At 47.9% G+C, this 144,179-nt stretch overlaps 1 protein-coding gene across 1 annotated transcript; it reads right to left on the bottom strand.

Moving 5' to 3' along the window:
- Window positions 1-39,421: 39,421 nt before the first annotated feature.
- On the bottom strand, window positions 39,422-123,722 carry Bcas1 (brain enriched myelin associated protein 1). The gene is made up of 13 exons (XM_032904727.1): window positions 123,582-123,722; window positions 116,227-116,303; window positions 114,539-114,617; window positions 99,740-100,314; window positions 80,850-81,005; window positions 80,219-80,263; window positions 77,082-77,216; window positions 70,851-71,063; window positions 63,161-63,202; window positions 57,958-58,125; window positions 50,173-50,238; window positions 43,347-43,625; window positions 39,422-40,399 (listed from the first exon to the last, which is right to left on the bottom strand). The coding sequence occupies exons 2-13, from the start codon at window positions 116,296-116,298 to the stop codon at window positions 40,325-40,327; spliced, it is 1,905 nt and encodes a 634-aa protein (XP_032760618.1). The 5' UTR covers window positions 116,299-116,303; window positions 123,582-123,722; the 3' UTR covers window positions 39,422-40,324.
- Window positions 123,723-144,179: the final 20,457 nt, after the last annotated feature.

Raw genomic sequence — 144,179 nt, 5'->3', positions numbered from 1 at the left:
CATCCACACTGGGGAAGCAGAGAGGAAGAGAACAGGAAGTGGCCTAGAAACCTATAAACCCTCGAAGCCCACCTAGTGCCTCTGAAGTACTTCTTCCAAGGCTCTGCCTCCTAAAGGTCCCATAACCACCACAAACAGCACCCCCAACTGAGGATCAAGTGTTCAGGCAAAGGCATGCGGAGGATGGGGAAGGGAAGGGGGAGGGGGAGGGGGGGAATCATATTCCTTACTCAGTCCACCTTAAACCCTTTCTTTACAATCAACAGCTATGCAACCCTAGACCAATTAACTTGGGGGTGGGTGGGGATTGGTTTTCTTGGAGGCAAAAAAAAAAAAAAAAAAAAGGAGTTAATGGAAATGCTCACTGGATGAGTTTCTCCTCAACATCGAATGGCTGAAGAATGCCTGACTTGGGCCTGGATGCATGGAGGTCCTGTGAGGAGAAGGATGAGCCCTGACTTCTGGGGCATAAGGACCACATGCTGGGCGGGAGACACAGGCTGGTGGCTGAGCTCTCACCTGGCATAAGCAAGGTGTTGACTTCCACCCTCAGCACCTCAAGCAAGCAAGGAAGCATGTCTTGCTTGTTGGCATTCCTCCTAGGCTCCGCCCTACAGTTACCTGGCAACAGCCAGGTGTGCCTGACCCAGTATAAAAGGGGCTGCTTGCCCCCTCCTCACTCTCTTGCCTCTCCTCTCTTGTTCTCTGACCCTCTTCCCCCTCTGTCCATTCCTCTCCCCATATATTCATGGCCAGCCCCTCCTTTCCTCCTTCTCTCCCTCCCTCCTTCCCTCCCTCCCCCTCCCTCCTTCCCTCCCTCCCTCCCTCCCTCTCTCTGCCTTTCTCTGTCTCTACTACCCCTCCTCAATGCCCCTCCCCATGCCCCATATAAACTCTATTCTATACTATACCTTTGTGGGGCTGGTGCCTCAGAGAGAAGGGATGCCTCAGCATGGGCACCCCCTTCTCCCACACCATACCGTGCCTCTGCCAAATATATCCCTGGCTTCTTATCTTTTTAAATAGAGCACAACATGGCTTACATGGGGTCTCCGTAGAGTGTGGTGCCTTTGGAGCCAGTGGTGGGACTGGCTATGGGAGTTGGGTGCAACTGTTCAGTAGGGAAAGGCCTAAGGGCAGCACTGTAGGGTGAAGGAGGTTGCTACTCTGTGTTCTCTCTGGGTACACACATAGCACAGGCTCACACTCGCTCCTGTGGAAACAGGCTCTCACACCTTGGGACAGCCAGCGACTGACTGTGTGAGCTGTTCATCAAGGGTGAGGGAGCCATTTCTTTTTTCTTTTTTTTTTTTCAGAGCTGGGGCCCGAACCCAGGGCCTTTTGCTTGCTAGGCAAGCGCTCTACCACTGAGCTAAATCCCCAACCCCGAGGGAGCCATTTCTTAGGTGAGTCAGTTCCTGTTCTTCTCAGAGAGAGAGAGAGAGAGAGAACAGCTCTGGGAGATCCTAGTAGAGAAAGCCAGGGACTGTTAGTGTCTGCCACAGTGTCTGGTTCCTGCTTGCTGTACAAATTCCCTTGCACCAAGCTCACATTCTCAGCTGACCACAAAACAATGGTTTATGGGCAGAGGAGTTAGAGGCTGGAGGACAAGGTCTCTCCACCACCTGTCACTTGTCACCTCAGAGACCAAAGTGTTTAGTTTAGCATCGGAATAGAGGGAGGGTACCCTGAGTCAGAGAGGCTAAGGTGCTTATTCTTTATGACCAGGAGTGCTGCTCTCCTAATGGCCTGTGGGTGTTTCCTTTCCTGGGAGGTGTAAGTGGCATCACCCATGTGAGTCCCTCTGGAATCCCAAGCTGTGCTTGGCACAGTCAGCTACAGTGTTGAATCCTGCTCTGCCATTTGCTCACTGGGTTTCATCTGAACGGGGACAAATCTCTCCATTCACATTTTTGCATTAGTGTTAATGTTTAGAAAGCATTTCCTCTGGTGCCAGCCCTTGCTTAAGACTGCCGTTCAGCACATGGCAATCACATCCCACTCTATTACTGTTTATGTGTGTCCATAGGACTGTGTGTCCATCCCCTGCCAGAGCAGGGGTGTGTGGCAATCCGAGACTGAATTGGAGACTGCATCTTGACTGAATTTTGACCTCACTGACTAGTCTCGCAAGACTGTCTGGCCAGTGAGCCCAAGTGGATTCCTTCTCTGGCACTCAGTTTTGGGGTAACCAAGCTCAGCGTTTTTATGTGGGTGCTGGGAATTCAAACTCAGATCCTCATGCTTGTACAGAGAGCATGCTACCCAGAGTTCAATCTTTCCAGCCCTGTACCTTGTATCATATTCACTTCCCCTGTTGTGGTTGGCATGGTCTAAATCCTGTTTCTCAACTGTCATTTGTGTGTTACTTTGGATTTCTGCCATATCTGTTGCCACCTGTACTGTGACTTATTTAATATAGATTAATTGACTGTTGGATCATTTGCATGCGGTACAGTAGACTTGCAAATCAGACCACAGACCATTGAGGTAACGGTTTGCATAGGCCACTGCTTGGCACTCTTTTCTGAGATGAGTAACACCAACATCTACAGTGGCGCTGTCAGGATTCTATGCCAGCACACATTCCTCCATCCTCTTTCCCTCAGCTAAGTCAGGTTCAGGCTTTGTCCTGTCCGGACTTACAGCAATGCTCCCCAGCGGGTTGTTTTGGCAAGGGATTTTATTCGTGAAGTTAGGGGATTTTTTTTCTTCTTCTTCTTCTGTTAAATAACTTGGACTCTGACTGACTACGAGGAAGTGGTTCTTAGAGCTGACTGTTCAAAGTTGCTGGGAGGGAGGGAGCTGTGGAAATTCCCCTTCCCTGCCTAAAATAACTGGAACCGGATCCCAACAGTGTGGGCTTTGTCCAGGCTTGAAACAATATCCCTTCCAAGTGCGTTTTGTGCGGAAATACCTACCGATGTACGATGGTAGTTCTTACTGACAGGCTAAAAACATGCTAGTGGCTCTGTGTTCCACAGCTAAAAGGGTCACTGTTCCTAACAGTGAGCCCCAGAGGGTTGAAACTTAAGTCTGTGGATGGAACGGCATTGCTTCCCCTAGCCCCTTCCATTTGGTTGCTTTCCGTCACAACAGTCTAATTCCGGAAGTAGGCATGTCCTCCGTGGACTTGACTATTTCTGTTCCCTGCCCGTTTGTGACAGTCACCTCCCAGACACTCCCAAGCAGGCTCAGAGGCACTGAGAGTGTAAAGCCAGGGAGCCTTCTAGTAGGACAGAGTTCAGAGGTCCCAGATGAATGGCCGCAGGCTCAGATTTCAAGCCTGCCTGGAAATCTAGTTGCTCCTAACTGGAGGAACTGTAGGTGTCTAGGCTTCAGCGGACGGGAGCTGATTGGGATGAAAATGGCATTAAAGTAATATTTGGACTACTGTAGACTCTCAAGTTTTAAAACCATTTTATTTTTTCCGCACAAAAGAACACTTAAGGCTTAGATAAAACGAGACAGGAACAAAAGTGGGAGTTTGTTTGTTTGCATTTTGAACATGGTACGTGAGATAGTTTAGATCTTTAATACCCCCTAAAGGCACACGTGGTAAAAGGCTGAGCTTTTATGAACGTAGATGGGAAATAGTTACCTGACCAGTGACAACTCAGCAGTGGTTATGCCATGGAATGATCTGCCTTCCCCTCCCTCAGACTCCATTAACTTGCCCACATCTCCTCAGGGAGGGGTGGGGCCTTGTGAGCCTCTCCCTCCTTCCCTGTGGAGTGTTGGCAGGCCTGGTCTTGTGCAGGTCTCCTACAGGTAACCATAGCAGCAGTGAACCCATGAGTGTGACAGCTGTGTCACGTCAGGAAGAGAGCGCTGCTTCTCGGCATCCCTCCCACCACGGCTCTTCCACTCTTTCTGAACCCCTTGCCCTCGGTGTCTCCTCAGCCTTGGAGAGGTGTGTAGGGCTGAGAACGAATAGTCAGGTTTTGTCTGCACTGTGAGTCGCTATGACTCTTGGACTCACTTCCCCTCATACAGAAGGAAGTCTCTCTGACCAAGGCTGAGAACAGGGCTGCTCTAACCCAAACCTGATTATATAGAGGATAATTTGGCTGTACACCCATGTGGTTCCCCCAGGGGTCCGGGAGTTGATCATGCCCTCTTGTTATTTGCCCGTGTTGAGGCAGAGATTCACAGTAGGTAGCAGATGACTGAGAGATCACTCTCCTCACAGCCAGGAAGGAAAAAGAAAGAGGTCACAATTCCCTTTGAAAGCATGTTCTAATGACCTCCCATTAGACCCCTTAAAGATTCCCTACCCGGCCCTACTCCCATCCCCGTACCCTACCAAGGACCAACCTTTAACACATAGGCCTTTGGGGAACACTGAAGTTCTGTATTATTGCATGGCATTCAGTGAGAATCCCTCAAGTCCTAGAGTGGGTCACATGAAGGTGTCCAGCTCACACCAAGGACAGACATGTCCTAAAGGAAGGGAAATCAAGTGTAACAGTTCCAGGAATTTCCTCTCCCCTCTGAGGTCTCTATCTCTTGGTACTCTTGACCCCTGGGTCACTTCGCAAGAGGAGGGCACCTGCTTCTATGAGCCTTGCTGCTTCAGGGAAGGAACAGGGCAGTGAATCACTCCATCTAACAGAAGAGGCCCCTCGAGCCTGGCACTCGCAGATGGGCTTCTTTCTGCCCTTCCCCCATCCCTTTCCTCAACACAAAGGACTTACAGGACTGTCTTCACTAATCTTTCACTAATCTTGCCTTACTCCAAGCCTGGGATCCCAGGTTGGCTGGGGCAGCAGTAACAGAGCAAGAAATGATGTCATTGACTTTCCCTCTGCAGCAGAGAATTTTTTTTTTGGTTCTTTTTTTTTTTTTTTTTTTTCCCCGGAGCTGGGGCCCGAACCCAGGGCCTTGCCCTTCCTAGGCAAGCGCTCTACCACTGAGCTAAATCCCCAACCCCTGCAGCAGAGAATTTTATCACACAGCCTTCTAGCTAAGGAAGCTTGATGAGGAAGGGCAAGCCCGGCCCACCCTGCCAGGGAGGACGTCCTCTCTTTCGGCTCCAAGTGCAAGCGTCTATACAAACTCAGTTCTTCTCCCAACGTGGCACCTGGCTGCAAGCCAGTCATGGCTACTAGCGTCCAGGGAACTAGTCGCCTCTGTACAGGGGCTCCTTAAATCGGCCAGGCTGACCAGGGAGCCTAGGGTCAGCGAACGGCTGTTTCAAAAGTATAAGGTGGTGAAGCAATTGGATAAGATGCCTGACCTCTGAACACGCACACTTCTGCGTGTGTACACATAGCTGTTTATGGCATTCCTGGAGATAAGACAGCACTTCACTTGTCTGTAGTGAGTGCCAATGGCTTTTCATAGGGGAAGTGAGACGTCACGTTGACTCACTTCCTTCTTTGCACGGCTCTTCACCCCTATTCTGAGTTCATGTTGTGCACTCTCAACTGTCTTTCATGCTCCATGCAGAGTTCTGTCCCCTGGGATGTCACCCCACCATCCAGTGGCCCACGTATAATCAGGTGCCCATTTCCCACGGCTGCCCACAGAGGGAGTGGCGATTTTTGCCATCAGCGGAGTAAGTCTTTGACTTGTTTCTCCTGCAGAGATGTTGCTCCCGGGCCGAGTCATCCACAGAACAGTGAGCAAACGAGGACAGGGCTGAGCTGACAGGAGAAGCTAAAGACGAATTCGTAAGCTGGTTGCATAACTGACATGTTCCGTTCTGGCCTGTGCTTAGAAGATTGTCTTCCCCCTTCAGCTTTCCAGAGAGCTGATTGGTGCCCTGGGGAGCAAGGAACATGGAGCTGATCTGCCAGAAGACGGAAGATTAGCAGGGTCAGGGTCCTGGATTACACATTGCCCAGGCTCAAAGCACACCTACTCTGCGGGGCTCCTGGCAGTAAAGGAAACATCGGTGAAGAGATGTCAAAACAAGATTTGAGAGTCTCGAAGGATCTTCAGTGTTTGAACAGAACAGGGAACTGGGGGTGTAGCTCAGTTGGTAGTGCGCTTGCGAGGCATGCACAAGTCCCGGGTTCGATCCTTAGCATGGCATACACCAGGCCTGGTGACACACTCTTGCTATCCCAGCAGGCTGACACAGAAGGATAAGAAATTTATAACGACCCTCAGCTACACGACACATTCAAACTAGCCTGCCTTACGCATAAGAGACAGTGTCTCAAAATAAACGAGGAAGCAAACAAGAGAGTTGGGACATACATGCACACACATGTGAGCACACGCATGTGCACACCCATGTGCACACACATGACATACCACACACACCACATACACACACACACACACACACACACACACACACACACACACACGCACACCGCTGTCACCACCTCCACCACCACCAAGGGGAAACTGAGCCAGAGAAATCCCCAGGCTGTTTAATGGCGTGTCAAATTTGGAACCACAGGAATTACAGGAGTTCTATGTATCCCTTTGAGAATGACTTCTGTCGATGTCATTACTCGATGGGGACCTGTGGGAAGGCAGTGTTTGCTTTATCTCAATTCGTCATGTAAGCCTGTGGGTGACATTGGCCCTCGTCTATAAAAAGTGTCGTCTATATACAAGTGTTGGGCCTTAGGCTCATAGGAGCTCCCTTGGAGTGTGTTTGACCACATCAGTTGCATGGGCACCCTCTCAGTCCTGGGGATGCAGGTCTTACTTGCAGGGAGCTTACGGTCTCTGCAGAGGTGAGGCGGCAGGAAGAAGAGAGGGAGGTGGGGAGAGAGGGGTGGCTATCAGGCCTGTGACACGATAAGGTTGTCTACAAGGTTCGCAGCCAAGTTACAAAAGAAAACTCTCATAATGTTTTAAGTAGGTGTTCACTTTTGTGGCGGCCACAGCAGCCCACAGGGTAACAGGTTGGACACAACTAGGCCGCTATACGTTGAGAGTCAGAAAAAATGGCAGGCATACCATGCCAGAGCAGGCACGTGCTACAAAAAGAGCGGCTCAGCAAAGGAGAAGAGAGAGGCCTCCAGAAGCTCAGCCCGTAGTGCCTCCAACATGCTCTGAGCAAGCAGTCTATAAGGGGTGTGCCATAGAGATCGTGGAGGACTCAGGGGGCAGAGAGGCCACTGGAGAGCTAATGAAGAAATAGGATGTGACTCCTTGGTGAATCAAGAAAAAGCTGGGAAAGAGGAGGCTCCAGTAGCACCCTGAGCATGTCCTCAGGAGGGTCTGGCCAGTTAGCTGCAGTGCGTCCCTAAGCCATCTCTCTGAGCTTCCTCCTCCCCTCAGTGAGAGGGATGTAAGAAGCAGGTCCGTTGTAGGTGAGTGGAGAGGAATAGGCTTGGATGAGTTCACCCCCGGCAGGAACGTAAATAAAGGCCCAACATGTGACCGCCACAGAGCTGACTAATGTTGACAGAGCATCGGTCAACCCGCCTGTCATGTCCTTTCACCCTCCCGGGACAAGCCCAGGAAGCACTGTTATGATCCCATTTCCCGGGTGAGGTAAGCAGTTTCGTCGGGGCATCAACGTTAGTCATTATTGTGTTCTCCGGTGACATCGTGGGAGGTTAAGGTGACCCAGCTACTCAGCAGGAATGTGGGCAGAGACCGCAGCAGCAGCTGCTGAGTGGCTGAGGAGGAAAATAAAGGGACGCCAGGCCAGACAGGACTACACGCCTGCCACAGACCGACAGGGCTGCGTTTTATGGAGGAATCGGTTCACCAGAGCTAAGCTTTGTTTGGAATCCGGATGGATGCGTGGGCGTTTAAACCGTCCCACAACTAAGACCCCGACTCATGCGCTCTGCCACCGTGATTTTGCCTGTTCTAGGATTTCTTATATGTGGGCTCACGGGCTGTCCCAGAGTCTTGCTGGCATTGCGGAGCGGTCTCCTGTGGTCAAGCAGAGCTGTGCTTTATTCAGTCAAACGACAGACATCCAAACTCTTGCTACCGTTCCCTGCCAACAAAGCAGTTGTGGACGGTTGAGTCCGTGTGTTGGTGGACGCGTCTTTAGTTTTCCTGGATATCACCTAGGGATGAGCTTCGTGGGTCACAGGCTCTGTCTCACTGTATAAAACACTGACAAAAAAAATAAAATAAAATAGCTGAACTGTTTCGTGCTCCCGTCAGCACGGTCTTTACCAACAGCTGGAGCCATAAAGGTTAGCTGTCCTACTGTGCGCAGTGGCGTTCCATTGTGCGTTCTCGTCTGCATCCCCCTAGTGACTGGTGGTGACGTTGATGCCTAGTTGGTGAGCTAACGTCTCTGTGTAAAATGTGTCAGGTCAAATACTTTGCTCAGTTAACAATAATGTCTCCTTTTTATTCTGCCATGAGCTGGTTTTTTTTTTTTTAAATAGCTGTTTTAGGGGTTTTTGTTTTGTTTCCCTTTTGTCTGTTTGTGGTTTTGAGACAGCACCTTTCTGTGTAGCCCGAGCTGGTCTCAGACTCGTTATCCTCCCACTTCGTCTCCTGGGTCCAGGATTAATTTAATAACTACATTTAAAGTAAAATGTTTTCTCTAGTCTGAATGGTTTCCTTTTCGTTTTTCTGTCTTTTCCTCCCTCCTTCTCTTCCTTCTATCCTCCCTCCCTGCTCCCTCCTTCCCTCCCTCTGCCCCCCCCCCCTCCGTCCCTCGCCCCCTCCCCCCCTCCTTTCTCTACCAGGGCCTTGCTAGTACATCTCAAGATGCTCTCCAGCTCAGTCCCCTGTTCCCACCCCGGAGTGCTGGAATCACACCCAGTGCCTTAATGGAGAAGACCTTCGAAGATGAGAAGTTTTAATTTTTATGATTGCTTATATATCTGTTATGTTTTGTAAGGATTTGGAATTATAGGAAAAATGTGAGTGATCCAAGGTCCCAGGGTTGTTTCCTGTGGCTTCTCTTAGGAAGCACCAGAATCCTTGTGGGTTGGGAGCTGGTCTCTGGAAGAATGACAATGTAGCTAGTGCTCCTCTGGTATAGGTTGGTGCTCTTCTGGTATAGGTTGATGCTCTTCTCCTGTACTTTAGTGCTCCTCTCCTATAGTTAGTGCTCCTCTCCTGTAGTTAGTGCTCCTCTAGTATAGGTTGATGCTCCTCTGGTATAGGTTAGTGCTCCTCTGGTATAGGTTGGTGCTCCTCTCCTGTAGGTTGATGCTCCTCTCCTGTAGGTTAGTGCTTCTCTCCTGTAGGTTAGTGCTCCTCTCCTGTAGGTTAGTGCTCCTCTCCTGTAGGTTAGTGCTCCTCTCCTGTAGGTTAGTGCTCCTCTCCTGTAGGTTAGTGCTTCTCTCCTGTAGGTTAGTGCTCCTCTCCTGTATGTTAATGCTCCCCTCCTGTAGGTTGGTGCTCCTCTCCTGTTGGTTAGTGCTCCCCTCCTGTAGGTTGGTGCTCCTCTCCTGTATGTTAGTGCTCCCCTCCTGTATGTCAGTGCTCCTCTCCTGTAGGTTAGTGCTCCCCTCCTGTATGTCAGTGCTCCTCTCCTGTAGGTTAGTGCTCCTCTCCTGTAGGTTAGTGCTCCTCTCCTGTAGGTTAGTGCTCCTCTGGTATAGGTTGGTACTCCTCTGGTATAGGTTGGTGCTCCTCTGGTATAGGTTGGTGCTCCTCTCCCTCTCCTCCTGTAGGTTAGTGCTCCTCTGGTATAGGTTGGTGCTCCTCTGGTATAGGTTGGTGCTCCTCTCCTATAGGTTAGTGCTCCTCTGCTATAGTTCCTAGTGAGACCTAGGTTAGCTGGGATGGACCTGAAGTACAGAGGCAAACAGTTATGGAAGCCTGGCTAAGCACTTCCAGGTTATGAAGCAGCATTGTGAGGGGTTAGGGCTTGTGCAGTTGGTAGGAGAAATCTTCCAGTTGAAGAAATGCCACTGAGTGTCATCAGAGCCTTGTCACCTACAGTGAAGCCTGAATCTTAATTCTAAAAAGCCAGGGACACAATTGGGTGACAAGCCTGCTTTCTTTTTTCTTTTCTTTTTTTTAAAGATTTATTTATTTATTTATTTATTTATTTTTATTTTTCTTTTTTTCGGAGCTGGGGACCGAACCCAGGGCCTTGCGTTTGCTAGGCAAGCGCTCTACCACTGAGCTAAATCCCCAACCCCCTATTTATTTATTTTATGCATATGAGTACACTGTCGCTGTCTCCAGACACACCAGAAGAGGGCATCAGATCCCATTACAGATGGTCGTGAGCCACCATGTGGTTGCTGGGAATTGAACTCAGGACCTCTGGAAGAGCAGTCAGTGCTCTTAACTGCTGAGCGATCTCTCCAGCCACTGCTTTCAGTTTTTAAGAGGTTTGTTATATAATCAGTTTTACTATCCGGCTACTTTACAATACAAATGAGTACTTGTCTGCATTTCAGACACGTCTAGAATCCTGAGAAAACATGGTGTTGTGGCTGCATTATCTGGAAACTCACAGCCAGCTCCTGGACCTGGGCTGATGTATGCAAATACCCAGAGACAGATATACTTGACTCTGTGCTGATGAGCTGTCTTGGATGCAAATCTGGGTGCTTCATTTGACTACACGTCACCATGAGTCAGGAGCTGCTGTTTCCACAGTGTGAGGAAGCAGGAGATGCTGACTGGAGCTGCTCTCACCCTGGCTTTTAAGATTCTTTTAAATTGAAAGAAACCTTAAGCTTACGGCAAAGCCACACATGAATTGTGTGGAGAGTCTGCGCACAGCCTTTCTTTCCCTATTACCTCTAGGCGCTCAGGTTTGGACTGCCTGTGCTCCTGGACGCTGGACGTCCCACTGCTGTGTCTCCCACCGTTTATGATGCTGACATTCTAAAAGAATCCGGTGGTTCCCCCGTACGCGGTACCTCGTTCCACCTGGATGCTCCTCACTTGTGTTCTGTGACTCTGCTGCATCTCTCGGTGACATTTGGACGCCTGATGTCTGGGTCAGTATTGGAATCAGATGCCCCAGACTTGTTCAGTGTCTGGGATGTGGCAGACACAGTGCAGAAGCAGAAGAAGGGTGAAAATCAAGATACCACAGCATTGATGTGTGACTGAGTCATGCATGCTGCTGATGTAACTGCCCAGGGTGAGAGAGGGCCATGGTGAGTACACACCCACACACACTATGCCCATCTCTCTATCTTTCACACACACACACACACACACACACACACACACACACACACACACACATTACATTTCACAAACCACACACACATCACACATATACTACACCCCCTACACACCATATATACATACTACACATATACATCACAAACCTACTATACACACATTTATAATCACATACACACACACACACACGCTACATTTCACACACATCACATATATACTACACCCCCTACACCACATATATATACCACACATACATCATAAACCTACCATACACACGTTTGTACACACACACACACTACATTTCACACACACACATCACATATATACACACCCCCTACACACCACATATACATATCACACATACATCATAAACCTACCATACACACGTTTGTACACACACACACACACACACACACACACACACACACACACAGAGAGAGAGACAGAGAGAGAGAGACAGAGAGAGACAGAGAGAGAGAGAGAGAGAGAATGAGAGTTTTATTGCTCTGAAGAGACACCGTGACCAAGGCAACTCTTATAAAGAACAACATGTAATTGGGGCTGGCTTACAGTTTTAGAGGTTCAGTCCATTATCACCACAGTGGGAAGCATGACAGAGTGTAGGCAGACATGGTGCTGGAGGAACCAAGAGTTCTACATCCCGATCTGAAGGCAGCCAGGAGAAGACTGCCTCTTCTGCACAGAGCAGAGCTTGAGCATAGGACCTCAAAGTTCACCCCGACAGTGACACACTTCCTCCACTAAGGCCACACCTATTTCAACAAAGATGCATCTCCCAAGAGTGCCACTCCCTGTGGACCAACCATTCAAATGCATGTCTATATGGGGACCAAACCTATTCAAACCACCATGCACAGGTACATGTGCACGCACAGCACACATGCACACGCACTCTCATCGTGTTCTGTTTGGCATCGTTTCACTGTAATAACGTTCTACTTATCTCGGACACACTGCCAGGAATTGTGTGGGAAGACTTTCAGTATCTTTGTTAAGGCTCACATGGACTTAGCAGTTCCTGGAGAACCTGTAGAACTTGGAGGATTTCTGCAGAGGGAAGGCAAAGTTTTGGCCCGAGTCCGGGCCACACATTAGTCCTACCTAGATGAATGGGGGTTTAAAAATGAGGGGGACATCAGGGTAAAGGCAGCAGGGGCTGACTCAGAGAGGAGACCCACCCCAGAGGCCTGCTCACGAAGGAGACCCATCCAAGCCAACTGCATGAAGTCAAAATGGATGAACCGCTATATCCAGCTGTGCCCGGTGCTATCTTGCTACATCTTTAGTAAATACTCTTTTAGCTGTATGTGTATGACTGTTTTTGCTTGCACATGCGTGTGTGCACCATAGGTGTTTCTAGTGCCTGTGGAGGCCGGAAGAGGGCGTTAGATCCTTTGGAACCAGAATTACAGACAGTTGATAACCACGGAGTAGATCCTGGGAACCGAGCCTTAGTCCTCCTCGAGAGCAGGCAGTGCTCTTAAGCTTGGTCGTTTCTCCAGGTCTCAGAAACTTTATTTTCTTAGGACATTGGGACGAGACCTGGGACTTTGGGCTTGTTTCTCCAGCTAGCACTGTTTTCATGTATATTAACATTTATGCTATTTTACTTTTTCTTTCCGAGACAGAACCGAGCTCTATAATAGTTAAGGCTGGGTTTGAACTCGTGACAATCCCCTTGTCTCTGTCTACCAGGTGATAAGATTACAGATGTGACCTGGCTTTGGCAGCCAAGTCCCCAACCCTTGTGGATATGCATTTAAAGGATGTCAGATCTATCCTTGATTTGCTTCTAACTTTCTTTTAGTTACAACATAATTAGCTCCGTGTCATGTGTGTGTGTGTGTGTGTGTGTGTGTGTGTGTGTGTGTGTGTGTAGATATTCTTCTCCCTCCCCACCTCCCCAGGTTTATCTCCATATCCTTGTGCTGAGGGTCTTGTTGGGGGGTGGGTATGAAGGAGAGGAATCTCTGGGGAAGGGAGACAGGCTAGTGTGGGTCTTTGGAGAGGAATTTATGGAAATTGCAGTGTGTCTCCCTAGTCCCTGGTGTGCCCTCTTGTATAGGCACTGCCACGTTGTGGGCTGGCAGAAGTGAATGAGCCGTCAGGTCTTCCCTCTAGCCCCAGTCTGGTTCCAAGAAAGAGCATCTGTGTCTGTCTCTGAGGCCATAAGTGCTGCCTGGTTGTCTCCAGCTTGACTTGACACTCCCTTCTGAATAAAGAGCGTCCCAAAGCTCCCACGGCTTGCTCTTCAGATAGCCTGAATTACCTGGCACCCTGCATTGCCATTCATGACACAAAAAGTATCACTGGAGGCGCGCGCACGCGCACACACACCCTTCCCAGCACCCCTGCAATGACTGTGTAAACATTCTCCATCGAGAAGCTGAAGCGTAGTTGCCCTCTGCTGGGGAGATGAGGGCAGCCGGTCGGTCGGGGCGAGGACCGTGCTAGCAACCTTCCCTGGTGCACCCGGGCTGTGGTGCATGACGGGAACGGAAACGCGGAACTAAAGTCAGTCCTGCTTTTTTGGGGGTGTGTGTGAAAGGGGGTGTCGGGGGTGGTGAGTGACAATCAATAAAATCACTTCATACAGGAATTGTTGGATTTGATAGATGGGAAGGGGAGGGGTGGGGGGGGTTTGGGGGGGAAGAGAGAAGGGAGAGAAGGGCGGGGGAGAAAACGTGCTAATTCCTCCAATCCTACAGGACAAAGGTTTGGAGAAAGCTGCACTGAGTGACCCAGCAGAAGGAATCCAGGAATGTCGGCTGGAATCCGACCATCGATTCCAGCACCATGCAGAGACTCTAGAATGATGGGAGCATTGTTTGCCTGTCCTATCCGACACAATAACACTGAAGACAGAGGCTATGCAATTGAAGAAGGGACATTTTCACTTTCGTGACTATACAATCACTTTCAATAGCAACACGTGTCTAGTGCAGCGGTTCTCAACCCGAGGGTCGCGACCCCCACTTTTTCTGCATTTCAGACATTTTACACTGTGATTCATAGCAGCAGCAAAATTACAGCTCTGAAGCAGCAATGAAGTGCTTTTAGGTGTGCGTGTTGGGGGGAAGGTTGAGAACACTGCTCTAGCAGCTAATGTGCTGAACTTGGGCTCTGGGCACATTATTAACAGTAACCAGCCAGAACCCACACCCACCCCAGCACTGAGGCCCCATGCAGTTTGCTGGGAGAGGCGCTCCATACGATTTCTTTACATATTTGTTTAGAGGCAAAGCCTCATTATGTAGTCCAAGCTAGCCTCAAACACATGGCAATTCTCCTGCCCCAGTTTCCTAAGTACTAGAATTAAGAGCGTGTTGCCACCTTGAGCAGCTAAGAATTTACCGACTGAAGAAAAACTCAAGTAGGTTTGGTTAATCCCTCAGACTCCAGAGGCTGAGGCAGGAGGAATGCAAGTTCAAGGTTTGCCTGAGCTACAGAGTGAACTCAGTCTCCGGACTTGGAGTCACAACAGTAACGGTCGGAATAGTAAAGTGGAGGGTGTGGCTCAGACGGAGCAGGCGATTGGACAGGCTTGGGCCCTCTTAGTCCATCTGCAGCTTTGCCATGGGAAGAAAGAGGAGAGGATGAGAGACAGGAAAGAGAGAAAAGAAAAGATGAGAAGGAGAGAGGGAGGAAGAAAGAAAAAGGAAAAGAGAGGAAAGGAAGAAGAAAAGAGGAAAGAGAAACAAGAGTCGATAGGGGAAAGAGAAAAGACAGAATGAGAGGAAGAAAGAAAAAGGAAAAGAGAGAAAAGAAAGAGAGGAAAGAGAGGAAGAAGAAATGAGAGGGAGAGAGAGACAGAAGGAGAGAGAGGCAGAGAGGAGAGAGAGAGAGAAGGAGAAAGAGACAAAGAGAGAGAAGTAAAGAGGAAAGAAAGAAAAAAGAGAAAGAGGAAAGAAAGGAGAAAAGAGAGAAGAAAGAAAAATGAGGGAGAGAGAGAGAGAGAGAGAGAGAGAGAGAGAGAGAGAGAGAAAGAGAGAAGAAAGAAAAAAGGGAAATAGAATGGGAGCAAGGAGAGGAAGACCCCTGCTGGACACATCTTCCTTTATCTTTCCCTGGGGACAGCTAAAGCCTGGTGGCATCCTCTGTGCAGTGTTCATTCAAGACAGGCTCTCTCTTAAAAGTGGCCTTCGCATGGCGCTGGTGCTGGCAGGGGCAGTCAGGAGAGGGTATTTTTAGCTTCTTTGCAGAATGGCCTGAGGAGCGTGCTGAGTCTGTGAAAGTTGCTGCCAGTTAAGGAGAAGTCTCTACCACTCGTGATCTCACCATCGAAAATTTCTTTAATTGTCTCCTCGTGTTCTGGGCTTTGCAGTTTTGTTCCTAAGGATACATTCTTGGGTGATGTCAGGAAGTCCCCAAAGACACAGTGGGGCTGTGTTAGATCGGGAAAGACAATATTGCTGAGGATTTATCTGGAGGTGTCAAAAGGAGAAGAAGGGAAACAGGGCACTCAGGGAAATGGCCTCTAGTCTGAGTTCTGGCTCAGCAACAGAGGTGGGGAGATAAGGCACACACAGTGGTTAGAAGGAGTCATCAGGGTTCCGGGAGGACAGGAGGCAGGAGAGGCAGGGCTGACAGTGTGCAATCATTGCGTAGTCTCCCAAGGAGATTACGACATGGCTGAGTTTTCAGGGGTCCAACGGAGACTGTGGTGAAGATTCTGTGGGTTCTGAGACAACTTGACTTCAGCCAGATGGCATTTGAATAATCTGGTAGAGAGAAAAACAGCTCCAGCAAGCACAGCCACATTTAGGGATGAAACTCTCACTTTGACTGTGTCCCGAGGTCAGGCTGGCCCTCAGCTCAAAAACAAGTGAGGGATTGAAGCAATTACTCAGATAATTCACAGCCACAGCTACAGGGAGGGCCGCATCCCCAGAAACATCGGGGTTACTATAAAGCTAGTGGTGGTCACAGTTATCTTGAATGTATGGAGCAGAGGAGATTACAGAAAAACCTAGAATGTTAATGAGGACACACTCAAGTCGCGTCATTCAGTGTGGGACACCGAGAGGCTCCCAACCCCTAGTAGGAACATTTTGCTCTCAGCCAAAATGGAAATAAAAATTGGGGCTTAAATTTGGCAAATGATTCAGACCTCTGTGTGGCTGTTCTCAGAGGCACAACAGATACTTCTCATGTTGGAGTTTATTTGAGCTCAAAGGCGAAAAGCACACCTGAAGAAGTTTGAGATACTATGAATAAAATAATTTATTTACAGCTATCCCTTAATTAGTACCTCCTTCTGCCTGTACTGATTTACTGGGCTAGCTGAGGAAGAAAAGATCTGCCGTTCTCCTTCTCCTCTTCCCTCCTCCCCTCCTTTTCCCTCATCCCTCTCATCTCCTCACCCTCCTCCCCTCTGCTCCTCCTCCTCCCTCCTCCCTCATCTCTTTTTCCTCCTCCCCCTCTTCTTCTGTTCCTCCTCCCCTTCCCGCCTCTCCCTCCTCCTCCTCATCCTTCTTCTCTTCCTCTTCATCCTCTTCTCCTTCCTCCCTCTCCTCCTCCTCTTCCACCCCCCACTTCTCCTCCCTTCCTTCTCCATTTATTCAAAGCAGCTTTGAACAGCACGTGGTTTGCCTGTGTATGGTAGAAAAATTCAGGTTCAAGCAGCTTAGGGAAGACTGATCTTCGTTCTCTGGAGGCAGATGACAGGGCGAGCCCAGGCTTTGAGGCCATTCCTTTATTGCCATGTCACAGGGAGGGGGACATGCCTAGTCTACATGCAGCCATCTACACAAGATACACCACACCTTTAAGGAAATGTTTGAGAAGCTCCCCCACCAACCACTTCTGGCGTCTCATTGGCCAGGGGACTCTTAAATGGCACTCTTATTTGTAAAGGAGGTTATGACGTGTAGCTTTAAATCCTTTCCCCACGACAATTGCTACTCTCTGACCAAGAAAGGGAGACAGGATATGGCTATGTGTCTAATATAAATCAGGTAGAATCTATTTTTAACTTAGTTTTGAAAATACAAACAAACCAAAAAAGAAAAGAAAACAAAACCAAACAACAAAACCCATCAAAAACCACACACACACACACACCATATATATATATGGTGTGTGTGTGTCTGTGTCTGTGTGTCTGTGTACACCACATGTAGCTGGTGCTGGTGGAGGCCAGAAGAAGGGGACCAGACCTCCTGGGGCTAAAGCTACACATGGTTATGAGCCACCTGCTGTGGGTGCTGGGAACTGAACTCTGATCTTCTGCAAGAGCAACAAGCATTCTCTTAACTGTGAACCACCTCTCCAGCCCCTTCAAAATAAATTTAATTGTTCATTGTAGCGGATTTTATTCATAACTAATTACCACAATGTAAAGCAATGATTATATATACACATACATACATACATACATACATACACACATATACACATTACATGCATATCAAGGATAACGATTATATATATTACATGCACATCAAAGATAACAGTTGGGGGGGATGCATGTGTTCCTTCTGGGTGTGTGTGCTTTCTAAGAATGTAAGCAGTGCACGCCAGCCAGTCACAGCATTCCTCTGGAGGACTTCAAAGGACGGAGGCTTGCTGTCTGCCAGGAGCTGTCTTCCTTATTGGAATCTGAGCCGCGTGCGGGACTCCGAAGAACTAAATGAGGAGCCCAAGAAGCAGTGTCTTCGACCCAAACCTGCTGTCCAGAGAAAGTCCAACTTCATTAGTGCTCTGAGGAGAGACTGAGCCCCAGGAAACTCTGAGCCTCTCAGAATGGAGCAAGTCCACTTTGATTGAAGAGACTCAAACAGCCATGGCAGAGGCGGCGGCGGTGGTGCGGAGCTTGGGCTCAGGTCAGAAGCAGCATCTTGGTCAGTCCGCTTTGATGAGCACCGGAAGAAAGGATGGAGGCGAAGGAAGAGTTGGGGCGGGGCTTAACGCTCAGGCCTCCTAAACTGGAGTTAGAGCTCAGGACTTGTAGCCGCCTTCCGCCCGGCAGTCAAGTAGCTCGAGGCTGAACAGGTGAGACAACACCGAGCACAGAAGGCTGCAAAGTGATCTCCCTCCAACCTCTTGGTTATAGCTGAGGCTGAAGACACCGTGCTCTTTCAGATGTCTGCATTTTGCTATGATATCTGATTTAATAAATATGGGTAAAATTTATAATGCTCAGTCAATCAAATACTGAATAAACGAGCTCACGATTGGCACCATGGCTTTGGGCGGGGTGGGGGTGTGTGTCAAGAGGACACTGACTAGTCAGGGGAGGACTTGGGTACCTCCCCCTCACTTCTTTCTCCTTCCTTCTCCATTTTCCCCTTCTTCACTGTTTCTTTTCCATCTTCTTCTTTCTTCTCCACCGTCCTCCTCTTCTTGGTCTCATTATCTTCCTCCCTTTCTTGTTCTTCTTTCTCTTCCTCCTCCTCCATTGTATTCTTCCTTTGCTACTCTTTGCCTCCCTCCTCCATCACCTTCTCCCTCCTCTGCCTCCTTCTCCTCCCTCTCCCCCTCTTCCTCCTTTTACTCCTCCTCCTCCTTCCCCACTCCTCCTGTCAGAGTAGCAATGGCAAGGGTGTTCTAGAATGGAGCCCTGCCCCACAGGCCCGCAAGGAAGCCAGTTAGGATGCCCTGCTATGGGTACAGTTCAGGGAAAGCCCTGTGGATGGAAGGGTGTGCTTGCCGCATTCTGGAGCGGCCTCTCCGGCAGAATCACAGGGTTGGTTTCTGATTGGCAGGGCACAGTTCAGAAGAGGAAGGTTTCAGGAAGGAAGTGACTTTGCCTGAGACAGAAGCTACATCTAACTTCTTGGTAGCAGAGCCATCGTGCCTAATTAATCATGGGGGATTAAATTTTCTTTTAAAATTTGTTTTCCACTCTTAAGGAAACATGAACTTTCATATTCAAATTTAGATTTGCAGCTCTTGGGGGGGGGGAGGAAACTCTTAAGAATATTAGGCAGAGGGAGCTGGAGAGATGGCTCAGTGGTTAAGAGCACTGACTGCTCTTCCAGAGGTCCTGAGTTCAATTCCCAGCAACCACATGGTGGCTCACACCATGTAACGGATCCTGATGCCCTCTTCTGGTGTGTCTGAAGACAGCTACAGCGTGTTTGTATAAATAAAATAAATAAATCAAAAAGGAAGAATATTAAGCATATATTCCTGGATCCTAAAAAAGCCATAACAGCCAGAACTGTGTGTGGACTCCTGCTTGGTGCTGGAGGGACAGAAGTTCATGATGATGTCCCAGCATTTTTACTTATTATCAAATTTTCATTGTTTTTTTCGGAGCTGGGGACCGAACCCAGGGCCTTGCGCTTCCTAGGCAAGCGCTCTAACCACTGAGCTAAATCCCCAACCCCGTCATTGTTGTTTTGAAACAGTGTCTTGTGTGGTCCAGGCTGGCCTTGAACTCATCTTCCAGCCTCTACCTCTCAGGTCCTAGGGTTACTTGACTCTTCAAAGTATCTCTGTCGAGGTCCCCGAGGTTATGGATGTGCCAACCAGGAGAGTCTATACGCACACACAGGAAGAGGAAGAAGATCGGAATCCCAGACAGCAACTGCCTCTCAGGGTAGACGGAACAGCGGTAGAAGGATTTAGGTAAGATAGACAGGAGAGTGGAAACGCCGCAGAAGCAAGAAAACAAAACAGGAAACCTGCTGTCCAGTGCCTTTCAAGTGGGCTGGGCGGGGACATTTATGCTACTGTGTCTGTGGGGGGAGGGGCGGGGCGTCTGCGCCTGTTCCTGTGAAGGGGAAATGCGGTGCCACTGTGGCAGCCTTGGGAGCAGTTCTCAGTATTTGGTCTAGAGAATAGAGCGGCCCCTACAGAGGAGACTCGGTAATTGGTGTCCTCCTGCGCTTCCCTGTTTGTTAACGTGAAGGAGAAGTAAATAATCTTCCAAAGAGTTTCAGGGAAGCCTGCCACAGTTCCTCAGTGCTGTGAGGGCCTGGGGAACAATTTAAAAGATTAAACCTTGACACACATCCAAGGCAAACAACCAGCACGTGGCTCCTTCTGTAAGGGTCCACAATTCCCTGAAGAATGATTCCTTGGACTCAAATAGTACCTAAACGCAGAGTGTTTTATTCTGCAGAAGTCCAGCATGCTGGGGTCTCCCATTACCAAGGTAGAGAGACAGCCACGTGAGCTCGCAGGCTCGACACTGGAATTCCGGTGTAGATGAGCGTCATCTTTCTCTCTAGGCATTCAGGAACCATTATGGGGCATGAAGGCTAGAGCCTGGGTTCGTTCTTCCTTCCTTCCTTCCTTCCTTCCTTCCTTCCTTCCTTCCTTCCTTCCTTCCTTCCTTCCTTCCTTTTTTTCTTTCTTTCGTAATTGACTTCCTTGGACTTGCCCAATTCTTAGGCCTAGTCTTCTTAACTGCCATTTTGAAGTCTGTCATGGAATCGGCCTAGACTTCTTGCTCGAATAGGAAGAGGAAGGGAGCACCAGATGGCCCAAGAGCTGGGATAAATGGTAGAAAAGGGGATCCGTGTACCCTCGCCTTTAAGTATTTTGCTATTTTAATTAGGAAAATGCTTTTCTGTATTATATTACTTGTGAAACCGGAAGTTGATTCAGGGCGCAGGGCAATGGATTTGGTGTTTTGCAGGGCTGTTTAAGAACAGAGAGGAGTGGAAGGAAGGGAGGTTATAGTGAGGAGTGGGGGTGGGGCAAGGGGGGGGGGGAGGAGGAAGGGGAAGAAGAAGAGGAAGAAGAGGAAGAAGAGGAGGAGGGACCAGACAGACTAGGGTGGGGCTGAGAGGAGGCGGCAGGAACTTCTTGAGTTAGCGCAGTAGTAATCGTGGTTGTGCATGTTATCTTTGTGATGTATGACCAAGGGCCATGTGGCTGACTCCTATGATACTTCTTTTTTTTTTTTTTAAAGATTTATTTATTTATTTATTTATTTTATGTACAGCTTTCTGCCTGCATATGTGACTGCAGGCCAGAAGAGGGCACCCGATCTCATTACAGATGGTTGTGAGCCACCATGTGGTTGCTGGGAATTGAACTCATGACCTCTGGAAGAGCAGTCAGTGCTCTTAACCACTGAGCCATCTCTGCAGCCCTCCTATGATACTTCTAATGTCAGTGTTTGGGGGTTCCATACTGCTCCACAGGGGCTGCACATTCCATCAGAGAGCAGGAGGGCTCCCTCTCCCCACATCCTCCAGCATTCCTTGTTGTTTCTGTGGTGGTGATGGGGTGGGTGTGGGGGTGATGGGGTGGGTGAGGGGGTGAGATGAAGTCTCTCTGTTGGTTTGAGAAAACAGAGTGAAACAGCTCAACCCCAGGCCATTTTGCCTTCTTGGAAGGCAGTGCTGTGGGACGGAGCTGTGGGACCCATCTCTAAGTCCAGGTCGCTCTTGCAGTTCGCGCCCAGCTCTTCAGATGCAGGAGAGGCGTTGGTGGGAAAGCAAGATGGTTTGCCTGTTGAGATGGACACAGTCTCCACAGAAAGGCTCACGTGGAGCAAAGACTGCTTGAAGTACAGTGTTTAGGAAGGCCTGTGGTGGAACTATGATTAGCTGTCAGACAAGGAGTTATTAAAAAAAAAAAATCAATGTTTTCAACTCATGATCCTTGTGACCCAGTCTCCCAGCTGCCTGCCCTCTTAAGTTTTAAGTCACAGGGAATGGGGAGAATACACCTTAAAGTATTTTATTTTTTATTATTTTAAAAATGCCTGTGTATGTAGATCTGGGAGTGGGAACCTGGCAAAGCCAGGGAGCTGGGGTTACAGGTGGTTACCATGGGTGTTGGGAACTGACCCCAGGTCCTTGAGAAGAGCAGCCATGCTCTCGACCATGGAGCACATCCATCTCTCCAGCCCACATATTATTATAAATAAGTCCTATAAAACGGTGCAATTGTGTTCAACCATGCAAACCGAGTGGACTGTGTGCATAGGAAAGGAAAGACGTCCACGCTGGTTCTATCTGGGTGACAGGAAACCAGTATTTTTATTTCTCACACGTTTCTGTCGACACAGTGATTTCCTATCAGAAACATTATTTCTTTTATAGTTTCCCTGAGGAGCTGTTTTTAAAACCTTGCTCTGAAAATCGGTGTTGAAGGAGCAGAGCCAGGAAGAGACGCCTGTGTGACAGTTGGGCAAGCAGGACCTCTGCAGGCCGGCCTTGGACTTGGGAGTCTCCCTCCCTCCCACCCGTGTCAAATATCAAATGTCAGTCTTCAATGTAGCTAGAAGGATCTAGAATGATTATGTTTCCCAAGACTGAATAGCTTCCCTGTTTGCCTCTTCCTCTTCCCTGAAGAGGTCCTCGTGTGTTCTGAAGTCTGCAAGATGCCATTTGGTGATGCTGGCAGATCACCTCAGGAGACTCCAGCCGGAGGATCCAAGTCCAAGCCCTTTCTGATCTACAGAGTGACTTTAGGGTCTTCTGCACAACTTAGTGAGACTCAGTCTACAGATAAAAAGTAAAAAGAAGGCTGTGGATGTAATTCAGTGGTAGAGTGTCTGGGTTTACCTCCTAGAGATGGGAGAAGGAGGAGGAAGAGGAGGAGGAGGAGGAAGAGGATGAGGAGGAGGAGGAAGAGGAGAGGAGGAGGAGGAAGAAGGGGAGGGAGGGGACTGATAAGAGGAGAGAAGAGGAAGGGAGAGGAGAGGATGAAAGGAGAAGGGAGAAGAATAAAGAGAGTGTGGTAATGGTCTGGGCCCCAGAGTGATGGCCTTTTGTGGTGGTTTGCTGTCATGGTTGACTTGACACAACCTCAAATCAGGGAAGAGGGTCCTAGTGAGGGAGCGTCCACACTGGTTGGCCTGTGGGAGTGCATGTGGGAGATTTTCATTAAGTTCATTGGTATAGGATGTCTCCACCCACTGCAAATGGCTTCATTCCGTAGCCAACTGTATCCTAACCGTAGAAGGTTGGAGAAACCAAGGTAAGAAGGAACAAGCCAGTGGACACTCCATGGCTCTTTTCCCTCTGATCTTGGGGCTAGGTGAGCTGTGTCCAGATATTTTAAATCCCTGCCTTGACTTCCTTGCTGTGATGGACTGTAACTTGGGATTGTGAACTTTAGTCCCTTTAGTTCCCTACACTGATTTTTTGTCAGGATATATCACAGTGATAGAGAAAAAACCAGGTCACTTGGTCTCCTCAGGTTAACACTGAAGAGTTACAAAACAGGCTGAGGAAACAGATTTTCTTCTCACTTCCCATTCCCTCCCCCTCCTGACCTTCTTGCTCCCTCCCTCCCCCCTCCCTGTCTCTGTCTCATTTCTCTCCTCTTCTCTCCTCTCCTCTCCTCTCTTCCTCTGTCTCTACCTGCCCCTACCCCTTTTCTCCTCTCTTGTCTCCTAAATGGCTGGAGGCCATGCTAGCTCATGGTTGAATTTGAACACCTATTTAGGAAATCTTTGTTCTTAACAGTACTGTGGCAACTATGTTGTCTCATGGGTGCATCCGTCCATCCCTCACCTCACCAGAATCATCTGCAGATTAAGTGGAACAGAAAATGGAGTGTGACATATCATGATCTCTGAAGTAATGGTTCAGGCTTGGCCTTACGAGCTCACCTCCTTTCACACTGTCTTAATGACTAAATCTACAATTTCCTCTAGATGGCAAAGGCTCCAACTCCAGGTTACTCCCCAGTGGAGGCAGCACAGAGGGTGCTGGATATCACTGACTTGTATGTGAAGTGCTTGAATTTCCTTTAGGGCAGAAGACCTCATTTCATGTAGACTTTTTGAGTTGGAACCACAGAATCCTACTGTGGAAGGAGGGAATCAACTCTGAAAAGCTGTCCTCTGCCTCTACAGGTTATACAAGTGTGGGTACACACACACACACACACACACACACACACACACACACACACGGGGTTGGGGGAGAGAGAGAAATATCAAAGGGCCTTCTTTATGTTAAGCACTTGCATAAGTATAACACGATTAATGTCAAATAACCTGAAGGCATTATGCAAAAATAAGATTACCTCAGGAAGATGGGATTGTGCAGTGCCATTTAGCATGTCCTCCTTAAAATTAAAGAAAGCTACTATGGGGGCTGAAATGATAATGCCTGGTTTAAGGGCACTTTCTACTTTTGCAGAGGCTTGAGTTCAGTTCCCTGTATCCAGATCAGGCTGCTCACAACCACCTATAACTCCAGCTCCAAGAGATCCCAGGCCCTCTTTCTGGTCTCCACAGGCACTCACACATACACAGACACACACAGACACACACAGACACACACACACACACACACACACACACACACAGTTTCATACTTTAAAAAAGTAAAGATTCATCCGAAACAGCATATTTGGCTTAAAACACTGCAATACCAAATTTGTGCTTAGACCCAGTACTGTTCAAGTGTAGAGTTCAGGTCTTCTCTGCCCCATGGTGAACCTGCTTCAATAGTCACAGCTGTCCCACTTTACAGACAGGATGCAGGGATAGGGCGCTGCGTATGAAACCCAGTGTGGGGAAGCTAGACTCTGGACTTCAAGTCAACGATGTCCCAAGGGGCCTCACACCCTGCTAGGTGGGTGGGCCTTCTCTCAGGCTTCTCCCAACATTTGGCCTCTGCTGTGGGTGTCTCTGGTGACTTGGGACCATTCTCGGTCCCCAGAGCCAGATCCTCCACTAACAATGAGTCAGCTGCAGGGTAAACTAATGAATTCCTCTCTTCTACCAAAAGCCAGAAATCAGGCCGCCCACCTCGTCTTCTGACAGGATTGCTGCACATCGTCCCCCCCCCCCCGCCCGTATATCCATCATTGCAAACTGAGCAGCACAAGCTGATGAGGCGGTGGCGGTGGAAACGGGAAGTTATGGCTCCCTGGGAATAGTCTGTGAATGAAATTGCAGAAACTGCTTTATGTTCAGCTACACACAGTCTCACTTCCAGGTTGACTCATACATGTAAATACTCATGACTGCACTGCCTCCTCATCCCTCTCCGTTCCAAAATGCCAAGTGTACAGTCTGCGTGAGTCACCCTGGGATTCAGCACCTTCCTCGGTTCTCATCCTCAACCTGGAAGTTTCTCTTTTTCCAGAAGCCTCTGACCCCGCCCCCTCCTCGGCCCCTCCCCTACATCAGAGCCACCGTGCGCTCACATTCTGACCCACACTCCGTTTCCCACTGAAGATCTGACTTCTGACCTGGGAGGAGTGGGAGGTGGTGAGGTGCTTAACATGGGGACGCGAGTTTGAGTTTAAGAACCAGAACAGAGGGAAAACATCAGCTGTGGCAGCATGTGCCTGTAAACCCAGGCCTGGGAGGTCAAGATGGGCGAGTGCCTGGGGCTCACTGGCTGCACAGCTCGCTTAGCGGAATGGGTAAATTCCAAGTCCTCCTAGCAAAAAACAAACAAAACAAAACAAAAAACCGAGGAATGACTCATGCAAAGATGCTGGAGTCTGAGAGAGGGAGGGAGGGAGAGAGGGGGCAGCAGGGAGGTGGGGAGGACTGACAGAGACTAAGTCAAGACTTCCTCTCCTGAACTGAGTGCGCCAGGCCACCGGGAGCTCACACATTGCTCTCTGGCACAGCCCTGGTCGGAATGACACGGCATCCAGCAGGTGTGCCTCCCTCTGTGGTTTGTGAGCAAACACGGGCGCATTAGCATATCTGCTGTCCTGTAGTACGGTCTTACAGGTCTAATTCCGGAAACAACAGTGCCCTGACTTTATTTCTACAGCTGTGACAGAGACCAAGGCCAGAAGCAACTGGGGAGGAAAGGGCTGATTTCAGCTTACGTATCCAGGGAATATTCTGTCACCAACAGAAGTCAGGGCGGGAGCTCAAGGCAGGAACTGAACAGAGGCAGATGGAGGGATCCTGCCTCTTGGCTTGCTCTCCATGGCTTGCTGAGCCTGCTTCCTTGGGAGCCCATCTCTTCTTGTAGGCATGCTTGACTTCTGAGTTGTTCAAAAGTCTTTCAAAGGTAGCTTTCAAAGGAGGTTTTGATTGCTAACTGGAGTGGACTGTGATTCTCTCTGCGTTACGTTTTTTTGCTCTCTTCCTTCCTTCAGTCTCTCTGTTGGTCTATCTTCTATCAATTATCCATCCATTGATCTATCTACCAATCAATCATTATTTATCATTTATCTATCAACTGTATGCCCATCATCTGTAGTCTGCCTGCCTGTCTGTCTGTCTGTCTGTGGTTTATCTTTCCATCCATCCACCTATCATTTAGTCATCCGTATTCTATCTATCCACAGGGTTTCCTTATGTAGCTCAGCCAGGCCTCCAACCGAAGGTCCACTTTGCTCTGCCTCTGAGATTTGGGGGTTGCAGGTAAGCGTTACCAAGCCTGGCTTCTCTGGATGGCACCTCCTTTTCTCTTTTGTCTCTGTACTTTAATTTTAACTTGGATCATCCCACTTCCCGACACTGTATGGAGTCATTCACTGCTTTCTGTCTCTAGCGACTTACATGCTCTTCGAAGGCACACATTTGCCTCTCTACTCGAGCAATTAGAACAGGCTTCCTGTGCTGTAGAGCCCCCGTGTGTGTTGGATGGGTGAGGGAAGGGGTAGATCGGCCACTGAGAGGCGGCGTCTCTGTGGGTGATGTCGCTCAGCCTAGTCCCCTGTGTCCTTTTCTCACTTTTTAAGCTGATGAGACCTTTAGTATATTTTTTTGTTTGTTAGAGCATCTGGCGTCTCCTTTTATCTCACTATTGCTACATTCTCTTGTCTGTTGAATTAATTATAATTAATAAATCCTGGTGTGGGTTCTCTTCCTGCCTCAGTGGTTTATGTTTCTGAATGAAAGACACACACAGAACTTTATATGTTCCTATGCCTTAATCAGCCAAGAGCCGGGCGCCGCCTAGCCTCCATGCTGTCAGTATCCACCTCCCGGCAGTAATCCCAAGTTACTACTTACTCATTCTCTGTTCTATCTCGGCTGCTCCAGACCCTGTTGGGAGGCCCTTAGAGCTGCTTTCTCCCGGCTCCCTCACATGGTGGCCATGCACTCTTCTCAGGCCTGGCAACTCTACTCACTTCCACACTCTTCCAGCATCTCAGAACTCCTCCTCCTCCTCTCTGCTTCTGGTCCCAAGCCCAGGAAATCCTAAAATCCTGGCTCTGTCTGTCCTCTGCAGCTTTGGGCTGTTGGCATCTTAATTTACCAACCTAGGGGCAGGTTTCCAGAAACTATGTGCAGACCCTTTCGTGCAAACAGGTTTTTTGGGGGGACACAATTAACATTTGTAATACAAGCAGCTACATTTCCCCCTTTTTGTCCGATTGGAAAGGCTCTTTTCCCTCAGATATCCATTGAACATAATTATAACAATTACGTACACTGAAAGGTATGATACACATTTATAACACCCAGTCTGTCACATTTGGCAATGTAGGTGAAGTATTCTGTCATCTATCTTAGCTTAGAGAGTCTACCATGCTGTACCTCAATTATGCTTGGTTTTTAACTTACGGTCACGTTTTTTTTTTCTTTTTTTTGGGGGGGGGGAGCTGGGGACCGAACCCAGGGCCTTGTGCTTGCTAGGCAAGCGCTCTACCACTGAGCTAAATCCCCAACCCCTAAGCCTTGTATTCTTAAATGGGTTGCATAGGCACAATGTACAGGGCAAAGAGTAGCAAAATTAATTTTAAATTTTGTATCAATATTTATGATCAAAGATTTGTATCAAAGATTTATGTCAATGAAAACCTTAAACCTGTATCAATATATAAATTCTGTACCAATGGAAGAAAATATAACTTCAGTTCTGCATCAAAATGTAAAGGTTTCCACTAATGTAAGATTATGGCTATAAAATGTTTGTTTAAGAGTAAATTTAGGGGGCTGGAGAGGTGGCTCAGCAGTTAAGAGCACTGACTGCTCTTCCAGAGGTCCTGAGCTCAATTCCCAGCAACCACATGGTGGCTCACAACCATCTGTAATGAGATCTGATGTCCTCTTCTGGTGTGTCTGAGACAGCTATGGTGTACTCATGTACATTAAATAAATAAATCTTTAAAAAAAAGAGTAAATTTAGTAATCCATCCCTATATATCAAATTTCTTATAATATTACTCTATCCCCTTCCCTTTATCTAAGGAAGAAGGCATAGAGAAAAAGATAGAAATTCTCAAGTCTAAGCTCTCTATTTAGTTTCCTCCCTGTCCAAAATTATGACCATTTTTATCCCTTAAAATGACAACTGATGTATAATTTATAAAATAACCATAACCAGACACCCAAACCCAAGGAATCAGGATGACAAATTCTCCACAGTTTCTTCCTGCTGAATTGGGGAGATGAATTTTTTTAAAGGGGTGGGGAGAGGGTAGAAAAATTAGAAAGATTGTTTAGACTTAAGAAAGCTAGCTTTAGCATTTGTTGTCCAGCCTCTGTATGCCCTGAAAGTTCAGGGCTTAACTGGAGTTCTGACTGGATCCGTCTGAAAGGCTGGGTGAGCTGAGGTCATCGGGAATCAGCAGCTGTTTCTGAAGTTGTTCTGGGAGCAAGTCTCTGGAAACAACATCAGGCGAGGCAGAGTCAGGCAGAGCGATGGAACAGCCGGTCATCTCAGCATCCCTGAGCATGAATCTTGTCGGGTCTTAGTGTTTCATTCTGCGATATGGGAATCTTACAACCAAATGTTTAGTTCTATAAAGATATTTGTATGAATTGTACAAGGTGCACAGATCAGTTAGGGATGATTTCTTTTCTTTTTTCTTTTTCTTTGCTCCTTGTTTGAGCAGGCGAAAGAGAACTGTCTTTTTAACGAGTTTGTTTGACCAGTAACCAATTGTAATAAACCTTCATTCATGCCAAGTGAAGGATGGCACGATGAATTTTAAGGATTCCGTTAGCAACAAGATTTATTGACTAATTTTAGTTGAAGTTTTGGCTGAAGATGTTCTTATGCCTAAGCCAGTTCCAGGGCTGTTCCCATTCGGAGGGATCAACGAATCATGTTACCTGTCCTGTTTGGTGGTCTTGAATTTTCCTTTTCTGTCTGTAGCCAAGCTCTTCGGAGGGTCTTCTCTAATCATATCTGTTCTATGTCCCTTTGGAAGGGGTCCAAAGCCTTTTCTCCTTCCCTGTTAACACAAATCTCTCCCAAAAATAGCATGTCCTTGGTCCGGCAACCCGAAATCGATTAGTTGAATTTTGCAGCCTCTTTTTGTTTTTTTTTGCCCCCCTGAGGGCCCTCTCTACTCTGACTTCTCTCCCAGAGGATTAGTAATGTCATTAACACCACCACCTTCATTTTGATAATTAAAACCAGTTAGACAGCCCTCCGTGCCGGTGCTCTCCCTTCTCCTTCACATGGTGGCTATGTCTCTCTGTCCTACACTCTTCTGTCTTGGTTTGAATATGCTTGGCCCAGGGAGTGGCACTATTTAGAGGTGTGGCCTTGATGGAGTGGGTGTGGCCTTGATAGAGTGGGTGTGGCCTTGATGGAGTGGGTGTGGCCTTGATGGAGTGGGTGTGGCCTTGATGGAGTGGGTGTGGCCTTGTTGGAGTGGGTATGGCCTTGGAGTGGGTGTGGCCTCGGAGTGGGTGTGTCCTTGATGGAGTGGGTGTGTCCTTGTTGGAGTGGGTGTGTCCTTGTTGGAGTGGGTGTGTCCTTGGAGTGGGTATGGCCTCGATGGAGTGGGTGTGTTACTATGGGCATGTGTTTAAGACCCCCATCCTAGCTGCCTAGAAGCCAGCCTTCTCCTAGCAGCCTTGAGATGAAGATGTAGGACTCTCAGCTCCTCCTGCACCATGCCTGTCTGGATGATGCCCTGCTCCCACCTTGATGATGATGGACTTAACCTCTGAACCTGTAAGCCTGCCCCAGTTAAATGTTGTCCTTATGAGAGTTGCCTTGGTCATGGTGTCTGTTCACAGCAGTAACACCCTAACTAAGACAGAAGACCATATCCAGTTTCTGTCATCAAACTATTGATATGCTGAGGGTGTGTGGCACGCTGAGGGTGTGTGGCATGAGACCCTTAATACAGAAATAGAAACAGCCCCTGCCACAGAGAGGATATGCTAGTGTTTTATTTGGGAAGTAGGGTTTGTTAGTCATAAACCTTGTGGAGTAAATATCTACCTGTCTGTCTGTCTGTCTATCATCTATGTCTGTCTGTCTGTCTATCTATCTATAGCTTGACTTTTTTTTTTTCCTTTTTTTTCGGAGCTGAGGACCGAACCCAGGGCCTTGTGCTTGCCAGGCAAGCGCTCTACCACTGAGCTAAATCCCCAACCCCTACAGTTTGACTTTTGCTACTTTGTGAGTCCCCCTTTCTTCCACCCTTTACCCTCTAACACTGGATAGGAGCGAAAAAAGAATGGAGAGGAAAGGAAAAAGATCCCTGAATAAAGTCAGGGGTCAGAAAGGAGGTACAACGTCATCATTGGACTACTTCCTGCTGATGAGGGGCTTCGAGTTCCTTGGGGGATCTTCGCCACCAGGACGTCTAATTTCTTCTTCTTGTTTGTTCTCACACAATTCCTTAACAAACCTTGACCAACAGAGACTAACACCAACCAACAACAATCCTCTCGGGGCCCTAGCATTTATTTCTTTTTTTAAAGATTCATTTATTTTTATTTTATGTAAGTACACTGTCGCTGTCTTCAGACACACCAGAAGAGGGCATCAGATCCCATCACAGATGGTTGTGAGCCACCATGTGGTTGCTGGGAATTGAACTCAGGACCTCTGGGAAAAGCAGTCAGTGCTCTTAACCAATGAGCCGTCTCTCCAGTCCCAAGGGTCCTAGCATTTATATACCCTCTGAAAGGTCCCCAGAATACCGAACATCACACAGTCCCAGAAACTAGCTACAGCTGGCAAAAACATGCCTCTGGTAGAGCGTGAGGCAAATCATGATCAGCTTCTGCAAAGCAGCCCCATATCCTGACCTGGGATTAAAACGAAAACATACAACACACACACACACACACACACACACACACACACACACACACACACTAAATTTATTGGAATGACTTACAGGCTTCAGTCCAACTAACCCAACAATGGCTGGGTATGAATAGAAAGTCCAAGAATCCAGTAGCTATTCGGTCCCACAAGGCTGGATAATCCAGCCAATCTTCAGTAGTTGCTGGAATCCCAAACAAGTAGGCTCCAATGGCAGCGAAAGGAAGGATGGATGTGCTGGCAAGGGGAGGGCAAGCAGGCAAAGAGCAAAGCTTCCTTCTTCCGTGACCTCATATAGACTTCCGGCAGAAGGCGTGGCCCAGACTTTCTGCCTGAAGATGCGCATCACAGGCGAGCCCTCTATTTCTGGATCGTAGTGCGTTCCAGATAGAGTCAAGTTGACAACCAGTAATAGTGATCACAGCCAGCGGTGAGGGAGAGTGTGTGGCCCGCAAGACTCACTACCGTAGGTGCCACTAGGAACCCTGAAGGACTATGGATGGGACACCTCACGGCCGCCCCACAGAGAGATGGGAGCTTTATCTGCCACTTCTGCTCTCACCGGGGAGAGTTGGCTCTGGGGAACAAAATCTCACAGATCCCTAGAACACCCTGAAGGTGGGTTGATCAAGCTCTGATGGCCTCTGCAGAAGGCCAAGAAGAAAAGGAGCAGAGAGAGAGGAACTTCTGAGGTGGGAAACCATTAGTCCTTCCTGGGGATTCTGAGGGGGGCTGCTCAAGAGATGGGACTGGGCATCGACAGCTTCTGTTGCCATGGAAACGTTGTGTTGTTGCAACCATGGAAAGTGAGCGGCGGGTCGATGTCTTCTCCCCAGAAAAACAAGTACACTTGGGAATAGGGTGTGAGCCACGGGCTTTTCCATCCCCTCCAGTGAGCCAGAAAAGGGACGGAAGGTGACAAGGGACTCCAGAGACTCAATGACTTCACAGGAGAGGACACCCGTGCTCTCCCCAGACCAGATGCCTGCAATGTTTGCTGTGCATTGATAACCTTCTGTTCACTGAGCTCACCTGCCCCACATGGCTTCCCTCTGCCCCACTCTCAGTCTCTCAGCTATTACCATCCGGACTCAACAGAAGAACAAACGAAGGTCTCCGACTTGTTCAAACCCTGTATCAGGACTTTGGATCACCTGGGTGGATGGCTGGGCCTGACTGCCACCGACATAGACACTTAGAAATGAAGGTTAAGAGCACTGACTGCTCTTCCAGAGGTCCTGAGTTCAATTCCCAGCAACCACATGGTGGCTCACAACCATCTGTAATGAGATCTGATGCCCTCTTCCAGTGTGTCTGAAGACAGCTACAGTGTATTCATATATAATAAATAAATAAATCTTAAAAAAAAGAAAAGAAATGAATGTTTTGCTGGGTGGTGGGTGGCACACTCCTTTAATCCTGGCACTCGGGAGGCAGAGGCAGGCAGGTCTCTATGACTTTGAGGACAGCCTGGTCTACCGTGCCATAGAACCTATTTGAGCTTATCCCCGACTAGCTACAGATAAATGAGACTCAGACTGTATTATTCTATTTGGCTTTGCCAATTACTGGGTGGTGGTGGTGGTGGTGGGGGGCAATCTCCTTCTCTAACTGCAGGCCTGGCTGCCTCCCTGGCACTGTATCCCAGATACTTGCTGTTTCTCCTGGTCATGTGCTCATGGTTCCTCTCACCTCATGACAGCTTCCTCTCCTCCCCCTCTCCCTCCTCCGCCTCTTCTTCCTCCTGTTCCTTCTCCCCATTCTCCTCTTGGCCTTGCTTCTCCATCCCCAACCAGGTAACTCAAAGCCCATCCACCTCCCATCCCTCCAGTAATTGGCTGTAGCTAATTTTATTTAACTGACAGTTTTAAATGAAGGAACAAGGTTCGCACAACAAAAGCTTATAAACGAGAATTCGGTCATAGGCCTTATAATACATAGCGACAGACCAAACTTTGACATTACAGAGTGAATTCCTGGACAGCCAGGGCTACACAGAGAAACCCCGCAAATAAACAATAAACAATAAACAATAAACAGATAAATTAATGTTTTGGTAGGTGTCTTCTTTTTTAATGGTTAAATTCATTGAAAGGTTTCTAATCTAAGTGGATATTTCTGTTTTATATAAAAAGATTTTATTTTTAATTATGTGCAGATGTCTGTATGTGGGTTTGTATGTGCAGTGTATCCGGAGGACAGAAAGGGGCTCTGGCTCCCCTAGAGATGGACTTACAGACAGTGGTGATCTGCCCTGTGAGGGTGCAGAAAACCTGACCTGTGTCCTCTATAAGAACAGTACGTGCTCCAGCCCCGAGCCATCTCCCCAGCCCCACTGTGGATATTTCTTATAGTCCTTACTTAAGCTTAGGAACAAAGTGATGCATTTTATAATTAATATCTGACAGAAGTCGTCACTTGGCAGATGTTGGCTCAATTGTCTTTTATTAGACTCTACTTGAAATCAAATGCCAGATTAATTATGTCACCTCCGGCTCATATCTCTTCTATAGCTACCCATTGAGAGGGAGGGATGGGGAGGGGGGGGGAGAGAGAGAGAGAGAGAGAGAGAGAGAGAGAGAGAGAGAGAGAGAGAGAGGAGAGGGGAGAGAATGCTTTAGGGTGCATGCTTGTTGGGGGTCAGAGTCCTTCTCACACTGAGACGTTGTCTACCACGAAACTGTACTTATAGGTGGTTTCAGATTCTTAAAGTGGACTCCGGCACACCCCGGAAGATCAGTTCTATGCGCCTCTTGGTCTCTGGCCTTCAAGGCTTGCCTCTCAGCCAGCCATACTGAACTACTTACCGATCACTCCGGGAGGGGTCTATACTCTGGTACTTCCTGTTTCTCTGGGAACCCTTGGCCAAGCCTCCTTCATTCTCCTTGAATGAGCTCAACTGTTCCCTCTGTGAAAGGCCACCCTCCACCCAAGCGGCCTGGAGCGGTGCTTTCTCTCAGCTCAGTCCCACAATGTCACATCCTCAGACAGTCCTCACGACCTTTCTCTTTCCTTCCCGAGTCTGCCGTGGTAGACTTTGGAGAGCAGATGTTGGCAGGGCTGGGGCTGTAGCCCGGTGAGCAGAGAGCCTTTCCTGCCATTCACAAAGTCTCAGGTTTGATCCTCGATAGCACATAAACTAGGTACAGTGACACAGTGACACACATGTGTAATCCCTACACTCAGGAGGTAGAGCCAGGAAGATCAGAGGTGTAAGCTCACCCTTTGCTACGTAATGAGTTCAAAGCCAGCCTGGAACATGAGACCCTGTCTCTGAAACATAAAAGTAATGGTTTTGGTTGGGTTTCAGCCTTGGGCCACACCGCTCTTACTCTCTGTGGGCTCAGATTTTTTATCTGTGAAATGAGAAGTAAATAGGGTATTGACTGCACAATACCTGGCTTCTAGTGAGGGTCCATGCTCGCTCCTGGTGGCTTTGCCCTCAGACTACACGCCCAGTGGGCGCTTGTGGTGTGGTCTCTCTCATGGGTTTTCCGATTTTTCTCCTACATTGGAACTGCTTGGAGGCTACTTAAGGACACGGGTAGCTGGGTCCCACTCTGGAAACTTTTTGGTCAGAGTGTCTGGATTAGAGTGTGAGGGCCCTGAATCCCTATCAAGGCACTTGGTCAGTGCGGCAGCTACTGGTTCAGGACAATCCAGAGAGAGCCACCGAGAGGGCCACCTGGTAGGTAGATTCGATTAGCGTGATCAAACATTTGGAGCTAAGCGAAGCTCACTCGAGCATCTGATGACCTACTCTCAGGACCAGTGGCTATGGAATATCTGCACATCAACCTAGCAGTTCGAGTGACATTTACTGAGCATCCACCATGCCCAGGCATCCTTCTAGACCGCCTGACAGTGACCATGAAGCCCAGAGAGGGCGTGGTCTGGAGAAGCCCAGCGCCTAACAATGGTGCTGTGGGGGCTGAGCTTTGGCTCACACAGGTCCTGTTAGCAGAAACTTCATAGGCGTGGTCGGTTTGGTCATTGCAGTCATCGTAGCCGTCTTCTCAAACACTCAGGTGAAAGTGATCATAATAATCCCATAATCCCCTTGCCTAGAAGGGCACCTGTCACCTGTCACTAGTTTTAGTCCAAAGTTAACCCACAGAACAAGGCAGAGCAAAGCCTTTCGGGACCAGAGCCAGGCCGTGGCACAACACCTGTTAGATGTAAGGATGCTTCCCATTGTCACATCAGAACAGCCTCTGAGAACCAGAGCCAAGGTTGTCGCAAACACCTCGCGCGCATCGGGTAAATCCCCTTCATGGCTAGTATTGGTTGGTCACGTGAGTAGGGGGCCTCTGTTACTTAGGGTTCGGCTTTCCCAGCGCCATGGCTGCCATTCACTGTGTTCGCCGCCGCACTGTTAGCGGTGACCAGTGTAAACCCCACCACTGCCATCTCCTTACTACAGGAGGGAATAGGGATACTAGCTCATTGGATCGCTAATCCAGCGCGTGCGCATGCGCGCGTGGGTGTGCGTAGGGAGCGGGTGCAGGTTGCAGAGCATCATACAAGCACTCAAGGTTGCTTGAATACTTGGCAATCGCACATTTCCCTAGAGCTTCTTCTTGCAAGGTGGGGGACAGATAGGAACAGAAATCCCATTTGGGTCATCTTTGGAGGGTTGTGGGGATCGTAGACAGCAACTGGCCTGTCCGGTTTCTCTCAAGCCTTCCTGTGTTCTCTTGGCGTAACCTGACAGTATTCTAGAAGTTAATCAACAGACAGGCTCTTGGTTCAATTTCCTGGGTAGGCCAAAGCCGCTTGGTCAGCCTGCAGAACCCAGTTCCTGGGCGCCCCCATGTGGTCGGATTATATAAAAGGCGCTTGAATGACATTTGTCACTCCCAAGACGTGAGTTCCTTCAAAGGCAATAGTTGCCAGCTGGGGCCATTTTGTCAGGAAGCACCTATTTGGAAATCTGAAACTAATGCATACAGGTTCCTGCCAATCAGCTCCTAAGGAAGTGTAAGGGAGCACTTAAATTCAGTGCAGGGGGCGGGGGACGAAGCGTGGAGGGGGCGGGGGACACAGCTGTAAATTGGATAATGCATCAGGAAGGCTGTGCGTGAGATCCTGTCAGGCAGCGTGACCTCTATCCTGGTTTCTGTTAAATCATGTGGTTCGCTTCTGCCTGGCAAGTTAGAGGCCCCAGGGTTTAGAGGAGTGAGAGGTAGCATTATGGGTGGCCATACAGAAGCAAGGAAAAAAAAAGTCCAACCCGGGAGAAGCGCTCCCTGGCCAGTGTCTGCCTACATTAAAGACTCAATCAATAATCAATGTTTGTTTGGAAGTTGCTTGCTGTCATTTTTCCCCCCTTGTTGCTAACAGGCGGTCATTTTCAGGGGCCTCACTTTCCATAGAGTAAACACAGTCCTGACCAGGGACAAACCCGGACTCTACACACTGTGCCAAACAGCTTACTTAAGGGCTCTGAAGAGGACACAGAGAGTGGTTAAAACCGAGACCCGCCAGCAGCCCATCCCTAATCTCAGGGTTTGCACCGTGGGAAAGTGGGTAACTGCTGCCCCTTCCCTCTCCTTCCTCCCAGGTAGGCGGGTGGAGGGATTTTCTCTCCCATTTGTGCTAATGACCATGCCGATGCCCCTCCACCCTGCAGTGCTGGAAATGGAACACAAGGCCTCGTTTGTGCTGGGTCAGTACTGTACCTCTGAGTTACATCTCAAGCTCTGGTTTATAGCTTCAGGCCAAAGACTAGCCTGGGGCTATGGGACAGAAGAGACCACACCTGCATATCCTGGATGGGGGCACCTAGACTTCTTCTGGATCTATGAGGGGAGCCAGAGGGGTACGGCTTCTTAAATCTAATGAGACCCCTACCGCCCTGGGGGGGTGTTGGACTGTCCCCCCAGTGTATCTGGACTGTTTACATGATGCTTGGAGGTAGGGATTGGAGGGGGAGGGGGAGAGGAGAGATGAGAGGGAGGTGGGGGGAGAGAGAGAGAGAAATATACCTGTGTTTAACGAGCTACAAGCTACAAACAAAAACAGTATTCTCTCTGGCTTTCTCTTTCCCCTCCCAGCTTTTGGCAGCTCTCAGGGTTCGTGGCTCCTTCCCCAGAGGATGAATCCAGGAGTGGCCTCGGGCTGCTGGGAACAACTGCTCCTTTGAGTGAATTCTCTTATGGATATGAGGCAAACAGTTTCTGTCACCAGGAACTGGAAGGCATCCTTGGGAATGTGCATGCACGTGTGTGCACATGAGTGTGTGTGGGGTGTGTGTGTGTGTGTGTGTGTGTGTGTGTGTCTATGTGTGTGTAACTTGCACGCACAATGCCGGACATTTCGTCTCACTAGCTCCATTCTTGGAAAAGGCACGTCTTCTTGGCAAGGGAGAGGAGACACTTCCCTGAGCACCTACAAATAAATCAGCGAATCGTTAAAGACTCATGGTGACAACCGGGCACCTTTGTCCCTCTCCTCCCGCACGTCTTAATTTGAATTTCTTTGGGGACAGTATTCCAGAATGTTTTGCTGCCTGTCAGGTTTGCTCCTCACTCGACCTGCCAGAGGTTGGTTGGGCTCTGTGGGGCCCAGCTTTCAGCCCCTAACCCCTCTGACTCCCGTGGACTTTCTGTGGGGATTTGGGGAGTGTCTTGCTGGGGCAGTTAGTGAAGGCGGCATCAGAGACAGGATTGCGACTGAAAACACACAACTTTCGCACGAAAGCGCAAAACTTGCTTCTTAAAACTACAGCTGGGTTTAGGGTCCCTGCAATGAATCATTGAGTTTGTGGCTTAAATTTCCTGACCTCAACAAAAACAAAAGCAAAACCACAATTTTGTTAAGCGCGCCCACTTTTTTTGCCCAGGAGGGGTTAGGACCAGGAATAAAAACCCGGGAGGGGCTTTGCAGGGCTTCTCTCAGAGAGCCCCTCCCCCACCCCAACCTGTGTTTGCCTTCCAGGAAGCGGGAGGGTGTTATTGCCTGGTGGCCCGAGTCAGTCACTCCCCACTGCTTCTGCACCTCCCTATCCTGCCTGGAAACTTCTCTCATCTCAGCCGAAGGAGCTGGTGCCCCGTAAGGTGAAACTGGCCAACTTCCTTTACACATCGGGCTGGCCCAGAGGCTGGCAAAAGGTCACAGCAGGCGTCGCCCCCAGGGCTTTGCAGACAAAGGAACTGACAGCAGGCTGGTCTCTTTGGTGGCGACTCGGTGGGACTGGGTTGTGTGGCCACTTCTTCTAGTTTTCCCAAGGTGCTTTTAACACCCCACCCCCAATCTTTCCAGCAAAACCTTCTAGCACGGTATGATACGGAGCGGAGCACGGGACATGGGGGCTCTGAACCCAGCAAGCAACACACAGTGATTTCCAAATCAGGTCCTGAGGACCCAGGAAGCAAGTTTAGCTTAAAGGAAACCACTTCTGGTCTGTATTTGAACCCTAGAATGCAGTCAGCGAGCTGGCAGGCAGGCCACATGGCCATACCGCCTTTCTTCCTCCACATGTGGGGGCTTACAGACATGGCTGTGCTGTGGCTACATTTACCAATTTCCCAATCTGTTCTAGGTGTGGCTCCCGTGCTCTCATCCGTGCTAGGACAAGATATTCAATAAACATTTCTGACGCCTGTGATAGTTCTCATGTGGGGGGGAGGGAGAGAGAGAGAGAGAGAGAGAGAGAGAGAGAGAGAGAGAGAGAGAGAGAGAGAGAGAGAATGAATATATACCAGTCTGGCAAGAATGAATATATTCTGAAGGAACGCCTGCAATCTTCTTTGACTATCCTACTATTGAAACAACCAACCCCTAAAGAAGTTAAAATTTCCCCAGTAGTCTGCAAGAGGAGAAGGAAAAAGCTGAAGCCCTTGGTGGGTGGGGTGGGGGAGGGGTGCCGGAGGAGGTGTTTGTTTACTGGAGCAAGCTTTACAGCTCGTAGGTGGAACCTCACCTGGGCTTCCTGCTTTCTATTTGAAGGACCTTGAAGATGGACTGGAGGTGGGAGAGACTCTTGGATCTCTTTCTCCCTCTTCCCAGTGTGGCCGCATTGAGTCATCTGTATTTTGTTTGTTTGTTTGTTTAATCATTAATTTGGCTCTTTTAATGGGCTTATGAAGGACTGGTGGCCAAACCTCGTTTGCTGGGACAGAGGCTGTGAATTTAAGTTCAGCCGTAGGTGCACACCTATCTGTCCTTGTCTCTATGAGAACGTAGTAAGTACGAAGGTTCGTGTACATGGAGTTGCGTGTGAAGGTGTATTGAATGTGTGTGGGCATCCGTAGTGGACACTGATTTTCAGCTGCTTAGAAAGACACAACCCTTGCAGAGAGAGTCAGCGAGCTGCATTTGAAGTTTAGAGTCAAAAGCTTTTCTAAAATTCATTTTTTTTATTAAATTGGAAAAAGAAAGGTACGATACAAAGGATGATCAGTCAATCAAACGCTGCTTTGCGATTCCGTCTTAATGGACTCACAGTCCAACTCTGTTCTCTGTACAAGAATTAAAAAAAACACCTCAAGTATTCGCATAATCTGTCAATTTTTATTAACTGGGTTAGGGGAGGGTTTTTATCAGAGCACATTATGAAAACATTAGGATATTACAGACAGGCGTGAGATAAGCGTCAGACGGAACAGATGAAGCAAGTCCCTCAGCCATCTGAGAAACATTAATAACGAAATATTACAGAAACAAATCTTTGTTAGGGGTACCGGATGCAAAGGGGAAAGCGGAGGTCTTGGCGCCCCCTTGTGTCGAAAAACGAACCTGCAACTTTCATTTTGCCGGGTTTTTTTTTTCTTTTTCTTTTGAAGTTGGTAATTCATCCCTGTGCCTCAGAAGTAATTGTTCCCCCAAATCACTGCGAGCCCTCTCCAGCAAATCACTTCCCCGTCACCGATAACTTTCAAGGACCCTATTTGAAAACCAGTTCTTTTATAGCCCGCACATTCCATTCCAAAAGCTGGCAGGTGCCCAACGCAGAGCCTGCCTTGAGTCCTCCTGCCCCCAAGTGTGAAATGAAGTAAGCCAGTCTTCCCTTCCCCTCCTCAGGTTCAGAGCGAACAGCAACACCGGCTACAGAGCCGGATATTCTTTTTCTCCTAAGCACTTTTCTTCTGCACCTTACTGGATACCTGCCATTTTTTTTTTCCATAACTTAACACAAATGCCTTTATCTACTTACTTCCTCCCACCCTGGCACTCACCAGCTCCCCTGGATCAACTGGTTAACCTGCTAACCCATTTATACACTTATATGCCAGGAAAGACTGGACCAGAGTCATAAATAATACACCTTGATCTACAACAATTCAGGCAGAATTTCATTGGCTGGCCAGAAGAAAAAAAAATATATATACACGGTGTGGGTCTAGACAGGAGATGGAATGGGAGGAGAACCTGGTGGGAGCTGGGTGATTTGTTTACTTGGATTTTCCAACTGGTCCGATGGATACGGGGTCCGTTTGCACCTGAGCATCCAACATCCGCTTTGGTCCCTGGAGGAAAACACAAAGCAGCCTGTCTGAGACCAACAGCAGCAAAGGGTACCTAATACAGACTTATTCTGGCTGGGTCCTGTGCGACGTGAACACGCTCTGTTCGTGGACGGATGTCTAGCTTCGATGCCTAGTGACATTGCTTCCCGGGTTTGTGAAGTCTTAGACACGCTACGATTTGATTTTAAAATGGGAATGCTCAAACCCATCTCGTAGGGGAGCTCCCAGATAAAGTGTGCTCACACTCTGACACACGTAGAGCAGTCCTGGGGTGGGAGGGGACGACTTGCTATTCTAGTTCATTCTCCACCCCTAGTTCCTGTCAAGTAGCTCCTTCTTCCCGTGCCTGACAAGATGGCGCCCTGGTTTGTTCCCCAGCGCTATCTGAAGTGGCCTTACTCTCTTTGATCTGGCATCATCCTCCTCTGTGGGCTTAGTCTGCTGCCTCCTCGTGGGCCGTGCGAGTGTCTGGCGTGTGGAGGTGGCACCTTGCTATTATCTCAGTGCGGCAGGTGGATGCACGCTGTTGTGACTGTACTACAGTACTCGTGCCCTTTCTGTTACGTGTGACTCAGACATAGTCAAACTCGTCCTTCCTGCGTACAAGTTCCACGAGCTCAGACTCTTACAAATGGTCGTGTTAGCAGCACCACCTCAGTCAAAAGATGTACCTCCCTTGTCTCTCCCCATCTCCCAACCGTCAGACCCACTTATGAACCCTCATGACGTACATTTTTCTATTCTACAGCTTTGCTTTCTCTAGGATCCTCTGTGTGTTTATCTTCCAGGTAGCATCTCACCGGGTAGCCTCGACTGTCCTGGGACTCACTGTTTAGCCCAGGTTGGCCCTGTTCTCACAGCAACCCTCTGGAGAGTTAGGATTAGAAGCCTGCACCACTATGCTGAGATTTTCCAGGATTTCATACCAAGGACTAATAGAATCCCTGTCACAGGGAGTAAGAAAACCCCTGGCCTTTGAACACAAGATCTTTCCTGTCACACATGGGTTGAGATTCATACATGTCACATGGATTAGAGACACTGTTGCCGGTGCCTCTTTTTTTGCAACCTTCCAAATAGAACCTTACAACACAGGATGGTGCACAGAGCACAGTAAGGGAACATAGAGCACAGCTGTATGTGCAACTCCTGTGCTTTCGTCCGTGTAAGTTATATGTAGCATAAAGGGTGTAGTATACTATAGAGGGCATATGCACAACTATGTGATTACTATATATAGCATATAGTGTATGTTACATAATATATACATACTATCTGCCACTGTCTAGTATAGGAAATATGACAGTATAGTTTTGATTGTGTGTGTGTGTGTGTGTGTGGTAAGCATGTGTATAAACATGCTCACACTGTATGGTACCCATGTGGAGGCTGCAGGTTGATGTCAGGTGTCTTCCTCAATTGCTCTGACAGTGACAGAGGCAGAGTCTCTCACTCTCACCAAGAGCACACAGATCCTGTTAGTCTAGCTACCGTCTTGCTCCAGAGATGCCTTGTCTCTGCTTCCTTAAGTGCTGGGGTTACAAGACTAGGGCCACACCCTCTGGCATTGACATTGGTCTTGGGGAGCCCAACTCTGATAATTTGACGGCATGGTTGGGACAAATCTGATTATCTTGGCCACTCTGCCTAAAACTGCAACAGCCAAAGGAATTCTTCTGGCCCCATCAGCCCCAGTGGCTCCTTCGGTGAAGAAGTAATTCAACCGAGCATTTATATCCCTGACAAATTAGAGACCATCGGCCTGAGGCTGGCTCTTTAAGTTCTTATGCCACAAAGTACTGTGTGACTGAGTGGCTAAATATACCAAAACAGAAGAGTATATTTCATGTAGCAAACAGCTGAGCTTCAGCCAATCACAGCCTAGCTTTGACCAATCAGAAGCTGGCAGTTTGTCATACCATGCCCAAATTAGCAATAAGGTAAGTGACACATCCCACCACTCTGACACCAATCAGTGATTACTTTGTATCTGTATCCAGCCTGTAAGCTGGTAGCTCATAGGGCAGAGCTGGACTCTAGGTTTCTCTTCTGGTTTAGTGCTCTGCCTGATCCACGACCCCCATGATGGTCCCTCCCTCAAATACTCCATATTAAATCTGTTGAGTTTTTCTTTTCACACTTAATAATGATATGGTACAAATGGGTCTGTGTTGGTTAGTTCTCGTTGACTCAGATAGAGTCAATAGGGTAGAAGGAGCATCATTTGAAAAACTGGGCAGTAGGCAAGTTGATGAGGGCATTTTCTTGACTGCTGATTGCCGTGGGAGGGCCCGGCCCACTGTGGGCGGTGCCATACCCTAGGCTGGTGGTCCTAGGTTGTGTAAGAAAGCAGGCCTAGCAAGCCATGTATGCAGCATTCCTCCATGGTCTCTGCTTCAGTTCCTGCTCTCAGGTTCTTGCCCTGACTTCCCATCATGATGAACTGTAGGCTGAAGAAAAACCTTTCTTCATCAGGTTGCTTTTGGTCATGGTGTTTATCACAGAAATAGAAAGCAAACTGAAACAGACCTGCAGCTGTTACCATGACCTCAATTTGACAAAGGGGAAACTGAGGGTTGGGTTGAGTGACCCAGCCAAGGACACAGAGCTAGAAGGCAGCCAGAGCAGGACTGCAGTCCGGCTGGGTGGAGTGGCTAAGGAGCATAGGTGCTTGGTATTGCTCTCCTCCGCGCTGTTCCTGTTGCTATTTAGATCGTCCTGTTCCTAACACCAGGCTCAACCTTCCTGCCTCTAGCCTTGAGCTCAGGAACAGCCTGTGTGTCTGCTGCTCTCTGTGCCTAAGTGCCTGGTGGTACCCAGTAGGCACACAAGAATCATTTGTTTTGCCAGCTTTCCGGCGAGCTTCCACTTTGGAGTCGAATGCCACACTCCTTAACCAAAAACTGAAAAAGAAAAAAAAAAAGCCTCAAACACCTCATCTGCTTACCAGGCCCTTCAGAAAGCCCCCGAGGGACTGTCGCCGCTTCTCAGACCTCTTTGGGGTCTTGTCCCCAGTCTGCAGCGCGTTCGCCTCCACCGTGGGCTGCTGCACACACGGAGTTGGTTCTCTGGCTTCCGGTTTGCCGTTCTTCTGCTTGTTGCTCTCAGCCGCTGACTTCTTGTCCACCGTCTTCTTGTCCTTCGAGGGGGTCTCCTTGTTTTTCTGGGCTGTCCCCGCGGGCTCCGGCTCTGGGGGTGAGGGCGTCTTCTCCGTGGAGTTTGATGTCTACAGCAATTTCAAACAAAGGCCCTGTTTAGTGCCCCTGTTTAAGATGATTCTTAAAAGCAGAGAGGCAAATGTATTAAAACAGAGATGCTCAGGTGTTGCAAATGAGTTGGGTAAAACATGGGGTGGGGGATGGGGGGAGAAATCATCAAGGCTGTGCATAACAGGTGGCATTTATTTATATATTTATCTTGCATTTATCCATTACTCCTCTCTGCTTTCCCTGCAAGAACTCCCTCTGTTCCTTGGCAAACTGCATACACAACTTGGGCCAAGTCACTTAATTCCCCAGAGCCTCAATTTCTCCATCTGTAAACTGAGGCAGTAATGACAGCTACCCTTTGACACCTAGGCAAATTAATCCCACTCCAGGTATGCGGCCCCCAGCCTGGCCAGTATCAGCAGTGTACATGATGGGGCATGGACAGCTCTGATTGGTTCAGGATAGCTGAAGACAGTTCTGATTGGTTCAGCATAGCTGAGGACAGCTCTGATTGGTTCAAGATAAATGAAGACAGCTCTGATTGGTTCAGCATAGCTGAAGCTATCGCTGATTGGTTCATGATAGCTGAAGACAGCCGTTGGTCTGATATTTGAGCTTTGTTAGAAATACTCCAGAGGCCTGACTTCAGTTCCATCGGATTTGACGCTATGAAAATATAAGCCCGGGGCCTTTATGACTTTGTTTCAAGAGAAAAAAATAGGCCTGGACAGGAAGTCAACACAGAAAAGAACAGAGCTGAGAATGCACGAAAGAAATCCGTTTGGACGGCTGCACCTGTGCCCTTGGATCCAGCCGTTCCTGGAGCCCTTTCACGTGTAGACCGGTGTGGACAAAGTGTCCCATAGTTAGCATAAGTGACTTATTTCTTGAGGGTGCTCACTTCGAAATTCATAATTACATATGCCTTATATCTTTATGCCAAACTGTCCTTTTATTTCATAAAATGGTAGCTTAAAAATACTTATTTTTAGTTTCGAATGCACATCTTTCAATACCAAAACGAGAGGGTAGCTACAATGTAAAGGTTTTAAACAAACAAACAAACAAACAAACAAACAAACAAACAAACAAACCAACCCAGTCCTAGAAGAGTCTGAAAAACCATAGCTACATTGAACCAAAACCCCCAAATCTGGTAGGCTATTTGGGGTAGATGGAGAAATTTGAGGAACTCAGGTCACACGCACCATACCGTGGGCTAGTGAATGCTCGCTGGATCCCAGCTGGGAGACGTCATGCCTACACGGTCAGTGCCAGCCTCAAACTTGTGGTCTTCCTGGCTTGGCTCTGCCTCCTAAGTGCTGGTGTTATCGTTATAGTCCCATGCTCCCCTGAACCCTTGCCAATGAACTCTTAGGAGATACAGTCCACATTTATCTTTAAATAGCAGCTTTGAAAATCACAGTAAACCTTGCAAGTGTAACTGCTCCCCCATGGGTATATTCGGCCCCCTTGATACACGTCTACAGACTCTGGTTCATGAAGTCCTGACCTGTACCCAGGCAGGAAGCCTGACGGCAGAGCTTCAGTGTTGAGCGAGAATAGAAGCTAACATTTTACATCAGTGAAGCCAGCACAGCCCTGAGAAAGCAGCAGAAGACCGAGTGGAGCGGCTGCTCTGAGCCCACGCTCATGGAGACTGCAGCTTCCTCAGGAAGCAGATGCCCATGAGTGTGGCCAGCACCCTTCAAATTATTCTGCAGACAAGTCCCTAATCCTGTATTTCCTAGCAGTGCTGAGACTTGAGGAGAAACTCTGAGTAGCATAGGAAGCCCAGAGCAGCTGTCTCCTCTGGAAAGGCTAGGGATGGGTACTGCTGTGCCCACAACTTCCACAAACTGCGTGGAAGGTGTCAGCATCTAGCAGTGACTCAAAAGCTCATACTGGGGGCAGAGCCCTGGGTTGAGTGTAGTTCTATCATGTCCGTGCCGTGTGAACAGGCGTGGAAGAGCCTCTTCATGACCTCTTCTGTGTAAGGAGACCTGAGGGTCCAAGTACCACAGCTGGCTCATGTGGAATGCCAAACGCGGAGTAGAGGTCAGCGTGGGTTCTCTTAGAGGGAGGTGGTTCCAGGACACGGAACTGTCTGTCAGCTTGACGGGCGGTCAGGAAAGTCCCTGACTAACACGAGAGCTGGCCAGCGTCTTCCCACTGGCCGCCTGCAGTTCCTCTTTTTAAGGAACTGTGACTATAGTGTGCAGATTAGGGGATGGGAAACGGTGAGCCAGAGCCACACGCTAGGGGCACACACTAGGGACTCATACTAGGGGCACACACTAGGGACTCATACTAGGGGCACACACTAGGGGCACACACTAGGGACTCATACTAGGGGCACACACTAGGGGCACACACTAGGGGCTCATACTAGGGGCACACACTAGGGGCACATTCTAAGGGCACACCTTAGGGGCACATGCTAGGGACACATGCTAGGGACATACTCTGGGGCACACGCTAGAGGCTCACACTAGGGGCACACCTTAGGGGCACACATTAGGGGCACACTCTAGGGGCACACGCTAGGGGCTCACACTAGGAGTACACACTAGGGGTGCACTCTAGAGGCTCACACTAGGGGTACATGCTAGAGGCACACACTAGGGGTGCACTCTAGGGGCTCATACTAGGGGTACATGCTAGAGGCACACACTAGGGGTGCACTCTAGAGGCTCACACTAGGGGTACATGCTAGAGGCACACACTAGGGGTGCACTCTAGGGGCTCATACTAGGGGTGCACACTAGGGGTGCACTCTAGAGGCACACACTAGGGGCTCATACTAGGGGCACACCGCTCACACTTCCCAGCTGCAGGGACTCCCCCTCCTTTCTCAGGAAAAACTCTATTTGGGAGTGGGGGATTGTGGGGGTTCCCTGTTATTCTGCCCAGTCTCTTGTTAGGGTCTGGGATGCAGGCTACTGTGTTTTAATCAGGTCTTGGCTCTTGGAGATCCTGTCCTGGCCCCCCACCCCTTTTAGAACACTGCTCTGATACCCTCTTTCTGCCTCCTGGTGCCTCGGGGAACACCGCGGCCTTCCACTCTTTATCCAGTACCAGGGAAGAGTAGCCACAGAGGGGTTTTCTTAAAATGTGTGGAATGACTGGCCAGCAAGTCACACTCCGTGCCCTGAAGCCTTCCTAGATCACTGTGAGTCAGGACGGCGCTGCACAAAGGACCAACAGTGGGTTCCTGTGAGAGAACAGGCCCTGGGTGCCTCTTCCCTTCCTTGCTTACATTTTCCTTTTAATGGCTTAAAAATGAATTCATGGGGTTGGGGATTTAGCTCAGTGGTAGAGCGCTTGCCTAGGAAGCGCAAGGCCCTGGGTTCGATCCCCAACTCCGAAAAAAAAAATGAATTCATGTACGTGTGCATACATATATGTGAATGTGCATGTATATTATGTACTTGTGCATACATGTATGTGTATGCACATATATATATGTAATATGTATTACTGTATAAGAAGGTATGTATTTATGCATGATGTACGTATACATGTGTGTATGTATACATTGTTTATTTTCTCAGTGTACCTCTAGTTTCTTGGGCTGGAGACATGGTTTGGATGTTAACAGCATTTGCTGCTCTTGCAGAGGACCTGAGTTCAGTCCCCCAGACCCACATCAAGCACAGCCACCTGTAACTCCAGCTCCATGGGATCCACACCCTCTTCTGACCAAGCACCTGTGTTCCCATGATCACACCACATGAAGACACACAATTAAAAGACACGTAACTAAAAGTAAAACAAGTCTAAAAAATAATCTGATTATTTTCCCTAAGACAGGGTTTCTGTGTAGCTCTGGCTGTCCCAAACCTTGCTCTGAAAACCAGGCTGGCCTTGAACTCACAGCAATCCTCCTGCCTCTGCCTCCTGAGCTGTTACTCTGGCTTAGGCAGGTGCTCTCCCATTGAGCGACATCCACACTTTCCTCTATATTGCTTGAAGCTTTAAAGCAGGAATTGATCGCTAAGTCGACCCGGTGTCCTTGAACTCACTCTCTACCTCAGTCTGGAACTTTCAAATCCTTTTGCTCCAGAGTCTGGGTCACCAAGCCTGGCTTAATCTGATCATCCCCTTGAGAGCAAGAATGGCTTTGTTATTAAGTACTGAAGCCCTGACTGTTTTACCTCGAGTCTGACTCTTTTACAAAATTTACACCAGAAACATTCACATGCGGACCAGCCAAGCAGGAAGTGGAGGGCACAGCTACCGGCCCGTCTCGTTTTATCTGGACTCTGGAGACCACCTGAGGCTAGGAGTGCTCAGGTTTCTGTGAACACCCACGAGACGGCAAACCTCAGAGGACAGGGTGTCTACTTCCCTTCTCCCTCCCGATGAGAACACTTCTTAAGGCAAGGTCTAAGGTTCTGGAAGATGGAGTTCTCAAATGGATTTTCAAGCCTCCAGATTAACAAGAGGAGGATTCCCACCATGAACGTTACCACTGCTTTAGAACTACTAAAATTATTGGTATGGCTGTCCCTCTGTAGGGTTCAGGTGTGTGTGTGTGTGCACACTCACTGTGTGCACTATGCGTAGAGTGTGTGCGCATTTGTGTGCAGTATGTATAGTGTGTATGCATGTGTGTGTGCAGCATGTGTAGTGTATCTGTATGTGTGACAGGTGTGTACATGTGTGTGCGGTATGTATAGTGTGTGTGTGTGTGTTTGTGCGCGCGTGTGCAGGTCAGAGGACACCTTTCAGAGTCAGCTCTCTCCTTCCACCTTGTTGAGGTGGGTTTCTCTTTCTTTTGGGGTCATGGCTTGTTTTTGATTCTGTGCTGTGTACTGCATGCTGGCCCATGAACTTCCTGGTAATTATGTCTTTACCTCATATTTTTTCCAAAGGAGACCTGAGATTACAGATGTGTACCATTATACCCAGATTTTTGTGTGGTCTGGGATTTGAACTCAGGTTGGCAGGCTGTCATGACCAGAATTGACCCACCGAGGGATCTCACTGGCCTGTATTTTCCTTTTTGTATAAAGCAAGTTTACTGTTTTTCCAAGGTGAGCCTTAGAGTGCTTGGGCCCCAAAGTGCCCGGCATTGCATGTAGGTTTGGAGGTCCAATATAGATATAAAAAAGAAAAGAAATGGAAAAAATCATGTTCTTTAATATTATATTTATAATATAGGAAAACACTCGTAGTTTTATAATTATCAACAGAAGTAGAAATCTAGACTGTATTCTGAATTGTGCTGTGGATGCATGTGATATGAGCAAAACAATGGGGTGGTGATTCCCTACCAACAGCTTAATCATAATGACAAGGAGCCCCTGCAGTTGGCTGAATCATTTTTGTGGTTAAGTTTGGAATAAAATGCTAATTCATGTTAAAAATGGGGTCATACAGATGGAACTGATTCCAAAGGCTTAGCGTCATCCCCGGAAGAGACACCAGGGGGCGCTCTTCTTCCTTTCTTCCTCCTCTTTCCTCAGGTTTCCCCCTGAGAGGTGGAAGGCAGCCATTTGCATGCAAGGGAGAGAGCCTGCCGTGGAGACTAAACCACGCCAGCCTTTCCAGCCAACAGAAACGTGAGGCAGATGTTCCTATGGTTTGGTGTTTTGCTATGGTGGCTTACACTGATATTAAGTTATTTATTGAGTCCCCACATCAGGAACGTTCTTAGTGCTTTCCCAGTACTGGGCCATCTAGGTGGACGCTCTATTGACTCTGCGTCCCTACATCCTCCTAAGTGAGGATACCGGGGCACTGGGAGATTGGTAATCTTTCAAAACAAATATAGCAACAACCCACAAAAACAAACAAACACGCCTTAAAAACCCAGGATCCGACAGACCCAGCCCTACGAGTCTAAAACACAGGCGTTTAAGCACTTCTTTGTTTTGTTAAAGTTAGCACAAGAGCTCTGATTTTTTAATAGAAGTATCTATTTAAATGAAAAGGAGTGCCAGATTATAAAACAGTAACGATGTTGAACACCTAACTTCCCTCCCTCTGCCTCTCAAGTGCTGGGATTGCAGGCATGTGCTACAAATCATGGTTCTATGCAGTGTCGGGATGGAGCCCGGGGCTTTGCATGTGTGAGGCTCGTGCACTAAGAGAGCTGTTGGCCACCACCCAGGCAATGGCCCCATTTTAAAAGGAAGGAACCTGCACGACTGTCAAGTTCTGTTGGTTAACAGTAAAGAAGGTACCACAGAAGATGAGAGAAAACCAGAAGCACCTGCTTGTTCTACAGTGTTCCAGACAGGGGTGAGAAGGATCAGGAGAGACAGAAGAATCATTACAGTATCACGAGGTGAGCAAACCCTATGACAGGTGACGGAAGGGCACAGGAGCTCTTGGAGAAGGTGACATTGCTGCTAAAACCCGAAGGCTGGGATGAAACTTTCCATATGGAGAGAGAAGAGCGCAGGACTGGCCCATGCCATGTCTGCAGAGCCTAATGCTGCTGTGCATACAGTGGGTGCTTAACCAGGCAACGTCTCACAGGCGTCTGAGAACTGCACTGAGAACCCGGGGACGCAAGGCTGAACCCGCCCGCAGGCTGAGTTCACAGTCACTTACTTGGCAGCTGGAGTCTTTCCCGTTACTTTCTTCCGAGCGGGTGATCCCTTCGCTCCCTCTCACTGACTACAACAACAAACAGACAGCGTCCTCTCAGTTACCACAGCACAGCGACCGTGCGCAGGCGCACGCACTCCTTCCAAAACCGATGGCGACCCCTTCATTTACCGTTGATATTGAGGATCGAGAAAGGAGAAGAGCAACGGGAAAGGGGGCTCTGGCTGTTTGTGTCATCAGAGTCTGATGAATTCAAGGGTTAGCGGCCCAAAGGAAGAGCAAACAAACAAAAACAAACGAAATAAAAAGTATATATGGGGTAAAGAGACATTTGCTCCTGTCTCCCCAGGAAAACACTCGTAATCCCAGCATTTAGGAGCCGAGGCAGCAGGACTTATGAGATAGCCTAGGCTAAGTGAGATCCTCTTTCAGAAGGAGAAGATGAAAGAAAGTAACGTTGGAAGGAGGGGGTGGTTAGAGATATGAATGAATGAATGAATGAATGAATGAATGAATGAATGAATGAGTGAATGAATGAATGAACTGGTGTATTGGTGCCACTTGGCTACCAATTTATTTATTTATTTATTTATTTATTTTTTTTTTTTGTTACTTTCAGCAAGTGGAGCTGAGTTAGCGCCCCCTGGAGCCAGTGGCTTCCTCAACAGGGCGACATCTAGTCGAATCAGCGTCTTTGGTTCCTCGAAGCGGGTGATCTGAGCTACTGGTTCCAATTGTGTGGCCACAGGCCCAGGGGCACCAGACTCACCTGAGGATTTGTTAGAGAGATGCGAGTTCTTGGGACCTGCTTAGATCCAGATCCACAGGATCAGAAACTCTGGGCCTGGGGCTCAACCACCTGCGTTTAACAAGGCTCTCAGGGGGTTCTGAGCAGTGCTCTAACTGGCTACCGCCAGACTCGGACTCACCCTGGGCCCTGTGACTTTAACTGTGAGTGGCGCGATCAAACTCCCACGTGACGTGAGGATGAGCGCTCATTGGTTAGCACCATCTCCTCCCAGCTGCTCATGGAGCCCGCAGCTGCACATGGAGCCCGCAGCTGCACCGCTGTCCACTGGGATGTTCTCTTAGCGGACAGCATACGCTCAGCGTGCATAGCTAAGAACACTAAATCCTAAGAACATGAGAGGTGGGCCGGGGGCTGGCCTGGTGGTTAAAGCACCTTCCATGAGGAGACAGTTCAGACCCCAGGAAGCTGGGTGGGCATGGCGGCCATTTGGATCCCAGGGCACGGGAGGGAGGTGGAGACAGTATTCCCAGAGATCAGGCTACGTAGGCTAGTTGTATCTGAGAGAGCTCCTGGTTCAACCAAAAGACCAGGCCTTAACATGTAAGGGAGACTCTCAACACACGTGCACATGTGCATGCACACACCCTCACATGTACACCCATGTACAGGCAAACATGTATATAAGCACGCATACCAAACATGCACGACAAAGAAATCCTTACAGCTACTCAAATGCACTCTGAGGGTTTAGGGTTACATTCTCGGTTGTCTGAGAGACGACACTCGAAGTGTCAGAAGTAAGTTCAAAGGTTAACTCTGAGTGGTCTCTCACTGAGGGCAGGCACTGTGCAGAGAGAGAAAGATGTGTATGAATGGTTCGCCACAGCAGAATCTTAACAGAGGCAACCATCATTTTACAAGGAAACGAAACGAAAGCTCAGAGGCTCTAGGCGGGCTGTGGAGCTAGCCGGTTAGAGACCCGAGCTGTGACCATGGGCGGTGACTCCAGGCTCTGTACTCTCAGCGACCTTAGCATTCTACCGCCCCAAGGAGGGGCAGGCACCACTCAGTCAACTATCGAAGAGTGAACATTTACTTAAAATTAGATTATTTGAATTAGATAAATTGAATAAGTGAAGCAACTCATGCGGGCTTGGAGAAGACAGAGGCCAATGAGCCCCGAGTACAGATGTTCGTGGGACAAGTGTGGGATGATGTCATCCAGGGGAGGCGGGTACAAGATAGAAGGAGGCCTGTCATTGGACGAGAAGGAAGGATGGGCGGGAGAAAAGTTTGAGGGAAGAGGAGGAGACTAGAGACTGGAGGAGACTGAGAGAGAAGCCGCTGAGAGAACATGGAGGCTGACGTTAAGATTCCACTCTGTGTATTTACAGGTTGCTATGAATGTTCTTAAGGGATGGATGTGAACAGGGCTTTGTATGTGTAGGTGGGCAATTTTATCTTATCAGTTGGATCAGAGATAACCTCTGGTTGTGTTGTGTGTGCTTTCTTGTAGCGATTTAAGTGTAAGCGAGTGTGCGGTGGCAGCCACTGGGCCGCCACGGAGTTGGGATGTGTGTTTCTGACAAGATGTCTACCAGATACCTTGGGGCACTGTGGTGCTGGATCTAGAGGGGGTAAAAGAAAACCATTTTTAATGTAATTTTACAACAACAGACATGCCTATTCAGAGGTGAAAACTATGTTTCTTCAATATGACTTGGCGTGGCTCTCCAGACAACAGAAGCACCGACTAGGGCCATCAACAGTTTGGACAGAGTGTGGGGATGGTGGGATCTTTCCCTATCCCTAAAGCCACATCCCCAGTGCACCCCAAGTACAGAGCACAGTCTCGGTGTCTCCTGACTGGCTGGTAATGGAGAGTGGGGTGCTGCCAAGCTCTGTGAACTTGCTTTTTCTTTCTTTTTTTTTGAGATAGGATCTGCTACACTGCTCGGGCTGGCCTTGAACGCACCATCTCTCTGCCTCAGCCTGTACCACTGTGGTGGATTGAATAGGTGCATATAGTTGAATGCTTAGTCCCTAGGGAGTGAACTGTTTGAAAGGCAGAAAGGGTTAGGAGGTGTGGCCTTATTGGAGGAAGTGTGTCAGTGGGGATGGGCTTTTCAAAAGCACAAGCCAGGCCCAGTCAGTCAGTCGTCAGTCAGTCGTCAGTCAGTCTGTCTGTCTCTGCCTCTCTATCTGTCTCTCTGTCTCTCTGTGTGTCTCTCTGTCTCTGTCTGTCTGTCTCTGTCTGTCTGTCTCTCCCTTCCTGCTGCCTGTGGATAAGGCTCAGGATCTCAGCTACCTCTCCAGCACCGTGCCTGCCTGTGTACCACCACGCTCCCCATCATGATGATTACGGACTAATCTCTAACACACTGTAAGCCAGCTCCCGGTCAAGCGCTTCCCTTTCTAAGAGTTGCCTTGGTCACGGTGTCTCTTCACAGCAATGAACACTGACTGAGATGACCGACCACCGTTCCTGGCTTCCACACACTCTCCTTAGAGTGAGATTCACCAAGGTTTCCGAGTAAAGACCAGTGTGTCCTCTACATGGGACTGAGGCCCTCGGGGATGGAGAGCCACTCTTCCTCCGGCTGGGTCTCCTGTGCTCTTCTGAGAGGCTCGATCTTGCTGGAGAATGCTGAGAAGAGGGAATTGACTCCTCCAGCTATTGCTGTCGTCTGCTACTGTCCGACACTTTAGGATGTCACTCGGCCCCTCCGGCTCAGACTGTGTAGAAAGAACTCCTTGTACTTTCCTCACCTGCACTCCAGTGTGGCCTTCAGAACATGGCTTCTATCCACATCGGTTAGGCCCTGGACACCATGCATGTTTGTCGGTGCAGGTGAGTGGAGGCGCTCCTGGGTGGCAGTGTTCCTGTGCACGTGGAGGCCACAGGTCAACACTGAGTGACATTCCCCAGAACGCATTGGCCTCTTAAGCAGAGTCGCTGAACCTGGAACTCGCCCATTTAGTTAGGCTGAGTGAACTTCAGAGATCTGCCTGCTGCTGTTTCTTCCATGCTGGGATTATAAGAGCATGCTGCCTGGCCTTTTAAATATGGGCTCCGGGCGTGAAACAAAGGTCCTCATACTCAGAAATCCAACAGTTTACCAAATGAGCCAGCCATCTCTGCCCCAGGGGAAAGTTCAGTTGCAAAATGCAAACATGTGTGGTGGCTTGTATGAGGAAGTCCCCAGAGGCTCTGGCCTTTGAACACTTGGTTCCCAGCTGGTGACACTGTTTGGGAAGGCCTGGGAGGTGTGGCCTTGTTAGAGGAAGTGTGTCACGGGGGGCGGACTTTGAGGGTTTAAAGGCTCTCATCACTGCTGTTTCTCTGCTTCCTCCTTTGAGCTCAAGATGTGAGCTCGCAGTTTCCAGTTCCAAACCCCATGCCTCTGAGTTGCCACAGCTCATTCTTACCTCTCTGGAGGTACAGGCCCGACTAGACTTTCTTTTATAAGCCGCTCTGGTCACGGCATTTTTATCACAGCAGTAGGAGAGCAACCAACACAACATGTGTGAGAGGAATAGCTTTTCGAGCCAAAGGACAAGTGCGCGTCAGGCATCCTAGGAGAGCGAGCACAATTGACCTTGATTTCCCCTTACTTCAGGCTCGTGTCCCTCCCTCAGAGCCTTCTCCCATTCAGGATTTGGAGCCTCTTCCTTTCCCTCCATCTCTTCCATAGTCTTGGAGGAGGGTTGGGTGGGATTGGGTGAGAGCAAAACTCCAGACCTCCAGGAAGATCACTGCCAATTTCCTCCCTTTTACGGAAAAGCAGGAGAGAGTCCCTTGTCGTCGGCAACTTTTCTCCATTCCTTTTTGAGGCACAGGAAGCCACATGTACCCCAGGCTGCTGGCTTCAGATAAAGACATCATAAAGCTCGCCTGAGGTCACTTCCTTAATAATCCCTATTATGAGGACAGCCCCTCCCACCTGCCCTCCCTCACCCTGCTCCTTCCTTCTGAAGCCTGCAGAACCCTGTTTCAGGGATACAACTCAGATAACCCAGGTTGCACTTTGCCGCCCAAACAACCCTAACCACTGAGGCTTCCTTTTACCAAAGCAGCCTTTACCGTTTGAGGATGCTAAAAGCTCAGAGGCTCAGAAGCAGTTTCCGAGATTTTCCTACTCTCTGCCAAGTAACTTGTTCCGAGTGTGGTTTTCTCCGTGAGACTCAAAGGTGAATCGTTTCAGCCTGCAGCTTAGACTCTGGCTTTGGTGTCTGGAGCCTTGCATGCTAACGATGCTGGTTCTTATTGCTAGCACGTTTTGATGCTTCCAACCCGGGTCGCTCAAAGGGTCAGCATTTGAGCAGAAACATTGGGTGATCGGTTCACGTATTGTTTGGAAAAAGAATGCAGATGGACTTTGACCCCTCAGTGAAATCTGACAGTTAAAAGAAGAGGGATGGGTGTGGTGGTGCAAGCCTTTGGTTCCAGCACCAGGGAGCCAGGGGCATGGTGGATGTATTAGTCAGGGTTCTCACGAGTCGCAGAACTTGTAGAATGGTCATCTATGACTTAGAGCTGTAGTCCAGCTAATGCAAGAATGGCTGGCTGTGAACAGAAAGACCGAGAATCCGTCATTTGTTCAGTCCACAAGGTTGGATGTCTCAGCCGGTCTTCACTACCTGCTGGAATCCCAAAGAAGTAGGTTCTAATGCCAGCGAAGGGATGGACTTGCTAGCAAGATGAGGACAAGCAGCCAAGAGCAAAAGTTTCCTTCTTCCATGTCCTTCTATAGGCTTCCAGCAGAACGCGTGGTCCTGATTAAAGGCTGTGTCTTCCCACCTCAAGATGGGCATCAAAACCATGTATCTTCCTTCCTCAGAGGTCTGGACTGGGAGTGGATTGACCGCCCAGGCAAAAATGAGTTCTCATAGCTGTGCCTCCATTTCCAGATTGTAGTTCATTTCAGATGTAGTCAACTTGACAACCAAGAATGGCTATCTCAGTGGAGCTCTGTGAGTTCAAGGCTAGCCTGATCTACATAGTGAGTTCCAGGTCTACATGGGGATATCCTGTCTCAAAAAAATGAAAGAAGTAGGGCGATCCACCTATCAATCAATCAATCAATCTATCTATCTATCTATCTATCTATCATTCTATCTTATTCTATCTACCTACTATTTATCTATCTTTATCTATTTATCTATCTATCATCTGTCTATCTATATCTATCTATCATTATCTATCTATCACTGTCTGTCTATCTATCTATTGTTCTCTATCTATCTATCTATCTATCTATCACTATCTGTCTGTCTGTCTATCACTATCTGTCTGTCTGTCTGTCTATCTATCTATCGTTCTCTATCTATCTATCACTATCTGTCTATCTATCTATCATTCTCTATCTATCTATCTATCTATCTGTCTATCTATCTATCATCTCTATCTATCTATTGTTCTCTATCTATCATCTATCTATCTATCTATCTATCTATCTATCTATCTATCACTATCTGTCTATCTATCACTATCTGTCTGTCTATCTATCTATCTATCTATCTGTCTGTCTATCTTTCCATCTATCTATCTATCTATCTATCTATCTATCTATCTATCTATCACTATCTGTCTGTCTATCTATCACTATCTGTCTGTCTATCTATCTATCTATCTATCTATCTGTCTGTCTATCTTTCCATCTATCTATCTATCTATCTATCTATCTATCTATCTATCTATCTATCTATCTATCGTTATCTATCATTATCTATCTATCTATCTATCTATCTATCTATCTATCTATCTATCTATCTATCTAAATCTATCTAAAGACAGGGCTCTTGGTCCCGCCTGCAGTGTTCAGCTGCCTTTTTCTTTATCCACACACTGATTAGACCCCTGAATACAAAAATAGAGGTGCCCGATGGATGGTGGGACAGATGGTGGGACAGATGGTGGAGGACTTGTTGTTCATTAACAGAAGTACACAGCGGGCTTTTCTGCTGTTTCCTGGTGACTTTAGTTTTCTTGTGCCCATTTAAGTTCCTAGACAGTGAAAATCACGGGGACCCAAAGGTGTCTGCTCACATACTTTCCAGTTGCATGGCAAGTTCACCAAGCAAACTATGCAGCCAGACACTTCCCCTGTAAGAATTTCAGGCAGCAAGCATTACTCTGTTCCAGTGACCTAGGTCACGCATATGTCACCTTCAGGAATTCTATACTTCGGTCTATGGCTTTGGCCTTTTTTGTTTTTCAGACTGAGTTTCACTGTGCAGCACAGTGTAGCTTTGACCTAGGAATCCGCTCCAGCTTCTTAAGCGATGGGATTACAGGTGTAAAATCCTATGCTTGGCTATGAGTTACACTATTAAATATTTAATCCAGAGAATGCCTTATATTGCTTTTAAGGGCTTGTTTTAATTTATTTATATATTCTTTATTTTTTTTTTTTAATTTTTAAAGTGCGTGCGTGTGTGTGTGTGTGTGTGTGTGTGTGTGCTTGCTTGGTTGTATGTGCACCATGTGTGTGCAGTATCCTCAGAGGGCAGAAGAGGGCATCGGGTCCCTTGGAACTGGAGATACAGAACGTTATGAGCCACTTGATATAGGGAGGCGCCGGGAACAGAACCCTGGTCCTCTGCAAGAGCAGCAGTACACTGTTAAGCGCCGAGCCATCCCTCCAGCCCCATCTTTATATATCCTTGTGTTCTTTATATAAGCAATCCGTTTGAGTAAGAGGAAAGCTCGCTTCATTACCAATGGGAAGGCAGAGTCATCACCAACAACTGAACCAGACATCAAATGTAGGGCGCGAAGCCAGTAACGGAATTAACTTCTGGGTGGATACTGTTGCCCAAACTTAGAACTGAAGTTTCTTAATTTACTAAAAAGGGAATTATCAGTTAGCAAGAAATAGGTCTCATGATGGAATGAGAAGAGCGAATGGAATTTCCCATGAGCCCACCATAGTCCCCATGCCTCACCACGGTGATGCTCACACAGGGGTAGGACGCTCCCTACTCTCAAGGGATGGGCGGGCACGTCCTCTCCTCAGGGACGGGAAGTGGCTTACCATTTGTCTGAGAAACGCCATCAGAGGGGTCCTCCGGGGTTTGCTTTCTTCTTTGACTTTCACGTCTGTGGGCTCAGTCTGGGTTTCTTTCTCAGTGAGATCCACGGTTTGTAAGGTGGATTCTACTTCCTCAAGCCTTACAGTCTCTACTGGTGACTCACACACCGCCTAGAGTGTTTTGCCAGGTAATAAGAAAACAAAACAAAACAAAACAACCCCTCCACACCCAAATACACCCCCCACCCCCTAAAGCATGTTTTATGAAGGAGTCTTGGTTTGTTCTATCTGCAGAGTAGCTGTGGGCTTGAACCTGTGACTCGTTTCTGTGCAGGCAAATCTTCAAGGGGGCAATATTCAGGATGTAAACAATGAGCTCACAGACATATGATTGTAGATCACCAGACAGACAGATGGACAGACAGACAGGAACGGAGTTGACAGATTCCTTCCCTGTGAAGGTACAGGTATAGACAGGAGTCTCTTCCACCCTTCCGTTCTAGTAAGGCTCTCTCGGGTCTGCCTCAGGGTAATTACATCCAGCCCGTGTAGAGGTCTCGTGGTGGTTTGAATGAGAACAGCCTATAGAGGCTTGCAGGTTTTAGTGCTTGACTCCTAGTTGGTGGAACTATTTAAGAGCGATTAGGAAGCGTGGCCTTGTTGGCGGAGGTGTGTTCCTGGGGTGGGCTTTGAGGAACCCCATTCCAATTAGCTCTGTCTCCCGCTTGTGGATCAGATGTGAGTGCTTGGCTACCGCCCGGCCACCATGCCACCTGCCTGCTGTCATGCAGACAGGCATCATGGTGGCCATGGACTAACCCACTAAAACTATCAGCAAGCCCCCAAGTCAACACTTTCTTTTGTAAGTTGCCTTGGTCACAGCAATGCAACAGTGACTAAAAGATCCTGAATAATGAGGCAACACACGTCAAGTTCTTAGGCTTCTAACAGGTACCACAAACACTCAGCTAACCCTACCAGTTCGTACTCATGTTAACATTAAACCTATCTATCCCATGACCGTGTATGACCCAGAGCACCCAATGACATATGGGTCCATTTAGACTACTTTCCATGTCTGCTGTTGTACAATGTACTTCTTACATACGACCTTGGGACAAGGTTACAAAGGTAATGTTATCTCCATTTTACAAATAAGGATTATGAACAGTTGGCTAACTTGGCCAAAGTCATACCAGAGGGTGGCAGCCATTTTGAGGAGAATGGGGGGTTTCCTGCTGAGCAGTGAAACAGAGCACCCTATGGCAGCATTCTTGAGAGAGCATTCGAGGCTCTGCCAACCATTAAGATGCCTCCTTTGGCTCCACTGTCCTTGGTCCCCTGGGATTTCATCCTTATGTTTGCTACCTTGTGGCCACAGAAGAGCAGTTGCCGTACTGCTGTGGGAGGGTGGGAGAAGGCTCCCAAGTAGGTAAGAACAGACCTTGGCCTCTTGGCCTGGATTTAGAATTATTATTCTGTCTTCGGAACATTTTGAGCCTTTGTATGTAAGAACCTAGAGGGGAAATCCTGAGAACACAATCTATAGCACGGTCATGAGTTGCTCTGTAAAGTCAGAACATGAGTGGATGCTGACCCAGTGGATGCTTCAGGAGCCCCGCCATGCCTCACACTAGCACTGCCTCCTCTCTGCTCCCTCCCTCTGATACCAGCAGGAAACAGTTACAGTTGTGGCTCCTCTGGGACAGCGCTCACCCAGTGTGCAGGAAGCCCACTGGTCCTCAGCACCACATAAACTGGATGTGACAGCTGCAATCCCAGCACTCAGGAGGAAGAGGCAGGAGGATCAGAACTAAAGTCCTCCAGACTGTACAGTTTGAGTCTGGCCTGGGATGCTTGAGACCATGTCTTTAGGAAGGGCTAGTGAAGGGGGCGTACACTGAACTTTGAGACTTTGTTACCACAGCATAGGCTGACAGAAGCTGTGTCTCCTCCCTCCAGACTGCCACGAGGCTGAAGCCCCAACCACAGCCCGGCCAGGCTGAGGCAGACAGGGACCCCAGGTCCAGCCATGTCAGAAACTAATTCTCCTCTCAGCCGTGGTGACAGAGGCTGTTTTCTTTCTCATCCAGGCCGGGCGTTTTGTTTTGTTTTTGATTTTTGTTTATAGTGTGCAGCTTTCAAGTTCTTGCTAAAAAGTAGCAGCTGCTTTGGGTTTTTACATCTTTAGCAAGGAAAGATTAGTTTCATTAGTTATTATTCAACTAACCAAGGCCAAAACATTTTTGTTTTACACCTGAGCTTTTCCTTAGCTGCTATAGATGAGACAGATTTTATTTTATTTTAATTATTTGTTTATTTTAGATAGAGACTGTCTAAGTAGCTTTGGCTGTTCCGGAACTCTCTGGACCAGCCTGGCCTTGAACTCACGGAGGGCTGTCTGCTCCTCTGCTTCTCAAGCGCTGGGATTAAGGTAAGTGCCACTGCGCTCGACTGCTTCTCAATCCTGTAAATGTTTACTTATCTGTATGCATCTGTGATGGGCGCATGCCTACAACAGAACATTCTCAGGAGTGGGTTCTCTCCTTCCACCACGTGGGTCTCAGGTATCCAACTCATACTCGCAGGCTTAGCCACAAGTGCCTTTGCCTGCTGAGCCATCTTGCTGGCCCAGATTTTGTCTCCTATAGGATTAGAATCAAAACTTAGAAGGAGTTCTAAACTTCCAGTGGTCTTTTCAAGAAAACGTGATGTCACGTTGACGTCACATGCACCTTCTGCTCAGGGGGTCACAGTGGGCTGTGCACTGGCTTTCAAAAGGGTGTATATGGGTGCAGAAAAATGAAACAAACCAAAGCAGTCCAACCACGCTGCTCTAGAACTCAGGAGACAGGCTCTGACTGTCCGGGGAGTGCTGGACATTGTCTCAGTGAATGCGCTTGCTTCTCCAAGGACAAAGAAATGAAATGAACTTTGTTTTTACACACTCCTGCGCTCCAACTGGATGCCAAGCCAGCTAGAGAGAGCATCATTTCCCTGGGAATTAGCAAGTAATGGTGGGGCCAGCACTTTCTATGCTATCTGCCATTCACCCGTGCTCTGCTGGGGGTAGCCAGCTTTCCTGCAAAAGGTGTTACCTGTCTTGGCCCACCTGGCAAAGCATCCAGAGTTGATGCATAAAGGGACATGTGGCTGAGTTCTAATGAAATTTGTCAACACTGGCACTTGAATTTATGTGATTTCCACATCCCATGAAATTATTTTTCTTTCATTTTTTCCCGCCAGCCTTTAAAAAATATAGAAGACCACTTTTAACTTGTGGGTCAGATTTTAAAAAAATGGGTGGCAGACTGAATCTTGTCTGACAACTGTTGTTTACTGATGCCTAAATGAACATCTCATTTAATTCCCACCAGAGCTGCAAACCTGCGTTCAGTCATTATCCCCATTTAACAGATGAGTAAACTGAGGTTCAAGCAGAAAATGTGACGTGGAGATAATGATGCCTAGGTCATAACTGTTTAGGCTCATTTTCTCCTAGAAATGGGCAGCTAGATGGTGAATGTGGAGTCTTCAAATCAGAAATGGAAGTTATAGGGCTAAATGGGGAGGGGGAGCAATGTTTAAAACATTCCTTCATTTCATTAAAAATGTCTTGCTTTTCCTCACATCCCCACTAGCTTTTTTACCTCTTGATATTAGGAACGGATCAATTAATCCAGTCCTAGTCCATGTTAAGTGTATGGCACGAGGTGAAATGCACTTGGCTGTTTCAGATCAACTCCAGATTTTAATACCTGAGCTGCAGGGACTATGGGGCTCCTGGAATACACCGATTTCTCCCCCAAAGCTCACAGAACTCAGAATCTCCAAGCCGACTGATGCTTTTCAGGTCGGTAGGAGAGAAGATTCTGGGTTCTTAGAAAATACCCAGTAAATTCACAAGAACTTTCTGGAATCGTGGGAGACCCGAGCCTTGCTGACTTATTAACTTCGACTCAAGAAATGAAAGAAGAAAGGAAAGAGCCAATGAAAGAACAACAAAAAAAAATGTATGAAGAGAGGGGAGGAACAATAAATATCAAAACCAACACCTTGTCAGGATCTTTCTCCAAGTAAGAATCATAGCACATCTAGGGGAACAATGGGAACTGGCGAGGGAAACGGGAAGGGAGAGGTGGGGAGAGGAGTGTGGGGGTAGCACACTCAGAGTATACTCCATGCTTGTGTGAAAATGTCCTGATGTAATTTAATACCATGTGAAGCACATACACACACACACACACATATAACATACATATATGCCAATGAAAACAAAAAGTGCATGCAACGAATCACACAAAGCCATTCCAATGATCATCCCCTATCGTGACTAACTTTCAGGGCACATATCTGGATTTCCAGCATCCATTTGGCTTTAGTAACTGAAGGCTTGCATGCTGTTCATGGTAAGGGGACACGAGACTCCGGAAAGATCGAGACACATTTTGCTTGGGCAAAGTGATCACGTCCTATTGTATCTTACGAAGCTGTGGAGTCACTTATCCCAGTCATAACAATGTTCCAAGCCTGCACTGCCTTCAGCACTGAGAGCTGCTGTCTTGGGCCGGAAGCTACCAAGGCCCCCATCGATTAATTGCTCGGGATGACATTTTCAAAGCTACACATATGTGTGTGAGAGAAAGAGAGAGCTCACACAGTGCCATCCCTTCAGACATTTTGACTATCTCTAGGATATTAAAGGCCAGAAATATCCGGCGATCAGTCTTTCTGGTGCAAACCCCAGCACTCAGCTTTCTAGCGGAGGCAACAGTCCGTATCATCGCTCTCTCATGCCTGAGGCAATGACCAGTCCTGAGTACCACCCAAAGTTATCGAGAATCTGGATAACCACGGAAATGAAGGCGAAGGAGAAATCGATGCAGAATGAAGCAGAAGATGCAACCCCATCCCTCGCGGATGTGCAAAGCCATCACTCTGTGGTAGACTCGTTCAGCCCTAAAGGATGATAAGCTAGAAAAGAGAATTGCTGATTTTGCTCTTGCTTTTTTCCCTCTTATCATTGAGAATCGTAAAAACATCGATCCGGTCTTGGTTGCCCTGGTCCTGTCGCCCCTAATGGTAAACAGGGATGAAAGAGTCTAACAGAGCATGTGCCAACCAGGCATCTCCGCGCTCAGCACCCAATGGCCCGGCACACCGAAGATGACAGGGGGATGATTTGAGATGGCACCCAGTCACTTACGTTCTCCTCTGTGCCTGTGGAAAGTGAATCCTCCTTAACTGACTAAAAGAAGATAAAAAAACAAAAGTCATGATATTACCAACACAAGTCAGGCGAAAGCAAGGGCCATCTGGTCTACCAGCCCAGTAGGGCAGTTCTCAGACACTAAACTGCTAATGTGGGCCTTGTTCTAGCAAGAACTCAAAGGAGGCTTCCACAAAGGGGAATAGCATAGCAAGATAGTACTAGTCGTATATTTCAAAAATGCAGCAAACGGAGAAAGAATACGACGTCCCAGGCAGGCTAAGCATGGAACAGGAACGTCACAGAAAGCCAGAGCCACAGAGTTGTGGCTGTGAGAAAGCACATGTTGCTTCACACTTTCTAGTAGCTAATAAAATCTGATTGAACTTGAACAGGACACAGTTGGCCCAGACTGGAGGCCCAGTGTTGACCAAGGACTATGATCAACAATATTAGCTATAAAATAATATGTAATGATAGTTATTTTTATTGCTGAATACCACACGTTTCAGGCTAGTTTTGCACTCACTCTGTAGTCAAAAGATGACTTTGAACTTCTGATTCTCCTGCCCCCACTTTCCCAAGATGTGATTTCAAGTGTGTACAGCTGTACTCACTTATGTGGTGCTGGGGGAGCAAATCCAGGGCCCCCTAAATGCTGGACAAACTTTCTGCCAAGTGAGCTACCTCCCTAGCTCAGGAGAAAGATATAGCCTCTCAAAACACAGCTACAGGTAGGGGAAACATAAACTTCTTAGGGAAATTCTATGAGTGAACGAGAGAAATGTGACTCATTTCTGGAGCAAGTAAGCACTCCCACCCCATAAGAGGCTCCCAGTCCTCTCTGGCCATAGTCCTTGGTCAGGGCCAACTGTGTCCTGTTCAAGTTCAACTTGACTGGAACCGTCCATGAAGGGCCAGGCCCTGGGTTTCCACACACACTCTAATTCAGACACTGATTTGTCCTCTGGAGTCTCCTGGCATTCGGAGTCCCTCCCCAAATAGAGGGTGCACCCCGATTCTTCCAAAGGCCAATGCTATCTTCTGTCAGTTGGCTATGACCCTGGAGGTCATCTTGATATCTTTCCTTCAGTGGCTCTTAAACTTTGGTGTGTGGGGTGTTGGTGAATATACAGATGGCTTTGAGAACGTTCCAGAAACAAATTACATGGCGAATGACACCAATACGCTCACAGACCTTTTTGTGCCTTCTTGGATTCTGAGTTAAAACCACTTAGGGAAGTGACTTTAGTCCTGCTTAGTAACAGGGAGGGAAGGAGAGAATGGATACCTCCACTAGTCCCTCAGGCACCTGCCATATCTTATCTGCCTTACAGCATCCCCAACAATACATATAGGACCACCATTTACAGTGTAAGAAACGACCAGAGAAGCCAAGTCACTTGCTGAGGTTAAACAGCTAGAGAGTGAGGATGCCGTGCTGAGGGCCAAGACCCTGTCTGGCGACTGGGAACCAGCGGTTTGCCTAGCTAGGATCACCAGCTTGGACTGTTTCTTTCTGCTCATCTTATTTCATATCGATGACATCCTGGGCAGAGAAGAATAGAACACTTATGGAAGCCTCTGACGATGAGAAAATGGCGCTACGGTCAAAAGCTGTTTACAAGGAATGCTGCTTTATTGGCGTGCGAGCTAGTTGGTGTTTGCCAACTTGACACAAACCTACACTTCTGGGAAGAGGGGATTTTAACTGATAACTGGGGGGTGGGCATGTCTGTAGGGTATTGTCTTGTTTAGTGATCAATGTGGGAGGGCCCAGCCTGCTGTGGGTGGAGCCACCTCTGGGCAGGGGCCCTGGGTTCTATAAAAAAGCAGGCTGAGCAAGCCAGGGGAGCAAGTCAGTAAGCAGCATCCATCCATGGCTTCTGCATCAGCTCCTACATCCAGATTCCTCCATTGAGTTCTAGCCCTGACTTCCCTCGGTGATGGAGAGTGACCTGAAGTAAACTCCTTTGTACCTTGCTTTTGGTCACAGTGTTTTATCACACCAATGGAAAAGTAACCAAGACAGAGCCGACCCCTCTCTCTAGGCCAGTAGGAAGCTATTACACACAGGCAAAGACTCAAAGGATACTTATAAAAGCCAGACTTCCTCAAGCCCAGCCTACAATGGCTTCCGGGGTTAATATAGTGTTTACATTGTGTCGAGGAAACAACCCCTCTGTTTAAGAGTAGAGCTACAGGGTTTCAAGTCTCATTCTTGCCCTAGCTCTCTGCAGCCAAGGCCTAAAGTTCCTATCTTGTCACTTTCAGAAGACACTGTGGGCTGCACATAGGTGACAGAGAGGGATGGGCGGTGTTCATTCTGAACACCGATGTTCCCTTGATCTTCACTCTGGCTTTAGATTTCCAGATCCTTCTGCGTGTTTTGGGGTTTGGGGTGCAGTTCTGTTGGTAGTATGCTTTCTTGGCATGCACAGAGCCTTGGTTTCCATAACCAGCATCACACGAACCTGGCAGGTGGCACATGCCTGTAAAATTCCAGCACTTGGTGGTGGGGGTGGGGGTGGGGAGGATGGAAGGAAAAGATTAGCTACCTAGTGAGTTTGTGACCAATCTGAGACTGCCATGTTACCCTTGTAAAAGTCATGCTACTTTTATTTGTGTGTGTCTTTATGTGTGGTACAGCATGTGTTTGCAGGTCAGAGACCAACTTGCAGAGGTTCTCTACTTCCATCAAATGGGTCCCAGGGATCGAACTCAGGTCATCAGGCTTGGCAGCAAGCGCCTTCACCCACTGAGTGATCTCATCACCCCTGACAGTCCTTATTTTGAGAACTAGCCCCACTGAATGTCCTTCGTACTTGAGTAATTTTGGCAGCATCTTTGAGTTCAATACTGTCCTGCACTATTTGAATTTATATCCTTTTTATTACTTTATTTTTATTTTTTTCTTCTTATATCCTTTTTATTTTATCTTTACATTGACCGTAGTTTTGCTTAGATCTATCCAGTCAACATGGTGTCAGCATCTCTGGTGTGTCAACCGCAGCACATACACAAAACAGATAAGCTCCCAACGTCTAATTGGATTTCTTTAAGGGGGCTATGGGCACATGGCTGGCTGTTGTGGTCTTCCCAAACAGACTCCGTCAACCCCTGAGCTAAGAATTTCATGAGATAGCATCTGAGACCATGCTCCACAGTGCCCTGGACTGATGCTTCCACCAGTATATTTCAAAAGCGTGCTGATTTATGACTTTCTTTGTTCTGTTAAGGTGAAACCACGACTGCCGGGGTGTGGTGTTTCTGAGATCCTGAATCCGTATGTTTATATGGAAAAATGGAAAAGCCTTGTACTGTGCAATGTTAAGGTGTGTGTGTGTGTGTGTGTGTGTGTGTGTGTGTGTGTGTGTGTGTTTAGGACTGTACCTAAGAACCATCAAATCTTTACTTTGTGTAAGTTCATACGTTTGACAGAAGGTTCCGCCTCCCCACCAGCAGCTACTAAAGTTAACGTAAAGATTCAGAAAGGCTGAGAGGCCAAGCCCGGCCACCATTTCATACCCCATGTAAGAGAAAATCAATTCAGAACCCAGGTCCTGAATGCTGTGGCCACAGAGCCTGGAACAATTTATGATCACCTGCCTTGGCTTCCTAGACCCAGACAGGACAAGAGGGGGTGGGGCATAGATTTGTTTATATCCATCAGTTTGGGGAGATTGATGCGGCTCAATTAACACCCTGATGAATCATTAATGAGCTGGACCACGTCTTGATCAAGACAACTTAGTTATGCACACCTCTTGCCCTCTATGTAACATAAACCACGACTCAGGCCCAGAAGATGGAGTCGGGGGTGGGGGGAATCACTGGGCTCTTTTATTTGTTCCTCTTCTAAATGAGGCCCCATTAAATATACTCCCCGTTTACTATTCATGGGTCGAGGATGATTAGCCTAGCTTTTTTTTTTTAATATTTATTTATTATATTTATATGAGTACACTATAGCTGTCCTTAGATACACCAGAAGAGGGCATCGGATCCCATTACAGATGGTCGTGAGCCACCATGTGGTTGCTGGGATTTGAACTCAGGACCTCTGGAAGAGCAATCAGTGCTCTTAACCGCTGAGCCATCTCTCCAGCCCCTAGCCTAGCTTTTAATAGTCACCAGGACCCAGGCTCTGACCCTAGCAACCCCAATGACAAGGAGTCACTGTTTCAATTGCACGGGCTTGGACGTTGGAATGGGGTAGGCAGGCTGTGATGTGGGTCTCAGAACCTGAATGGCTCATTCTCTGTAGTCAAGGGGCACACTGACTCTCGTAGCATGGAGTTCTAGGTCATAGCAACCTCGGCCTGCCTTCTTGAGGTCTTTGCTCTCCACCGTTCAGACTGCGTTAATGACCTCACGGAGCTGGTGAGCTTCATGAGAGTGTTTTTAGGACGTTTTAGTGTTTTAGGACTCCTTTTACTTATAAACACATACTGGACCGAGTCCAGATTTCACAGGCTTCCCGGGAGGGAGCAGCCACTCGGTGTGGTTTCCATTCTCCCACTGTGTTCAGACAAATCAGAGGCAGCCACAGAGCTCAAAATACACAGAATGTCTACGGATGAAGATCAAAACTGTGGTAACCACTCACACGAGCGGGCTGCCTGGCAGTCTGTTCGGGACTTCCCTTTCTCCGAAGTCATTTATCGCTTCTAAGTTGTATCTACCCCCTGTGCAAAAGCATGACGTTGCCTGGGTTGAGCTAAGTCTGTGTCACGTGCTTCATTTGTAGTTGCCCCTGGCCGGGTTTCCCAGCGCAGTATACAGGGGCAAATGAGAGCCTTAGGCAACCCTCTGCCCTCTTCTCTGTCCTTAGGAAAAGTCTAAGAAACAGGGAGAACCCGATAACAGTTCTGTGCCTTCCACGGCCAGTGAGCAGTTGTGCCAGAGACCGTCGGAGGAAGGGCAGTGACAGTTTGATTATCCAGAATGTTCTGTGAGGGCACTGCCGAGGCAAGAAGGCAAACGGGGCAGAGTCGCTGAGAGAGGCTCACTTGGGTGCAAACGAAGAAACAGTGTTTTGAAGGTAAGGCACAAGTCGCCCAGACTAAAAACGGAATAAACAAGATGTAGGCCAGACCCCAGAGGCTTCCTGGAGGCACCACCTCCCCCGCCCCGTTTAATGCCCCATTCAATCTGAACGTCAGATCGGCAAATAATTTTCTGGCATAAATATGTTCCAAATAGTGCATGGAACCCACTTAAATTTATACTAAAATTACTTCTTTTACACTAATAATTTTAATAACACGTGGGGGCGTCTTTCGGGTTTTCAACCTCTTTGTGATAGGGACTGTCTGGTATGAATCATTCAAACCTGAAAAACAGAATTACCTCAGCTTCCCCCAGCAGCCCCTGGCTCTTAATTGCTTAATCTAAAAGGTAGCCCAGTCTGTTAACAACAGTAAACACACTAATTAAAAAAAACAAAAACAACAAAAAACCTGGCAGAATACCATGGAAAACTTGTATGTCACTGAGAACAAGGAGCTATAAGCTAGTCTAAATGCTCACGTGGAGAAAGTGGGCAGGAAGTCCCGCCCTAGCCAAGGTATGATTGGCAACTGACAGCAGCTGGGAAGCTGAGGGTGGGTCGGTCTTTATAAGAGTAAGCCCTGGCTAGTTGGCCACCCTCCAAGGGAGGACCACACATCCAAGAATAAATGTGGCACAAAATAGACTTGCGGGGTGAAGAAGCTTAAAAACAAGACGTACAGCTGGGTAGGTACGGGAGGGGTGGGTCTGGGGGCAGCTGGGGGGGGGCGTGGATATGATCAAACGCATTGCACAGAATTCTCAGAGATTAATAAAAACACCAAACACCGCCTAAAGAGCCACACAGCACGTAGTTTATCCGCGTCAGCTCCCTCCACAAGCGCTCTCTTGTTTAAAAATGCGTTCAACTCTTAGAGTTTCTTTACGATAGAAGGTGGCCCGTTTCGATCACGTGACAGCTGATCTGCGCTCACACATGCCCGATGAACCCTCAGCCCACAAAGCCTGGATGTCCCGTCTCATCGCTCGTCTGTCTCCGAGCTTCTAGCCTTTTGCTGGGGGTTTCCCTGCCTCGTGGGCCCAGGAGGGTGGAAAGGTCTGTCAGTGAGACAGCAGCCCAGAGGGCCAGGACAGGGACGACATCCTGGAGCTGTATCAGACTTCCTGCAGGGATAAGATTCCACCTGTCACGCGTTCAGCACTCCACGGTGCCTTCTTCGATGACTCTGTCACCCATAGAGCACAGAGGGGTCCTGGGTCATGTGTTCCTGTCCAGTGTGGGACTCTCCACATGAACAGGATGGGCTGTAACCTTCCCCCGTGCTTCTGCCAGCACCAGCCTCAAGCCCTACCTGCCCTTCCTTCCTTCCTTCCTCTTTCCCTCTCTCTCTCTCTCTCTCCCTCCCTCCTTCCCTTCTTCCCTTTCTTCCTTTTCCTACCCTTCCTCCCCCCAATCTCTCACTGTGGCCTCAAAACTCATTCCCAGTCTCCCCACCCCTTTGCCAACAGTAAGTCATTCATGCACTTCTTCTGTTTGGTGTGTGATTCTTCAAGAATCCAAATTTGCCTCACACCGGGACCATCTTTTTTTATATAACGTGTTCCCTTTTCACTGGATTCCTTTCTAAACTCAATGCACCTAGCCTTGCCTTGAGCAATAATCTGCTTTCAACAATGATTTAAGTTTGTGTGTGTGTGTGTGTGTGTGTGGTGTGTGTATGTGTGTATATGTGTGTGTATGTGTGTATGTGTGTGTGTGTATGTGTGTGTATGTGTGTGTGTGTGTGTGTGTGTGTGTGTGTATGCGCACACGTGCGTGGTCACAGAAGCCCAAGATGTCAGGTTCTCTGGAGTTGGAGTTTCAGGCACCTATGAACCTCTCAGTCTGAGTGTCCAAATGGAACCCAGGTCCCTGGCAAGGGCAGTACTCCCTCTGAACCATGGAGTCATTTCTCTAGGCTGCAAACATCTATGTCAATCGCCAGTTGCTTTGAATATATGTACAATGTTTGCTTGTTTGTTTGTTTTGGTTGGTTTGGTTTTTTGAGACCAGGTCTCTCTATTTTTAGTCCTGCTGTCCTGGAAGCCTCTATGTGAATCCACCCCAACTTCTCATTCATCTTTTGGAGAAATTCGAACCAGGTCAGCATTCTGAACATGTGGTACAGTGGGGTTTGCTCTGCGCCAACCCAGCCACCGTTTCTGTGCAAACTGCACCCCCTCTGCCTTTGATGCAGAGCACGAGCCTTGCCCCTGCTGTCCACAGGGTGGACAGCCTTATTTTCTAAAATGGAGGTCAAGAATCAGCCCCGAAGGGTGTATCTGGACAGGGAGGGGTGAAGACAGAATGTCCTCTCCCCAGGCAAGGTGTGTGTTGAGGAAGCCCAGGTTACCGACAGACCATCACAGAGGGACAATATAGCCACCACACACCACAGCCTTCTGTCACTGGTCCAGGTCATTCAAAGAATACAATTGTTACTTGTTCGTCTCTGGTTTTCCTCCACAGAGGACCTGCAGCGTACAACACGATCACCCAGGGGTACATTAGGAGTTCTCAATTCAATGACAAGTTGACTCATGGAGGGGGAGGGAGATAACCTCTGAGAATCAGGAAATAACTCCTGAGCCACCTCGGCCCCAAGGAGCCTGCAAACGCCTCACAAAGACTCACCTTCTTCCAAAACAGCTTTCCCAGCGGTAACGAGGTGGGCCCCGCCTTCTCCTTGCCACCACCTCTTGCTGTGTCGCTGGTTCCAGCAGATGGCGCCTGGCCTGGCTGACTGCTGCCCTTGGAACTCTTGGCTGTCCCTTGGGTCTCCTGGGGGGTGAGGTCGGCTTTGTCCGACTTGAGATTGGCTGGAGTAGTGGGTGAATTCTCGGTGTCCTGTGCAGTTTGGTTTTCAAAAAGAAAAGTGAAACGCGAAGAATTTCATGCTTTCGGAAGTAAAAGATTCTTCTCTGTTAATATACGTGTGGGCTGGGAGCCTGCATGATGTTAATTTTTTTCCTTTCAAACTTTCTGTTTTATGCAAATTTCCACGGTGAAAGTAGCTGCATGTTAAAATCTTTTTTTTTTTAATTTACTGGTTATTTTCCTTTTGGGAAGGAAAAAGTGGGGAGACCTGTTAGTAATGGTGCTTATGTAAGTAACTCGGGGGGTAAGTTTTGGAGAGAGGAGGTGTGTTATTAGACAGTGAAGTTCTGGACTAGCTCTTGGCTCAGTGGGGGAAAGAAACTTGTTCATAGCCTGATGACCTGAGTTCAAAACCTAGAGCCCACATAGTAGAAGGCGAGAACTTACCCCTGAGGGTTGTTCTCTGACCTGCACACGTCTACTGTCAGGCTTGCATGTGCCTGTACACACACACACACACACACACACACACACACACACACACACACACACACACACACACACAAGATATACAAGCATGCACCACGCACACATGCACGCATGCACACATGCACACATGCACGCCTGCATATGCACCAGTCAATCACTCAGTCAATGTAAAAAGAAAATAAGGAAGGAAAATAAGAAAGGAGGAGGGGAGGGAGGGAGGAGGGAGAGAGAGAGAGAGAGAGAGAGAGAGAGAGAGAGAGAGAGAGAGAGTGTTCTTGCCAAGGTTCTTGTCTCCAAATAGCTTTGACCAGACTTCCATCCACAGACCTGTTCTGACTCTGCACACAATCATGCACGCCAGCTCGTGTTTTTTGTGTAAATGCTGTTACCGTAACCAAGCCAACATGAAAGCTAAGCGAGGGTGGTGATACTATGTCGGCCATGGGAGTTCTGATCTTTTCTCCCACGCCCCACTTTGTAGACCCAGGCCATGGAGAAGGCAGAAAGGAGTCTGGACACCAGTGAAGATCCACAGACCACACTCTTACTCTTGGATCCCCCTTCACAGCCCACACGAAGCCTCTTTAGGAGGTAACGTTGGTTTTGCTCTTTCCCCCTCTTCCTTCCCTGTCATCCAAGCCCTCAGCTTCCCTCCTCCCTCCTCAGCTGTGCCGAAGCCTGGTTGAAGGTATCTCACATTGCTTTTCTTTTCTCTTTTCTTTCCCCTCCATTTTTCTTCTCTCTCCCCATTCCCCAAAGGGCTTCATGTAGCCCAGGCTGGCCTCAGTTCCTTATACAACCAAGGCTGACCTTGAACTTCTGACCCTCCTGCCTTTACCATCTCACCATCTCAAGTCTGAGAGCACAGCTCTGCACCAACACATCTGTTTTAATATAATCCCCACCCCAATATATTACTGTTAATTCCCAGTCTCTGCTTCTCCTAAATCACTGGATAAGGACTCATAAAGTCCAAATATGTCTGGACATGAGTGAATATTGACGTTCAAGTTTTAGCACTGGATTCTTTTGAGCTGACTTCATTACAGAAAGCATATTTAAATTCCCCGACAATTTTTGACTAAAAGAAAAATACCTGACAATAAAAATGGGATTCAGACAAATTCAGGAAATTTTGAAATAGTTTTTGGTTCTCGTTTGCTGTTTGGCCATTGCTAGAAGGCCTTTTCATGTAGCTCTGCTTGGGCCAGAAGCAGCTATCCTCCTGCCCCAGCCTTCGGAGTGCTGGGATGACATAGAGGTGTGTCACTATAGTGACACCATGACACTAGAGATGACCAGAATCTTAAAAGCCACTTTTCTAATGTTTACATTCATAGCTGGTGCCTGTGATCTTCTTAAATAAACTGAGAGGGGGGGAGAAAGAGGGAGAGAGGACCAGATCCTGCCATGACTAGTTTCCATCCAGTCCTTGATTCCTGGGACAGAGCCCAGCAAAGCTTCTCTTGGTTTGCCTTCCCTGCCAGCCCACCTTCACACACACACACACACACACACACACACACACACACACACACACACACACACACACACACACACACACGGTGTTCTGCTGACATTTGATAATCTACTCTCCTTTCTCTGGATTCTGTAGGGGACATTAAGATTCCAGACTGACTCGGAGGCAGGCTGCTCTAGAAGGTTATCAGACTGCAATTAAAAATGACAATATAGGAAAGATAGTGCAGTGGTTAGGAGAGCAACCTGCTCTTGCAAAAGATCTAAGTTTGGATCCCATATCCACACAGGTCGGCCCAAGGCGCAGAACCACCTGTAATTCCAGCTCCAGGGGACCTGATGCCCTCTACTGGCCTCCTCGAGCACCTGCACTCCCATGTGACTGACAGGTGTAATTTTAAAACGAGGAATCCCCCATTAAATTTGAGTTTCAAACCAGAAAATAAAACTTCTCTAGTATAAGTCTACCCTAAACATTGCATGGAATATACTGAAATTTATGCTAAAATTATTTCTTTTTATTAATAATTGTGTCTCTGCATAAACAATGAATTTCAACATAGAATCGTTTTTTGTGCATCTGAAGTCTGAATTTCACTGCACATGCTTCTATTTTACCCGGCGACTCTACACCTGGGACTCTTAACAGCTCTGGGGACAATCTTCTTAATAAGTGATCCCCTTGGCTTTATTTCTGGACGTGGGACACATAGTAAGGGCTCAGGAAGGTACAGACATCAAAACAAGAACCTCAAATAGTTGGCAAGTGGAAAACAGAAGAGACTTGAGGGCTGGCTTCTCATAACAAGTGCAGCTGCCCCACCGAGCGGTGGGGCGTCGGTCAATGCCTGGCCTCCGTATGTGTGTGCTGCCGCCGAACATTGGAAACACTTGGGACTAAGTTGGATTCTGAAGCATCTTATGTCCTAACCCCAAGAGACAAAGGTTCAGGGTTAGGAAGGGAAAGCAGTGTTCTTGCTTCTTCCAACAGGAACGTGGGTGAGGGCTGGAGGGCAGGAGTAGATCCCTTACCTTGCATGGAGTACCCCAGCTCCGCCCCCAGAACTTACTGTATTTATTAGTTCTAGCCTTCCTTGTTCACAAATGATGCGTCTTAGTAAGGGTTTCTGTTGATACAATGAAAGGCCATGTGCAAAAAGCCAGCTGGGGGAGGAAAGGGTTAATTTGGCTTACACTTCCATATAGGTGTTCATCATTGGAGGAAGTCAGGACAGGGACTCAAACAGGGTAGGAACCTGGAGGCAGGAGCCGATGCAGAGGCTGTGGAGGGGTGCTGCTTACTGGCCTGCTCCTCAAGGCTTGCTCAGAGAGCCTAGGGCCCACTATCTACAATGACTTGGCCCTCCCACATCAATCACTAGTTAGGAAAATGCCTGATGTTAGGGAGGCGTTTCCTCAGTTGAGGTTCCTTCCTGTCAGGTAACTCTGGTTCATGTGTCAAGTGGACATAAGACCAGACAGCACAATACATTTTAAAATTTATGTGTGTATGCCTTTGTGTGTGTGTGTGTGTGTGTGTGTGTGTGTGTGTGTGTGTGTGTGTGTATGTGCAGGTATGTGCATGTGCCCATGTGAGGGGGTGCACACGGAAGCCAGAGGGAGGCATCAGATCCCCTGGAGCTGGAGTTGCCGGCAGTTATAAATTGCCAGATGTGGGTGCCCGTAGCCAAAAAGCTTTCAAAGAGCAGCAAGGATTCTTGACTGTTGCCTCTTCTCTCCAGCCTCCCAATCTTAATTTTAACTAAGAAAATCTACGTATTTATGCATTTGCTTTTAAGAAAGGGTCTTATTGTCGCCATGGCTCCTTGATACCAGCTCAGGCTGGCCTCAGGTTTGTTACTTGACCAAGGAAGCTCAAATGTTGGGGGTTGGAAGCATGCATGACCAGACTGAGCTGAACTTCAAATTGATTGGATTCCCCCTTCTGTCATAGAGGACAGCCTCATGGGGAACCTGGGTGTATTTTTCCTAAGGACAACAGAATCATCAAAAGAGAAGAAAGAAACAGCCCTTGACACAGAGGTAAAAGCCAGTGACAAATCTTTGCATAAAGGAGAAGGGGAGCGCTTGGGATCGCTCCCCTATTTTAATTTACATCTGAATGGGAAACCAAGTGTCAATCAAGGCACAGCCCTGACAACCCTGAGGCTTGTGTGTCTGGGTTACAGAATCCCAGAGGACAGAACCCCCTGCAATGTTTTAAGCGTCCGGATCCCATCCTCGTCCCAAAGGAGCCATTGCTAATAGGAAGCAGTAGAAATGGTGGACCGTGGGTGGGGTGGTCATGGTGGGAAGATGTTACGGATATGCAGCTTGGTGACACGCGAAATGCTCGTGATGATGCAGGGCAGATGTGGGGTAGAGAGCGCGACACGCGTGTAGAGAGACGTCTCAAACACCCAAGGTTCTCCCTCCGCATGTAACCCTCACGCTAGGCCAGATTCCTTTGGGTAAAGGTCTGTGATGTTTCTCATTGGCTGCCACTACTCTGTGCTCTATGTACCTAGGTGGCCGTACCATTATTATTTACACGTTTATTTATCTTTTATTTAAGACAGGGGCTCTGCAAGCATTGGGGGTGATGCTCCTGCCTCTGTTTGCTAGGTTCTGGGATTAGAGGCATGCACTGCTATGTCCAGAAGCCTGCACTACTTTTAAAAAAAAAATTTATTGACTTTTTAAAATTTTACGTGTGTGTGTGTGTGTGTGTGTGTGTGTGTAGTGTGTGCAAGCACACGTGCACACTTGAGTCCAGAGCCCTCAAAGGTCAGAAGATGTTGGATGCCCTGGGGCTGCAGCTTCAGATAGCTGTGAGCTGTGAGTACTGGGAACTGAGCTCAGATCCTCTGAAAGAGCAGCAAGTGCCCCTAACCATTGAGCTTCTCTCTAGACCCCCCAGGACCACGTTTTAGTGTTCCTCTCTTTCTTACTGCAGTATCTGTCTTCATCTCCTTACAGAGCAAAAAAAGCCTTTGAGGAAATTGAAGGTGGCCTTGTGTTATTTGCATATGCAAAGGCAGATTCTGGAAAATTCCATTTGCATACCCAGTCCTGGGACTTTACAAAATGGAGCATGGAACTTTTTTTTTTTTTTTTTTTTTAAAGCAGGCTCACTAACTTTGGTGGACAGTGGTTAATATTTTAAGAAGAAATTCTAAGCATTTGGCCCCAACTCCGAGTTCCTTTGCATCAGTGGTTTTAGACGTGTACTGTGTCTTCCCTCCTGTAGGAAGAGCTTGTCCCCAAAGCTGAGCTAATGTCAATCGATAGCATTGGCTCTGTCTTCATTCACCGCTTTCCTCCGCTTGCCATCTATGTGGGCTCAGTATGAACTCAGTCAACAGAGGGAGCAGGTGTGGCGGACGACAGAAAGGTAGTATTGTTATCATGAGGTCGGAAGAGAGTTTCCCAAAGAGTGGGTGGCATAGCACAACTTTACAACCCGGATGCGAAGCAAAACTCAAATAGTGTTCTGTCCCTTTTCTGGCTTTCCAGTCATTTAATGATATTCTGCAGAAAAGTCTGCTGGTGGGATGGCTCTAATAGTCTCCACCCGCCAGTGCCTTCCTAATCAAAGCCTGGAGGACACTGGATTCAAAGCTCAACAGAGATGAGCTAAAGTGTTACTTTTAATTAACCACATTAATGGTCATTTTCCTGTTAGGAAAAATGATTCTGGCTTTCCTCATATAGTGGAATATGAAGCTTTAATTTTTAAAGGGACACATAAATAGGACTAGTCAATTTTAGTATAAAAATACCAAGTGATTAACAGTGTGTTTAAGTAAAGTTGTTGAAGGCATGCCAACGACTGACATCTGGGAAACACGGATGAGAATTTCAGAACCCTGGTCCACACTTGGAAGGAGCCAGTTTTTTGTTTATAGCTATGGGGGCTTAGACGCCCAAATTTCAGGCCTCAGCCTCTTCAAGTCCCTCTCACTGATCACAGCCACTCAAGGCTGGGGATCTCCTGTTGAGGAGCTGGTAGACACTGGATCCTAGGCGTCAGAGTGAAGAACAGGGTCCTTTTTCCTCGCGGTTTGAGGAAATACAGACCTTGTGCCTAAAGAATTTTCTAATGGAGAGTCCTAGCCTGGGGCTGTCCAGGCGTTTCTTCTTGCTTTTAGCCTGCGTCTCCGACATCTTCTGGCCAGCGTGTCCATCGCAGACACTGTCTGCCTTGGTTGCCTTCTGGACAACATCAGGCACAGCTTAGAGATTTGCTTTTAAACAAACCCACGTGTCTCTTCTGTTTCAAAGTATATTCAGACACTGTGACAATTAGTTACTGGTGTGTCACTCACATCCCCCCAACCGCAAAGCATCATGGGAGTACTCATTGCCTAACCACAAGCAAAGCATCATGGGAGTACTCATTGCCTAACCACAAGCAAAGCATCATGGGAATACTCATCGCCTAACCACAAGCAAAGCATCATGGGAATACTTACCTTTTTAAAATTCTCAAAAACAACTCGCTAAACAGTATATTCGGAGTCAATCTCAGGCACACATTTTTTTTTTTTTTAAAACGGTCGCTTATATAAATGATTCAAATCAACACATCTCGGAACCCCGCCCTCCAATCCAAAACAACCCCCTTACCCCTATTTACTTAAGGCAGTAACATTTTAAGCTGTGATCACGTGACTTAAAACATCAAAGGAAACATAACCGCAACCAAAAAGATAACACTGCAATCCTGGCTGACAGCTTTAAATATGTAAATGACATTGTCACCTGTGAAAGAAAAAAAAAAAAAAAACCCACTGGCTGACAAGCGATCTTTTGTGTTTTGATTTTGCTTCCTTAGCTAAATGTGGTGGTAACCAAATGACTTTCATCCCCAAACCAATTTTCTTCATGAAAATAATATCACCCACAAACATTTTGAGTGACTTCTACAAGGGCAGATTTTCCTGGGCAATGGAAGTTTCTGGTGTGAACCAATTCATTGAGCTGAAATGGGAGGGGATGGGAAGGCAGCTGCAGTCGTAATAAACCGTTGGCTCAAGTTATAAATGCTGTGAGGTTTGTTTTTTTTTAGGTGGTTGAAGAGATGGCTCAGCAGTTAAGAGCACCAGCTGCTCTTCCAGAGGTCCCAGGTTCAGTTCCCAGCACCTACTTGGTGGCCCACAACCTCCTATGACTCCTGTTCCAGGGGATCAGATGGCCTCTTCTGATCTCCATGGGCACTGCATGTATGTGGTACATTTACACACATGTAGCCAAAACACCCCTACACATAAAATAAATATATAAAAAAAATAAGGAAATAAAATTATATATCAAAATGACTCAGGGTTGAGTAGGACAGAGATGGAGATTTTTCAAAAGCGCTTTGGGAATTTTAGAAGAAAAAGGTTCCCCAAAGACAAATACAGAGGAGAGGCTGGTTCTTGGGTATCACAACCTGTACTCATGATCCTCCTCTACAATCCAGGCTCCCAGTAGGGACTTCTCAGCCTATTGGGACAATGAGATTTTGTCACCAAAGTGTGCTCTGTGGGGACCACATCTGCACTGTGGATGGGTATTGGCCCGCAGACCAGCTGAACAGAAAGAGTGCATCGGGTCACTTGGGAATCGACCCAACCACCCACATCCCCAGCTGACAGCCCAGGGTGCTGAGTATGGAGCTCCAAGAACTGAAAAACACAGAGACAAAAGAGAAACATTGTGACCCAACCATTCACTGGATTTGACCTTAGCTGCCTCCGGGCAAATGAGTACTTCTAAGGAATCTGTTTTTCAATGGGAAAAGACAATTCTAGAAGAATCGATCGATCCACTCAGTGATTTGGAAGTAAGGCTATGTTTGAACAGAACACTACAATTTGCAAGGCTTTGTGGCGCCTTCCCTGCACCCTGCAACTGGTGGACAGAATCTTAATTGGGCCAGTTTTTACAGATGTGGAGGCTTGGGTTGGCGTAAGTTAGGATCACACGGCCACCATGTTGAATGTGAGCTCAAATGCAAGCTTTTCAGGGTAAAATAAAGGGTGTTCCCTCCACCTCTGCCATAGCTTAACTCAATAGGTGGGGACTGGCTAAGCCATTTACTCTATCCTGTCCCCACCAAAGCACTTCTACTGGACACACATCTCTCTCCAGCTTCATCTGGAATTCATGTGGAATTTAAACCACATGTTCTATTACAGACCACCAGCCCTGCCACATGGAAGGAAAAGCATCCGTAAGATGGTTATTTCATCCCAAGTTTACTTAGAGAGGAACGGTCCACACTTGAGCCCTGTAAAACTCCAGGCTCAGCGGAGCCCTGACTCCACCTGACCTGTCACAGCACACATCCAGTGGCAACTATTCTAGTCCAACATTGTCCTGCAATAGAGACCTACTATTTATGTGAAAATGGAGAACACGTGAACAGCCTCAGATGTAGAACTTCTGCCTTCCACTTCGGGGAAAGTCTTAAAACAAAACAAAACAAAACAAAACAAACAAGCAAAAAACAAAAACAAAAAAATCAAAACAAAACGATATTTCCTCATTTTCTTTTCTAAGCACAATGGGTAAAAAGAGACAATGATGGTATAGTGAGTAGTAATTTGTATCTATTGTATATTTAACGGTTGGGTTAACAGTTATCTATTAACGGTTGGGTATTGTGACATTCTTCAGCCAGAATATCACCTTTCAACCATCTCACTAACTTTTCCCCTCTTCAAGACAGGGTCTCACTGTGTAGCCCTGGCTTTCCTGGAACTCACTATGTAGACCAGGCTGGACTCAAACTCACAGAGGTCCACCTGCCTCTGCCTCCCAAGTGCTGAGATTAAAGGCATGTGCCACTATGCCCAGCTAAAATTTTTATTAAAATACCATTAACCGGGGCAAGGTGGCTAAGTGGGTAGAGGGCTTGCCTTCTAGGCAAGAGACTCTGGATCCGATCCCCCCAACACTACAGAAACTAAGCAAACAAAACCACTGTCACAATCTAGGACACCTTAAGGACAATCCATCAGTGCTATTGATTTTCTAAGTAGATTCATGTGCATATATAACACATACATGTGCATATATTAACACCTACATGTGCATATATTAACACATACATGTGCATATATTAACACATGCTATTCATATGTATCTCGTCTGACACACGCTCACAGACAAATGCAAACCCAATTCTCTGCATCAACCCTGACACATATATACTTCAGGGTGCCTACCGTGTCTTCTGGGTCCTTCTTTGTTTCACTTTTGTTAGGCGAAACCTGAAAAGTTTGAGAAATGTAGATGTCAAAAACGATGTCTCTTGAATGTGACTTTTAGTTTGTGCAGACAGACTCTTCAGGGTGGTCTAGTTTACCACACTGAAAGGTGGGAACTAAAACGCACCTTCAGCAGAGTAGAGACCTGAGCATCTCACATCAACATTTTATTCTATAATGTATTAGATCTTCGGTATCCACCAAGATTTGACCGCATTCAGAGTCGCCTCCCAGAGGACTGCCCATGTTCTGTTAGTCCAAGCACAGTGCCTGTGCCACATCCCGACATTTTCCCCATTTTCCCTTTTGAAGTCAGGGTGATATTGCATATGACGTAAACAGATACCAGTTGCTGATGGATACCATCACGGCTCGTATCCCACGGTTAAGACCCCCGCTCCCATGCTCTCGTCATGGCTTCCCACTCTAAACCTTTGTCACTGAGAGCCAGATGAATGCAGCTCTTTGAAGGAACTTTGTCTCATGGCCCCGGCAATAATCTTGGTGCCCACAACATTCAAGTAAGCTTGACTCTCGGAATTAGACACAGAGACAATGGAGTTGACGAAGGACAGTGACCACTACTTACTAGTGTCTTGAAGAAGCTCATGATGGAACTACTATTCTCTGTGGTGTCTACCACCTGGGGGTCCTCCTTCGTGGTCCCCAGCACCTCTGGATCCGCAGGGACAGAGTAACTCAGAGTGTCAACTTCTTGCTTTCTCTCCTCGCTGTCGACTATGTCCTGGGAACAAAACAGACTTTTCACAGTTGCAACTCCTTGGACGTGGACTCTCAAGAGTCTTCCTTTCACGACACACCCCTCTCTTCCTTATCCCCTAATTCCAGCCATAGCTCTTCTGCCCACGGCCATGCAGGACAATCGGGATTTATGAGAGTCCTTCTCTCTCCTCCCTTCCCCCTCTCGCTAACACATTCATCCCAGTTGGTAGGAGGGACATTGTTTGGGGCCAGAGGGTAACAAACTGAGCAGTGCCTATCACATCCAAAACAAAACCCCTTTTCTCTCAAGTCTGCAAGGAGGGTGTCAGAGAGGCCGAGGTTTTCCACGTTCACAGTCTTCATGTCTGATGATCTGTATGATTTCCCCACAATATCCGTACAGTCAAATCATGTCGACAACCATAACAATAACAATAACAGTAACAATAACAGTAACAATAAGAAGTCATTTCCCAGTAACTGCTCAGCTTTGGGGGTGTGGAGTTTGTTGGTTCCTGGGAAGTGGTTGGGAAGTGTTCCTTCCTGGTTCCATTTTCACAATGACTGGGAGCCAAAACTGTCACCACTCTACACCATGATGGCCATGACTCTCGGCTGGTTTACTAGTTTCCCAGTAGCCTCCACCTCCCTCCCGTGACTCCCATGACTTTGGGGTCAGTCCCAACTCTGTGTTAGGCCTGCTGGGCCTCTCTCTGATTCCTCTTTCTCTGTTCTTTCTGGTCTGCTGTCTTAGAGTTTCTCAAACATACCACACTACAAATCATTTCCCATTTCTGGAATCTTCTGCCCCTCTGGGTGCCTGGAGGTGTTCACATTCATTCTCTACACCTTCTTTTAGGGTGTTTAACAAATTAGGTGTGTAAAAACCTTGGATTCAAAATTTATCCAGTCTACAGGAAATTCAGGGAAGGGGGCTGGAGCAGAGACTGAGGGACTAGCCAAGCAATAACCGGCCCACCTAGAGACCCATCCCGTGGGCAAGCATTAATCCTGTACACTAGTAATGCTACTCTGATATGCTTGCAGACAGGAGTCTAGCAGGGCTGTCCTCTGAGAAGCATGCAGCTGATGCAGATAGATGCAGAGACCCACAGCCAAACAGTGGATGGAGCTCAGGGAGTCTTAAGGAAGAGTTGGGAGAGGGGGCCCGAAGGGGATAGGAATTCCATAGGAAGACCAACATCGTCAACTAATCTGGACCCTTGGGGCTCTCAGAGACCAAACCACCAACCAAAGAGCATACAGGAGCTGGACCTAACCCCCCCAATCTGCAAGCACATATGTAGTAGATGGGCAGCTCAGTCCTCATGTGGGTCCCCCAATGACTGGATCGAGGGCTGTCTCTAAAGCTGTTGCCTATCTGTGGAATAAGTTTCTCTAACTGGGCTGCCTTGTCTGGCCTTAGTGGGAGAGGATGTGCCTAGCCCCACAGAGACTTGATATGCCAGGGTGGGGGATAATCAGGGGTCTCCACGCAAAGGAGAAGGGAATGAGGATGGAGAAGGGATTGTGGGAGGAAATGACCTAGAAGGGGGGCAGCAAGAGGGATATAAAGTGAATAAAAAATTAGGTATGTGTGCATGTGTGTGCATGTATGTGTGTGCATGTATATGCATGCATGTTTGTGAGTATGCATGTGTGTATGTCTGTCTGTGTGCATGTACATGTATATGTATGTGTGTGCATGCATGTTTGTGGGCATGCGTGTGTGTATGTCTATCTGTGTGTATGTGCATGCATGTGTGTGAGCATGCATGTGCGTGCATGTACATTTGTGTGTTTATATGCATATGTGTGCATGCATGTTTGTGAGTAATTATGTGTGCATGTTCACGTGTGTGTATGTGTGTGTACATGTGTGTGCATGTGTGTGTGTACATGTGTGTGTGTGTGTGTGCATGTGTGTGTATGTATGAATATGTGAAATTGCCCATGGAGGGCAGAAGAGGGTGTCAGATCACCTGGACGTGGGTTCCAGGCAGTTGGGAGCTGCTTGATGTTGACTGCTGGGAGCCCAGCTGGGGTCTGCTCCAAGAGAGTGTGAACTGTTAAGGGCTTAGCCCTCTCTCCAAACCCCACCCTCCCAGTCTTAAGTGTTACCTCTTCCAAGTTTTAAGAGTTACCTCAGAAAAAAGAGTTACCTCAAACTTCCAGTGAGGGAGTCTGCCCATCCCTCAAACTCCAGCAAAGCAGCTCTCTTCCCACATCTCTGTTCTTTCTACTTTCAATGCCCCAGCGTCTTCACTAACTTAATCTATCTCAGCCTCCATCCTCACCCCTGACACACACACACACACACACACACACACACACACACACACACACACGACCAGCATCTCCACAAGGACATAAAGGCTTCATACGGAGGTGGGAGGGAGGGTCAGCATCAAGAATCCTCACTGATCTTGCTGGGACCCTGGTTCAGTTCCCAGCTCACACATCGGGTGTCTCACAACCACCTGTAACTCTAGTTCTGGGAATCCACCCCCTCTTCTATGCGTACTCGCATGCATGTAGCATGCGTAAACTCACACAGCATCATATATGTGCATATAAACAAATTTTAAAAATCATTTTTGGGGTTGGGGATTTAGCTCAGTGGTAGAGCGCTTGCCTAGCAAGCGCAAGGCCCTGGGTTCGGTCCCCAGCTCTGAAAAAAAGAAAAGAAAAAAAATCATTTTTGAAAATGTTTTATGAACAAGACAAGGATGTCTGTCTGAACTTGCTTTTCTTGCATAACAAGACGTGGCACCCCATGACCAAGCACACGTCACTCTGTGCTGCCTGTGGGATTTATTATGTTTTTCTGACGCATTTGTTGTCTGGTATCCTTAATTATGGTGCTCGTGGTTGTACACTTTGGATGTTATAAGCACCTCACAGTTTTCCTTGTGAGCGTGAGTGTGCAGGTAGAGGTCAAAGGTCAACGTTCAGAGCTGGCTCTCACCGTCCACCCAGTTTCTGAGGCAGAGTCTCTCTTGTTTCTGTGGCTGCGTACCCCAGGCTAGCCGGCCCATGGATGTCTGAGCAATTCTCTTGTCCTCGCCTCTCACTTCCCACAGGAGCGTGAGACTCTAGACACACGCTGGGAAATTCAGCTTTTACACGGATCTGGGAATGGAGCTCTGGTGGTGCAGCTCCTGTGGAAAGCACTTTTACCCTCTGAGCTGCCTCCTTCGCTCAGAGGAGTATGTGTGTGTATCTCTGTGTGCATACTTCGCTTATTTTTAAGCCCCCATTGCTCCACTTCCTTTTGCAAATTACCAGAGTGAAATTGTAAAATTTACAGGTTAAAAGTTAAGCAAACTTTATAAACTGATATCTGCCGGACAGGGAAGGTCACTGCAGGCTTCCTGCAGTTCCGATCCTGCAGGCCCTCTGTGCGTCTGCCTGGAGAGTTGGAAGAGCAGGTGACACCTGTAACGTGCCCAGTGTGGGCAGGGGCAGAGGACCTGAGAAGGGACAGCCCGCCAGAAACTTAGTTTGCAGCAGCAAGATAGACAGAGTCTCCCTCCACACTTACCTGGGCCAGAAGTCTCCCTTTATCACCATCCCTTACATGCATGCACGCGCAGACACACTTACACACACACACACACACACATGCAGTCACACACATACACACAGAGACACACATTCTTGCTGCCACATACATACACATGCATCAGAGAGACACTCTCACACATACACACAGCACCACACACATGCATACATATGCACACAGAGATACACACACATATATACACTCATAGCCACACACACACACATGCATACACACATGCCACATACATACATGCACATGCACACAGAGACACACCCCACACATATATACATGCACATACCACACACACATATATATGCATACACAGAAAAACACATATATACACACACACATACATACGCCATACACATGCATTAGAGACACACCCCCTCACACACATGCACACAGACACATGCACACAGAGATACACACACATATATACACTCATAGCCACACACTAATACATACACATGCATACAGAGAAACACATATATACACACACTGCCACATACATACATGCACATGCACACAGAGACACACACTCCCACCCACACTCACATACATGCACATAGAGACTCATACACATTCTCACTGCCACATATATATACATACACATGCACAAAGACACACATATGCATACACACACACATACATACACATGCACACAGAGACACACATTCACACATACCTAGACACTGCCACATGCATATATATACACGCACACCAAGACTCACATATACACTCACTCCCCCACACACATACATGCAAAGAGAGACAGATACCCACATTCACACTTACACACCCACATTCCCACAGAGACAGACATGCAAAGAGAGACAGACGCCCACACTCACTCACACACACATTCACTCACACATGCACACACTCACACATATGTCCATGTATAATCTTTTCCTTCATCCCCATGTAGGTGTTCCTCCCCTTGCTAACCCAGGCTAACGTCCTGCTGTGGGACAGACACAACAGAGCCCCGCTGCTTCTACATGAGCTTCCTCACAGCGCCCAGGGCGCGAGCTTCTAGGAGCTCACAAGAGACCTGGCATTTCTACTGATTTTAACCGCTTCCTCCTCCAGTGGAGGATAAAATACAACAAACTTGGTCCTAGATCAAACTTTGGCCTCTCCTCTTGGTAGTTTCTGGAAACCCAGGATGAACTGACGTGGTCTGAAGGTCTCAAACCTGAGAAGCATTTTAGTTAGAGGAATGGAATGATTTCTGCATTTTATGAACTATTTATCACTTAGTCAAGACTACTAGTTAGTAATGACACATTAGTATTACTAGTCTTAATACATTGTTATTCATATGGAAATGATATGACAGTCTTAAAAACTTTTAAAAAGATCTTTGTGTGCATGTGAGTGTTTTGCCTGCACACGTGTGTGTATACCACATGCCTGACACCAAGGGAGGTCAGAAGAGGGTGTCGGATCTCCTGGGACTGGAGTCATAAACAGTTGTGGGCTGTCATGTAGGTGCATGGTATTGAACCCTCGGCCTCTGGGAGAGCAGCAGGTGCTCTTAAATGCTGAACTATTTCTCTCGCCCCTCGAGGTTACTTTTAACTGTCAGTTCGATGCAGTCTAGAGTCACCTAGGAAGAGGTGTTAAATCAGATGCTGTCTCAGGTTAGCTCGGCCTGTGCTTATGTCTGTACAGATTACCTTAGCAGTGGAAAGCCTCCCCATTGTGGGTGGCGCCATTCCTGGGAAGGGAATGCTCGATTGTGTAAGAGGGGGAGTGCAAGGTGGGCACTCGCCTGTGTGTGTAACTGATGCTAATTTAAGTCATAACTCCTTCCCTTAACCGTGGCCTAACAGGACCAGTCACTCGAAGCTCCCACTGCAGAGATGGACTGTAACCCGTCTTGGGGAGCCAGACAGACCCTCTCTTCCCTCAGCTGCTTCTGCCAGGGTGTTTTATCTCAGCGATGGGAAGCAAAGCTAAGACAGATGCACACCGCAGCGTACAAACCACTGTACGAATCCAGATGTTACGACTTGTGACAGTTGTTCAGACAATGACACGGGAGATGGGGCTGCTGGCCCAAAGTCACACGGATGTCCAGCCTCCACCCCCCCTTGACATTACAGAGCTTCGCCACTACCAGCTCGGCCCAGCTGATGTTGGGTGAGCAGTAAATTAAATTCAACCCTGTGTAAACCCAGGGGGTGGGAAACCAACGGCTTCACAAGGAATGACCATAAATACACACTCGGCTCTGAAGTCCCCCAACAACCCATACACCTTAAACACTGAAAGCACTGCCCTTCGAATTTGTCTCGGCCATGTCGCTTTGACTTTTTGAACGGAGAAGATAAGTCTCCCGGTTGTCAGGACCGGCACAAACCCACCATCTCGGTCTCCCAGAAATGGTCCAAAGCATTTTACGGGAAAGGAGACTGTGGCCATACAGTGACCATGTGTTCTCGTAGCACTGGTTAGCCGCCTCTCATTCATGCCTCCTGTGACAGAGGGACCTGACTACCCCTCACAATTCTGTTCTCATTTCTCTTCTCACACTTTTGTGTTTGACTGTTTCCCCCTTAAGCTTCCCCACTGCAGCCTTAGCGGTGTTTCTGAAGCCCCCCGGACCATGTCAGGCAGGTCCCTGCCCTGGTTTGTTGCACATGAGCTCCTGCTTGCCAGAGATCTTCCACCTCACTTCCTTCAAGTCTTTGCCAAAGCTACATTTTCACTGAAGTCTTTCTTACTGCCTTGCTTTAAACAACTCCATCCAGTAACCCTGGGTTCTAATTTCTTTATGTTCCTAGGACATTTCACTCCCTCATTGGTCCTTCCTCCTGTCAGGGACTTGTAAGAATCATGTCTGGAGATAGTTCTGACTTTCATGACGGAGGAGCCAACTGGCACCTGGTAGGCAGACGCAGGGAACACCGCCAAGCATGTCTTCCAACACACAGGACGGGGAGTCTCCAGCCTAGACATCACACAGGAGCAAGGAGGTGGAGAAATCCCTCACCGTAATAAAAATATGACTCATTCATTTCCCTGTGCCTTCCCCCAAGCCCCCAGAATAGGAAGGAAGATTTGTACTTTTCTACAGTGCCCATAGCTTACGCAGAAAAATGCTCAAGAATTTGCTTAAATAAAAGAGCAAATGAATGATTTGGTCCAAGTAACACCAGCATCACACTATTCATCATCATCATCATCATCATCATCATCATCATCATCATCATCATCATCATCATCATCATCATCATCATTTTATTGAGTGTCCTGGCTAGTTTCCAAAATCACAACCTACTCATTGGGCTTCACCAAAAGTAAGAGATCTTTTCTTATTTTATTTCCTGTAGCTGTGAGAAAATACTCTTACAGAAGTAACTTAAAGGAGACAGAGTTTCTTTTAGCTGACAGTTCCAGGTCATAGTCTGTCATGGCACAGCAGCCAAGGCACCAGAAGTCTGAAGCAGCTGATCCCATTAAATATCAAGGCAGAAGAAGAGGGTAATGAATGCATATACATCAGAACTCACCTGCCTAGGGAATAGTGTCACCCAAAGTGGGCAGTTCTTCCCATCTCAACTAACATAATCAAGGTAATCCTATCAGACATGCCTAGAGGATCATCTCTCAAGTGATTCCAACTTTTGTTGACATTGTCTTAGTCACTATTCTATTGCTGTGAAGAGACACCATGACCAAGGCAACTCTTATAAATAAAGCATTTAATTGGGACTGTCTTATAGTTTCAGAGGTTAGCCCATTACCATCATGGTGGGGAGCATGGCAGCAGGCAGGCAGACATGGTGCTGCAGAGCAGTTGAGAGTTCTATATCCTGAACCTCTGGTGGCGGAAAGAGAAAGAATGACTGGGCCTGGTGTGAGTTTTTGAAACCTCAAATCCCATCATCATCAGTGACACATTTCTTCCAGCAAGGCCACACCCACTCAAACAAGACCACACCCATTCCAACAAGACCACACCCACTCAAACAAGGCCACACCCACTCCAACAGGCCACACCTACTGAAGGAAGGCCACACCTACTCCAGCAAGGCCAGACACCCCAATCCTTTCACTCCTTTCAAACAGTCTGACTCCCTGGTGACCAAGATTTCAAATACACGCACCTATGGGGAGCATTCTGATTCAAACCACCACAAACACTATCACAGTTCTGTCCTGTGAGATATCTAGAATATATAAGACATTCTTAACATGGTTCAGAGTGTTGCCGGCTCTTCCAGAGGACCTGGATTTGGTTCCCAAATGCATGATGGCTCACAATCATCCTTAACTCCGGCTCCTGGGGATCTGATATTCCAGGATTCTCTTCTGGCCTCTGGCAAAACACGCATACGCGGAGAACAAAATTATAAATCAAAGGCACTTGCTGCTAAGGCTAGTGAGTTAAGTTGAATCTCTGCAACCCACATGGCAGAAGAGAAATGGCTGCCACAGATGTCCTCCATACATGCTCCACGTCACATGCATGTGCACACACAACTAAACATACATCATACAAACTAAAAAGCAAAACAAAACAACCCACAATGAGTTAGTACAACGTCCCCACCAGAACGGCTAAGGTAAGACAGTGACGATACCGGCTGCTGACAGGGATACAGAGAAGCTGGGTGCTCGATACCGGCTGCTGACAGGGATACAGAGAAGCTGGGTGCTCGTGTGTGGTTGATAGAAACGCAAAACGAATCTGTCATGGTGGGAGGCCGTCACTATGGGAGATGGGAGGCGTCTCTTAGCAGTTTACAACTAGAGAGCATTCAACCTTAGAGCTGCCGGCATCAATAAGTGTGGCCGGCAGCCTGCTCCTCCACCAGCCTTTCCTTCCTTCTCCCCTTCGGTCTCCTACCCTCCTATGCTGCCCCCTCTTTCTGTTTTCTAAAAAATATCTTGTATTGGGACAGCCAGGTGGCTCAGTGAGTAAAATCACTTGTCAATAAGGCCGTCAACCTGAATTTGATTCTCAGGACCCATAGGCTAGATCTATTTAGGTGTCTGTCTGTCTGTCACCTTATCTATGATCTATCTATCTATCTATCTATCTATCTATCTATCTATCTATCTATCTGCATATACATGTATTTGACCTCCACGTGCATGTGTTTGAGCACACACATATACACAAATAAATGCACTTCTAAAAATACTCTTTATTTATTCTTTGACAATTTCATGCATCTATACACTGTATCTTGAGATGCCTACCTCAAGGCCCCACCACCAGCACAGACTTCTTCCATCTTCCTCGTTCTTGCTCTTCTGTTGAATCCACTGAGTCCAGCTGCCTGATGGAATGTTTGCTGATCTCGCTGCTGTCCCGAGGGTCCAGTTGGAGGAACCATGGCTTCTTCCTTGAGTTGTGAGGGCGTTCCTTGAGATGTGGGGTGGGGGTGAGGTAGATGTCCCGTTTAGGGCTGATCCCTCAGTGGTCACTCTCCACACTTTGCAGTGTCATGAGTCTCTGCATGGCTGTATCTGCATTCTGAGGCAAAAAGAAGCTTCTTGGACCAAGGCTGAGGGCGATGCTGTGTGTACTCCTGGACTTTTCTTCTGGAGAAACAAATCCTATATTCACAAAACCCCGTGTATTGATGTCCATAGTATCTTTATTAATAACCGCTCCAAACCGGGGGAGCATGAAATGAGTAAACAATTTTTAAAATGGTTAAACAAACAGGCAAGTCCACAGCACTGGGTATTAGTCATCAGAGAGAGAGGACGGAAGGGGCAGAACTATTGATCTATCACACAGGCATCGATTTGTGGCAAAGCCAATGAAGGGAAAATGTCTCCCAAAACCAGCCATGGCATGTGACCCTGCTTCCACGACAGCCTTGAATGGGAAAGCAACAAGAATGGAGAACATATTGGTCAGGGGTTGCTAGGAGGAAAGGAGCCACACAGTAACTCCAGTGTAGCCTGAACTGCAGTGAGACATTGTCTTGGGAGTTGGGGGAGGAGGCTGGGGTGGATGCAGACCTGTGGGGATGGAAATATTCTGTGTGCACATCAGGGAATGGAACTTCATGGGATGGTGCGGGAGGGGTGACAAAAACCCTTCAGAACCCTGATCCCAGGAAAGCCAAATGAATTGGCAAATGGTGTTAGTGTGTGACATCGCACTACAGCCAGCCACATGATGAGTATTCTGTAGCCACTGATTTTACTGAGGAATGTGCCAAGAGAAGGAATAACATATTCTGTCATACTAGTAGCAACCCGAAACCCAGCCTGGCTCTGTGCCACACTGGTTCTCAGGAGGATCCATGAAGGATGCTCTACTGACAATTCCAATTTTGAAGAGGGGGAAATTTACGTACAAAAAGAAGAAACACTTGCCAATGATCAAAGTGTAGGTTGGGGTTGAACCCCATCCCACATAATCCCTCAGCGAAAGGCGTGGAGGCACCACGCCGCCTTAACTGCCTCATCTCCCTGCTCCAGGCTTCTCAGTATCTTCTCAGCAATGGATTCGAACCGAAGTTCACTCCTGCCTGTCGTTCTTCACTGCTGTGTGTTTTCCCGTGTTTCCAAAGAACATGCACTCTAGTTTGCCTAAAGATGTATGGGACCCAAGTCCAAGGCAGGGACGGCACTGCAAACCCAAGAACGTGAAAATATCCTGATGAGAGAAGAGGGGACAAACAACTCTCAGTGTGTGTGCACGCACATGTGTATGTGTGTGCGCGTGCATGTATGTGTGTGTATGTGTGTATATGTGTGTCTGTTTGCATGTGCGTGTATGTGTGCATGTGTGTCTGCATGTGAGTGTGTATGTACATGTATGTGTGTCTGCATGTGAGTGTGTATGTATGTGTGCATGTATATATGTGCATATGTGTGCATGTGTGTATGTGTGTATATGTGAAAATGTGTATATGTGTACATATGTGTGAGTTTGTATATGTGCGAGTTTGTGTGTGTACATGTATGTATGCGTGCACACATGTGTGTATACGTATGTATGTATATGTATGTGTGTATACATGCAAGTGTGTATGTGTGTATATGTCTGAGTGTGTATGTGTGTGTATGTCTGAGTGTGTATGTGTGTGTCTGTTTGCATGTGTGCGTATGTGTGCAAGTGTATCTGTGAGTATGTATGCATGTGTATGTATGTGTGCATGTGTGTGTACATGTGTGTGCATGTGTGTATATGTGAGCGTGTGTATGTGAGTGTGTATGTGTGTGTGTGCACGTGCACACGCGTGCAGGGTTAACTTGGTATCCTAGCTCTGCCCAAGCTCAAGGGAACGATCCAAATGGATAAACTTCTAGAAGAATACACGAGGAAAGTCTTGCCATTCTGGACTTAAGTTGTATCTATGACATGAACAGTCATGAAGAAAGAATGGAAAGTAAAAATTCAAAATGATGTAAAATCCTTCCCCAGGCAGGCTGTGCCCAGTGACAGGTGCCCAGGCACTGCTGACGAAGCATGAATTAATTCAGCCAGGATGGAAGGCAAGTTGGTATTGCTTACCAAAATAAATAAATAAATAGAAAGAAAGAACCTAGAAATTCCATCTCTAAGGGTTTATTCTAAACCTAACATCACGCAGGCCACATGACAAAGAGAAGAAGATGCTTGCTGTAGGGAGGGACACAGGCAAAGGTCATGAATAGGTCACGGCTAAAGGCAGCATGGTATGCCTGTCCATTCGGTAGAGCACTTCACAGGCGTGACAGATGGGGAAGAGCTTCATGTGCAGACGAAGAAAGTATTAACTAAATAAAAGTGTGGTCAGTGTATATGCCATGTTACTATTCCTGGAAGACAGAAAAAAACAATTCAGATTTTATTTCTGTCCAAAGAAACGATAGAAAGACACACTACAATGCAAAGGGCAAGTATTTAGTCAGTGGCACGACAGACAAACTTTCTATCGATCGTAATTTCTCGATTCAAGCCAGGAGAGGGCATTACTGCCTTGGCTGGTTTTAACTGCCAACTGGATGCAATGGAGCAAGTCTTAATGGGAGCAGAGTCTCACTTAATAAGGAATTGTCTAGATGTAGATGACCTTTGGGCGTGTGTCTGTGGGGGATTATTTTGATGGTTGATTGATGTAGGAAGATGGGGCTCCATGTGGGCGGCGCCATTCCCTAGGCTGAGCTCTGGACTGTTTAAGACTAGAGAATCCTCTTAACTCAGTAACTGGCTGGCTGAGCTCGAGCCCTCACTTCCTGCAAATGATGGGCTGTAACTCAGAATTGTGAACTGCAGTAAAACCCTTTCTCCTAAGTTGCTTTTTTTTTTTTTTTTTTTTTTTTTGGTCAGAATATTTTAGTGCAGCAACAAAAATAAAACCGTGGCAGTCTATAAAATGCCAAGGTTAAATACCTTCTGTAACTAGAGAAGACATAATAATCATCTCTAGGGTCAAAGTATATGAGGCCAGGGGTCGGCTCCAGCTGTCGCGTCACCAGCTCAAGCCGGCTGTGTGCATCTTGCAGGGCCATCTCTGTCCTCAACCTCAACTGTGTGCTCACTACAATTAATTCCAGTAGTAAGATTCCCAGGACACGCTACAAGTGTTCTTCAGGAAATGCCCAGAAACTCCTTTTAAGCAAACAGATGTGGGTAATTATTCTCTGTGTCAGAAGTTTTCCTCCCTGTCTGTTGGCTTCAAAGAGCAAACAGGAAGGCGCTCTGGATAAAGCCATCCTAATGGGGTCGGTTGAGAGCTGCCTCTGCCCCACTGGAACTAGGTTTTCGATGCGAAAGTCCCTCTGTGATTCCCTGCCCCCCTCCCTCTGACAAGTGCCAGTCAATCCTCAGCCTCCTTCACAGCAGGGTCTTGGCAACAGGACCACGGGCAGCCAAAAGCTTAACTAGAGCTAACTTCATTTTGAATCTTTAGACCAAGAACCAGGGCTGAGAACGCAGGGGCTTCTGAATGGAGCGGAGGAAGGTGCAGAAACGAGCAATCAGCTCCTTCTGTTCTCTCCATCTCTTAGAAATCGGAGCCTGGTGCTGCCTGGGATCAAAGGAAAGCGAGGAATCCGTCCTTCCTCTCCCCCGGGGGTGCCCGAATAGCACTGAGGGTTTCCTCTGCCAGGCAGCATGCTTTCTTATTTCCCCTTCTTCTCCCCAGAGCAGAGGCACCTACAGGGAGCTCTTAGATTCAGGAAGAAAAAGATGTTTGGTTCATTCTAGGACATACAATTCAGACGCTAATTTGCCTAAAAGGAAAGTAAATTAATGAGCAGGAAGAAGATACTAATATAATTTTGTGGGTCTCATTGGTGGTTATTGTGATTTCCCTAACTCCCCCCCCCCATATAACCACAAAGCTCAACGTTACTAAGGAAAATACTACACTGTATTATCACTGTATTATTGTTGTCTTTTTTTTTTACTTTCATTTTTCCCACGATTCCTATCCTGGTTCACACCAGCTATTAAAAATGCATTCTCATGTTCTAAGCCCAGGGCGGGACTGGGAAAGAAGGCAGTTGAAGCAATCCAGGAAACGTCAATCAGGAAAGGGCGCCAAAAGCTGCCGCAGTGCGGGAGACAGGTTTCTTTGAAAAGCCAGCTTTGTTTCAGAGCAAGGAATTGCCACACGCGGTCTGGATCGCTGAGTTTGGGAACTGAGGAGAGAGAAAAATTATCTCCTGTGGGCGCCACTGTGGTCAGCAAGGGAGGGATGCGGATGTCCAGTGCGACTCGGGATGCTCTGGTCCCACAGCGCCACCTACTGGACGAACGGGAGAAATGTTGGCTGCGTTTCTGTTTTATTTTGTGTTTTTCTAACGTGACAAAAACCAGGCTTGGCGGCTCACGCCTGCAATCCCAGCACTCGAGAAGCAAATGCAGGAGGATTGCTTCGAGTTTGGTGCTAATTTAGGCTATATCGCAGTGCCCTTTCTCAATTCCCCTCCCAAATTAAAAGACAAAACACACCTAAAAATAGTGAGAGAAAATACAGAGGAATGAACGAATGGGGAAAACGCACATCCATGGAGCCATCGTGAAAAAAAAAATCACTACTAATAATTTCAATATTTTTCTCTCCCTTTTCACTGTGCGTGCATGAGGACGTGGTAGAGAGTTATAACCTAGTGGGTTTTCCTCAATTCTAAACTTTCTTCTTGCAAGAAATGCTAGAATTAGGAAAAAAAATCATTGTGCTGGAATTGATCACTCAAAATACAGAGTGCTTGTCTGGCATACACAAAGCCCAGGATCCCATAAATAGAAAGTAAATAATGTTATGGATAAAATGTTGTTCAATGCTTCAATAAATAATTAATTATGAACTGGGTCATTTGAAATGCAAGTGTCCTTGAAAAAATTTTTAAAAAAAAATGTGTTGTCGCTACCCAGGGTTGTACCTCAAGTTCCCTAGAGACATCCATGTTCTTAACTGGGTGTGACAGTTTGTTATATGCTTGCCCTAGGGAGTGGCAGTATTAGAAGGCATGGCCTTGTTGGAGTAGGTGTGTCACTGTGGGCGTGGGCTTTAATACCTTAGTCCTAGCTGCCTGGAAGGGAGTCTCCTGCTAGCTGTCTTTGAAACAAAAGGTGGAACTCTCGGCTCCTCCTGCACCATGCCTGCCTGGATGCTGCCATGCTCCTGCCTTGATGATGATGGACTGAACCTCTGAACCTGTAAGCCAGCCCCAATTAAATGTTGTCCTTGAAAGAGTTGCCTTGGTCATGGTGTCTGTTCTCAGCGGTAAAACCCTAAGACTCTGGGATATGACCAGATTTCCAATAGAAACCAAACAAATCGTAAGATATAAAAATCTGGGTTGGGGATTTAGCTCAGTGGTGGGTTGGGGATTTAGCTCAGTGGTAGAGCGCTTGCCTAGGAAGTGTAAGTCCCTGGGTTCGGTCCCCAGCCCCGAAAAAAAGAACCAAAAAAAAAAAAAAAAAAAATCTAAGGGCAGGGGAGATGGCTCAGCAGTTAGGAGTCCTTAGCACCCACATAGCAGCTCCTACAGTCTCAGGGCTCTGACGCCCTCTTCCGGCTCTGAGGGTAACACATGCACATGGTACACAGACAAAACATCCATACAAGTAAAATACACACACACACACACGTATGTATGTATGTAAGTATGTATGTATGTATATTTGTTTCCACTTTCCTCTGCCATTTAATATATAATATACATATAATATTATACATTATATATTGTATGTATAATATATGAATTTGTGTGTGTGTTTCCACTCTCCTCTGCCATGTTTTCTGAGAGATCTAAGAATTCCTGCTCACTCACTTCCTTCCTCCTTCCGGGAAGAGACAATCCTGTCCGTTTTATTTGTTTTTTTCTAGTTGAGCTGAGTGACTGAAGCGTCCGTGTGGAGGCTCCGAGCTGGAAATGACCGCCGCCTTTGCTCCCCTGCAGACAAACCTTAGTGTGTGTAAAGTTTGTCTGCGTCTCCAGGAAGTCTCTCCAGGCCTCCAGACACTGGCTTTACATCACCCAAAGCCGCTGGCTCAGTATGGAACAAAATTCTTACGTTAACCACACTGGCTGTTAGTGGCTGGAGGGTAGGAAGAACATCAGAAAAGGCTGTCGGTTCTCCACAGGAGAGACTCTCTTTCCTTCCTTCCTCCCCCCCTTCCCTTCTGTCAGCGTCTCTTCTCCTTGGCCGGTAGTTCGTCAGTTTGATTCCCATTGGCTGAGCCAGGTGAATAGAGATTTTTCTGCTCCACGAAATGTTCTCCTTGCTTGGGTTTTTGTTTTGAGAGAAGTCTGGACCCCAACTCGCTGTATAGCTGAGGACGGCTTTGAACTTCTGACGCTCCTGCCTTCCATCTTCTTGGTGTTGGGGCTACTGACTTGTGCCACCATGCAGTGCTGGGACCAGAGCCCAGGCTCTTGGGCACACTAGGTAAACACTCTGCCCACTGAGCTACACCTCCAGCTTCTGGCTTTTGTCTTCCAGATCCGTAATTACTTTGCGGCCGCACCCAGAGAGAGACACACAGAAGTGAGCTTACTCTCACCTCGGGCTCAAGGAGAAGAATGAGTTTTGCTGCTGGCAAAGTGTGGACACAGGTGCAGGCAGGGTAGAGGGCAGTGAGGTCGCTGAGAAGTACTTCTGTCATATATGTTCCTCGAGCCCGATAAGTGCATTTCACAGTTAGAAGGAAGAACCCCGGCATTAATAACTGCCTCAAACTCTTAACCCACTGTCTAGAACGGATGTGTGTTAAACGAACTTTCCCAGCAGTGAGACGTGCTTAGTGCTGTCAAAATGGGGCAGCAGCAGACTTTCTAAGAACTGCTTGGTGTTATGCAAACACACACACACACACACACACACACACACACACACACACACACACACAGAGTCTTTTCAGATAATGTTTTCCAAATTCTCCTCCCAGTCATTTTAATCGATTTCCTATCCCGATTTATCCACGGGTTTGTTTTTGATTTTTTTTGTTATTGGTTTGTTTGTTTGTTTGTTTGGAGACAGAATCTTGTGTAGTCCAAACAGACACACACACACAAATAAATGTAATGAAAAGTTCAGGGGAGAGGGTGTGAAGATGGTTACTGACGGGATCATGATAGAATGACAAAAGCCAGCCATCTTTCTCTTCTTGTAAAAGGTTGCTGTTGAAGTAATTGGTGCAGAACTTGAATAAATTTGTCAACAAAAAAGAAACGTTTCTGGTTCTTAAGGAACCAAGCATTCCTGGCAACGACCGCGCATCCTTGCGCCCACCACAAAGATACCCCTGGAAGGACCCTGAGAGAAACAGGCACCCAGTGTTCTCTTTTATAAGCAGTAAAACCAGATTTCCATTGTAGGGTCGTTTTGCGCACGTGCGACGAGGTCTATTAAATGTTTATCTTAGAACCCTGGTTCAGTTGGGGAGAGAGAAGGGAAAAAAAGCCCCGTTCCTGCCAACCAGTTGGTTTGTGTGAATCACAGCTCAGTCAGCTTTCAGGCCTATAATTTATCTTTTCTTCGGCCTATGTGGTAAATGCCCCGCTTGTCCATGAATTCTCGCCTTGTTTCAGTGACGCTATGGTCTGAATGTAGTTTTATAAGGCACACAGATAAGATTGTCGTTCTGAAAACACAGATTTGTGTGTTTCCCCACAAGGAGGAGATGGGGGTTGGGGGCCGGTTATCTCTGTCCAGATTCACATCTTGGTGAGGCTGCGGCTGGAATTCCAAGCTCAGCTAGGAGAACTCAGTGGCCGTGTGGGGCGGAGGCGCGGAGGGAACTGTTGGGGATGGGAGAGGGGGCGGGGAGAGCTGACAAGGCAAAACCCAAGGCTTAATTTACCCGAAGAATTCTGAATACATTCATCCACCGGTCAGTTGTGCACCGTGGCGGTACTAGCTCCGAGAGAACGTTATAGATTGGGAAGTTTTGTTCATGTTATTTCCTGAGGGCTGTATTTTCTCACTATACTTAAAAAGTGGTTTTCCCAAAACACAGAAGTAGGTCACAGGGGCCGGATGAAAAAATGTTTACAAATCAGAGGGCTGCTTTTTTGCTTTTGTTTTGTTTTGCTTTGCTGTTAGGTTTTAAAAAAAAAAAATCCCTGTGCATGTGTATGCATTCAGATATCCACACGTCTGTAGGCTGAAGACGAAATGGTTATCTCATACTATGTATAAAAAAAAATAGGTTGTACACAGGCACAGTACACAGGACGGACACTCAACATTTCAAATTTCTACGATACTGCCAACCAGAACACGGAAGTTTGTAGTGTGTCCCAGCTAAGCACACGAGTTACCTTGGCAAGTGTGTATCGGAGAGGAGGGGTCTTTTATCCAGGAAGAAACTCGTGTTGTAACAGAGGATGGGGTACTCTGAGAGACGGTTTTAACTGCGAACATCCCCCTGGGCCGGACTGCATTCATACTTCCTGTGTTTCTAACCCAGATTGAGTCTCGAAGCCAGGCTCACCTGGGAACCCACTGCCACTAATTAAATCTAGCTGCTGTCTCCGAGGGTATCCCTCACCCCTGCCCAGAAGAGGCAGACTTGACAAGGCACCACTTCAAAACTGCTCACCGCCGAGGTTTGTGAAAGACTGGAGGAGTGTGCTGGGGGTTTGTGACTAATGAACTAGCTGGCGGCTGCCGGTTTAATTAAGACGAGGATTTGGCTGAGTCACTAGGCAACCACGCAAAGATGGGCACAGCAGAGTTCTTCATTCTTTCTCCCTAGAAATAACTCTAGTTTTTCCTACTTCAGGTGACGGACTGGCTTTGGAGGCAGAGACCTTAAAAGCCAATGACTGTTAGAGAAGCTCACCACCTCCGAATGGCTTTCGACACCCATGGGCGATGAGGCAAACCCAGCCAGAGTTTCCCTTCACAGGCGAAATGTGTAAACGGTTGCCTGGAATCATCATGGATATCAGTGACCAGTTCATAGCCCCAAGAAGGGCAGCTGAGGGCTTTTGGCTTGTGCCATAGGATGCTTCCTGAGGTGAAGCTGACAGCCTGAGTCCAGACCCCTCTTCACGTGCTGCTCATTGGACCGTATGGCAAACTAGGAAAGCGCCTTCGAAAATAAACTCTGAGCCCAAATTTATGGGCGTAGAAAAATATTGGTAGCAAGAGGCTTCACTATTTTGGTCTTATTGTCTCTTTTTACAATTTCAACTGTCTGGAAATTTCGGCTGGAATCTAATAGTCACGGTATGGTTAATTCTTTTCTTTCCTTGAGACAGGGTCCTATGTAACTCAGGCTGGCCTTAAGTAGCCAAGGATGACCTTGAACATCAGATTTTCTTGTTTCTACCTCCCAAGTGCTGGGATCGAAAACCTGAGTCTCCATCCCTGGGTGTATGAGCACTGGGGAGCAAACCCAGGGCTTCAGGGCTTCTGGGCAAGCATTCACTATCTACACCCCCAGTCTGATGTTTAGGCTTGGTAGAAGTCACTTTTCTCCCCCTGGCGCTTTCTTTCTGGGCTCATAAACATACGCCCTACGCCCCGGGGGCTTGGATTAGGAGTTTCAATCTTTGTAAGTCACCTACCACCTCTTTTTCTTTAGGTAAAACAGGGTTTACAGAGGTTTTGTTCTCCGGATGTTTCTGCCAACCCAAACGCAGAGGAAGCTTACCTTGTCCAGGACCCCGGGTGACTGTAGGGTGATGTGCAATGGTCGCACCCAACAGCACCCCCCACACAAGCACCCGCTGGAGAGGAAGCTCGTAGCCTTTCACACACTTACCTTCCCTGCAGAGACACCATGAGGATTCCCTGGTACAGCAGGCGCCTCTATGGCCCGTTCTTGGCCTTTGGACCCTTTCCCTTCTTCAGGCGGGCTGTCAACCGGCGCGCTTTCTCTTCCCTTGTCCAGTTTAAAGAGTCTGTTCAAAAAGCTGAAATCCTTGGGCCTGGACGGGGCTTCTGCCTGGGACTCAGGTGGTGAAGGTGCCAGTGGGCTGGTGGCAGGGAGGGTCTGCTGCTTGGCCTCAGTGCACCCTGGGGTTTTATCTGGAGCCAGCCCTGGTGCAGCTGCCACCGGAAGTGCCCCGTGCTCACTCGGGTCTTTGTTCTCAGGCGCCGTGCCTGGGCTGACATCAAGCCTCCCCGATGCAGCCGATGAATCCGTGCCTTGGTCCCCGGGACGTCCTGGTACAGGCCGAGAGAGTGTCAAGAAAAAATGGGACCTAGCAGCTGGTGCTTTGGGCTTGAATCCTTTCCCAAGATTCTTTCCGCTGGCATCAGCCACAGCGTGAGCCTCCATTGTCTCGGGGGAAGAAGCGGGCACATTATCCTTCAAGCTGTTGATTCCCAAATCGACTGTAAACACAAACATAAACAGTGGTCATTCAACAAGCCAGGAAATTCAAGGGTGGATAATGGACTCCAACTTTTGTCACACAACGTCCCTTCTGCAGACTGGGGCGGCCTTGTTCCCCTGCCGTCAGCCCAGTAGACATCTCCTGACCCTGCTCTTCCTGGAAGAGGAACCCTCTGAGGCTGATGAGGCAGACAAGCCAATGGCTGGGAAGCCACTACCTGCCAGGCACCGTGTGAGTGGCACCCAATGCCCACTGTCATCTTTCACTTCCTTGGAATCCAGAGAAGTGCATCCTTAATTTTTTTCCAATAGAAATCCTAGTGTGTTGTTGAACTCCAGAGCTGGGAGAGCTCTCACTCCCTTAATATGCTAGTCATCAGGGCTTGAGCCGTTCTTCATCATGGGATTGTGTCCTGTGTATTATTTTTTTTTTCTATTTTCTTTTTTCTTTTTTTTTTTTCGGAGCTGGGGACCGAACCCAGGGCCTTGTGCATGCTAGGCAAGCGCTCTACCGCTGAGCTAAATCCCCAACCCCCGTGTCCTGTGTATTATATATAGCAGCGCTGTTGGCCCCAACCTCTTGAGTATCCCTCACACCCCAATGCTGTGGTAAACAAATATTTTATAAGTGTCCCCTGGGAGAGAAAAAGCACTCACATTTGAGGACCACTGAGGGAGGTCCTCTCTGGCATGGAATGGTGGCCCCTGCCTTTAATCCTAGCACTACGGAGACAGGCAGGCAGATAGATCTCTGTGAGTTCCAGGCCAGCTAGAGCAACACAGTGAGACCTTACACACACACACACACACACGCACGCACGCACGCACACACGCACGCACGCACATGCACACGCACACTCTTTTTGAATCCAAGTGATTTCATTTTTCTCTGCCTTTATTCTTTGGTAAAAATGAAGAAACCGTAGGCCCTTCCTCACCAGTTAGGAGATGACACTAGTTAATACGTTTAAAGTATACAGAAAAGTGGCTGAGAAACACTAACTGCTCAGTAGGTGTCATGACACTTAGCTGTTGTCACCGCTGATGAGGGAGAACACTGACACCTGAGCTCAAACCGCCTTCCCTTCAGTCCCCAAGGAGAGGGCCAGACAGAAGCCCACTCCTGAGTTCATGCTGTCTGTCTCAATGTAAGACAGCTGTTAGCATAGACTGGGGAATACGGAAGACTGAGGCACTGAACCTGCAGTACTCAGAAAGCTGATACATTGTAGCCTTGAAGAGCAGGTGTGTCTTCAGACCGGAAGTCTGGGACAGCAGCAGCACGGATATGGCCAGCTCGTGTATTCTATGTGTGTAGGTGGTGGCTTCCCAACCTCCTGGGAGTCACACTCCCAGACACCCACTGCTTCCTGCCTTGAATCAATTAAATTGCCCTCTTTTTAAGGCCCTTTGGTAGCAAAGTGGTGGGGAAGAACTTCGGAGTCATTTGATTCTGAAGACCCTCACTGACAAGCTTTGAGGTCCTGGGGAAAGTCCTGACAAGGTTGAGTTTCTCTCATTCATAAAATGGGAATGTTGGTCTGGGACAATGCCCTTGCCTCACAAGCATCAGGACCCGAGTTCTATCCCTGAAACCCATGTAGAAAAAGCTGGGTGTCGTGATCACACCTGTAATTCCAGCCCTGGGGAGATGGAGGCATGGGGGGACTCTTGGGGTACACTGTCCAGCCGGCCGAACCTGACTGGCGAGTTCCAGGCTGGCAAGACAGCGAGAAAACCTGTGTCATTTAAAAGATCAAAATGTGTATAACCGCTGAAGAGCAATACTTGAGGTTATCCTCTGGCCTTCGCCTCACGCACCCATGTGTGCACATGCACCGGAACCCATATGAACGTCAGCATACATGCAAGCATGTGTGTGCACATACATGAACATGGGGATAGAATACTTCCTTAGTATGACAGTCGTGATGCTTCAGGAAAAGCTCACCCAGGACGTGGCCTGATGCTGTCTGCCACCCTGACTCCTGACCCCTGACCCCTGACCCCCCAGCAGGTACTTAGTGACGGGCAGATACGATGACAATGTTGAAGACTGCGCCCCAGCCTTGCCAACACTGCACATTGTTTAATACATTTAGACAGGCACATCTTGGTATCTGTTTGCAAGGAGTCAAGGAGCAGGAAAAAGCAGGGAGAGGATCTGAGGATTCTTCGTTCTGCTTCCGTTACACATTAACATGGGACGCTAAACACACGCCCACACGTCCACGCGTCCATCCGCAGCCGCTCTGCCAAACTCTGGTATCTTACAGGGTCTGGAGTCAGGACCAACCCTCTGAAGAGAGCGTCTTTGTGTGCCTCATTGCTCTCTTAGTAGCACAGAGGACAGAGAAGTGACTCAGATTGGACCAATGATGGAACCAGGAAGTCTTCATGAGGAAGCCCCCAGCCGTGCATTGGCTACCTGAGCTAACTCTCCTTTGCTTTGCTCCCGTGCTCCAGGAATTCACATAGGAGGAGAGAGAAGCAGGCAGAGCAGGGGCCCAAGCAGTGAGGCACATCTTTGGACTGTGGGTGTGTCCCCAGGCCAGAGAGAGAGAGAGAGAGAGAGAGAGAGAGAGAGAGAGAGAGAGAGAGAGAGAGAGGGAGAGGGAGAGAGAGAGAGAGAGAGAGAGAGAGAGAGAGAGAGAGACAGAGAGAGAGAGAGAGAGGGAGAGAGAGAGAGAGAGGAGGGGGGAGAGAGAGAGGGAGAGGGAAAGAGGGAGAAGGAGAGGGAGAAAAAAAGAGGGAGAGAGAGAGGGGGGGAGAGGAGGAGGGGAGGAAATGCTGACACAGAGGGAGAGACTGGGATTGAAAACAGGGAGAGGCTTTTGCAAACCCCCTGAGAACACGGATTGGTTTCCCCCTTCACCACCTGCCTGGAAACCAAAGGATCGAAAAGGTCTTGCAGCCAGAGGAGGACAAGATGCTCTCCCTGGGGAAAGTGCAGGATTCTGCTTTGAAAAGGTTCAATACCCAATGTGGACCTAGCACAAGACATACAGCCAGGAGCAGAAGGAAGCCACACGCTTGTCGTCAGAGATGAGGTAAAGCCACTCAATGACATGTAAGACCCCTAAGTTCTGAGTGGGCTCCTTTCCTAACAGCTGGAAGCTGGGGGGTTCGTACTGATAGCAGAGTTGTTAGGGTCAAAGCCTGGGCTCTGGAGGTCTGGACCAGATCTGCTTGGCCAACCGTCCTCAGTAGCTTGATTAAAAGAGAAATAGTGGAGATTAGACACAGAGGATTTAGTCAATCTCGTCACACTGGGACGTGAGCCAATAAAGAAGCACGTTGCCGCTCGCCTGTCCCCGAGTCCACCCTCAGGGTCCAGCCTCTCAGGGTCACTAGTGTCTTCTGTATGAAATTGGCACCTGCACATTTATAGTTGTTTTGTCTTCTTGGTGAACAGATCCGTTTCTTTATTACTATGTAGGGGTCATTTAAGTCTCTTCTGACTATTTTTGAGTCAAAGTCGACTTTAACAGGTACCAGATTGTCTATGTAGTTTGTTTCTCTCCTTCCTATTTGCTGTATAAATTGTTTTCCTTATCCTTGGCCCCTCAGTCCCTGGGAGTCTTTACTAGAACAACGTGCTTCTTAGCAGGCAGTGGTTCCGGCTTCGGTGATGTAGCCAGTCTCGGTATGGGTGGATGGAGACCGTTTACACGAACGGTTCTCACTAGCCTTACTCCCCACCTCCGCGTTTCCCCTCTTCTGCTTGGTGGAATCTATAATCCATTCTTTCCCCTGTGTGCTTTTTCTTTTTAAATAAAAATATGATTCATTGAATTTTTTTATTTCCAACAATCCTTTTTTTTTTTTTTTTTTAACCCCAATGCCTTCGCCGATGTTTTCCTAGGTCACTGATTTTCTCGTCCGTTTTGCTAAGTGTCCCTCTGTGCTCCTGACTTTCCTATCCTGGACCCAGGGTTGGGTTTGGAGGCTTCTTTGTGTGTTCTTCAGGCCATCAGCCATCTTTAAAGGAAACTGTTTGAAACCTTCCGGGCATCTTACCCTTGCCAGTGTCTTCGAGCTTGGGAGTTAGGGCGATGACTTTTGGGAAAGTTCTGCTGCTTTTCTTCTTTTCTTTTCCTTTTTCTTTTCCTTTTCTCTGTCATGATTCTTATGCTTGTTGGTTTGGATTTTTCTTTTAGTCTTTTTTTGGGGGGAGGGGGAGGGGCATTTCTTACTAAACTTCTACTTATTTATTATGGATGCCGGACAGGGTGGAGGAGGGGGGCAAGTGCCCTGGCCTATGTGGATGTCAGAGGACAACCCGAAGGACTCCGTTCTCTCCTTCTACCACGTGGGCTCCAGGTGTTGAGCTTAGGTCATCAGCTTGGTGGCAAGCACTTGCTATGCCATCTTGCTGGCCCGTAAAGATTTTTGCAGGCACATATGGATGAGAAACAACGCAGAACGCCACAAGTTCAGTACTGTCGAGCATTTTAGGCAGCCGGGGGAGGGGGTGGTCCTAGAATGGACCCCCACGTGGAAAGAGGGAACTATTGGAATTCCTTGTTTCCTCCTCACTGTCTATGAGCCCTGAATGAACAGGGACTTAGGGTGTCTAATCACAGCCCCTGATGTCTTCAGGAATGCCTAGCAGTAAGGTGACAAGTCTGGTGATAAAGGTCAGGCACAGAGCAGAGCCCTTGCCTTGCAAGCACTGGGTGTGTGTGGGGGTGGAGGTGGGGGCAGTGATGCTTCGAACAGCCACCCTGTAACAAGCTGCTGAGGACAGGCTCCCTGTGGAGAGCCGCAATAACATTCGCCAACACAAGATGGCGCTGGCTTCCACTGCGCCCCACGTGGGAAAGCTGGGATAGCATTCACCATTACAAGATGGCGCTGGCTTCACAGGTTGAAGTTGCCCCACCAACTTCCCTTTCAGGAAGTTAAAAGATGTGCAAGAGTGCCCGTTGCAGGTCTTTGCCCATCCGGGGCGTGCCTATGAGATCATGGGTAAGCGACCAATCAGGTGTGGATGCGCCGCGCTAGGGTGTATATAAGCCGCGCCATGCTGGCGCCCCGGGCCCCTCTCTTTAAGATACAATAAACGTTTAGCTGCAGAAGGATTTGTGTGTCCGCGCGTGCGTCCTTGCTGGCGAGACGATAGCGCAGGACAGCTCCCTTTTTCCTGAGGTTCACTGTCCCAATCCTCCCAGAAGTTTTCAAAAGGAAGGCTAAGACTCCTCACCTTCCCTCTGCCAATAAACCATCTATTTCCGAATGCCTATTCTGTCTGACCACGATGCTTGTTCTCCACACAAGCACCGTGTGTGTGTGTGTGTGTGTGTGTGTGTGTGTGTGTGTGTGTGTGATGTATACACTTGTGGGTACACATGAAGTCACTCTATTTTTTGAGATAGGGTCTCTCACTGAACCCAGAGTATGCTGGTTTACCAAGACTGATTACTTCCCAAGTCTCAGAGGTACTCTTGTCTCAGCACTGGAACTATAGATGTGATATTAGGTTTGGCTTGTGTGTGCACATAAGTATGTGTGTGTGTGTGTGTGTGTGTGCATGTGTGTGTATATGTGTGCATATGTATGCATGTGTGTATGTGTGTGCGCATGTGTGCATGTGTGTGCATGTATGTGTTTGTGTGTGCATGTATGTATCTGCATGTGCCTGTGTGCATGTGCATGTGTGCATTTATGTATGTGTGTGTGGGTGTGTGTGTAAAGTAAGTGCTGGGACTCCAAACCCAAGTCCTCATATTTGCATGGCGAACACTTTCCCATCTCGCCAGCCCTTCCAACATCACTTCCTACACACCCTTGTTTTACACTGACATCCTGAGCTATCAGGATAAATCACAAAGCGCCCATACAGTGCTCAGCAGTGACAAAGGGAAGGCATTGCAAATCCTGCAGATGCAGCCGGAGTTTGTAGAATTGGGGGAGTTCGCATGGGTAAAATTCTTGGATCAGACCCACAGTGACTGTTCTATCAGGATCCAAGTGCAGCCACCAAAGCAGTTCATTGTAGAGGGAGGGAGATGCTGTGTTCTTCAAAAGACTATTCTATTTAAATATCAAAGGGCTATAAGATTCCCATGGGAAAAGAGATAAAGACCTCGGAGGGGATGCAGTAATGACCCTCTGCAGGTTGGATTGGTAGGGTCGGGTCGCTTAGCAAGAGTCAAATGACACTTCAAACAACTGTGGCTCTCGGTGCCCGGCAGATGTGTTTGTTGTTCTGAAGTGTCAGGGTTCGTGGGGCTGATGCCTGTGGCTTGGAGGAAGATGGGAGATTTGGAAACTTCACTGACAGATCAGATTTCAAGCTTTCTTCTCAGCTCTCAAGAGCCAGGATGTCTTGGCCAGGAAACCCTAGCACACAAACAACAGAGGGGGCTTTTGGACAGGAGGGATGGAGTCTTGATTACGAGGTTGATTTGCTTGGACATTGAGTGATGTCATGGGATCCAAATGGACTATTAACCCTGTGCTGCCCAGAACACTGCCAAGAGGCCACGGGGAAGCTCAGTTCCAGTAGGTAACACCAGGGCAGCGACATCACACTGTCTACTCCATTTTTTCCTCCTCCCCACCTTCCATGTGTCTGCTTTGCGAAAACCGTGGAGTATGCAGGGGTTACTAGCAGCTCCAGCATGGCCACTCAGAGGCACAGCAGATGTCTGAGTTCGTCTTGGGGGTTTTCCTTGGTTTTCTGTTTTTGTTTTTCCTTCTTAAATCGGGTGATAATACGCAGCTGACATGTCTTTCCTACTGCAGTCATTTTCCTTCCTATCTCTGCCTTCTACCCTTTCCACAATTAACATTTGCAACCTGATGTGGCTTCTCAAGCATTCTCAGTACTACAGTGGCTGCGTTTACCATGGGAGTGGATGCGAAGGCCAGAAGAAGACAATTATCAGATGTTGTTCCTCAAATGACATCCACATTCTGTCTGTCTGTCTATCTACCTGTCTTTCTACCATTGCCTTATCCATGAATATTCTAGAAGTTTCTACTTTGTTTGTTTCATCTTCCCTGTCTTAGTTAGGGTTTCACTGCTGTGAACAGACACCATGACCAAGGCAACTCTTTTTTTTTTTTTTTTTTTTCGGAGCTGGGGACCGAACCCAGGGCCTTGCGCTTGCTAGGCAAACGCTCTACCACTGAGCTAAATCCCCAACCCCAAGGCAACTCTTATAAAGGACAACATTTAATTGGGGCTGGCTCACAGGTTCAGAGGTCCAGTTCATTATTACCATGGTGGGAGCATGGCGGCATCCAGGCAGACATGGCACTGGAGGAGCTGAGAGTTCTATATCTTGTTCTGAAGGCAAATGGGAGAAGACTGTCTTGCAAGAAGCTAGAAGGAGTGTCTCAAAACCCACCCCCCAACAGTGACACACTTCTTCCAACAGGGCCACAGCTCCAAACAGTACTACTCCCTATGGGCCAAGCGTATTCAAACCACCACATTCCATACAAACAGGTCTGTCCTAAACTAGTGTGTTTCTTTCTTCTTTAGATTGGAAGAGCAAATGTGGAGTTGCTGCCCCCCAAACCAATTTAAAAAAAAAAACTACTGCCAGATTTCTTTCCAAAAACAGTCCAGAGATTCAGAGCAGTAATGTGATATAGTTACAGCCCCCTCACCATGGAGAAAATTGATCAGATACTGTTAAGCGGATTTAGATATTAAGTAAATTGCCAAAGAAGGTAGTACTTTACTCCACAGCTGCTAGGACAACAAGGGGAGGGCTCTGGAGATGGGGGTGGGGGCAAGAAATCTAGTTCTCGGTGTATAGGGACGGCCAGAGTTAGTTTGTCAGTTTGGGATTCTGGGGAAAATTCCAAGGAGGTGCTATGGGGCAAGGGACCAGGGGACCAGGAGGAGGAAAGGCATCACTACTCCAAATGTAGATGGACATCGGGCACATCTGAGGATGCTGCGTGCCATTGTCACTGTGGAAATGCAGTTAAAAACCACAGCACAGCTCCACTCCACGCACACTGAATGTCCAAACACAGCAGGTAGACAGCAGCCAGTGTTGGTAAGAACACTGAGCAACTGGCATCTATGTGCCTCGCTGGTGGGGCTGTGAAATGGGGCAGCTGCCTTGGAAAGCAGTTAAGGAGGTCCTCAGAAAGGTGGGCCTTGAGCCAGCACATGACCCACAGTTCTGTTTCCAGATAGTCATGCCCGAGAGAACCAAAACCTATATCCACACAAAAATTAGCTCACCAACGCGCAGGGATGTGGTATTTATAATCGACGGAGTGTAAACAACCACAATCGACATGTCCGTTCACTCATGAGAGAATCGAGACGATGTGGCCTTTGTGCAATGGGTGCTAGCACCTTAAAGACGCTTGCCACAGCGAGGTGAACTCTGAAAACACGAAATCATCCAGGTACCCTGAAGAAGGATTTGTGGAATGGGGCCTAAGAGTCTTTGAAGTTAGAAGAGAAGACATTGTGTCCCAGCTCAGCCATGACCTTGTCATCTACATTGTTCAAAATGATTACAGTCTCAGTGAACAGGCTCTGCTTCCATTCTGCCACCAAAACGTACAGACAGGGCTGGAGAGGTAGCTCAGCCTTTGAAGTGCTTCACTGCAAGCAGGGGGATTCGATTCAGGCCCCAAGAAGCCACACACATGCTAGGTGAGGAGAAAGCATTGCCTGTAATTCAATCCCAGCCTTGCATAGTAGAGACTTGGGGTCCCCAGGGCAAGCTGGGGAGTAGTGCGAGCCGTACTGGTGAGGTCAGGACTTGACCGAGAGACCCTGCCTTGAAGAATAATGTGGAGGAGAAATGAAGGATCACTAATGACATCAGTCTGAGCCCCACACACACACACACACACACACACAGACACATATACACACACATACACACACAGACACACACACACACACACACACACACACACACAGATGCACACACATACACACACAGACACACACATAGATATACACACACATACACACACAGATACACACAGACATACACACACACATAAACACACACGCACACAATACATATACACACATATACACATACACACACACACACACATACAACACATACACACATACACACACATACACACATACACACATACACACACACACACACACACACACACACATACACACACACACACACACACACACACACATACACACATACACACACATACACACACACACACATGCACACATACACATACACACATACAAACACACATACACACAAACACACACATACTTACACATACACACACAGACACATGCACATGCACACTCTCATGCTCACGTGCACTCACACTTGCACATGCTCACACATAGGCACAGGCGCACGCACATGTATGTGCTCATACACAAACACACAGGTGCAAACATGCATATGCATGAAAAGAAAAAAAAACAGAAACGGAATAAATGTACAGGTAATGAAAAGAAAGAAAAAAAATAAAAGGAAAATATATAGAAAAGAGATACAGGATTCAAAGGCCATGAAAGAAATCTTTGATGATGGTGATGATTATGACGATGTCGTGATGATGCTGGCTGGTGAAACTGGTGATGTTGATAATTAGAGTGGTCAGGATTATAATGATGATAGTGGTTAGGGTTATGAATTTTCGAAAGCTGTCTTTTGAGACATATGGAGTAGTGGTGTGAACATAGCAGCAGAGGTGGCCAATTCTTGTGTCTGCTGTGTAGTGTGTTTGACTAGAACACAGGCAGATGTTTTAAATGGGAGGATTCTAAGTAAAAACCTAACCTGGGGCTGTCCCTGGAGGACCTCCGACCTCTTTTTTTTTTCTTTTTTCTTTTTTCTTTTTTTTCGGAGCTGGGGACCGAACCCAGGGCCTTTAGCTTGCTAGGCAAGCGCTCTACCACTGAGCTAAATCCCCAACCCCAACCTCCGACCTCTTATCAGCTTCTCCCAGGAGCCACACACAGAGGTGTGGAGACAGGCACTTCTAGCTCCGTGTAGCTTCCCTGTCTCCAGAGCCTCCAGCCGCTCCTCCACCGGCCTCACCTTTCCAAGGTATCAGGATCTCCCGGAAGTCTGCAGAAAGCTGGGCTGGCCCAGGTCTTGAGTATATTGCATGTGCTGGGCTCTGGACGTGTCACAAAAGATGACAGCCAGCCCTTTGCTCCCAGAGACTGCTAAAACTTAAATGTCTTGTTTAGTCTTAAGTGTAGGTGTACGTTCATGAGTGTCTAGTGTATGTGAGGTGCTTCATGTGTGCGGGTGTGAACCTGCATGCAAACTAGAGGCCAGCCATGGGCATCATTTCTCTGCTATTTCCTATCTTGCCTGAGACAGGGTCTCTCTCTCTCCCTGGCTAGGGACTTGCCAAGTAGGCTAGACTAACTGGCCAGTGAGCCCAGGATCTATTTCTCTCCTCTCCAGTGCTGGGATCATAAGTAGATGACATTATGTCAGCCTTATTTTTTTTTTAAACTTGAATTATTAGGACCAACTTTCCTGACTCCAGTACTTTACTGACCCCCAGTCCCCTATCAGACCTCCATTTAAGTTATGGAAGCATTTCTAAAATGTAGAGTTGTTGCGGTAAAATTAAAAAAGGTGCATGACCTTGCTCCCACGAGTTCCCTCTCCACGCGGATCCGAGAGCTCTTGCTGTTTCTCTGTCAGCCGCTTTCACACACTGTCCCCTCAGCAGGTTGTTACCACGTCTGTCACCATCGCGGTCCTCGGGCGCGGCCCCACTCCACACTAGCCCCAAGCATTCTATAGCCCAGCATGGTTTCCTGCCACCCACTCTGCTCACGCTTCCAACAATCTAATAAAGACATAACTCAACAGACTGTAACCCAGCAACCAGATTTATGTGTTAAAAGCTCAACGTACAACACATCCACACAATTAACTTACAACCACCTGATAAGGATATAAACTGCCCACCTAGATAAGATATAGTCCGCTTATCTAGATACAGAATCCTGTACACATCCACCCCTTAAGAACATTCATAACAACCCGTATCTATGTAAGGATGCACGGTGAGGATTATTTATGTCCGTTTCCATGTTGCTTCTCCTCTGCTCTCTCACTCCGGTCTCTCCTCCTCTCTAAAACTTTTCTCCCACCCACCCATCCTTCCTTCTTGTCCAATGACAGGCCTCGTTCTATCCTGTACCTGCCTTCACCTGCACAATGACATCAACCTACATAGAGTAGCCTGTTTCGGGGCTGTAACCCCAGCTAAGGTAGGATGAGGCAGGGGGATTTACTTCAGGGTCAGAATGAGCAACGGTAACAGAACCCCAAACAGAAGCAGTGAGAGCAGGGACAGTGGCTGCTCAGAGAAAACAGATGTTATTAACGTCGGCCCGGGGCCCATCATATTTTTTTTCCCCACTGCCAATTAGCTATGATTTGGGGCACTGTCTGAGACTCCTCAGGGATCCAAACTGGGCAAATCCTCACTCTGTATCACCAGCAGAAACCTTCCTACGTGAGTAAGGAATTTTCAGTTCGCTAAGCTCATTCCTGATACGTGCATAGACACACACGTGTATTTCAAGGGTGCGCAATTACACAGTTCCTTCTTCACGAGCAGTTGACGAGGGATGAAAGGGGGGAACATCAGTTCTAAGACACTCCTTATTCGTGTGTGACAGACAGGCATTGGCTTGGGGGAAAAATGCGCTCTGCCTCTCTGTCATGTGTTGCTTCTGCCATTGATCAGTCGTAAGGATGGAGACTTTTGTCTTTCAAAGAGGACAAACTCGCTAGAACGGAATCAGAGGAAGAGAGAAATGGGGCACTTTTATTTCCCCCAAAGAGCTGTGAAGTTTCAGGAATAACCAGGAGGGAAGACCTGGCCAGGTAAGACTGATTCGCCCAGGGCATCAGGGACTAAAGTTGGCCGTGCAGCCTACGATGTCTGTAGTTGGCCTCTCCTTTATCCCCTCAATTCTGTCCTTCAAAGCTGCCATTCTTACAGCCCCCAAGTCTTGGGCGGTGCCAATTTCACTCCAACATCACACAGCTAGCAAGTGGCAGAGCTGCTCCCGCTGCCACCGCCCCCTTCCTGCCCAGCACTCAACCCAAGTTGGTTAGGTCGCAATGCCTGTGCGCAACACGGGAACTAACGCTACAAATTCTGGGGCTTAACACAACACGGGTATCTTAGAGCTCAGAAGGCCAGCCGGTTAAAAGTGGGCCAGCTTCTAGAAATTTCCATGCCTTTTCTGAGGCTGTGTACTACTCCACAAGTCAAGTCTACCAGTACCCATCTTTAAGCCCCACCCCATCTCTCCCTCCCTCTAACATCTGTTCCCAATGTCACCTCTTCTTTTCCCACTTCCGTCCCCCTGGCTTCTTTCTTTATAATGAATGACCCTTTGGGTGACATTAGACCTTCACAAACAGGTCAGGAGCACCTGTCCATCTCACCCACCCACTCAGCCTTCTTTGGTCACCCACAGGGAAGATATCACACTCACAGGTGCCTGGGTGACTCCATCTTGGAAGAGGAAGAATATTGTTTTGCACATCCCCCTCTCCCCTTATTTGCAAGACTCTGTGCCTTCAGGACTACTCACCTCACAGATACCCATTGCACCCCAATGCATACATCCTCAGCGAGGACACAGATCAGCTCCGAGATCCCCAAACTGTCCAGGTGAAGGGATAAAAACCCCCTACTCTTTTCACACAAACCCAGACACAAGACACACACACACACACACACACACGCATGCACGCACACACGCACTAGTCAACATCTCTTCCATATGACAACAGAGAAGGTGGCATCCTCTGAATAATGATTACCTCACCTCCAGAGTCCCAGTAGCCTCCTGTGCGTCCAGCCCATCCTCCTGCCCTCTCTGCCCCTCCCCCACCCCACCCCACCGTTCCCAGAACCCACTCCCTGCCTCCTTCGGCTTCTGCCCCAGCCCCAAACCTCAAGTCTGATTAAGAGTGAAGGTGCCTCTTTGGAGAACAGATGTGTCTTTTAAAGCACATCTTTGTGACTGAGGAACATAATGTTAATTAAACGGCAGCTGGGCTATCTCTGCTCACACGGCTTGGTTTTACTTGAACTGTGAACTACGGTTAAAAGCCCCTTCGACTTTCCTTCCTGGGAGCTCTGGGCTTAGTGCCCTCTCTTCCCGCTTTCAGTGGCCACAGGTGAGCTAGGCAGCTGACTTCCTCCCGCCTTACCAGCTGGGACGGGATTGCCAAACCGCAGTGGGGCTGAGGCATTTCTGCAGCTGACAACTTACAAAGGGGAACAGTACAGTGACCATGTAAATTCCTGTATTCTACAGGCATGCAGGAGCCCGTGGAGGCCTGAGGAAGGCACCAGATGCTTGGAACTGGTGTTATAGATGGTTCTGAACCACTATGCGTGCTGGGTATCCGACCCCTATCCTGAGGAAGAACGGCAGGCGTTGTTCTTAACCACTGAGCCATCTCTTCAGCCCCGGAACAGCCTCTCTTCCTATATGGATAATTGATTAGGTCTGGACTGGAAGTGTGTGGAAGGGTTTGTCTTCTAAGTCTAGGATCTCTGAGGTGACTGAGGTTCTTCTAGTTCTCCGAAGTCACACAGGGAAGGAGCCCCTGCATGCAGCAGGGAGGCGAGGCTAACTTGGTCACTACGTGGTCATCAACTGCAACAGCTTGTTTGTGTCATGTGACATGTGCCGAGTCACATAGCCAACGAGCTGCCAAGCAGGGCCTCTGAGTTAGGTATGTTGTTCCCCCAAAGCCAGGCCCTTGACTCTCTCAATTGCTTCTTCTCGTCCCCTGAGAAGGCCGGCCCACAAGTGTTGTCATGGCTTGAATTGTATTTCCCCAAAGATCCTAGGTGCTAACCCCTGTGAAAGTGACCACAGTTGGAGACAGTCTTTCAGATGACTAAGACAAGGTCGTCGGGGTGGGCCCTGATATGGTACAACTGTTTCCTCATGACAGCAGGATCTCAGGTCTACAGAGAGACCCACATAGAGGGAGAACCACCATGGAGTTAGGATGGCCTGAACTCGGTCTTCGCCAGAACTCACAGGAGACACCCTGATGACACTTAGATTCTGACTCTAACACCATAGGACAGGCAGCTTCCAGTGTATAAGCACTCGGTGGGGGCCAAGCGTTTCTGTCACCCCGGGGAATAAGCACATGAACTTTCCTGGAAAGTCCACAGGACCAGAGAGCCCCACAGTCCAGCAGAGTGGTCTTTACCCACAGCACTGACCTTCCTCATAGTGTTGAATCACACGAGTGGACACCACCACCGGGATGCCGTTCTGAACACACTCGTTTTCCGACGTCACCTGCAACAGAACAGATGGTTTCGGTGGTCTGGTCACAGGAGGAACTCACGGGAGAGCCTCAAGGCTATGTTTGCAGAAACTGCCAGCTTTCTATCCGGCCTTCGAGCAGCAAAATGACTCTCTCAGGCCCGATTCCTGTCATCCTAAGAGCACTCGGGGGTTCATGCTTCATCTCCCCAGCCTTACACCAGCAGGCAAATCCCTGCGATACAGATGGGACCGAAAGGGGCGCTGTCTCATGAGGAACTGAGTAAGAATTTAACCTGGCGATTCAGTGTCTGCCGGGCTAGCTTCACTTGTCTGTCTCGGCCTGAGGGCAACCATTAGCCAAGCCTTGTATGAACACACCTGTCAAACACAGGAGGTTCATTCACTCTGTGCATGCATAGATGTACATGTATGTTTGCAGATGTATACATGCGTGCATGCTTGTGGAGTTGAGAGGGCAGCTTCGTGTGTGTTGTTCCTTTGGTTGCTTCCACCTGTTTTGAGACAGTGGCTTGGAGCTCACCAAGTAATCCAGAGTAGCTGCCTTGTGAGGTGCACGGGCCTGCCTGTCTTGACCCACTCAGAATCCATGGCTGGCTTTGTTTTGTTTTGTTTTAATGTGTGGGCTCTGGGAATTGAACTCTGGTTCTTGGGCTTGTAAGGCAAGCACTTTACCAACAGATCTAACTCCCTAGCCCCTTGACTGACATATTGACAGACATCTTTTAGATGTCCCTGACTCTAGCTCATCACCAGTGATATATGTGAAGTTATCAAGGAGCTTTGAAAACACTCCCCTCCACTCTGATTCCCACATGGCTTCCGGTTAAACCGTTCCGAGGGGAAAGTCAGATACTGTGATTTAGAGGTTTTCCAGAGGTTCAATGTACAGCTAAGGTCTTGGACCATTGGAAAACACCTAGGGTTGTCAACGTCAGTATGATGACATTTGGAATTGGTAATTCGTGTGTGTGTGTGTGTGTGTGTGTGTGTGTAAGCGCGCACATGTGTGTGTGCATATGTGTGCATGCCCTGTTCACTGTAGGACAGTCAGTGACACCTGTGGCCTCCATACACAGGACGTTAGCAGCATTCTATTCCTGAGCTAATTATCAAAGACCTCTGCAGACACTGTCCCATGTCCCTAGGGAGAACACCGAGAAGCCAAAGCCTGCGTTTGGAAAGCAGCTTGAAGCAGCTACTGACCTGGCTTTGCTGCAGGTCCTGGCCCGCGGAGGTCGTTGCTCCACTGTTACATGGGGCCTGCATTCGGGGGAGGCCTACTCCTAGGTGCCCATGTGTGTGCATGTGGAGGTCAGAGGTGTACATTGGGATCCTCATGTCTCTGGGCTGCCACGCCCAACTTCTTTCATGGGATTAGAACTCAGGTTCTCATGCTTATGCTGCAAGCGCTTTACCCATGGAGCCTGCCCCCCTCTCACACAGAACCTGTATTTTATCCAGCTCCTTGGTGGACTCTAGGAGTTCAGCTCCCCTGACTGACAGTCCCAGCAGCAGCCCTCACATCCCATCTCTCTTCAGTGAGCCCTGGAGAGGTAGAATTAGAGCCGTTTGGATTCCACTTTCTGGTATCCAGTGTGCCAGGGACTGAGGGTGCTACCTTGTAAGTGTCTGTTTCCGGGTTATGCTCCTGGTCTCCAGGTCTTAGTGGGACGCTCATCTGGTTTCCCATTGTTCCTTCAATACAGAAAGGGGAGGAAAAGAAATCAAAATACAAACCTAAGTCTTGGCACCTGCATGTGAAGCCAAGATATAGACAAACTTCCGTTCTGGCTGACACCTGGCACCTGGCACCTGGCACCTGGCACCTGGCACTTGGCACCTGGCACCTGGCACCTGGCTTTTGCCTTCTTCTCACAATGAAATTCATGGGGTGGGGGATCTCAATGTCTTAGATACCATTTTTAGAACTATATTTGTGAAAAGGTTTATTAATTTCACCTGTATGGGTGTTTTGCCTGCGTGGTATCTGTGTATCATGTGCATGCAGTGTCCCTAGGGGCCGGAAGAGGGTGTGAGATCCCCTAGAGCCGGAGTTACAGAGTTGTGGGCATTCATGTGGGTGCTGGGAACTGGACCAGGTCCATTGGAAGAGTCAAGAGAGGAACATGGTGTCTCTAGACCGTCTCCACTGCTGACAGGACGGGGCACAAGTCAGACAAGCACCGTCATGGTAAGTTAGAATAGGAGCAGCCTTTGCTGAGGGCTTTCTCTGTGTGAAAGAGACACCAATCTAGGACTTTGTTACAAATCAGCAGGACCATGACAATATTGTTCATAATTTGCAGACGGGGAAACTGAGGCACGTAGGCAGGTGTGTGTGTGTGTGTGTGTGTGTGTGTGTGTGTGTGACGCACACAATGTCTCTATCCAAATTCAACTTTTTACAGGTTTAGACATTACTACTTAACAATTCAACAATGGGGTGTGCAAATTTATAAGCTCAGATTATTCAATCCAAGTTAGGTCTTATTTAGTGGTTGCTGTGTGTGTGTGTGTGTGTGTGTGTGTGTGTGTGTGTGTGTGTGTATGTGTACCTGTTTGCATATATGCTCATGTATGTGTGTGGGCATGTGTGTAGATTCGAGGTTCACCATCTGGGGGTCTTTCTCAATTGCCTCTGCCTTAGTTTTTGAAACGGAGTCTCCCACTGGGCTTGGATCTTCCTGATCAGCTGGGCTGGTTGGCTGCTAAGCCCCAGCCATCTTCCTGATAGACACGCGCCCTTGCGCACAGCTTTTTACCTGGGTACGGGGACTCTAAACTCAAGTCCTCACATTTGTGTGCAAGCACTTTGTCTCCTGAACCATCTCCCCGGGCTCTTAAGTGGCGCGTGCTTTCAGTACTTATTTTCATTTCATTTCATTTCATTTCATTTTAAGGTTATGAAATACCTTGGGCTGGGAGACAAGTGATAACTATAGTCAGGTGACAAGCCTTCGCTTCTCACAGGGCCGAGGTTCCCTGACCCTTTCACCACCATCTAAATAGTCTTTCCGCAACTTCGGGGACAGGCGGGAAATGCAGGACCTGCGTTTTGCTGGGATCACTAGGAATCAGATAACACTGCTTTCTTCAGAAATCAGAATGTCCCTCGAAAGCTGTCCCTCAACTGTTTGAAACGCAGCGCTTAAATCAAACCAAAGGAAAAGGCTTACCGCCACCTACCGGCAGATATAAGTACAACAGAAACAGTTTGGTTCCCATGACCTCTGCGGAGGGGTGGAGGGGAGCAGTTTGGAAAAGAACATCTCACAGCTGGCGGAGGGTGGCTAGACTCACAGGACCCAACAGTGCTGCGACTAATAAAGCAAGAGTGACAGCCATGCCTGACGGGTCTGGGGGATTCACACAAGCTGGTGCAGAGAGCTCTAGGCCAGTGGTTCTCAACCTGTAGGTCTCGACCCCCCAAAACTACAGGATAACACAGATACATGACGATTCGAAACAATAGCAAAATTAAAGTTATGAAGTAGCAATTGAAATGATTTTATGGGCGGGTGACCGCACCACGAGGAACTGTATCAACATGTTGCAGAATTAGGAAGGTTGAGGGCTGCTGCTCTAGGTGAGCACGGAATTGCAGTGTTTGCAGTGTCCTCTGGAGCTCCTGCTCACCATGCACTGAAAAAACGCTACTGCGAACCAGTTCCTAAGCCTGCCCGAGCCCAAGTCTCCTCATCTAAATGATAGCTAAGGATAATGTCAAACTTTTAATTTACATAGGCCTGATGGTTCAGACTATCCAACAGCTTTTAAAAAATAATTTTGAAGGTTTCTAAGTGTTTTACATCTTTATGTGCATCATGTGTGTACCAGGTGACCCAGGAGACCAGAAGAGGGTATGGAATCCCCTGAAACGGAAGTTATAGACAGCCGTAAGCTGCCATGTGGGGCCTGGGAGCCAAACCCAGGTCCTGGAAAAGAGCCACAGGGCTCTTAACCACCGAGGCAGCTCTCTGGCCCTGAACACTTTAAAATACTTGTTTGTGTTCCTTCTTTTGTTCTTTCTCTTTATCTCAGTAGCTCATTTATAGATTGTCAGTATTTTTAGGTATGAGATTTCCTTTTTGGTGTTTAATTTGTGCAAAATATATATATATATATATATATATATATATATATATATATATATATATATATAAAAGGAGCCATGGGATTGGAGAATATGAGGGGGATCATGAGTGTGGGGGAGGAGACATGGCAGGAGGATTCACGATAACAACAAAATGTTTGACGGTGTCATGCCGAGACCCAGCACCTCAACACTAACTTAAAACTAATTAACTAGGGGTTGGGGATTTAGCTTAGTGGTAGAGCGCTTGCCTAGCAAGCGCAAGGCCTGGGTTCGGTCCCCAGCTCCGAAAAAAAGAAAAGAAAAAAAAACTAATTAACTAATTAGGACAATAGGCCCATCTCCAGAGATGGTGCTCTGCACAGGGCCTGTCACGTGACAGTCCTGCCTAATTCTAGCCACGAGCAGGATCACCTTTGTCACTGTCCTCGCTGTTCCTAGTCAGCTTCCCTCAAAGGTGCTTGGTAGACTCTGTGTTTCGATCCCAGTCCTGTGAACCCTGAAAGGTTCTGTCATTAAGGCCACTTGCTCCCATCTCCAGTACTTTTGCTGGGAGATGGCTCTGTACGTAAAATGCTTGTGGCGTAGGCACGAGACTGAGTACAGTCTCCAGCAGTTCTGTACGCAACTGGCCATGGTGGTGTGCAGCTGGCCGTGGTGGTGTGCACCTCTAATCCCAACCCTGAGGAGGCAGCAAAAGGCATACGGGTCCCACTGATTATCTAACCTACGATGTAGGCTCCGGACCAGTGAGAGACGCTGTCCCCGAAAACGCCCTTGCAGAGGACCTTGGTTCAGTTCCCAGCACCCACACAGTGGCTCACAAACTCTGTAACCCTAACCCTGGGGGATCCAACATCTTTTTATAGTTTCTGAGAGCCCCAGGCACACATGTACACACACACACACACACACACACACACACACACACACACACACACACACACGCACGCACGCACGCGTCCATGCAATCATAACAATTCCCTGTAGGACCCCAGCACACAAGTAAATAAATATCGTTTGTTACCAATGTCACTAAAGTCACTAATGCATGCTAGCTATCATGAGGTACCGTTTACTTCTCATCGTTGTACCTTGAGTTCAGCCTCTCTGGGTTCTGATTCTTGTGAATGGGCCACCCTGAGTGTTGCTAAGGAACGCCTCCTGATCGACGGCCATGGCTGTACCCTTGCCCCTCATTTTAGCCATGGCTTAGCAGCAATCCCCACTCCTGGGTTGGGGACAAATGCACACAGCATGTGAGCCTGCCTTGGCAGAAGGACCTTTCTGAGAACTTCCTCTCAGCAGGCAGCTAAACGACTGTTAGGTACAAGGGGGAGGGCTTGGAAGGGCGGGATGGCGAATTAGTCACCCAGCAAACAAGAAACACCTTTGATCAATGCAGTGGAATGCAGGCACACCACGAGCCACCCGCCACTTCTCTGACAGTGTGCCAACGTGGCCAGGCTGGCACACTGGGCAGCACCAGCCTCTCTCTGCCCCCCACCCCCACCCCAGGCAAGGTCAGCATTGCTGGTGACCTTCCTGAGTAGACCTTCCTGAGGGTCTGGCACGGTGCTGGTGATTTGTGGCTACCACCAGGGCGTTGGTCATACCCAGTGGTACAGCTTGCTTCCTGTATGGGGGCTAAGGACAGAAATCCACCTTCCCTGAACTCCTCACCCCAGCTCTGCATGGGATGCCTGGGATCCAGGGGAAGGGTGTCTGGCTGCAGGTTTAGGTATGTGCTCCGCTCCTGGAACACTCGGTTGCTTTTGCTTACACAGTGACTGATTCTGGAAGGTAGACAGCGTGATAGGTTTTTTTTTACCCTTTTGTTTTATTTCTCTCTATCTCTTTTTACAGTGCTGGGGATTGAACCCAGAACCTCAAGCATGTTAGGCGAGAGTTCTACCACTGAGCTACATCCTGGTCTCTGGCTTGATTTTAAAGAGAACATTTCACTACATTGCTTAGGCTACCCTTGAGTTTTTTCTGTAACCCAGTGAGACCTTGAACTTGCAATCCCCCTGCTTCAGATGATCCGGAGTAGCTGAAAGGACAGGTACCTCCAGGCCCAGATTTGACTATTCTTGTTCTGAGGACCAAACCGAGCATCTTTAAATGAGAGATAGGGGTAGTAATTAGAGGCCCCCTGTGCACTGGGCAAGGCTGGCACTGGCCTCCCTGGGCACCCTTACATGCAGGTATCTATCCTTCTTGGATCTGGGTGGCCACTCATGAGTAATGACGGGAGTGTCCTCCTGCAGTGCACTGTGGACATCTGCTTGCCTCACATAGCCCTGCTTTCTGCTTCCCTTCCGAAAGTTTCCATTCCACAGAAGAAGAAACTGAGGTGTGGCTCTGGTCCCTCCCCATAGGCAGGTGATCTCTAAGACGCCCACACCTTGTCTGTCCTTCCTATTGCCTGTCCTTCCTGCATTCTTCCAGGCCTCGCTTCGTGCTCGTTGGTCTAATGGAGAAGAAGAAAGCTCTAGAGAGGCATAGGTAGAGTTTGAACCCCAGTCCCTGAGGATTCAGTGCAGACCTCAGCCACTTGACTGCACAGTACTAGGGTAACGTGTGCAAGCACTGGTTAGGACACCAGGCACTGTACAGGAGGAGCAGAGCCTGAGGAAGGGAGGTGGCCCTTCTCAGAGCTGTCTGTCCTTCTCCCCCGGATCGCTAGACACAAGCCAGCCAGAATGGGGCGTGGCACCCACACCGCTTCCTAGAATACATATCCTCTTCCTCAAAGTGAACACGCACCCAGGATGCGTGGTTTCGCAGTGCACGCCTGCAATCCCAGCACTCAGCTAATGCCGAGCTTGGAGCCGGCCTGAGTTTCACCGTGAGACTCTGTCAAAACACTAAAACCAAACCAGATATGCCCCCGAGGGTCTTAGAAAGTAAATAAAAACATCTGGGTCAGAGCTGGCTCCTTCTGCCTTTCTCTCAGGTTGAAGCCACTGCAGTGTACACACGGGCACACACGCCCCTGGGCTGAGGGCAGCAGATCACAGCAGGGCTGGAACCGGAGTGAGGTGGCTTCAGGTGCCAGGAAAGGCAGGACAAGAATCCCAGGCATCAGGATGACGCAAGGTTAACAATTTTCTTTTTCTTTTCTTTTCTTTCCTTTTTTTCCTTTTCTTTTTTTCGGAACTGGGGACCGAACCCAGGGCCTTGTGCTTGCTAGGCAAGCGCTCTACCACTGAGCTAACTCCCCAACCCCTTCTTTTTCTTTTCTGAGAAGGGTCTCACAGTACTGTGCAGGTTGGAACATACCGTGTGACAGCCTGGCTTCCAACTCACTGCAATCCTCCTGCCTCAGCCTCCCAAGTGCTAGGTTCTGAATGTGAGCCTTCTTTTTGTCTGTTTGTCTTTTTCTGTATTGCTGAGGGTGGAATGCAGGGCCTCGGGTTTGCTAGGCAAGGGTTCGACCACTGAACTAAACCCCCAATCCCCTTCTAAGACAGCTTTTGAAAAACTAAGATTCATGGCGTCACCAATTTTGTTTTTACCGAGTTGAGATTTTGTTAATCAAAGATGCCTTGACATTAATTTTTCACTTTGTGAATTTTGTCTTAAAATGTATCTGATCTTTTTTATACTTTTATATGTTTTTAATTTTTAAAAATTTTATTTATTTTTATTGTATGTGTATGAGCATTTGCCTGTGTGTGTGTGTGTGTGTGTGTGTGTGTGTGTGTATGTGTGTGTGTGTGTGCATGAACATGCAGTGCTCACAGAGGCCAGAAGAGGGCATCATACCAGAGACGGTTGTGAGCTGTCCAATGTATGTGGTGAACAGAACTCTGATCCTCTGCAAGAACAACATAGCATTTGAAATGCCCAGTCGCCTCTTCAGCCCTTGTTTGTTTGTTTGTTTGCAACAAGGTCTCACTTTATCCCACTGGTTGGCTTAGAATTTGCCATGTAGAACAGGCTGGCCTTAAACCAGGTGCCACCTGAGTGCCTCCTGAGTGCCACCACCCCCGGCTTTAGCTGGTCTTGATGACTAAGTCTTGGAGTGTCCCTTGTGAATACAGGCTCCCTCCTTCTGGCTGTTACTTGGATCCAACAGCTTCAGGACCAGTCCCCACCGCCCTCCCCAACCTCGTTCTCTGCACAGGAATGTGGATGCGACTTGACACAGACTGAAGTTTCTTACCCATATGGGCTTTCCTGTGTATTTGCCCTCCAAGCTGAGTTCCCCATGTTACAAACAAGCAAGTGGAGGCCCACAAAGCTGAAGGAACCTGACTTCTGGTTACCCGACCAGCTGTGACAGCGCGGAGATCCTCTGAGCATCCTGACTCTTCTAGGCAGCAGAGTGGTTCGGAGGGCAATGGGACTACCCAGGGATTTGAATGCCAGATACAGAGTGCCAGATGCACAGAGAACACTTAAAGAGCCCCTTTCCCTGTCTCCTCGGGTCCTTGAACAACACCCCTAGTCACAGACTGGAAGTCTGTTTGGCTGTGAGATTTTTTTTTCCTTTTCTTTTTTTCGGAGCTGGGGACCGAACCCAGGGTCTTGCGCTTGCTAGGCAAGCGCTCTACCACTGAGCTAAATCCCCAACCCCGGCTGTGAGATTCTTGACCTGACACTGGTCCTCAGTCTGTGATGACTCTTCATTGCTCACAGAGGCCGGAGTGATCTATGCTGCTCCGTACTCAACACAGCCGGCATGGCCAGTGATGCTTTTTATGAAGAACAGTCTCTAAGTCCATTTCACAGACAGTAAAACCAAGGCTCTCACATGCCCAAGACCACACGGCAAATAAGTGAGAGATGGGGCCAAGTTCTACCCTCTATCTGATCCCCCACCACAAGCAATAGACACTCCAGCTGAGTTTCAAGGGTCTGGAGGTGATTACCTGGTGAGCTGGTTGGAGTATCTTGTGTCCCCCACAGTTTCCAGCAGTCGGTTTTGCTCAGGGTCCTGAGTCTTCAGCTGTTGCTGCCCGGTACCAGACTATCTGCAGAGGCTGGTCCTCTGCCCTTTGCTTCCTTGTCGGGCCTGCTGGCTGAATACACAGAGTAGGACAAACATACGCTGGGAGGAGTCCTCCCCGCCCCTGCCTGCCCCGTGGAAGCGCGTCTCTTCCTGTATTCAGGTGCCTCTGCTCCCAGTAAAAAACAGAACACCCACATGCTCTTACACTCATGCCTCCGAGGCACTTAGAGCACCCATGTGGGGCTGTGCAGGTGGACCTGGATGCATTCCCTCTCTGTAGCAATTGCCTGTCACGGTGGTCAGAGCAGGGAGAAGATGTTCTGTGAGGGTCTTGCCCTTTACCTCCATTGATTCTGGGTGGTATCTCTACCACGTCCAGGTCACCTAGCCAGGAGACACTTTCCCCCACAAAGCCTAGTCCCGTGAAAGCCCTAAATCCTGAAAAACAGTTCAACAAAGAGTGGCTTATTGCTGTAGCGAAACCACATGACATTGCTGAGTGTTCTTTTCCTCCGCTGGCCAGAAGTTATTTACTTCTCCGTTTGCTTGAAGCAGGGTTTCATGTAGCCCAGGCTGGCTTTGATCCTACTATGCAGTTTTTTTTTCTCTTTTCTTTTTTTCAGAGCTGAGAACCGAACCCAGGGCCTTGCGCGTACTAAGCAAGCGCTCTACCGCTGAGCTAAATCCCCAACCCCTTACTATGCAGTTTAAGAGCATCCTTTGATCCACCTGCCTTCACTGCCTCCGTGCTGGGATTCTAGACGTGTACAGCCATGTCCGACTTACATGATTCAAGAAATGGAACTCTGGGCTCTGTGCACACTGGGCAAACTGCTTTTCAGCGAAGCTGCTATGTCCTTGAGCCAAGACAGTTGAAGTGTGCAACAAGTTAGTTACATTGTGTGGTAGGGATGGATCTGATACTTGGGAGCAAAAACCAATCAAGCCAAAGAAGACACAAAAAAGACGGATCAAAGAAGCAAGTGTGTAGCCAGCCAAGGGGGTGCAAGCCTTTGACCCCAGCACTCAGGAGGCAGAGGCAGGCCGACTCCTGAGTTTGAGGCCAGCCTGGTTAACAGAGTGAGTTCCAGGACAGACAGGGCTACACGGAGAAACCCTGTCTTGAGAAAAAAAAAATCAGAGAGACAGAGAGGGGGGGGGGGGAGGGAGGGAGGGAGAGAGAAGAAAAATAAAGAATAAAAAAGAGTAAGTTTGGTATTATTGCAAGTAAGTTTGGTATTATTACACTTGCTAAGAAGGCGCTTCCTGACAGGCAAGGCAAAGGGAAATGTGTTAAGGACACTCCTGGGAAAACATTCAAGAGAAATGTAAACCAGTAATTAGTGAGGCTTCGGTCAATAATGCACCCATTCAGATGCGCTTCATGACTATTTGCTGAGCATCAGGCTATATATAGGCCTGGTGGGCGGGGCCTCTCCACCCACCCGGGCTCATCACTGGACACAGAGTCCTAACAATATAAACTGGACTCACAGCATAGGGTCTTGCTGACAAAGAATAGCCACAGCAACTGAGAGAACGCAGAGCATAGAGTCCGAGTCAGAAAGCCTCAGAAGAGTCAAGCCTGCTTTAACTAAACCGATTCCCCAGGCAGGCGCGCTCAGCTCTGGCTTCAGTTCTGGCGTGCCCAGAAACGCATACGCAGAGCGGCCACCACTGCGCACTGTGCGCACTGTATAGCGCAATCTACTCTTGGTCCTGGCTCAGACCTTGATTCTTATAAACCAACTGGGTGACGAGTGTGTCACTAACTCCTCAAGTGTCTCACAGCCTCCTGGCTGGGAGACTCCTGTGTTCGTTTTGCATCCTATTCCCGATTCACCGGAAAGGGCTGTTGGCGGGCAAGACTCCAAGAGCAAGGTTCCATGGCTAAGAGCTGACTGGCCCTGCTCACCCTCAAATTATCGCTCGCAGCTACTTGCTGCCCTCCTCTTTGGACCTCACGTATGCTCACACTGCAGAGGGAGTTTGACTGAGGACACTCACTGAGGTGAGGCTCTCGGGAAGTGGCGGAAGGTCGGAGATTTCCATTCAGTACTCACTGCTGCTGTCAACAGCCACACGAGGGCTGCACTGATAAACGACCAGCCTCCTGTCGCTACAACGAAAACGCCTAAGTCGGGGCTGCTTACAGAGCAAAAACGTGTGCTTTGGATCGTGACTTGGTGGTTCCATGACTGAATGGGCCCAGAGTCTGAACTGCACAGTGGGGAAGAGTGGCAGAGTGACCAGACTCACTCTCTGGGGGCAGAAAGAGAAGAGCAAGAGGAAGAGACAGGGGATCCCATAAAACCCCTTGCAGAGGGGTTCCCAAAAACTGAAGGACCAGTAAGGCCCCACCTCCTTAAGGCCACAGCACCTCCAATGGCTAAGGGACCCTTATCCAAACCATAGCGGCTGGCTGTGGAGTTTGCAGAGAGAAGACAGTGCAGGCTTGTTTCAAAAGCAGGGAGAAGTACGGGGGAAGGAATGAAATCAGGATTTTCTCCTTTCTCCTTTTCTCCTGTGGTCTCCTAATTCACCTTTCATAAATTATGTTGGTTGCTCAAGTCATTGCAAGTTAAAACAGAATTTAAAACATTAAGCAATCGTGTGGATTTTACCCTCTCCTGTACACTGTGCAGAGCTGGCTTGACGTGCAAGGAACGCTGTCATGGAACCCCAGAAACCTCACAACTGCTCTCTCAGCAATGTGTGTGCATGTGTGCTTGTGTGCTTGTGTGCTTGTGTGTGTGCATGTGCTTGTGCATGCATGTGCACATGTGTGTGTGTGCTTGTGTGTGTGCATGTGTTTGTGCATGCATGTGCATGTGTGTGTGTGTGTGTGTGTGTGTGCATGTGTGTGTGTGTGTGTGTGTGTGTGTGTGTGTGTATGGGCTGGAGAGATGCCTTGGTGGATAAGAGCCCTTGTTCTTTACAGAGGACCTGGGTTGAGTTCCCAGCACCCACATGGCAGCTCACAACCACCTGTAACTCCAGTTCCAGTGGACCTGACACCCTCTTGTGGCCTCTGTGGGTACTGCACACTGAGTGCACACATCCACGCAGGCAACACACACACTCACACACATACATAATGAATAAATCTTTAAAAGCTGAGTAAGTGCTTCACAGGACTAACAAAGGAACGGTCTCCCCTCCATATCGGGACACTCAACCTTCTGGCTTTGATTTACTGATGACGAAGACAGAACAGGAAAGGAAAGAACCTTTGGGTCCCTTCCTTCTCCCTGAGCACAGATCGGTCAAGAAGTGGAATTAGGCTTCAGTGTGTGTGTGTGTGTGTGTGTGTGTGTGTGTGTGTGTGTGTGTGTGTGTGTGTGTCCTTGTGCATGTATGTTTGTATATGTGCAGATGCACAGGCATATGTGTGTGCATATATGTAAAGACCAGAGGCCAACCTCAGCTCCTGTTCCTCAAAAGCTGTTCTTTCAAGAGAGAGTCTCTCACTGATCACAAAATTAGGGTGGGCCAGGTGCCCAAGAGACTCAGGGACCCTCCTGCCTCCTCCTGCCTCCTCCTTCCTCCTCCTGCCTCCTCCTTCCTCCTCCTTCCTCCTTCTTCCTCCTCCTTCCTCCTTCCTCTTCCTTCCTCCTGCCTCCCCCTTCCTCCCCCTTCCTCCTCCTTCCTCCTCCTTCCTCCTCCTGCCTCCTCCTTCCTCCTCCTGCCTCCTCCTTCCTCCTCCTTCCTCCTCCTGCCTCCTCCTTCCTCCCCCCTGCTTCCTCCTTCCTCCTCCTGCCTCCTCCTTCCTCCTCCTGCTTCCTCCTTCCTCCTCCTCCTCCTCCTGCCTCCTCCTGCCTCCTCCTTCCTCCTCCTTCCTCCTCCTGCCTCCTCCTGCCTCCTCCTGTCTCCTCCTTCCTCCTCCTTCCTCCCTCCTCCCTCCTCCTTCCTCCTCCTTTCTTCTCCTGCCTCCTCCTTCCTCTCCCGTCTTCTCCTGTCTCCAGTTCTACAGCACTGAGATTACAGCGTGCAACACCATGCTTGGCTTTTTTCACCCGGGCTCTGGGATCGAATTCACTTTACCGATTGAATTATCTCTCCAGCTGGTATCTGTGGCTCTCAGAACATGCGCCCCCACTTCTGGGCTTGGCATCGTACTGACTTGCTCAGCAAGCAGACACAAGCTCAGACCACACACACAGTTGCAGATGCAACATGTACCTTTTACTCCCAGGCTTGCTGGACACCCCCACGTGGATGACGGGACCCCGAGTGGTAGGTGTGAAAGGGTGGGTGGGGAGCACAGCTATTGTGCATACACGCCACGGAAAACCCTTCATGCACTCTCAGCTTTGCTTATACAACCTCAGCTCACAGATTACACTGTTGAGAATATCAAGTGATGGGGCAGAGAAATGGCCCGGAGGTTAAGAGCTCTGACTGCTCTTCCAGAGGACCTGAGTTCAAATCCCAGCAACCACATGGTGGCTCACAACCATCTATAATGGGATCTGATGCCCTCTTCTGGTGTGTTTGAAGACAGCGACAGTGTACTCACATACACATTCATACACATTATCTACACATACATATGCTAGAAGAAGACGAAGAAGATGAATAAGATGAAGAAGAGGAGGAGAAGGAAGAGGAGGAGGAGAAGGAGGAAGGATTTCAAGATGGTGACCACAGAACCCTAAGCAGATCAGAACGCCCTGGGTGGAGATGGCAGTGAGCATCCAGGGCCAAGACTTCCTGGTGTGGGCCTTACCTCCCGATGAGACCATGCCATGCTGGACACAGAGCACAGCCACTCTGCCTACAGACTTGAGGTGCTCACGACACACCCCTGACATGATTCACCTCCTAATCTTCTCGCCCTAGGATCTCCACCCCTCTTCAAATATTGACTGACCCACACAGTTGTCAACTCCTGTCTCCAGAATCTGGATAGAGCCAGTTATAGAACAGCCTCTAGAAATCTGAAATATCCTAGCACCATCTCCAAGCCAGTCCTGACCCTGTGTGTACTCCATTGTCTTCCATATGGAGCTGTGCCTCTGCTCACAGAGCCAATGTCAGCTTTGCGTGTGCGTGCGTGTGTCTGTGCATGTGTGTGCATGTGTGTGTACATGTATATACACATGTACATGTGTGGCCAGAAGACAACCTTGATACAGCTTCTCAGGTGTCACTGGTTTTGTTGTTTGTTTGTTGTTGAGACAGTGTCTCTCACTAGCCTGAGCTCACCAAGTAGAGTAGGCTAGCTGCCAGCAAGCCCCAGGCACCCACTAGTCAGAACGTCCTAAAAGCTGGTTTTGCAATGCCTTAGTTCATTTTTGTTTTTGCTTTTGTTTGTTGTTTACATGATTTCCGGGATCAAACTCAGGTCCACGTGCTTGCAAAGCAAGTACTTCACTGACTGAGCCGTCCCTCGGCCCCTCTGCTATGCTTTAAGGATCTGAGCTGGCGTGGACGTGATCCCTTACAGTGCAGTCGTGTGGACTGAACCTGCAGATGGCGGTCAGCCTCCTGCCTGGGTGAGTTGGCCAGTCTGCTCCAGTGGAGAGGGCAAGCCGGCTGTCACCTTTGTCTGTTTGTCTCACTGGCCGCCTGGTGTTCTTCTGAACAGTTTCCCTATTCTATCTGTTGATGTCCTTCCCATAATCCTGTGATGTTGTATTTGGGAAGCTAGGAATGGAAGCTGAGAGAAGCCCTCTGCCTTCCTCAGTTCAATCTGTGCCTGACGCTGGCTTCAGAATTCACAGGGAGATCCGGGCCTCACTCTCACGAGGGAACTTGGGATCTAGAGTTCCTTCATGAATAACCCTGGGAGGCCCCTGCCCACTCTGTTCATCAATTCTCACATGTATGAAGCGAGTGTATTGGTAGTCACCCGTTGCAGGGTTCCTGTGTGAACTAAAAGGGGATAATTTGCTTAAAACGCTTGACGAGGTTAAATTACCATGGCCATGAAGGGATGACACTGAGATTTCTCTCACAGATAACATTGGTCTTTAGAGGTGCAGATTTTTAGCAACAGAAGGTCCAGTATGCATATATAAAAGTACAGTGTGTGCACGTCTGAATGAAGCTCTCCAAGTATCCAAGAACATGGGGCAAATAAGGCCGTGTAAACGCTGTGGTGTGGTCCTCACAGGCTCTGGGAAGACAAGTCAGAGAGTTGCTCCTCCTACTTCTCTGAGGCCAAGCCGTGCTATATAGCTAGGCTCAGCACTGACGTCGCTGTCTTCCTGTGTCAGCCTCCTGAGCCCTGGTATTCCAGGCACGAGTCACCACATCCCATCTGAAAATTGTCTTGATCTAGACACATCTGTCAATACTTTAAACGGAATTAGAAATACATTGCCGAGAGGTCCTAAACATTTCCCTCATCAAATGGATTTCTGGGTGGTTTTTACTCTGCAACAAACATAGTTAAGAGGCAGAAAGTATGGAGTTGGCTGGAGAAATGGCTCGTGGGTTGGAGCATTTGCTGGGTAAGCATAAGGACCTAAGTTCAAATCCCCAGCATCCTTGAAAGGGGCCAGGTGTGATGTGTCACACACAGTGCCAGTGCTGTAGGAGGCAGAGAAAGGAGAGTAGTTAGGGCTTTCTGTGGTCAGCCTAGCTCTAGTTCTGATGAGAGATCCTGTCTTAGGGGCAAAAGGCAGACAGGGGGAAGCAGGACACCTGACTTCCACCTCTGTACACACACCAGCATGGACCCCACACATACATGCATACCCACTACATGTATACCACACAGAGAGACACATATCCACACGTGCAAAATAAGATGAAAAATATCCTCCCTCAAAAGGATTCTATTAAAAATGAAATCAGATTTATTCTTCAGATTTGGAAAAGTTTTACGTTTTATAGCATCAAGCATTCTAAAGAATAATTTATAACTTTCTGTTATTTCACAAATGGCTCTCTTCTTTTTTTTCTTAAAAAGGTTTTATCTTATTTTTGAAAATTCCAAAGAATTAATTAAAATGTTGTACTAAAAAAAAATCCAAGTACTTCCATTCAGAAATCAGTGACTACTACAAAAGTCAATAGTAAAAAAGAAAAAAAAAGCCAACAATATTATTTTATTTTTATTTATGTGTGTGTGCCAGTGTGTGTATATATATCACATGTGTGCAAGTACCCATATTAGCTAGACAAGGACATAGGATCCCCAGAGCTGGACTTATTGGCCATGTGAGCCCCCTCCACCCCCAACATAGGAGCTGGGAACTAAACTGTGACCCTCTAAGAAGCAGGACACGCTCTCAACTTCTAGCCATCTGGTCAACCCCTTGCTTTCCTTGTTTTCTCTTATAAAATAAAATAAAATAAAATAAAATAAAACGAGACATGCTCACACTTCAGTTTGGTATCATGTTAATAGTTATCTGAAAACAATGGTTAGATTCTGTCTCTCTTCCTCAGCTGCATGTGTGTCCTTTTTTAGCTGCACACTTGTGAAGTGGTGTGTTCTTCGCCTTATCCAAGCAGCAGAGGCAGAAACAGAGGCAGAGGCAAGAGGAGATGCTGCTCTCTTCCATCACGGCAGACTCCCAAGAATTGCAAAAATCTAAAATCATACTGCTGGCTTTTGCCTCTTTAAAATCTTCAACGCGGGGCCTAGAGAGATGGCTCAGTGGTTAAGAGCACTGACTGCTCTTCCAGAGGTCCTGAGTTCAATTTCCAGCAACCACATGGTAGCTCACAACCATCTGTAATGAGAGCTGATGCCCTCTTCTGGTGCGTTTGAAGACAGCAACAGTGTACTTATATACATAAAAATTAATAAAAAAATTAAAAGAAACCATTTAAAAAATCTTCATGCAAAACAAGTAGTTTTGTTGGAAGACTATTGGAGAAAATAGTTATATTTTATACTAATGCTATTTTCTTTTCTTTTTCTTTTTTTTTTTTTTTCGGAGCTGAGGACCGAACCCAGGGCCTTGCGCTTGCTAGGCAAGCGCTCTACCACTGAGCTAAATCCCCAACCCCTAATGCTATTTTCATTAACACTGAATGGGATTATTAGACTCATAAATGAATTTACGACTATTTAAAACTTGTTAGTTTTGATTTCCAACATGACAAATGTCGCTAGATGCTGGAGATTGGTTCTAATGCTTTGATTCAATCGGGAATCTGCTTGTCCAGATGCTGAAGGTTGTTGTCCCCAGTTGATTTTGATCAATCAGTAAAGATGCCAAAAGCTAAGGGTTAGGCACTGGGCACAGGTAGGATACAGAGAGGAACGGGCAGATTCACCACTGGCCACTTCCCCAGTTAGCCCTGAGGTAGCAGGGGAAGGTTTAGCAATGCCCAGCCTGGGCTGGAGAGATGGCTCAGTTAAGAGCACTGACTGCTCTTCCAGAGGTCCTGAGTTCAAATCCCAGCAACCACATGGTGGCTCACAACCATCTGTAATGGTTAAATACACCAGACGCCCTCTTCTACATTTCATTCATATATATATATATATATATATATATATATATATATATATATATATATATATATATCTTTAAAAAAAAAGAATGTCCAACCTTTGAGGTAGCCAAGCCATTTTTAAAAATAAGCTAATGTGTGTGTGTATCTTTCGCTCTCAGATCTAAGCTAGCTCCTGGGCAGGAGTGCACATGCGAAAAACAGCAAAAAACTCACCAATACAGCTAGGTCTCATGTGAATAAAAACCTAAACTCCTTCCAGCCCTTGATTGTTTCTGACGGTGTCAGGGTGTGAGTCTGAAATGTCCCACAGGTCATGCTCTGAACGCTGTCTCCTGCAGGCAGGGATACTTCGAAAGGCGAAGGTAGGGTCCAGTTGAAGCTGATGGGCCACTAGGGGGCTGGCCCTTTAAGGCAGTTCGCGCTCCTGGTTTGGTCCTGTGTCCTCCGATGTCTGTAGGGCACCATGATGTGAGAAGCCCATCCCAGGCTTGTCCGGCCCCTAAGCTTACTCATGCCTTTCCCCACTGGGATGCATTAACACTTTGAAAATGCTGAGCCCTAACCCTTCTGCATCTCTTATGCTGTCCCTGTTGGGTGTTTTGTCTTAATGAGAAAGGCAAGTGATACGGCTCCAGAGGACACAATTTTAATTATTTTTCCATAATTTTCCAAGAAGTAAATTTTCGTTAGGAAGTCCACAGGGAGCAGGGCCTGAGGGTGTAGCTCAAAGGCAAAAGAACTCAGCAAGCCCTGGTTCAAACCCCATTATGACTTGAAAAGATGAATGGGAAGAAAAAACTGCAAAGGAATATGCAAAAAAAGAAAATCTATGAGCCTGTCTTGGGAAGACCCTTTTTGATAGTTGTCTCATTTCATATCGATATCATACACAGAGCACTCATTCCAAAACACTGCTTCGGTTCTGTTTGGAGACAAGGATTCGGTAGTCATGACCACCCCGTTTTTGTAAAGCTCCCCCTCTTGGGTTAAACAGTGACAATCACTGACATTATAGCAATTTGGTCCCTGGAGCTAAAGTAACTTGTTCTTTTAGATTCTCCCCTCCCTGATCACTGACAGCCCAGGAACGACTGGCCGGCAAGATGGTTATTAATAGCTCACAAAAGGAAGCTTTTCAGTCTCCCTCTCCACCTCTTGCCATCCCTCTAACTCTCCTGCAAGAGTAGGTGTCAGGCCCTGGTTCTCACACCAGAGAGCCCCAGGACAGATTTCCTCCCAAATGAAATATCAAGACATGGATTATTCTTCCGCCATTGATTCATCCTTCTGGTCAACCTTACTCCCTATAGGGCATCGGGGAGTTCCTTTCCCCAGTAGGGTTCCTCTCCCCTCTGTTCTCCTTTCTGCTTCCCTTCCTTGATTGATTCTTTCTATCTCTTCTCCTTGAGCAGCTCAGACAAAGACTATTTCCATCACTCTCATCACCACTGCCACTGGGTGAGTCACCATTAGGTGACGTTTGAGATCTCCCTGCTTTGGAAATTCTTCTTTCAGACATGAGCCACACAGACTTCTTAGCGGTCCAGACCTGAGGCAGAGTTTCCCTTGTGGGGACCGGTGGACAGGGCTCGCCCTTCCTCCCAGTGGGTTTCTACTAGACAGAGCCAGTGGCTTCAGTTCATCCCTTCCCTTTGGCCTGGTTTCTGTTGAATCTTCTTCTTCACTCTGCTGAACAGACATGGGCCACCAATCCTCTAAAAGGGGCCCCATTACCTCAGTTTCTCTTGTTCTGCTGTAACATGGCCTGGCTAAAATGTCCCCTCATTAATCCTGGAGGGTATAGTCCATCTAACTTCCAAACTCACTAAGACACTAAGGATTCTCTCCAATATGGTGGAAGATGGGCTGGGTTTTATGCTCCCAAAGCCCCACCCCTTTTCTCCACCCCCACCACCCTTCTCTCAGCTCTCTCTACTCCACCTTCCAAGATCCTGGACTTCATTCTCGAATCTGACCCTCCTCCTAACTGACCACGTTCCCTTTCTCAATGCCTCCCTTTTCTGCCAATTTCGTGCTACTTTCCAAATCCTGTTATGAAAATTCTACTCCAGAAAAAAAAAATGTCTTTCCTTTTGCTGGCTGGAGAGCAAGGGCTGCCTCAGCCATTTTCCTTCCTAGACAAATCTCCTCCCACACCAAAGTCCCTGCTCTAATCCGGTAATTGGAGTCCAGCTCCTGCAGTGGTCAAGTTCCGGTCCCAGTCAGCCGTGGCTATCAATTTGACACAAGCCTAGTGTCCGCTGGGAAAAGGGAGCCTCAGTGAAGAATTATCTCCACCAGATTGGCCTGTGGCTAAATCTATGAGACATTTTCTCCATTGCTAATTGACGTAGGAGGGCCCAGTCCACTGTGGGTGGTGCCATTCCCTAAGCAGGTGATCTTGGGCTGTATGAGAAAGCAGGCTGAGATAGTCAGAAGGGGCAAGCCAGTGAGCAGTGTTCCTTCATGGGATCTGCTTTCTGTTCCTGCCCTGGCTTCTCTCGACGATGGACTGCAAGCTGTCAAATGAAAAATCCTCTTTCCCCTAAGTTGCTTTTGGTCTTTGTGTTTATCACAGGAGCAGAAAGCAAATCTTATTATGTAAGAATGAAACAAAAAACAAACAAACAAACAATTCCCCCAAACCCAAACAAAACAAAACAAAATAACAAAACAAAACAAAAACCAATAAGATGCATAGTCCCGACATAAAGTGAGTGTACAGGGATAAAAACCATTCCTATTTCTTTTAAAGATGTGTGGTTGGGGGGTTGGGGATTTAGCTCAGTGGTAGAGCGCTTGCATAGGAAGCGCAAGGCCCTAGGTTCGGTCCCCAGCTCCGAAAAAAAAAACCAAAAAAAAAAAAAAAAAAAAAAAAAAAAAAGATGTGTGGTTGGGGTGTGTGTGGATGTATATATACATACATATAAACATGCTTAAGATGGTATAATTTAAAAACTATACAGCCTGCTTAATGACACATAGTTCTCTTTTAGAATACATTTAAAGCGATTGCTTTGCTCCTATATTTATGACTTTTGGACACTTGGGGCACAGCGTGCTTTTGATGTATTTAAAGTATATTACTAAGTTTTAATTTAAGACATAATTGATTTCAAGACTTTACAAACAAAATCAGGTATAGAAAGCCATTAAAATGTAAAAAGACATGAAGGAGCCGTAGATATGACCAAAATGAAACCTCAGCTCTTAAGGTGCACCCTCTGCGGCCATTGCTCGTCTTAACTCTGTTTACCCTCTGCGCAGGCAGTCTGAGCTGCTAGGCTCACACCCGCGGTACCTCCCAACCCGTTTCCTTGTTTCCTCACAACACCTTTACATCCTGTCCGGTTCCTCTCCAGGCTTTGCCTTACTGTTGGGGTTTTGATGCCCCCTTCTTTTCTTGGCTCGTGCTGCACTCCTTTCTTTCTGGACTCCGGCCCTCAGCAAGATTCCTGTTCCCCTATCCATTCTCCGGGACCCCTCCCTGTTCACTGTGACAAAATTCCCAGCACTGAGTTGAGGATCCCTACTGGCTTTGAATCAGAGTCCACTGTCCTTCCGGGTCCGCTGTGATCGCCTAACCCAAAGGGGAAACTGGGGCTAAGAAACATTGATCTGCCTTCTCTTTCTCTCTGCCCTATGTGGACCTACCTGACTCAGCCGATGGAGACTGAGACTCCCTCCCCAGTGGGCACCACTCCCTCTTACCCTCCCAAGAATGACTGCCATGCCCGACCTCAAACTAAGCTCTAAGATTAGATCACATTTGTTACTAATTGACTCTGTTGTAATGCCTCTTGACCACAAGACCCGTGATGAATGAAAACAGCAGTTCCGGGGCACGCTGGGCACTCTTCACAGCCCTCTGCCTTCTTCCGTGGCGCCTGACCCAGGGCAGCCTGCATAGCCAAGGACCTGCGAGCAGAGAGACGGAAGGGTCGTTAGGATTCCCTGTGAAGCTCTTATTTCCTCAGGGACTGTGAATCTGAAACTGTTCTGATCGGACATTTGCCTTTGTGCTTTAGCAGTTGATAAAGCAACGGACTCCTGACAGCCAACTCCCGTCATCCTTCAGCGTTCCAGCTCTTCGTGATGCGACCTGAAGGGAAACTGAGGCTCAAAGCGAGGATCTTAGACGAAAATCTGAAATGCCGGATTTCAGGATTTCGCTTAACAAAGCTGGAAGGGCTAGCAATGTCCTCACAAATTCCATGAACGAGGAGCGGGATGCAGAATTGAGAGCTGGCTGTCTTTTCAAAGGACACCACTTTGCAGTCTTTCTTGATCCCCACTCACGCTAGATACTCCCCTGGCTCCTGATCCAGCCGCTGCTGCCACTTAGCCTCAATTTTGCACCGTCCCCCTCCCTCCCGCTTCTCTTGAGAAAAATTCACAATCATCAAAGCTGTTTCTTATGCCGTGTTTTATCAAAAGTTTGAAAACCGGTGAGCAAACCCCAGGTCTTTGTGAAATATGGGAGAGTGTTTGTAAAGGAAATGCTTTGTGTATTTCATATTTTATATTCTATATTTAATCTAACACAATAGCCATGCAGTTTAAAAGATACACACATAGTTTCATATATATATATATTACACGAAGTAAAGATTCAAAGACCGTTTAATGTTCAGAACAGCAAACATGATTTTTTTCCTGTGCAATGCTTAGATATTCTGATAATTTAAAGTGCACTTTAGATGTATTCATTTTATTATATATAAGTACACTGTAGCTGTCTTCAGACACACCAGAAGAGGGCATTGGATCCCATTACAGATGGTTGTGAGCCACCATGTGGTTGCTGGGATTTGAACTCAGGACCTCTGGAAGAGCAGTCGGGGCTCTTAACCGCTGAGCCATCTCTCCAGCCCATAAAGTGCACTTTAGAATGTGTTGAGGAAACCTTTTGAGCAGAGTCTGTGTGGAGGTATTGATCGTAGGCCCTGGGTCACCTTCCTGATTTCTGGGTCTGAGTTCATGCATGTGTATACGTGTGGGTGCTGTGTGCGTGTGTGCACGCATGTGGAAGCTGGAGGTCAGCCTCAGGTGTCACCCACAGGATGCTGTCCTCAGGATGTTTTTAAAACAGGGTCCCTCACTGGGCTAGAACTTTCTGGTTAGGTGGCTTGGGTGGTGAGCGAGCCCTGGGAATCCATCTGTTTCTGCCTCCCCTCACCTGAAATTAAAAGGACTCTGTCCACCACACCCTATGAATTCTTGGGATCAAACTCAGGTCCTCATGCTTCTACGACGACGACAAGTGTTTTACTGAGGGAGCCATCTCCTGGGTTCTTATGTTTCTGACTCCTATGACGTTTGGGCTAGCAATCTATCCATCCACCTCCCCTGTGCACTTGGAGAGTTCTAAGCTGAACCGTTTGAGCAACAGATCTTTCCTTTCAGAAGATGAATTTGCTTCTTTCCCATATCAGGGGTATCCCTGTCTCTCTAGAGCTGTGGCTGAGAATGAGAGATAGTCTCCTGAGGAGAAAGAAAGGACTCTTCAGACCACTGAAGCAGGAACCAAAGAAAAGCAGAAAAGATTTTCAGAGCAGGAGGCAAAAGTCGAACACCCAAACTGCATCTGTATTTCCTTCCTCCTCCTGTTGTTCCGGAACTTCAGTTATCCACAGACACACTCCCTGTAGAGTGGCTCACAATGTATCTACTGAATTTAAAGAAACCTCAGGGCTAGGGAGATGGCTCAGCAGATAAAGGCTGTTCCAGGCCAAGTCTGACTACCCGAGTTGAAGCCCAGGACTCACACAGTGAAGGAGAACCGAATCCTGCAAGTTGCCCTCTGACCTCTATATGTGCACCAAAGCATGTGCATATCCTAGAAGTTGATGTCTGTCACTGGCAGAAAACAAATACTGTCTTCTCTAGATTAAAATAAAATCTAAAAGCTACATATACAACAGAGGTTTGAAAAGGTCTTATATTCTGGTTAAATTGTATCGCCTACCTTGAGGGTTCATCTTGGCTGTCGGTCTGACTGGACTGAGATCCACCCTGGACGTTAGTAGGTGCAGGCAGCTCTGTGTGTCTGAGGGCACCACCAGACAGCATTCACTAAGGGGTGTGCTAGTGAATTTATTCCTTTCCCTGACCAAATGCCTGACCAAGAGCAACCGAGGGGAGAAAGAGGTAGTTTGGTTCCTGGTTTGAGGGTGGGGTCCATCATGGCGGCAGGAGCATGAGGCAGCTGGCCACATTGCACCTTCTGTGTGGAAGCAGAGAAAGAAGAACACTGCCGCTCAGCTTGCCCCTCCCCCTCTTCCTGATCCAGTCCTAGCCCATGGGGTGGTGCTGTGCACACTCAGGGATGCTCTCTCCTTTTCTGCTAGGTCTTTCCAGAAGCACCCTCAGACGCTCACCCGGAGGTGTACATCCGTTGCTCATTCCAAGTCTAGTTTAGTTGGCAATGAAGATGAATTATCTATCACACGGGACTGACTTTCCTCGAATAATGTGAGCAGTGCTATCCAATAGGCTGAGGATCCTCCGGATGGAGTAAGAGACAAAGGAAGGGGGAACTTGGAAAAACAGGCTCCCACTTTCTCCTTCTCCTTCACGGCTGCCGTGATTTTGTTAACTGCTGTACTCTGCCCTCCAAGATGGAATAAAGTCGGCTGAAACAGTGTATCAGGTCTAATCCCCTGAGGCCTTTTTCAGCAGGCCAACGGGGACCAAGCGCCTGCCTGAGATCCAGAGGAGATGCTGAAGAGGTTCTGACATCAGACGAAGGCTTTGTTTGACTTTGATGCAACTGTAAATGCTAGTTGGCGACTGAAAGGAAGTAGCCACGTGAGTCCCCTCCTGCTTCCTCCTGGCTATGTCAGTGTCATCTAACAGAGAGAGCAGGAGGTCCTATGCCCACAGATAAACACCAGAGAAACCAGGAATGCTAATCACACAGGTGTCTCTTCAATGGCGGAAATAAAGACTTCATTTCCACCCAGAACTCTGGGAGTGGATGTTGTTAATAGCCTGGTGATCTTTGTTATCTGTGGGGCCAGACCTCATCCAAATGTCCCCAAATGTTTATCCTAGATCCTCCCTCCCTAGACCTTTATCTTTGGCTCCCAGTTAATAGAGGGTGGGGAGGTCACATGTCCTTTATAGCCTGACACCTCTGTGCTCTCTGGGTCAGAGACCACACCAGATCCTAGGTTCTTAAGCCATGAAATCCGTCTTCATGGTCATGTGTACTGCGTGCGCAAAAGAGTTTCTGTGCAGTCAGTCACACCTTGAGCTTTATTGTGCACCTGGAGCTGTGATGATTGTTGCCTGGAAACCTTTCTCCAAATTGTGATCTGTTTCATTTGCTTACAGCAAGTGACCCAGCATCGACTCTCTCAAGGTTTGATCCAGCCTGGCTGACTTGGGCCGGCTGAATTGAGGTCTCATTCTCACCTCTTCATGGTCTTGATGGCCGTGACACCTGCATGGACCCCACAATTTAAGATGAACTTTATGTAAAATCCTCTTGCCTGCTATTGGCAAGGATCCATGGTTTGTGGGACATGGGCCTGCTGCATGCGAGTTATTATTGATAACGGATTGAAAATTTTGATTATTTTTCTTTACCAGCTACCATATCCATGTTTTACCGGCTAAGTAATTCCTACACCATTTTATTTTGTTGCCTATTAATATAACTCTTTGCAGTAATTATTAAATAATTTTAAAAAATTTAAGATCTATTTATTTTATTTTATGTTATGAGCTTTTACTTGTGCAATTCCCAAGGAGACCAGAAGAGGGCATCAGATTCATTGGGACTGGAATGACAAAGGCTTATGAATCTGTGCTGGGAACCAAACCAGTCCTCTCCAAGAGCAGCCAGTGCTCTTAACCACTGAGCAATCTGTCCAGCCTGCATATTACTATTTTAAAAGGTTTCTGCTCTTCATGTTTAAGTAAAAAGTCAAGAGAAGCTAGAAAAGAGAAGAAACTGTGTTTCCTCAACTAGTCCCTGGCAGAGCTAACATCCAAACCCAGATGTTACTTTCTAGTTTGAAGTCACCCTTCCTTCAGACCAGTCACTCCGATCTTGAGCTTCCACAACGTGAGACAAATGAGACTTGTGGGGAATCTCCTCCTGGGGATCTAGTGTAGAGCACTCCCTAGGAAGAGGAACGGCTCAAGGGTCAAGAGGCTTAGATGGAATCCCAGGTGGGTCCTGCATCGACATTCTGAAGCTGAGGATTTACTTTATCCCCCAGCGATAGGTTTTTAGAATTGTGTGGACTAATCATAGGTGGGGGAGCACAGGTTTCTTCAAATTCCAGAATAGGGACACCCTTGTCACTGTTATCAACTGTCTCACTGAAGCAGCCATCAGTACGTTAAACCATCTAATCAACCGGCCATTCATCTACTCACCTACCCATATTATTCAGATATCAATCCGTTCATCGACCGATTTGTCTACCTACCCATCAACCCATACACCCACGCCATCTCTTCTAGCATTTATTAAGGACTGTCTGTATGCTGGACACTGAAGACCGAGCTTCCAAAAGAGAGAAAGTGACAGTTTGTCTGCCTCACGAAGGATCACTGTCTAGAGAGGCCTGCAAGGAAACCGGGACTGTTCAAAGCCTTGTAAACTGAGGGGCAATCTCAGTCTGAGAAGAGTTTTGCCTCCCAGCCCTGGGGTTGAAGCAAACGCTTTATAAACCACGAGTTGAATTTCAAAAATACTAGCTGGCCTTGGTCGGGTTAGAAACACAGGCAGGGAGGATGGAGAGGCTTTGTCTAGCTCACCGACCATCTGTGCAAAAGGTATTTCTAGTGGTCCACTGTCAGACAGAGGCCCCAGCATTAGGCCCCAAGTGGGCTGCCTCAATCCTCCACCAATCCCTCCTGGTGTTCAGTCACTTGCTTGGCTTCTTCCTGCCCAAGAAGTTGGGTTTTCATTTGTGTTTGCTGGCGGGGTCTGCGTCAACATTGGCCACGTTTGTCGGGGCCCAGGATCAAATGCCAGAGTCTCCCTGAAAGGGACTAAGCTTTGGTGTTTAGCCCATAGAGTCCTAGTGACCAAGGCCTCAGGCTGTCTGCCAGGTCATCTCCCCAGATCAATTATGGTTGCAGAGTTTTGTTGACCACAGAGGACCTGGAGGTTTTAGCTGCAGTCTGAGGTTAGACCAGGGCACGGTTTGCATTGTAAGTCGTTGTGTCCCCACGGAGGCCATAATTGGCTCTCGTATGCTTTTGTGGTACAGCTGATGGCTGGCAGCCAGGATCTAGTTCCTCAGTTTGTGCAGATTCGCCCTGTGGCAGCCCACTGACACTCTTAATCCCCATCAACAACAGTGCGGGCATCTCAGTCCTGGGCAAAACTGGGCTCGGATCAGAAAGGCCGTGCCACCCTAGGGTGTCACCTAACATCTCTGTCCCTGAATATTCTCTGCTTGTTTCATTGGGCAATGCTAACTGTAGCAAGATTGGAAATTTTTATAAAGTATGTACAACTGATATTTGAAGTGTCCAGAGCAGTGGTGGGTGGCTTTTGTTTGTTTGTTCCAGATGAGGTGGAAAAAAATTAAAAAAAAAATCACGTAACCAAAGGCAGAAGAGATGGCTCACCGGTCAAGAGCACGGCTGCTCTTGGACAGGATCTAGGTTTGGTTTCGGGCACCACGCGGGAGCTCACCTCCATTACCAATCCCGTCTTCTCTTCAGTTTTGAGAATTTTCATTCTTGTCTACCATGAAATACGATCACATCTACCCTGTCTCCTGAACTCACCCGACCTCTTCTCCAACATTCTCAACCTTCTGCCATTTTTTTTTCCTTTTCGATAACACAGCAGGTCGAGCCGACCAGCAGCCACATTTCCAAACACTATAGATGCTCCCCCCTTTCTAATGCCTCCTCCGTAAAGGGTGGGTGTCCTGGAGACCACCTACTCCTCCCGTACTGGGATTCTGGCTGACTTGATCTTGTACTGTGTCTCTACACCTGCCTTTCATGGTGACCCTCTGCATCCTCTGGCCTTGACACCCCACCCCTACCCCGTTCTTGAGCCCTGATGATGCTGGGGCTGATCGACAGGTCCGCCGTGGAGCGGGACACTGGTCACTTTTAATAGTTTTGGATCTCTGCGCTGACTGCTGTCCACTCTCTGACCAAGCTTGAGAGCATCCCAGGGCCATGGGTACAGACAGAAATATTTATTTGAGAGCATTTTGGCAGCAGGCCCTTAGTGAGACAGCATTGGTGATCCCTCCTGTGGAGCAGACCTCAAATCCAATCAGCAAGTGGTTAGTGATCCCCTAACGGTTGAGCTACTGTGACGCCAGTGGCCACACCTTGTGTGTCAGGATGGTAGTGCGGCATGTATGCTTAGCACTGGGTAAGATCACCGGTAGCTTTTCTCCTACAGCAACTTGCACTATGCAAGCGGGCTGAGAATGTCACCCAATTGGTTCACTATTGACTTCTCTATGTCAAGGACAATATACAGAACCCTGTGTGTGCCTGGTCCTCCCTTTCCTTATCCCCAAGCAGGCTTGGAGCCAAGGACCTGTGGCTGAATTCTAGTTCTGTCGCTCGCTGGCTGAGGGAGGGTTGATGCATCATTTTAGCCCCATCGACTGCAGATTTCTTACCTATAGGAAGACCGTCATAACCAGACTGAGGGTATCCTGAATGAAGGCCAAGTGCAGCAGGGCCAGACCCACAGTAGGTGCTTTATTATTAGTGTCTGTAGGTCTTTGCCTACGTTACTTTTTAACCACTCATATGATCCAGCATGGCACACTTCCGACACCCCTCCTCTAGGCTTCCAAAAAAGAACTTTTGGCAAGCAAGCAGAACCTGAGGGTTCTTGACCCCACCAGCCGTCCACAGTGACACATTTATGGCTGCCCACTTCCTGGGAACTATGTGTTTGTCTTGTCCGAGCTACAGTGTTCAAACTTTGGAGAGGGCTTGGCCTGTGGAAACAGCTGTTCATGTCTATAGCAAGGAGGTTTGCAAATAAGGGCCCGCCCTCACTGCCAAGTTTGTGTCCTGGAGGGTGGCTTCAGATATCTGACACCTACCCCGAAAAGGAATGCATCTTAGAGGCTGTGTGTGTGTGTGTGTGTGTGTGTGTGTGTGTGTGTGTGTGTCGCCAAAGAGACTCGTTACAAGGGTGTTTCTAGCAGGACAGGATAGCACGGGAACCCCTAGGTAGCAGCGATGTCCCCAGGAGAAAAGGAAGATTGGAGCTGGTTGCTTTAAGAACAGTGACTTTGCTTTTGAAACCTGGCCTCACACTGTAGCACAGGCTGGACGGCCTCTCACGATGTAGCCCGGGTTTGACTTGAAATGGCCCACGTTCTGGAATCATAGGCGTGGGCCACTACTATACTCAGCGTAAGAACAGTAGCTTTGGTTGAAGAATGCTTCAACTGGAGGCCCCAACTCCCCTAGTATCTTGCCTGGTGTCTACCTCAGCCAGAGCCACAGAGGAGCTCGGGGTGCAGAATCTCACTACTGGGTGTGGATATGGTGCATCTGCCACAGGAGACAGGAGCTGGGGGAAGGCAGAAAGACAAGCCAGCTGGACAGAGTAACGAGGACAAGAGAACGGAGGCCAATGGGCTGCCTGCAGCAGACGCCCTGGAGTTGCTAGTCTCGCTACCCTACCCATTCCGTGGTCAACAACTGTCCTGTTAGCCAGCAGCTCCGGCTGTCAGTCAGAGCTGAGCTGCCCCGTAATCCAAGCAAGAAGTGGCTTTCGAGAGAATCACTCACTGAAGTTACATAGATCCTGTTACCACGTTTGTGGTAGAGCCTCTGGGCTCACATTTCCTAATGCACTCAGTGACAAGTGAGCTTTCTGTTTGGGCACCGTGGCCTGTAAAGTGCCAAGGCTATCGTGACGGCAACTGCACCTGGGGTTGGCGAGTCCGAGGTCCGGGCTTCTTTGTTCTCCTCTGCTGAGTGTTTCTGTGCACTAGGATAGGCGGTTTGTTCCAGTCTTGCTTACACCTGAGGCGCTTGACAGAAGCCACTGAAAGAAATACCAGACAGACCAATACAGTACAAGACTGAAATGAAGTTGACTCATCCATTAAATTCCCTGAGGGCAGGAACC

Source organism: Rattus rattus, chromosome 5 (assembly GCF_011064425.1).
Source record: "Rattus rattus isolate New Zealand chromosome 5, Rrattus_CSIRO_v1, whole genome shotgun sequence".
NCBI classification, from domain to species: Eukaryota; Metazoa; Chordata; class Mammalia; order Rodentia; family Muridae; genus Rattus; species Rattus rattus.
Note: the sequence above shows the minus strand (reverse complement) of the source record. Positions and strands in the feature narration are given on the sequence as shown.

What these genes read in the sequence shown, in the direction of transcription:
- Bcas1 (XM_032904727.1), bottom strand. Translation starts at nt 116,298, where the DNA reads ATGGGAAACCAGATGAGCGTCCCACTAAGACCTGGAGACCAGGAGCAT. An exon ending in GATTCAACACTATGAGGAAG is followed by an intron (nt 100,315 to 114,538) that starts GTCAGTGCTGTG and finishes TTGTGTTTACAG; the next exon opens with TCGATTTGGGAATCAACAGC. An exon ending in GAAAGCTGTTTTGGAAGAAG is followed by an intron (nt 63,203 to 70,850) that starts GTGAGTCTTTGT and finishes ATCTTCTTTTAG; the next exon opens with TCAGTTAAGGAGGATTCACT.